The 144,179-nt window shown below is 41.3% G+C and overlaps 2 protein-coding genes across 2 annotated transcripts; one reads left to right on the top strand and one right to left on the bottom strand.

The window, feature by feature from the left end:
• Positions 1-39,767: 39,767 nt before the first annotated feature.
• Positions 39,768-104,242, top strand: arhgap20b (Rho GTPase activating protein 20b). Its single transcript, XM_039766345.1, is given in 16 exon segments — positions 39,768-40,086; positions 56,708-56,790; positions 65,495-65,671; positions 66,906-67,055; positions 68,188-68,229; positions 68,770-68,854; positions 68,949-69,029; positions 71,759-71,825; positions 72,133-72,297; positions 78,161-78,333; positions 78,837-78,969; positions 78,972-78,997; positions 79,143-79,252; positions 87,659-87,848; positions 100,298-100,394; positions 101,480-104,242. Coding segments are annotated over 16 exon segments (3,177 nt in total). The 5' UTR covers positions 39,768-40,002; the 3' UTR covers positions 102,994-104,242.
• Positions 104,243-108,983: 4,741 nt separating this feature from the next.
• On the bottom strand, positions 108,984-125,829 carry fdx1b (ferredoxin 1b). Its single transcript, XM_039766343.1, has 4 exons — positions 125,587-125,829; positions 116,784-116,911; positions 110,119-110,248; positions 108,984-110,000 (listed from the first exon to the last, which is right to left on the bottom strand). Exons 1-4 carry the CDS (start codon positions 125,703-125,705, stop codon positions 109,889-109,891), a joined length of 489 nt encoding a protein of 162 aa, XP_039622277.1. The 5' UTR covers positions 125,706-125,829; the 3' UTR covers positions 108,984-109,888.
• Positions 125,830-144,179: the final 18,350 nt, after the last annotated feature.

Below are 144,179 nucleotides of genomic sequence, written 5' to 3'. Positions count from 1 at the left end.
ACAGCATTCTGTAGTTTTTTCTTCTGAGACCATTTCAGGTCCTTTTCATTCTAAGAGTGGACCTTGCATTTTGTGACTGACTTTGCAGTATCTCTGCTTTACATAGCCTAAGCTTTTCTGGGACATATCATTTAAGAAGTATAGTCAGGTGCATAATTATGAGAATAGTGACACAATTTTCATCATTTTGGCTCTGTACATCACCACAATGGATTTGAAACAAAGCAATGATGATGTGATTGATGTACAGATTTCCAGCTTTAATTCAAGAGGTTTAACAAAAATATTATATGTATATACATGGTCCCCCTATTTGCAGGGGCTCAAAAGTATTTGGACAAACTAATATTATCATAAATATAATTTTCAGTTTCAATTTCTGGTTGAAAATCCTTTATAGTCATTGACTACCGAAACCTGGAACCCACGACCATCTTCAACTGCTGGGTTTCCACCCTACTGATGCTTTGCCAGGCCTTTACTGTATCTGTTTCATTTGCTGCTTGTTTGTCAGTTTTGCCTTCACCAAGTGAAATGCATGTCTATTTGGGTTGAGGCCAGTTGATTGATTTGGTCATTAAAGATTCTTCCACTTCTTTGCCTTGAAAAGCACTTGGTGTGCTGTCACAGTATGTTTTGGTCATTGTCTGTCTGTACTGTGAAGTGTCGTACCATCAGTTTTGCAGAATTTATCTGAATCTGAGCAGACAGTAAAGCCCTGTACACTTCAGAATTCATTCTGCTACTTCTGCCAGCAGTCATATCATCAATAAATACTAGTGACCCACTTCCATCAGCAGTCACGCATGCCCATGCCATAACACTGCCTTCACCGTGATTTACAGATGATGTGGTATGCTACAGATCACAAGCCATTCCTTTTCTTCTCTGTACTCATCTCTTTCCTCTGGTGTAAATTGATATTAGTTTCCTTTGTCCGAAGAAAATTGTTCCAGAGCTGGACAGGCTCTTAAAAAAGTTTTCTGGCAAAGTCCTTCCAACGCTTAAGGTTTACCAGTGGTGTGCATCTTGTGTTAAACCCTCTGTGTGTACGTACTTTCACTAAGTCTTCTCTTGATGGTATGCTTTGGCAATAATAGTTCTACCTTCTGATGAGTGCTTTTCATTTGGCTAAATGTTGTAAAGGGATTCTTCTTCACCAAGGACAGAATACTGTAATCATCCAGCACAGTTGTCTTTTGTGGTTTTCCAGACCTTTTCTAAGCAGCTTAAACCCCTTGAATTAAAGCTAAAAAATTAAAGTCTATACTTCAATCACATCTTGATTGCTTTGTTTCAAATCCATTGTGGTGATGTACAGAGGCAAAATTACGAATATTGTTTCACTATCCTCATACTTATGGAGCTGACTGTACATCTGAAATAATACAATGGTGTGAAAAACTATTTGCCCCTTCCTGATTTCTTATTCTTTTGCATGTTTGTCACACAAAATGTTTCTGATCATCAAACACATTTAACCATTAGTCAAATATAACACAAGTAAACACAAAATGCAGTTTTTAAATGATGGTTTTTATTATTTAGGAAGAAAAAAAATCCAAACCTACATGGCCCTGTGTGAAAAAGTAATTGCCCCCTTGTTAAAAAATAACCTAACTGTGGTGTATCACACCTGAGTTCAATTTCCGTAGCCACCCCAGGCCTGATTACTGCCACACCTGTTTCAATCAAGAAATCACTTAAATCGGAGCTGCCTGACACAGAGAAGTAGACCAAAAGCACCTCAAAAGCTAGACATCATGCCAAGATCCAAAGAAATTCAGGAACAAATGAGAACAGAAGTAATTGAGATCTATCAGTCTGGTAAAGGTTATAAAGCCATTTCTAAAGCTTTGGGACTCCAGCGAACCACAGTGAGAGCCATTATCCACAAATGGCAAAAACATGGAACAGTGGTGAACCTTCCCAGGAGTGGCCGGCCGACCAAAATTACCCCAAGAGTGCAGAGACGACTCATCCGAGAGGTCACAAAGACCCCAGGACAACGTCTAAAGAACTGCAGGCCTCACTTGCCTCAATTAAGGTCAGTGTTCACGACTCCACCATAAGAAAGAGACTGGGCAAAAACGGCCTGCATGGCAGATTTCCAAGACGCAAACCACTGTTAAGCAAAAAGAACATTAATTTTGCTAAGAAACATCTCAATGATTGCCAAGACTTTTGGGAAAATACCTTGTGGACTGATGAGACAAAAGTTGAACTTTTTGGAAGGCAAATGTCCTGTTACATCTGGCGAAAAGGAACACAGCATTTCAGAAAAAGAACATCATACCAACAGTAAAATATGGTGGTGGTAGTGTGATGGTCTGGGGTTGTTTTGCTGCTTCAGGACCTGGAAGGCTTGCTGTGATAGATGGAACCATGAATTCTACTGTCTACCAAAAAATCCTGAAGGAGAATGTCCGCCATCTGTTCGCCAACTCAAGCTGAAGCGATCTTGGGTGCTGCAACAGGACAATGACCCAAAACACACCAGCAAATCCACCTCTGAATGGCTGAAGAAAAACAAAATGAAGACTTTGGAGTGGCCTAGTCAAAGTCCTGACCTGAATCCAATTGAGATGCTATGGCATGACCTTAAAAAGGCGGTTCATGCTAGAAAACCCTCAAATAAAGCTGAATTACAACAATTCTGCAAAGATGAGTGGCCAAAATTCCTCCAGAGCGCTGTAAAAGACTCAGTGCAAGTTATCGCAAACACTTGATTGCAGTTATTGCTGCTAAGGGTGGCCCAACCAGTTATTAGGTTCAGGGGCAATTACTTTTTCACACAGGGCCATGTTAGGTTTGGATTTTTTCTCCCTAAATAATAAAAACCATCATTTAAAAACTGCATTTTGTGTTTACTTGTGTTATATTTGACTAATGGTTAAATGTGTTTGATGATCAGAAACATTTTGTGTGACAAACATGCAAAAGAATAAGAAATCAGGAAGGGGGCAAATAGTTTTTCACACCACTGTATGTCCATTAAAAGCTTAGGCTATGTAAAGTAGAGATACTACAAGGTCAGTCACAAAATGGAAAGTCCACTATTTTCTGAAAATGGAGTTATCAGTGTAAAAATCTTGTATTTCATTATCTGTGGGGCTGATTCCATTTGCTATCTGCTATGCCTAAATTAATCCTGTAGACACTGCTACTGTCAGAGCTATGCACACTGCAGTTTCTGAGACTGCTTCTTTTGTCTCTAACAATCTATACCCTCTGCAGGGGTGAGAAGCTAAACTTAGCAATTTGTCTTGCTGGTCTTCATGTTCACCCACCAAGCATTGCACTTTCCAGCATACTAACAATGCAGATCTGAAACTTACAAAAGGGTGGAGAGCAACCCTGGAAGGATCTGAAAGTTGGCAGGCCTCAGGGCAACTCACTCAATTAGCACATTCCCTGAATATGCAGGGAGGTGGAAGGGGTGGTGTGATCCTTATCACACATATCTTGTTTTTTTCTTGTAGATGAAAAGGGCAAAAGCATTTCCTGTGTCAACTTAGCAAAGATATGAACAGTGTTCTACTACAGTCTGCAATACTAGACAAAGTGGTTCAGATTGTGTCTGCTTGCTGATAGATATTTAGATGATACAAGTTAGAGAGGAGGAGACAACACATGCTTTGCAGAGTCCAAATTGGACAGTGAACAGTCTTGAATTAATGCCAAGTACACCAACACAACTCTCAAGCCACAAATACAGAGACAGAAGACACACAGCAGCAACCCAGAACCCCATAATCTTCCTGCTTCTTCCTGAAGATACAATTGAGTACACCTTCTTAAACATTTTCCAACTCCATAAAGTACATATAAATAGGCCTGGCAATCTCCCATGACCCCTCAAGTGTCTATGTCCACTTGTCCACAGAAAGAGTAGAATCCGCATTGTTCCTCCTGGATCTGAGGTTCAGCTATCAGACAGAATTTATAGTTCAGTAAAACAGCATAGGCTGAAAGTGTATTATTTCAACAATTGAAAGTCATTTGCTTGTCCCCCATTTTTAAAACAGAGACCCATCCCACCTATCAACCAAAACTGAAGATATGTGTTCATTAAAATACACTGTCCCCCATTACCTGGCTTTCAGAATTTCCAGTAGAATCTCATCTACCTTTGCAGCCTTGCCTCTATAATTTTACAGATTCACTGACATCAGCGACAAAGATGGACCCAACACCATCCAAAACACTAGCTCCTCTGAGAAGGGTGCATACACTGAGTTTTGGCATTCCTCAAAGTGCTCTTTGCATCGCTCAACAATATTATCAGCTGAAGTCAACAGTTCCACCCTTGCTGAGAGCGGCCCTGGTAATGTCTTGTCTGTCTTAATGAGTCATCAAATGGTTTGTCAGCACGTCTAAAACTCATCCAATATGGCTTCACCAAGCTCTCCTAGCACACAGACCTTCACATAAGCTGCTGCCATGGGTACCACCTATTTGGCATGCCATGACCTCTCAGTCAAAATCTGTAGAACCTCCAGTTAACTTTTTTTGGAAGGCCTCTTATTTCATCTTGACAGCCTTCTGTAGTGTTCTGTGGGTGATTTGGACTAGAGAGAAAGTGACGGAGACAATACAAATATTTCTTGTCTTGAAATTGGAGAACCAAAAGAAGAAGCAAGGAAGAGATTCAGTAGTGCGCAATAAATTAAACTAATCTTGTGAGTTGCTAACCAGGCAAACGTTCAAAAAAATCAATAAACCAAACAAAAACTTGACTTGCTCAAAATGCAAAATAAATCACTGTTTAACTCTGGAAAAAAAACAAAGTGCAGATTCTAAACAAATCACAGGCAGGTCTTTTATATCATGGCCATTTTGTATCCACACACACCATAGCAACACACAGTGTTGTAACAATGAAAACTTAAAATGAGGCCAATGTCGTCACCAGCAAGATGCTAAAAACAAGAACTAAAATTTACTTCAACTCTGACAGAGCTCCATTCTAATACAGCGGTGGGATGTGTCCATCCAGTTTCAGAATTGACCATTGATGAAATTTCAAAATAAAGAAAGGCATGGACATCCTTATCAGATACTCTAGGAATCTCAAGGGTCGCAGGTTTTCCAATGCATAAAATACTGAATACAAAAGGCAATAACATTCCAGAATTTTTTGGACATGATAGGTGAGTATGCGGAAGGTGAAGCAACACCTTGAAAACATCAGCTTCAACTGAAAGTCATGAAAGGTGGGGAACAGCTTCTAATGGGATGGTAAAACCAGCTTAAATGTCACTGGACCTCTCTGATTAATTCTTTTAGAAGGACTCATATACCTGGGTACAAGAACTAGAGATGGGTAACCAAAGCTTCTGAAGTACATGATAACAATCAATGATGATCAGCAATGTTTTCACATTTTTGTTTAGTTTTCAACAGGTTTCCACATACCTTGAACAAAGTGTTCTTCAAATAATGTAAATGATGTATAACAGTATTAGTAGGTATAGTTATATATCCAGAATTGACAGCTAGAGCATAAAACCATAAACACACTCAGTGAGTGAAAATATCATGGAACAGGGTTCCATCCAGGAATATTCTACCAGTGGAATATTATATCTCCAAATAATCTGGAAATATTACATTGTGGGTATTTTCCATTTTTTGCTTGCTGTATGTCCATTTATTTCAGGGTGATAACTAAAGTAATTATTGAACAAAATCCCAAAACTCCTCCAAATCAAGAAACACTTGATTCTGGAAAATCATGTACTCTAAGGATATCATTAATAATAATAAATAATAATTCATTACATTTATATAGCGCTTTTCTCAGTACTCAAAGCACTGTACACACAGGGAGGAACCGGGAAGCGAACCCACAATCTTAACGAATGATGAAGCCAAATTCATTGGTTATATCTTCAAAGGATTTAAATGAAAGCCTTAGAAAATCAGTGTTAGCACTAGAATTGGTCTTAATCCATAAGACAGAGAGAGGTTGGCAATGAAATTGAATTCCTTAACATTTTCAGTCATATATTTATTGATAAACATCCATCAAAAATGTCTGTCAATAATTCACTACTCTTAAAGCTTCCTGGATGACCAGCAATATAAAAGCCATATTCAGATTATGACAGCTCTTCCTGAGAGGTCTCAGGAGCAAACAGTCATTCAGTAGGCACATTTTCAGAAGAGAGTATTTCTTCAAGAGTTGTTTGCATTTCTTTTACAAGATCATTTGCTTCAGTAGTTTTAGTGTTGGCCAGGTGGAATAATTACATTACGTTCCATAACAAGACAATGGTGCTTAAATTGTCTAGATTAGACATCAGCTTTAAAACTCCAAACCTCAGAGTATATAAAACAACAAAATTAAAAATAATAGCCATCAGGCCTGAGAACCATTTAGCTTTTGAGTAGTTTTGTAAATAAGTAAAGTTTTTATGATTGTACAGTCTCATCCCACCAGACCCTCAATTCTTCAAAATCCAGCCACATAACCAATATTTCCCAAATCCCAACATCATAATTTTGTTCAGCAGAAATTAATTGTTTGAAACAAAGGCATAGGAATGCAGTTTCTGTTTATGGGTAGGAAATTACACTTCACTGCCATTAAAGAGTATGATATTCGAGCTTAGACATCTCTTAGACTGTCAATGCAATTGGTGCATCAGATACCAATTCAAATCTTTAATTGGTGTTCTTTGTACAAGTGGTATTAAACGTTATGATAGCATTAAAATTCTTCATGAATCATAACTAATAGTTTGGAAATCCAATCAATCATTGAACATGCTTCATAAATGTTGGAACTAGCCATTTCTTAATATTAAGAGACAGAGACTTTGTATCTTAAATTTAGCACATACAAGTAATAGAACTCATTCCTTTAATGTGATAAATATCCTCTTTGTACATAACTGTGCAAAATGTCCTATAGGGCCACCATAAGAATCCATGTCAGAGGAAAATTTGATAATGTCATCTACATATACAAGAAGAAAAAATACCCATGATAGGAAAAGTGCAGTTAACAAACAGCTAAAAAACTCTAGGAGTGTTAGCTAATCCAGAGTGCACAACAAGGCATTCAGAATGTTTAGATAATGTATGAAAAGTGGTCTTCTACTTGTTCCCACCTTGAAATCTGTTTACATTAGATTAGGCACTACTTAAATATAATTTTATTAAATTTGCTTTGTTCATTGATTTTGTCTAGTATTGACAAGATTAACTACCATGATTAATTCTTTTTAATTGTGATTTTATTAAAGTCCCTATTATCAATACAGGAATGTAAAGAGCCATCCTGTTTCTTGACCAAAAAAACTGCACCAAGAGGACTACTAGAAGGCCCAATTAAACCAAAATAAAGTTCTTTTGATTGTGTACTGAATTAGACAGGATCAGAATTGACTTAAAGAACTTGAATCAGGAGACAGAATGAGGTCAGGGTAACCGGAAATCAAATAATCTAATAAATAAGTCCCAGGTCATTAAACAATAATCATAGTCAATATGTGGAGTGAGAGGATCAGAAACCAAAAGTTCACATAACCAGAGCCAAGACATACGATAAAAAAAACTTACAGCACAAAAAGGGACTTGTAACCAGGGAGCCTTTTCATTAGCAACAATTAGATTAGGGCTTGAGGTTGAGTCCGCAAACTTGGACAACCAGGAATTGCACAATGCTATTTTTTATACCTTTGACCTAGCTGTGTCAAGCACGGCACACTTTCAATCAACTTTATCTAGTAATGGCATAGCAATCATCATCAAAAAAGTCAATAAAAAACAAAAAGGAACCTCAGCAGAACATAAACAATTAGTAATATGAGTAAAAACACATTGAAAGAAATGACCCTCAAAACAATCAGTGTTTTTACATGTGCTTCAATAACCTGGCTATTTACAGAAACCTGATTTCTAAAATTCTGTTGAAGATACTAGGTTTACAGAGCCTGTTTTCTCAGTGAATAATTTGAGTACTGCGGTGGGCCGGCGCCCAGCCCGGGGTTTGTTTCCTGCCTTGTGCCCTGTGCTGGCTGGGATTGGCTCCAGCAGACCCCCATGACCCTGTAGTTAGGATATAGCAGGTTGGATAAATGATGGATGGATAATCTGAGTATGTGGCCATGTAAACCCTTAACCGAGTTACTATTAAGGATTTTGTAGCCTGTGCATGTCCACTGCACTCTGTCAGCTTGCACATGCATTTACTTTGCATGCACTTTCAGTAGCCATTGGTAGAAGTATCCACAAAATACATTTCCAGAAGCAAATGTTCAGGCAAATTGCATTATTCCTTCTCAGGGCTGAAATAATCTGTTTCAGTATTTCAGAAATACTTATCTTAGTGAAGTAAAAATATCTGTTATTATTATTCCTGCGGCACTCAGTGTAAGGCCAGAAGCACACATCCTGGTATGTCAGCCCTTTTGCAGGGCTCAGTCACACAACCAAGCAGAAAAGAGTGTGTTGTGTGTAGAGGAAACCTATAAATAACGTGTCAATCCGACTAAGCATATTTATGAAACACAAGAAATTATCACAATGTCATGCTTATTTTATGATTCACTGTGTCTGATGATGGAAAAGAAATTGTGAACAATCTCATATCAGCCTTTTTGTCTTTTATCCAGAATATGCATCCATCCATCCCAAAGTCCCATTTTTAATTTCTTATCTAAGAAGTATAAAATTATACAACCTCATCTCCCCCAAGTTATTTAATATAATTTTAAACTCTGTCTATGTTACATTTAAAATCTCTTATCCAAAGCACTTGCAACCACATATAATTTTGAATTTGGAGTTATTTGATTCTGGAATGGTAGTGAATGGGGTAAGTAAATACATTTAAAAACGTTTATAAGGAAACATTCAATACAATTTACTGTATAATGTATTCAGTGCCATACATGACATCGGGCTTGAAGAACTTCTTCAGTTAGAAGAGAGACACACCGCCATCAAGATTTTGCAATGTCTCCACATTCTACTTTATTGATAATGAGATACTTCCTTTTCTTCTCATCACTGTTATCTGTAACGGTACCTGCTGCTCTGCTTAAGTCTGTAACCACAAAATTCTTCTCAACATCACAAAAGGTCAAAAAATCAGAGAGCAAAAGAATGGCGTATGACTGGTGGTAGTGCTGAGATGCAACTGAAGCCTTGGACATAAGTGTGATGAGGGCCTTCTGGCTGAAATACAAACACACTTGAATGACGTCATGCACACAATGAACCCCAGCACCTACCAACTTGGCCAACCTGCTAATAATATTACATTAAGTTACTATTCTAGTATTAATGTATCTTTATGCTAATGCATTGGTTTTAGACCTTAATTTCAACATTGAGTGTTATTATTTACTCTCAAAGTTTAGTTATTTTTTGTGTTTTCCCATCCTTGATACTTTTCTTTCAATAAACAGTGACAGTAGGACCACAGAGATAACCACAGAGAAAACATTTCTAAACCTTTCAGTTACTTTTTATCATCACTTTGATGTAACTTTAATCATTTCATTTAAAAAAATAAATAAATAGATGTCATTCTCAAACAGCTAACACTTGTTTCCACTCATCCATCCATTTTCTGCTGTTTATCTGGGTCCAGGGAATGAGAGAAGTAGTCAAAGCAAAGAGGCCCAGATGTCCCTTTTCCCCACCAACGTCTCCAGTTCCTCCAGGGGGATACTAAGTTTTTCCCAGTTCAGCTGGGTGATATAATCTCTTCAGCAGGCCGTGGATTTGCCTTGAGGTCTCCTCCTGGTTAAACATGCATGGAAAACCTCTGCAGGGAGGTGTCCAGGAAGCATCCTAAACCACCTCAACTGGCTCCTTTCAATGTGGAGTCACAGCGGCTCTACTATGAGTTCCTCACAAATGGCCACACTCCTCAGAATCCTAAGGCTGAGCCCAAACATCCTGCTTATTTCTGATGCTTGTATGCGTGATCTAGTTCTTTCAGTCACCAGCCAAAGCTCGTGGCCATAGGTGAGGGTTGAAACGTAGATCAACAAGTAAACCTATGGCTTTGCCTTTTGGTTCAGCTTACGACTGACCAGCGAAATGTCCACATAACAACAGACACCACACCAATCTTTCTGTCCCTTCTTGCCTCAGTTATGAGCAAGACCCCAAAATACTTATACTGCTCCCCTTGAGGTAGCACCCAACCTGGAGACGGCTCTGCACTCCTGTTTCGACTGAGGACCTTAGATATGGAGTTACTGATCCTCACCCCAACCACTACACACTCGGTCACTAACTGTCCCAGTACAAAAATGTCATCATGACCTAAAAAGTGTGACATTTTATTATATTCATCCTAAATGATACTCATATACAAAAAGGGCTCAAAGCACATTTTGCTGAGCACTTTCTCCCTTCTGGCATTATGGATATCAGATCATGCTTGGCACTGCTTGGGTTGTGTTTACAGTCACAAAAAGATTTGAAAAAAGTTAAATGTATTTTGGAGCTTTTCATATTTCTCATTTAGAGAAAGTGACTGTATAAATCCCCTGCTGTGTCACTGTACGTTGGGAGCACTGAACAATAAAGAGGAGCTGTTTGGTTGACAATGAACTTCTGGAACCATCCTGTCTGTTCCATGGCTTTCTAGCAAGTGCCATCCAGGGGCTGAGTATCTTGTGATGTGTGTTATTTTTGCAGGAGCACTGAGAGAATCAAGAGGTCTGGGGTATCCAGCAGAAGAAAATCCAGCAGTAGCCTCCTGGTGGATGTCATGGGCTGGAAGTCAAACATGTGACAGAGTGGAACCCTGATGATTCATATGCAGAAAAAGGCATCGTGAAGAGGTGGCCACATTCCAGCTGGTACTCAACTAGCGATCATTCCAAGTGTCCAAGCAGAGGGAACAAGTGGTAAGATGCAACTTATCTCAGTGTTTAACAGGAAATTTGTCATTCTGGATGGCGTTCCCTGTGGATCCTAACAGCGGAGAAATTTGTATAAGCAAGCGAAGCTTTAGTGATCTACCTGTTCTGTGTGAACAAGTTAATTAATAAATATGCCTGACTCTCTGACCGCTCCAACCTGCTCATCCTCCTAGGCATTTGTGTGTGTCTGGATGCGTGTGTCCCTGTCTCTTTTCTCCTGTTCTTGTTACAATCTACAAAAATGTTTTAATGCTATAATACTTAATGGTAGTTGATTATATGTATGCTAGTTAATGTAAAACAAGTACAGTGTGCTCAAGGTTAAGAATGTTGGAGAAATGAGTTACAGAATCTTTACATATTAACCATTTGTATTTCAAATTGTTCTGCGGTGGGCTGGCACCCTGCCCGGGGTTTGTTTCCTGCCTTGCGCCCTGTGTTGGCTGAGATTGGCTCCAGCAGACCCCCGTGACCCTGTAGTTAGGATATAGTGGGTTGGATAATGGATGGATGGATAGTTCCGATTGTTATCTGTAACATCATGGCTGAAATTGTTTTTCTCTTCTGGTTTCCATGGGTCTCTCTGTATTGTTTGTAACAATGACCCCTTGTTGCAAGTCACATAATTTACAATCTCCCATTATAAAAGATAGTGGCACATACAACCTGGAGTTTAAACTTTAGATTATGAAAGAAACACTTTCACAATTTCAAAACTATTAGATATAAAAGAATTTAGTCACAGAAAAAGGTCTTGTTTTGACATTGCTATTTTAGAAATCCTGTCTCTAGTTACTGACCATTGCTTGTTTGACTCTTCTTTGGAATATTCTATTCTGTGAAGTGCCTTGAGCATGGGAAAGGTGCTATATAAATAAAATGTATTATTATTATTATTATTATTATTATTATTATTATTATTATTATTAAGTTCCTTTAAACAAGATTGCTTTCCGCCTGCTCTTAATATAAAACTAGCAGTCTAGTTAATGGTTGCCATTTTATATCATTTTTAACATGGCTCCTTCCCTTCCCATATGCAGCAAGAAAGAGCAGTTTGTAGGTCTCTATTTCTATGGGCTGAAGGTATATTGGAAATACAGATCTACTGTTGAGTATTGAAAAAACATATTACAAAATGGAAGAAAGAGCTGAAGAAGTCACAAATGAGAACAATCAGGTCACCTGTCCACATCCACTACTACTGACAATATTTACCATGTCCATGAAATGTCTCTGGAAAACAGGCTTATGAGCCCTGGACTAAGTGTGCTGGCCCACATCGCACTACACAACTTGGAGCTGGAGAGCACCTCACACCTAACGAATGCAGTTGTTGGATCTTATCTTGAGTATGACAGATTACATGATTCCCTGATGATTTCTCAGCAAAGTTTCAGATGCCCTACTGCACCACAAAAGTATTGCAAGGTCATCACATTTTGGCAAGTAATCAACGTAGAGAATATTTTTTTTTATTCTCCACTCTTCCATGCTACAACAAAGAAAAACTGCAGAATAGACAATTGTGCTTGTTCAAAATGTTCCACAAGGCTCCCTTCCATTAACGTGGTCCCGAACACCCTTTTTCTTTTGTTTCTTAAGTCTGCTCTTGTCTGTTATTTTTCTTGTAGATCTCATTATACTCTTCACTCATTGTGGGCATTGCATGCATTGTGCTTCCACCTGAGCCCTCATTGATTGTCAACACTCAGCACACAGGAGCCCACCCTATGACTTCAGTCAAAGTCAATCCTGTTTGACTTTGGTGTGGTGAATGGCATGGGTCCCTGGAGATGTCACGCTACATGGACTTTAAGGGTGGGTAGTATGACTGCTCACAGCTCACTAAATGAGGGATACAATGGAAAATCGCTGCCAAAGTTGTGAAGTGCGATGAGGACATGAATAATCTTGAATATTATGTTAAAAAATGATGCCCCTGTAAGCTCTATATTCTGTCTATATTCTTTTAAATACTCATATATTGAGTATACTTTTTGACATATTCATATGTACTGTAAATAAGGCACAACACATGAATAAGAGTTGGGGTCCCAGCCAGGAAAACACATTTTAATTGCCAAGTTGGCATGATTAAGACCTATAAATATAATACTCTGATCTTCACCCTGTGAAGTAAGTGAACTAGCCACCATGGCACAATTTCAGAGGCTTTGCCACAAGCGCTGACGTCCAAGGTTCAATTCCTGTAAGGGGAAGGAACAGATGTGTACATGTGATGAGGCCCAGTTAGGATGAAACGTATCATGTACTCTTTGTATTGTTTGGCAGGTACTGTATCACATATCTATGACCTGCTTCTCACAACTGAAAGGATGTGGTGGATGTTTGCTGACTGGCTGACCAACTACAAGCGTTACCTGGTAAGTAACCATCCAAAAAATCAGACTGTGATTCAGACCTATGATATATATGGAGTATGGAGGTGCCCCGAAGACCAGCAGGGCATTATGGACATTGGAGTCTTTATTCACAGCCCTGCTGGATACCGTGGCTAGGAGATGCTGCAGGGAGGAACAGTGTTTATTTTCCCTACGCCCCGGAAGGACGTCCGAGTCATGTGGTCAGGGGCAATGGCGTGCTTCCGGGGTGAAGAAAAGGACTTTTTATCTGACCCGGATGTGATAGGAGATCACATGGACTGGGGATTAGAACACTTCTGGGTCAGGGAATATATATATTATTATATATTATGGGAGCTCCAAGATGGCGAGCTGAGTTGGGAGGCAGGGTGGCTAAGCGTCTGGGAGAGGAGGATTGTGTATTGTGATTGTTTTTGATTTATTGGAGAATTGTGGAGAGGAGTGTGCTTTGTGCACTTTATTATTGCAATAAATCCTATTATTGGACTTTTATCTGGTGTCTGACGTGGTGTCTGAGGGTACAAGGGTGCGAGAAAACCCTAATCTGTCACTATATATATATGTACTAGGGGACTATGCCCTCTACTTGCTTTGCATATATATATATATATATGCATTTAAATATAGTGGTGGTTGGCCGGGACCCTTTCCAGGCTGGGATGCCCTCGTAAAGGAAGGACTGGAGAAGAGAGAGTGTGCTCATGGCATTAGTCCCCCTGGAATGCTAGATAGAACCCCCCAGGTTGCTGCAGCACTACAGATTCCCACAGGGCTTCATGGGAGTTGGAGTTTTCACAGCCCTGTTGGGTTCTGTGGGTGCCCCCATGGGGTGATGTTGGGGCTGCAGAGCCCTACTACAATGGGTTTCCACTTCACCCAGATCATGCTACTAGGTCCCCGGAAGTGCTCCTAGCTGTGGTTTAAAGCTAGCCCATTGCCTTCATACCAGGAGCCAGAGTTGAGAGGGAGAGGGTGGTACTTGCCAGGAGGAGTGGCGGCGAAGAGAAAAACAGAAGCTGGAGGAAGAAGGCAAAAGAGTGATGTCTGCTGTACTTATTTGTGCTTTGTACTGTCTGCAAGTGGCAAATGATTTGGGAAGCATTTCCCACAGAAAATAAAGCCTGTGGCCTGTGGCACAAGAGACTTGTGTCCCCTGGTGGTCACTATATATATATATATATATATATATATATATATATATATATATATATATATATATATATATATATATATATATATATATATATATATATATATATATATACTGTTGCGGCACACAGCTGGGGGTGGTACACAGCTGGGATTCCCAGGAGGACCGGAGGAGGGATTGTGCCTCCTCCAGACCACGAGGGGGCAACTGGGGCCTGGACTTTTGGGGATCGGTGCAGAGGCACTGGGTTGTGCATGAACTAGAACTTGTAAATATTGTAAATAAATATGTGTGTGTTGGGTGACAAAACGTTGTCCGTCTGTCTGTGTCCGGGGCTCGTTCCACATTGTATATATATATTGTCACACACATGCACATGGGATGCAGCTGAAGGACTTAGTAAGGACCGGGATGTGGCAGAGTGCACTGATTCTTTTTCTCCTTGGCCTGCAGACCATCCAAGGGAGATTCCACCTGGCCTTGTTGACGTCACTTCTGGGTCTGAGCCTATGGAGGATGACCTTGTTGGCTCCGGCCACTTTGATGTCACGTCTGGGCTTGAGCCTATGGCTGAAGACCCTTATGAGCCCGACCCCTCTGACTTCGCTTCCTGTCTTCCCCTTTAAAAGCCTCCATCTTTTCCTTATTCCCTCAGTTCTGTTTTGGACTCGGTTTTGTGCACATCAGTGCTGTATAACATTTTTGCGACTTTGCAGTCAGGATACCAAATATACAGGATGGCTGCCCCAAACCTTGCTATGGCTCTGTGTGGAATTTCTGACAATATATATATATATATATATATATATATATATATATACACACAAGTGTCATTTGATAAATATGGTATAAAAACCAAGTTAAACACTGTGTTTTGGAAAAAAAAAAACATTTCAAACATCTGCAGAATGTAAACAACACAGCTTGAGCTTCTGGCTGAAATTTGGCCTGACCTATTTTAAAGAATGATGTTTGCTAACCGTGATGTCACCAACTGAATTGTGGTGCCATCTCATAGAAATTTTCCAAACTTATCAAATGGCCCTCATATGTACAGTACATATAATACACTGTATATCAGTTTTACATAGAAAGACCATAAACCTAGAAACACTTAGATAAATGAGGACACAAACTTTATTAAAACACAGTAGTTGCATAGTTTCTTCTATCACCATGGACACTATGTTAATGATGTAATTAATAATAATATATTTCATTTGGATGTCACGCCCATGAGATATCTGATGCTGGACAGTCTTAGAATATTTAAAAAATAAGACCTCATTTGCTTTGGAAGGTTGATTTGTGGGGCACATTTGGAGGCTACTGTAGCCATAGTGAAGATAGCTCGGGTCATTGAAGTTCTTCTACAAGGAACCATTTTTTCAAAAAATGGGTTTCAAAGGGAAGTACTGAAAAGTATCTCAACTGAAAGGAATCATTAGTTAAAACTATGTATCCATGGATTATAAAGTCTGTATATTAGCTTGAAATGCAGGGTTTAGATGACATGGTGACATGAACTACAAATTAAACAAAGACAAACTTCAGTGCAGCATGTACAGTTTCCTCCAGGACATCATAATGTTGGACAAACAAGTAAGAATTTTCCTTTACTCTGTACATTTGACAATGCTACTACTAATATTACTATTAATATATACTAATAAAAGGCAAAGCCCTCACTGACTGACTGACTGACTCACTCACTCACTCACTCACTCATCACTAATTCTCCAACTTCCCGTGTAGGTAGAAGGCTGAAATTTGGCAGGCTCATTCCTTACAGCTTACTTACAAAAGTTAGGCAGGTTCCATTTCGAAATTCTATGCGTAAAGGTCAAAACTGGAACCTACTTATGTACATACAGTATATACGGCCATAGCCTGCAGCTCGGTAGCCGTGTGAGGCGGAGTTGCGTCCCTCATTGTCACGCCTCCCACGTAATTGAGTGCCTGCCCATATAAGGCCGTCTGTCAGCGGCAATCCAATAGACACGCTGCTGCTAAATATTCGCGGGTGAAGGACTATGCTTATGCAAACGAAGATGAGATAGTCAGGGATAGACTAGTGTTTGGCACAAACTCAGCGAAAGTGCGATAGAAACTTTTAAGTGCCGGGTCTTAGCTAACATTTAATAAAGTCGTGGACATCGCAAGATCACACGAGATAGCACAAGCACAGCTGAGAACCTTCGATCCATGTACTCCGAGCGGCTCACGTGAACTGACTGTGAACGCAGTACGCAGAGAACAAGCAAGAGCTCCAAAGAGCGCTGAACAAAAAACGCATTACACAATTGAGAAGACAGCAAAAGAATATGAAGCGAGTGACGCATACAAGCATATTCATAAGTGCAGCTACTGCGGAAACAAAGCACGGTGTAAACCGTAAGTTTAAATTAAGTTTATAGACACGCTGCCACTGGCGTTTGGCATGCCTACGACGAATACGATATTCGCGAGATACAAGTTTAATGAGAAGACGCAGGGTATAAACAAGACTTTGGATCACTTTGTAACAGAGTTAAAATTGCTGTAACGGAGTTAAAATTGCTGGTGAAGGACTAGGCTTATGCAAACAAATAGGAAAGCAAGGTGTGAAGCTTAACTTTAAATTAAGTTCATAGACACGCTGCCGCTGGCGTTTGTCATGCCTAAGACGAATACGATATTCGCAAGATACAAGTTTGCTGAGAGGACGCAGGGTATAAACGAGACTTTTCATCACTTTGTAACAGAGTTAAAATTGCTGGTGAAGGACTGTGTTTATGCAAACGAAGATGAGATGGTCAGGGATAGAATAGTGTTTGGCACAAACTCACCGAAAGTGCGACAGAAACTTTTAAGTGCCGGGTCTGAGCTAACATTAAATAATTGCTGGTAAAGGACTGTGCTTATGCAAACGAATAGAAAGCAAATGTTACGTTATTTTTAAAATGTTTCCTTTTCTTTTTCTTAACTTCTTTAACACACTTCTTCTCCACTGCGAAGCGCGGGTGTTTTGCTAGTAATAATAATAAGGCTGAACTAACCTCTTGCTGCACATACAGTATAAGGGGTATAAAGAACACAAGTTATAGAATACCAGTCAGTGGACAATATGAAACAGTCAAAGGGATTTGTCCTTCTCATGTGGCTAATGCTACTCCATTGTACCATTATGGTGAGCCCATGACGCTTGGAGCATATTCTGCTAAGATTTGGAGGTGACGATTTTCCCTGAAGGCAAATTCAATGCTAATCATTGCCCGATTTTCCAGATTAATTGTCACTGTCATCTGTTGTTGCAGCATTTTCATGCTGCTGGTAGAAGTATCTAAGTGAATGTCCAACATTAATCCTATCAATGATCTCTCAACAAACTCAGGTATGTGCCAGTGCATTCTAGGCCACCACATTAGATAGAATCAAGCTGAGCGTTTATGTGAGATTCTTCAAAAAGATCTAAGATGATGATGTTGACCTCCTTTGATGAGGTATGAATGGCATTCTCATCCCTACTATCAATTTTATGCCAGTTTGTTCTAGTGCTACTTTAGCCTGTTACCTTAATATATGGCGGTAATCAGTTCTTTTATTTTCTTTCTTACTATCATCTGAGCTCAGTCTTCTAAACAATTAGCACAAGGTCCATTACATATCCACTCACTCACTCTTTGATGCAGTGGACAGTATACACAGTCAATTAAAGTTAAAAGCCCAAGTGTGCACAGAGAGAACATGAAAACCACACAATCAAGGTACCAGGGGACACCAGCCTTTGCTAATCAACACCCAGAATCTGCAAACCAAAAAAAAAACACGAAGCAAAATAAAACTGCAAGACAGTTGAGTTTTTTGATCATTAGTCAATACTAGCTTCACTAATATAGCTCTTCTCTTCATAAACATCACTAAAGGTGTCTTCATGTGATGCACACCATGCTACTTTATCATCATGCATATGGCTGTGGAGGACATTATCTCCAGGTACTGTTTTATAATAACCTACACAAATACAAATGAAACATTACATGGAGATTTAATCTGAGCAATCACTGTGACATTTTGTTTTTATTTTTCCAATTTGTAAGTAGTGTATTGGTCATTATGCGGTGGACTAGCGCCCTGCCCGGGTTTTTTTCCTGCCTTGCGCCCTGTGTTGGCTGAGATTAGCTCCAGCAGACCACTGTGACCCTGTAGTTAGGATATAGCGGGTTGGATAATGGATGGATGGATATTGGTCACTCCTGATCCCTAAAATCTGTATTCCAGTATGAGCTGAAGGGTAGCCAGTGGCTATTTTGGTAGTACTTGATCCAGCCCTGGGCAGAGTGCTATTCCATCCCTGGCTTCACTTGCATACACTAAGGGCCAGTTATGAGTCCGTGGATAACTAAACCTGCAAGGCTTTGAGCATATGAGAAGAAAATCAGATTACAGAGAGGAAAAGTCACACATTGATAGAGAGGACATGAAGACTCCACCCAGACAGCAACAGGGCAGAGAGGATGCCAGATCCGTTATGCCAAAGCACTTAGAGCTGAATCACTGGTTATAATGAGTGCATGCAATAAAGTAAAAGGAACAAGTTAGTTATCTGTTTAAATCACACCACCCAAATCATCCAGGGTTGTTTCCTCCCTTGCACCCGATGTTTCATAGTTAAGCCACAGCCCCTGGAATGTCTTAAGCAGGTTCAATAATAGATTAATGCCTGAACAGATCTTTATAACACACCAAAAATCACATCTTACTTGAGTAAAATTGAAGCACAGTGGAAGAAGCTGAGCTTTGGGTCAACCGTGGGACCCCGTTCTTGCTGGAAAGTGAATATCAAAACTCCACATCCTCAGAGGGCCACTGACCTTCAATCTGCACAAAGGCTCAGGGCCAGGTACTGTACTCTCTTTGCTGCACTGGCCACTAGTGGCAGCAGAAGACATTACCATCCCATGAAGTTCACAGATCAAACTAGTGCTGCACATATGTCAGGACCTCAAAACAGAGTGTGGCGCATCCACCAGTAATATTTTGCTTTTATGTGCACATTGGAATGTGCTGTCTGCCGAGTGTGTCACTGAAATCAAAATCCACAAACATAGTAGCCTCCCACCACCCTGGTCCCTTTTGGAGTGCATGTGCCAAAGCAATTTGAAAGTTTTAAACGCTGACTCACCTCTTTGTCTGCATGCATGCTTTCAGCCAAGGTAATGGCTGAGTTATGCTCTCATAGTTATTGGGCCTGAGGAAGAAGTTTGTACTTTCTCTCTGATTGACCCCATCTCCATTTTTCTCCTTTTGTCACTGCACTGTTGTCTGGTACAGCTACTTTTTAGGAATGACTGCACTCCATGTTAAACCTTCCCTCCTTTGTTCCTGCTACTACACCTCTGTCCTCCATGTGACTATCATTTTGGATTTTTGTCATTTATTTTCTTACTTTTGTTCCTATTATTTATTCTGCAAAGACTTGTTTTGGTAACTATTACATTTTTTTTATTTTTGATGAAACAGATGGGCTTATTTGCTTGTTTCATATTGTTATCAACACCACCCATCGAGACTGTCATGGTAATTTATTTCCTCATTAGATGTGTACATCCTGTAAAGGAGACTTGATCCTGTGTTCTGGCAGGCCGTCCAGCCCTGTACCCAATGCTGCTGGTGGATGGATGAGTTGATGGTTGACTGGATGAGTGAATATAAGAGACGGCATTTCACATTCATCACATGTGGAGCTGATCTGAACCTTTGCTGTTCTTTGTTTGTAACGGGACTAGAAAAAACGCAAACAAGAAATGAGAAGAAGAAGCTGATTTCAGTCTGAGTAACACTGAAGACCCTCTCCACAATGATAAGGAAACAGGAACAAGTAGGACCCCTCTACTGCTTAATGATATGCTGTTTGTGTTCAAAACTCACATTTAAAGGCTTTTTTTTCTCTTAAAAACAGGAAACAGTCCAAGGGCTGGGGAGCTTTTTTTCATATTTTTCTTCCATTATTGAGCTGCTTTACGGAAAAGGAAAAAAATATCCGCTATGTCAAAACAAAGGCTGGTGCTAGAAAACAGCCCTCATTACTGAAAACCTTTAACCCTTTCAGCTACTCTTTCAAATCAGTACAAGTGGATAACTGAAACAGGGGGGACTTGACATGAAAACACCTTGTGTCTTCAAAATCCTGAAGCTCCAGCTTGTCCTCCCATTCTTTCTCAGCTCTAGCTCAGTATCTATTATCCTCTAGCAGAGCTGAGCGCCTCTTCTCTCTAAACTAAAGCAGGTTGCAGTCAGCACTAGACAATTCATTTTAACATGAAGTAGTTCTCTTTCACTTCTAAGGCTGCTGTCTCTCATATGGTGTTGTTCTTTATCAGTGCTACAACACATCTCTCTAAGCTCAAGCGACTCTTAGTTAGCCCTGGAAGGCTACTTTCTAACATGAAGATGCTCCACCTCAGCCTCTAACACGATGTAGCTTCGGATCAGCTCTAAGAATTCCATTGCTAATGTGACACAGCTCTCTGCTCCTGTAACAGCTCCTCTCTTTAATATGCACTAGGGCTTCTGTTGCTAATCTGAAGCTAGTTGCTCTCTATCATTGCACTTCTCTCTAAAATGAAGCCACTTTAGGATTCCTCTAGCATGAAGATCTTCTAAATATGTAGCAGCACTTCACTAGCTCTGGGATTTTTCTGTCTAACATGAAGGAGTATTTCATTAATTCGAGTACTCCCATTCTAATGTGAGGCTGCTTCTTACTACTGGTCGATTTCTACTGTACTCTAGGAAATTTAGGTCTAGGATTGTTGTGGTAAAGCACAATTTGAGGTGTTGGTTTAACTAAAAACAGTGTGTTCCACCAGAAGGGGTGGGTGTAGGTGCGTCCATTAACAGGGCTAAGTGGCACCAGGGTGTTGTTGAGGAAACTGGCGCAGGCCCAAGGAGAGGTGCAGAACATGCAAAAAGGGTTCAGTGACGGCAAGGGCCCTTTCACCAATAACCCTTGCAAGACAAAATTAAATGATTAAGGGGGACACCAATGAATAAAGTGATTGAGCATCCATGAGTCGAAATGACCACTCCCAGAGGCGATGAAACAGTGGAATCCTACAACGAAATTAAGAGTGAGAAGCAACCTGGGGCCTCATGCATATCGTCATGCGTAGAATTCACACTATAACATGGCGTAAGCACAAAAGCGGAAATGTGCTTATGCACAAAAAAATCCAGATGCATAAATCTGTGCGAAAGCCAACTTCCCCGTTTTTCCGCTACATAAATCCTGGTCAGCGTCAAAAGTAATGCACGTGCACGCGCATGCTGTCTCTTCCCAACTCCTCCCAGAATTACACCTCTTTGAATATGCAAATCAATATAAACAGCCCTTAAGCTCAGCGTTCTGTGAAAAGGCAATGGCAAAAGCACGGGGGAAATAGAAGAATATCAGAGAATACCAAGTGGAGGCAAAGAAAAACGTACTATTTGTTGGTTTAAACAGTGGTATAAACAACAAAAGGAAGTTGATCAAGTGACATAGAGTGTCTGAGAAACTCGAAAGCTCAAGTTCACAAAGTTACAGAGTGCCTGAAATAAAAAAGAAGTTGTCAGATATCAAAGTCGCCCTTAAAAGGCGAGTCGTAGCCCACCGTCTGAGTTTCATATGAAAGCTTATTAGGATACAGAGAAAAAAAAAAATAGGCACACAGTGGGAAAAAAGCACGAAATGTCAACTTTAATCTCGAAATTTCCACTTTAATCACATAGTTTATTTTGTCATTAAAGTAGAACATCATAAACATCATCTTAAAATCATTTAATTTACTAGTTTCTCAAATCCCATCGTAACTAAAGTAGCACATTAAATACTTTGTTTTGTATTTGATCTTCTATGTGCTCTATGTGCGTGAATCACTACGTGCTTCCAGGCTTTCTCTTCCTCCAACAGGACACAGAATCCATTACAATCATAATATTACAGCTCTCTGAATAATTAAAATACCGAGATGTATACTTAATATCATTTTCATGATGATAGGAGTTAAAGCATGTTATTAAACATGGGAACACAGTGGCGCAGTGATTGTTCATGCCTCACACAAGATGCTTGCTGCGCAGTGCGCGACCTTCGGTTAAATAATTTATTGTAGCAGTACTGCCCCTTTCAAACGTACTAACCCCCAATTCCTGTCCTTACTTTTCTTTTTCCAAATACCCAATTACCACACAATCAGCTCTGTAATGGACGTTAAGCCATCTGTAAGCTTAGAACGCCGATTCTTCAAAGCTTTTAAGGAACATTGAAATATCTTCGTAGTACACATTTAATTATTCTCTCCATCTATTCTTCCAGTGTCACACCAGTCCCAGCAAGCATACAGCGCGAGGCAGGAACAATCCGTGAATAGAGCGTCAGATCCTTGGTAGCGCAGCGACATCGTGTCCTCACATGTTTAATTATTAACAATATAGATTATTTAAATTAAATTTTATCTGTATAATATAATAAACATATTTTGCTGCATTTCATCTTAAAAATGATATCGTCATCATATGTAAATAAAGTGACTCAGGTTTTGCAATATTATAACTGTAGTGCAAGTTTACAGTGAGGTGATTGTTTTAATAAGTACTGTGAGTTCGGGTGTTTTAATAAGTACTGTGAGTTCTGGCTGGCCTGTCATCCCAGCCAATACCCCCAGGCTGCCAGACTGAGCCCTCCAAAGACTTATTTGTGCCCTATGACCCGGAAGTTCGTCAAGGGAAGAGCGACGGGCTTCTGTGGTGAAGAAAAGAACATTTTACCTGACCCGGAAGTGATACAAGATCACATGGACTGGGGATTGGGAACACTTCCGGGTCAGGGAATATAAAAGGACTATGAGAGCTCCCAGACGGAGAGCTGAGCTGGGTGGAAGGGTGGCAACGCATCTGGGAGTGAAGGATTGTATTATTGTGGTTATTTGATTATTATATGAGTATTGTGGAGGAGAGGGTGCTTTGTGCACTGTGGCAATTTAATAAAGTCAACTTTTGGACTTTTACATGGTGTCTGGAGTCATGCCAGGGTACGAGCTACCGTGGAAATGTGCGTGGCTTTACACCAAGTTTAGGTTTTATATATCGTGATTTAAACGTGGAAACAGGCTTACACAATATTTTACTGCGTATGCACCATTTATAAATGAGGCCCTTGGTGTCCATACACTGTAAGGTAAAATGTATGACCCTCTCTCTGTTAAGGAGCCAAGTCACCCAGGAGCCTGTGGGAGTGTTAATCTGGCCTTGTGCAGATGTGCACGGCTCAGTCGATTTACTCGTTAGCACTGTTAATTAAGGCATCTGCACACCCTGAATTATAAAAGGAGCCTTAGCAAGATTGACAGGGGAACAAGAAGGAAAAATGAAAAAGCAGAGGTTAAAGATGATCAAAAGAAAGGAGACGTAGAATCGTGGCAGGGCTGCTGTAGAGTGTAGACAAGTGCTCGGGAAGTATCCCTGGGAAGAGTGAGAGAATGGCACTCATGGGACAGGGCCATTCCAGTTGAGCGTTCAAGGAGCAGAGGTGAATCCCACTGATAGGGCAGAGGCAGGGACATGAGCCAGATTGAAGGGTGACTGTGTTTGCCGGTGGATGTCTCCACTTGCTAAAATGACCTGAAAGGGTGAGCAGAGGAAACATTTGTTTTAGAGGGATGCACCAAATCAAGGCTTGTGATGAGTTTTATGGTGTTACACACATGCCCATGAGAAGCAGCTTAAGTGCTTTAGTCAATGTAATTACTCACCGGGCCAGGAACTGGCACTGTTCTCTGATCTTTTCTCTATTTCATCCTCTGCAGAACGGGTGATTGATGACCCCACCACCACTGATGTCACCTCCAGTGTCTATCTTCCACGATTCACCCATTCTTACCATCTTCTTTCATAAACCAGGACAGCAGTTACCTACTTCGGTTCTATTTGGACTTGTGTCTGTAAAGACATCATTGCAACTAATTGAATGTTATTCTTTTAAACTGTCAAATTATACTAGCTATAGTATTGAGTGGTTCTCAACCTGTGGGGTGGGCCCCCCTAGGGGGGCACGAAGTAACAAAAAGGGGGGCACGAAAATGTGAAAAAAAGAAAACAAGAATCAAAAATATGAAAAAAAAACATCTGTTGAAACCAAAACAAATTAACTTAAACCACATTCTGATACTAGAACAATAAATACAGAGTTAGATAAATGTCGATAAAAGTTAAGTAGGTATAATAAAATATGGATCTACATTTAAAAAAAAATGTTAGGCGGGCCATGATTAAAACTGTTATGAAAACTCGGGTCGCAAATACTTAAAGGTTGAGAAATGCTGAGCTATACCATGGTAGAACCCTAAATCTTTATCTGTGTTCTTTGTGTCATTTCACAATTAATAGATCCTGACTATTTAACCTGTTTATTGGAGTATGAATTGATGATTGAATTTAACCTCCACCAGAGCTCATTCGATTCTCCATATGCAAAGTATTTCTTGTTAACTGAAGATGAGCTTCATCAATCCATGATCACGTGCACACTCGTTTGAATTAAGTAGCCCTTACAGAAGATCTAAGTGGTGGCTCTGAGGCTAGGGATCTGCACCAGCAATTGGAAAGTTGCCGGTTTGCATCCTGTAAATAGCAGAAGTGATTCCATTCCATTGGGCACTTGAGCAAGGCCCTTAACCTGCAATTGCTATGTCCTGAGTATGATGTTAATCTGTATCCAGCCCTGCAAGCAGGTCCTTCAACTTACAAGGGAAAATCTGGAGGTTGGTGGCAGGATTGGCACTCCAGCCACTGTTCAATTCCATTCGAGTTAGTGTGGTGCTGAGGTGTCACCCCTTACATGGCTACACTCAGGTCCTAATTTGGGATCCTGGACTGGTTCATCGTGTGGTAGATGTGGTAACACACTGTATCAGTGTGTGCCCCTATCCTCTATGGCAAATCGTCGGTAATATCTACCAAAGTTTGGAAAACACAGAGGAGAGCGCAATACCTGAAGATTGAGTACCTGTGATTTTAAGCATGAAACTGATAAGATGTATGGTGTTTTATGGGACAATTTGGAAACGTTTAGAGTTTTAATTGTCATAAAATAGAAGAACATGTAACAGAAACAGTGTCAGTCTTTCAGCAGTTGACCTAGAGAGAGGGAAAGAGGTGTTGATCTATAAAAACAAAAAAATGAAAAAGGGTCCACAATAAAGAAAGTAAGAGTGAGAGGCTGTGTGTTAATCCATAGCTGACCCATGTTAAAGTACATTAAGGTTCAGATTTTGTGCATTCCATATCTAAATATTACTGTAATCATTCATTTATTTATGTTTTCTTTGAATTGCCTTGTTTGGTTGTAAACCTCCTAGTTTGTGAATGTCATACGTCAAACACTTAAAACAGGCAATGGAAAGATGGCCAGCCCACCTGTTTTAGTCCCACAGAAGAGCTACCGATAAACTTAATGCTGGCCATTAGAGAAAGGTGTCAGAATACACAGTGCTTTGCAGCTTTCTGCGTAGCCACAGACAATTCAGGGTGCCCATGCTGTCCCTTATCCACTGAAGAAAGTTCTTGCAATGGGTGTATGAGTATCACCACTGGGCCATGGAGCAATGGAAGAAAGTGGCCTGGTCTGATATATCACATTTTCTTTTAGATCCTCTGTGTGTGCATTATTTACCTGGATAAGTGATGACAGCAGGATGCACTATGGAAAGTAGACAAGCCGACGAAGGCAATGTGATGCTCTGGGCAATGTTCTGCCCAGAAACCTTGGATCCTGGCATTCATGTGGATGTTGCCTTGACAGTGCTACCAACCTAAAGACTGCTGCAGAGCAAATACGCCCCTTCATGGCAATGGCATTACCTGATGGTAATGGCCTCTTTCAGCAGGATAATATGCCCTGACACACAGCAAACATTGTTCTGGAATGGTTTGAGGAATATGACAAAGAGTGTTGATTTGGCATCAATATTTCCCAGATCTCAATCTGATGGAGCATCTCAAAGAGGTGTGTGCTGGAAAAACAAGTCCAATATATGGAGGACCTACCTCATATCTTACAGGACTTAAAGGATCTGCTGTTACCATCTTGTTGCCAGATACCACAGGACACCATTAGAGGTCTTGTTGGGTCCATACCTTGACAGGTAAGAGCTGTTTTGGGGGACCTACACAATATGAGACATTGAGTTTTAATGTTGTGGTTGATCAGTGTATATATTTCACTCTGGTCCATTATGACATAGGGTTATTCTGAGAAGCCTGCTTCATGAGTTTAAGCCCAGACTGAGTTTTATTCTTAGGATGAATGTGGAGCCTTGCAGAGTTTTGACCTTCTGCATATTTACTTCACCTTTGATTTTTGGATAGCATTTTGGGCTCTGGCAGTTTGGCCATCTGCCTTTCTGTTACTGTTACAAGGAGGATTTTTCTTTTTATCTCCCAATCCCGTGTTTGTGTGATGTCTTTTGCAGTCTTTGCCGAATGCCCCATTTTCCTGACTAATAATCTGATGGCCCATTTAATATTTTTATCTCCTGGTTGTGTCAGCTCAGTATTTTTTGCATCTGATCCGCAGTATACCTTTTTGTGATCACACTTACTAACTTCTGATTTTCTCAGAAAGTAAGACTACATAATATCTCTGCTGCTTGCTAAAATAACTTGTTCAATAGGACACCCCACCTTTCTGACTGAACATGATAACATGATGCAGCTCTCTTTCAGTGTTAAAGATCCTTTTACTATCATGACGCAGTTCTTTGTCAGTTTGTGAGCTCCAGTGTCTCATATAAAACAACAATTTATGAGTGCTGTCAGGAGTGTGAGCCTTTGGGCACATAACATTAAAGGAGAGAATGAAGGAGTTACAGCAGGTGCCGGAGATATGACATGTCTGTGTTTTCTCCAAGATTCCAGAGAAGTCCAGAAGTCACTACACTAGAAGAATTTCTTTGATTTTGACGTCTCACATTTCAGTTGTATGACAAGAAAATCAGGTGGATGAAAGTCAATTCCCTACCACACCTGTAACTCATGGGCTATAGTCGCGGGCAGCAGTGTACTTGAGCACAACTGTCCTCATCAATAAATGGGACTTTCCCATCTGAGATTTCAGTACTTTTTCATCTTTTTTTGTCTTTATGTATAGTGCTGACTCATACCTGCTGTTGAAGCTTCAGTTCTTAATGCCTCACCACATTTCTTCAAAGTTCATCTTTTTATTTTCAATAATACATACATACACTTAACCATCACTCACTTATGAGTCATTTTCCCGGTTTCCCTTGTTTCTCTGTTCTTTATTCTCATGTTTTTTTCGTATGTTTTTGAGAAAGTAAAGAAGGATACATGCAATGGGCTAAAAGTTGGCTGTGGGGTAAAATCTGCTGGTATTATTTTAAAATTATGCACAATCTACACCAGAAGTGTTCTGTTGAGATGAAGGTGGTTTATAGTCTGTGGTGGCCAAGGACACACCTTTGGTTAAAACAAGCTGCAAGAAATGTCCATTATTCCTATGGTGATCAAAAATGGCAATGCGCCAACTTTCCCCTCAATGTCACATTCCTCATCTTTCCAATATAATAAACATTTCACCCAAAATGTAGCCAGCTCTTCTGCCATCTCCCGCAGAACAAGGTATGCGTCCAGTTCTGAGGCAATTTATTTTTTTTAACTCTGAAAGTTTCTTTTAAGATTCTAGTTTGGGTTCAAGTGCTTTACTTACCTCAGCATCGACATTCATGTCTATGGTGACTCTTCCTATGAAGTCAATAGACAGATTGGGAGAAGATGGGGGGTCATGAGGACACTGGAAAGGGGTGTGTGGTGCTTTTGATATCTTTGCAAAAGGTTCAAGTCTTTACAGTCCTGGTGCTCCCTCTTTTGCTATATGGTTGTGAAACATGGACAAAGACTGGACTCCTTCAGTACTGTGTCTCATTGCAGAATCCATGGGTACCGCTGGTTTGACTTTGTGTTGAATGAGTGGTTGCTCATGGATGTCCCAAATGAGGCCCATTATCTGCATTGTGAGGGAGTGTCAGTTACGGCACTATGGCCACGTGAACCCCCGAGGGTGATCCAGCTTGCTGGATCCTTATTGCTGAGAACCTGAGTGGCTGGACTTGGCCAACGGGATGCCCAGGTAACACCTGGCTGCAGCAGATTAGGTGATCATTTCTGGAGGGTGGGACTGGATCACATATCTGCCTGAGGGATTTCCAAACAGGATCCTGAGGTGTTTCATCGTGTGGCGGGTACGGCAATGCTCTGTACCAGTGCATGCTCCCCAACCTGACATGACCTGACAGTTCTATGTGACTGTGTAAAGTGAAGGGCATTTAAAGTGTATGAATTTTTCACGCATTCAGAAGCTGACTTGCTATAAATATATCTGCCAAGTATTGAAATTTTCTTCTTTGGGTTGAAGGACTTGTACCTTAGTGCACCTACCCTTAGCGACATTTTTCTGGCACTTTTTAGGACAAGCCTGAAGATCACACCTTACGGAAGTGATACTGTCATATACAGTATGCATGTGACTCTTCTGTTTTTAGCTTGGCAGCAGCTCCACAAACAGCTAGTTTCCTCTTAGAGTAACTGTTTAGTGCTGTTTTTGGCCATGCTCTGTAAATTGTATTCTGCAATTACGTGGTGCCCATTTGAATATCCACTTTGTATTTTTTTAAGACTTATAGTTTTGCCGTCTTTCTACACTTTTTGTTTCATTTGCTCTTAGGCTCTTTCACCTCATTGTGTTCCCTTTGCCCTATTTTTACGCTATTTGTTTCCTGACTTTTTTCAAGCTATTAATATTTCCGTGTCTTCTAACCATTAAACCACATCTTTGTGAACTGTCACAAGTTCTCTGTGCTGTCTTAAACACAAAGGCCCATTCAAAATTTAAAAAGTGGAAACTTGCAAAAGGGCAAGAACCTAGAATGGTTGTTATGGACTCAAAGGGACATGATATTCTATCGATTCTTGTTTCCTGTACTCTCAATAATGTTCTTGATGGATGGATCTTTCTGAAATATGCATATTGCTAATATGAGGTTATGCATTCCCATGAACACTTCTCTCAAACTCACATGTATGGATGTGACAATAAGCACTGTTATTGCAATCCATTAATAATAAAATTACATTATTAATATTTATATCTGCTATATGTAGACTGCAAGTTGAATAACTTTCCTGTAATGTTATATTTAATTTATTAGGTTTACATTAATGAGGAATTTGCAGGAGAACAAGTTTTGTTCAAATAACCCGCAAGTTATATGTTATCTTTCATTGTTTTCTGTTATCTTAATATATAAACAATATGAATGGGAATTTAAATATATATTTTTGTTATTGACTTAAAACCTGCTAAACACAGAAATTGTAACCAATATACACAACAATAAAACCACTGATAGGCAAAGTAAATGACATTGATTATCTTGTTACAATGGCACCTGTCTAGGGTGGGACATATAAGGTGAACAGTCAGCTCTTGAAGGTGATGTGCTGAAATCTGAAAAAATGGGGAAGTGTAAGGATCTGAGTGACTTTGACAAACTAGGTGGACAGAGTCCAACATCCCAGGTCTGTCTTGTGGGGCATTCCCAGTATGCAGTGCTTAGTACCTACTAAAAGTGGTTCAAGGAAGGACAACCAGTGAATTGGTGACTGGGTCATGTGTGTCTAAAGCTCATTCATTCGCATGAGGAACAAAGGTTATTCCATCTGTTTCAGTCCCAAAGAAGAGCTACTGAAGAACACATTGCTGAAACACTTAATATTGGCCATGAGAGAAAGATATCAGAACACACAGTGCATCAGAGCTTCCTGTATTTGGGGCTGCGCAGCTGGGGATTGACCTCTGTTCACCACAGAACCTACTAAGGTTGGCACATAGGCGTCAGAACTGGACCATCGACCAATGGAAGGTGGCCTGGTCTGAGGAATCACATTTTTTTTTAGATCATATTGTCAACTGGGTGTGTGAGAAGGAGTGATGATATGAGGGTTCACTACGGAAAGTAGCAAAGCCAGCGGAGACAGTGTTATGGTCTGGGTAATGTTCTGGTGGGAAACCTTGGGTGTTGGCATTCATGTGGATGTTACTTTGACACATACCACCTACCTAAAGACAGACCAAGTGCACACCTTCATGGCAAGAGTATTCCCCAATGCTAGTATCCTTTATCAGCAGATCTTGGCAGTGATTGGCAGGTGACCTCACCCATAAAACACTTGGAAAATAACAGAGGCAAATGAAATACATAGATGAAACCAAAAAATCAAGAATGATAAACATAATCAACACAAATAAAAGAATCAAAAATTAACAAGACACAAAACATGAATATGAAGGAGAAACCAGGGCTGGAGTGCCGGTGCCACCATGCTGCCTATTGCATTGCATTGAATTGAATTTTCTTCTCCACCTTTGCCTTGTTCCATCTCCACTGGTGTTTGTTATTTTGTTCATCAGGATGGCCAGTGCGTGGTCACAAACTCTGAACTATTGTCTCTCTCTCTAATTAATGCTGAATGTCTCTTTAGGGGAGAATTGCACCAAGACATGGTGACAGATGTGAGTGCCAGGTGCTGTACTCTGTGTTGCCAGTGGAGAAGGTTTTCTATGTTCTCACACTCAGATGAAGACAGCCCATTATTTGACACTCTAAAGTGTGCATTCCTCAGGCCAAACGCAGGAGTGCAACAATCCATGACCTTCCCTTAGGCCCTGGACCACCTCGTTCCTTGCATTGTCTTTACTGGACGTCATTTCCCTGACACGTGCCTCTAGTGCAGCTGGCAGACAGGAAAACCTCTGGGTCAGAGGACATGAGCTCCTGGCTTTGTGAGGTGAACTGTTTCTTGTATAAAAGAACTCGTTTCCCGGGTTAAAAATGCTGAAAAGATTCTACTCAAATAACTCGATTGACACACAGACAAATAGAAACTGAGACACACACCCCACCTTCAACTTATGAGATATATCAAAAGTACCAAACCCCAGGGTGCGCCTGACCTTGTTATCTCACTGATCATGGTGCCAGAGAGTGGCGGCATGCTGTATGTTGATTAGCAAATAAGGATTTCACGTACACTGTACGTGTGACATTACTGACTTAATCAACTTATGAACCTAAAAAACAGTGAACATGTTCTTCAAACTCTGCTACTCAAAGCTACACCTGATTCCCCCACTTAAAAGTAGCAGTTCCCTTAAATGGGGGATAACAATCAAAAAAAGCAAAAAGAGAATTGCATTGGTTACCTGCTTTTGCTGTGTGTCTGATAAAGACCACAGGATCTGCACTCTCACCTTTAACATGTTTGTAGCAATTCACATGTCTTTATTCCAGCCAGGCAAACCCTCAGGTCACTCCTGCTGAGCAGAAATAATACTGAGATAAAAACAGATCATGAAAATAAGCCCGACTGGTGCTGGAGCTGTGAGGGAGATGATACTGTCTGAGCCTTCATGCTTGATTTTATTTAACAAAGGAAGAAGAAATATCATTCTGTACGTTAACCACTACCGTTGATGACTAAAGACACCATTGATGTGGAATATTTTAAGTTGTGGACCCCTAGGCCTTTCTGATTTCAACAGCCTCCTTTTATGAAGCTTCCAGAACTGTACCATAATATTTTCAAATCCATTTAATTCAGGACAGGACCCCATGGAGCCAGAACCTGCAGCACTGGCTGCAAGGCAGGAAGGAGACCTGTACAGGGTACCAGTCCATCTCAGGGTCTACCCACATTCACATTGCACATCTTTGGTGAGGTGGGTGGAAAGCCAGAGTACTCAAAGGAACACTCATATAGACATAAGGAGAACATGAAGACTTTACAGAGACGACAAGCAGATACAGGATTTAAACCCAGGAGGCTGGACCTCTATGCTACTCCATCATTTACATTTACTTCTTTGGCTGCCGCCTCTACCCAAGGTGACTTACATCTAATTCCACTCTTCCATCCTCATCCCTCTCTGACTGCTTACAGGAAGTTAACTCATGGTTGTCTGCTAACTTTGTAAAATTAAACAGTAATAAAACAGAGGTTCTTCAGGTTCTTCTGGTCAGAACTAAAACTGTTTTGGCCAAATGTGACGATATTTCTTTGGCTATTAATAATTCTCTAATCTCTTCTTCCTCTTAGGTTAAGAGTCTTGATGTTATTCTTGATAGTACCTTAAAATTTGAAGCACATACTAATATATTTTTTCATCTACATAATATCACCCATCTATGCTCGTTTCTTACAGCTATCTGGTTACGTCTCATATTGATTATTGTAATTCTATCCTCTCTGGTCTTTATCATAAGCTCCTCCACAAACTCCAGCTCATCCAGAAGGCTGCTGCTCATATCATTGCCAGAACCTTTCCACAGAACATATTGCTCCTGTCCTTCAGCAAATTCACCCTCTCTCTGTTGAATACTGCATTGATTTTAAGATTTTGCCTTTTACTTTCAAGATTTTCCACAATTTGGCACCTCCACCTCTCTCTGATCTTCTTCTTATATTTACTCCTTCCTGTGACGCACATCTCACCATGCACTGCCCATGCGCACGGCACCTTGGTCGCACACACACTGGAAGCTGGGCACAAAGTGAATGACCTTGCCGCGGCAGCGCATGATCCTCTTTAATAAAAGCCCTGTGTGCGTCCAGGTGTCCGTGTGTGTGTCTTCTGGTGAAGTGCGCATGTGCGGGGCCACAACGCACATCGCACCATGCACTACCCATGCGCACAGCACCTTGGTCGCACACACACTCGAAGCTGGGCACACAGTGAATGGCCTCTCCGCGGCAGCGCATAATAAGCAAATAAAAGACATAATTGCTGGGAGAGTGCTGATTGGGTAGTCGCGGCTGCGCACATAAAATCCGTTGTTGGGGAGACGCCACACATACAATAATCGGCTACATGCCAGCACAGATTAAAATACTTGCTGGGGAACTAAACAGTACTTGCTGGGTAGCCGCCATGGGCACGATTATCAGCTACACGACACACATTACATCAGTTGCTGGGGACATTCTGCTGATTGCCCACTGTTGTGACAGAAAATTAAAGTCATATTATGGACATCAAAGCCAGTATTACTGTCAGAGCAAATTACAGGCATTTTACGGAAATACAAACCAGTATTACTGCGAGAGAAATTTAAAGGCACACAATACACTGACACATATTACAGCCACATACAAGCCAGTATTACTGTAAGAGAAAATATTACGGACATATCTACTAACAACATGCCACCCAAAAAAAAAAGGACACGTCAAGTAGGACAAAAGACGCAGACAATCAAATCCTATATAAGTAACATCTCCTGGAAGAACGGTCAGCTCAACAAGTAAACATCAACAAAAGAAAGGCTGAAAGACAAAAAAAAATACGAACAAATAGATCAATTGAAGAAAAAGAAAATGAGCGTCAGAAAAACGCTAAAAGAGAGAGACTCAGAAGAGCGAACCTTAGAAAAAGTTGGCATTTACTTGCCAGAACCAGTATTCAGCCATGGCCAGTTATATGTTGCATTATCAAGAGTTAGAAGTTTTCCAGATGTTGTTGTCAAGGTTGTAGATGGTCCTGAACAAGGTAAACTCTTGCCAAACTCCGACAGAATATTTACAAGAAATGTTGTCTATAATGAAATTTTATAGAAAAATTTCATGAGGTAAAAAAATATGAGCGCCGTATGAGATGCAGATCATGTGACACAGCAGCAGCAGCAAGCCAGCAGCAAGCCAGCAGCTGATCGAGCAAAGAGGAGGTAAAAGAAAAGCTATATTTATTTCCCTTTGTATTATCGTTTAAGAGGGGGTTTCAGAGGATCGATCGCGTCTCCTTGGGGTGCATTCAGCCCCCCTCTTCACAACGTAAGCAGCAGACTAGCCGCAACTGAGGGTTGGATGCCAAAGGCTTACCCCCCTAGTCTTTATAAATAATACGCTACCGTGGCTGTCCATTTGTCTGTCCAGGATTTTAAATCACCTGTAGCTCACAAACCATTTGACCTATTGACCTGAAATTTGTTACACATGTACTACGTGATGTTAACTATCTGCTTTCAGGTGATGATTGACCCCCAAGGTTATTCCTCTTTTTATTGTTATTTTATTTTATTGTAGAATCAGCTCTCGGTAGGGCCAGCAGGTTGGCCGTGTTGCGCATGCATACAGGCACCGTTCTCATCCCTACCACCTTCACCGTCACTTCCCCTACCTCTTCATATCTTAAATGATTCTTGAGGCAGATTGAAGAATTAAACAAAATGTACTAAGTAATAGCAACACAAACACTGACTTAATCAGTTTTAACACAAAAAGATGCCAACAAAAGAACAGAAGAAGCGGGCCGCTAGGTTGAAGAAAAGAAGAGCTGCTCAGGAAGCAGCAAGCGCATCAACCTCTGAGCAAACGAATGCTAAACATACAGAGAAAGAGGATGAAAACTAGGAATGCTCAAGTCATGTGTATTCACTGCACATTATCATGCAGTGTGCCGTTACTGGTAGTTTATGATACAATTGATTACATTTCTTTTTTGGTGTTCCAGTTGGAGCTCAGGCATGCCAAGTAATTTGCTTATGGTCACACAGTGTCACTAGTGGGATTCAAACCCACAACCTCAGCTCGTCAAGTCCAAAGCCTTAACCACTACACCACATACCCTGCTGGCCCGCTGCACTATAGCTTTCTCTAAGTCTGTCAATCCCTACATTACATAGCACCATTAACAATTCAGATCATTACAAGGTGCTTTACCAAGCAGACATGCTGGCAATACAGTTGTAAGTGATGTGCAGAATACAATTAAAATTGGCAGTAATATAACATTGGTAAACCCATCCATTACAGGGCTTACTCATACATAAACCCATGCTTACACAAATATGGGACCGACTATGAGTCAGCAATAAACCTGAAACACAAGTCTTTGAGAAGTGGGAGGAAATCCCACTCAGCTGCAGGGAAAACATGCAAACGCTGCACTGACTGAAAGAAGCAGCTGCAAAAGAAACCAGAACAAAGAACAATGCACTGAGGGGACAAAACAACTGACCAAAGGGAGTTAATCCAAGAACATCTGAGGGACTGTTCTTGCCTTGTGCCAAATGCTTGCTGGGATAGAATTCAGCTGCCCCTCATCCCTGCTCTGGATAAGGAGGTTTAGAAGATGAATGGATGGTTGGGCAGATGGAGATTTCTAGGAAACAAGAGAGACACGTTAAATCTTGAGTCGTGATGTCAAATTTGTGGAATGAAATAATTGTGAAGCAAATTGCTGGGCCAAGGAACAACCCAGTATCAAAATTTTCATTATGCAGTATAAACAGGGCAGACAAGTGTTTGAAATGCTGGTGCTGACAGCTTACTAAGGTCAGGGCAGAGTTTAATAGATGAGCCGGGAACCACACAGTAAGCCAAGTGAGGTGAAATTCATCAGGAATGGCCTTCAAGGTCTGGGAGTGGACTTTACTTTATATGTCACTTATTATGTCAGTTCATTATATAGATATAAAATAAGTAGATTCTACAGTGACAATAAAATGTATTCACACTTTCTCTATGTGTTCATATTTTATTTTTATAGAACATTGAATCACAATGGATTTATGTTGACATTGATCAACAGAAAAAAGGCAGTAATCCTCCCATCTACTCTCTCTATCTCTCCCTCTCCAGCTCTCTCCTTCTCTCTCCATGGCCAGACCCCTTGCCTGGCCGGGACACCTTCTTAAAAGAAGCTCGGGGGAGAGAGCATGCACAGAGTACTATGGCATGCTATAGATGGCACCCCCCCTGGGTTGCGGCAGCCCCACAAATTCCCACAGGGCACGCTCGGCTTTGGAGTTTGATGGCTCTGTCCTGTTGTGCTTCCAGGAGGTGCTTCAGGAATTGCAGTGCCCTACTTTGTCGGGCTTCCATCTCACCCAGAAATGCTTCGGGACCAGACTAACAGCCCACTCGAACTACTCCCCAGATGCAGGATAAAAAAAGCCCACTGCCACTGCTCTAGGAACCACAGTCGAGAGGAAGAGGGACGAAGCTTGCTGGAGGAAGAGTTTAGGCGGAAAAAGAGAGAGAGAGAGAGAGAGAGAAGGAAGTAAAGAAGATTGCTGGTTAATTATGCTTTATAAACTGTGCTTAATTGGCTATATTGTGCTCTGCAGGTGGGAAACAAAAAGGAAACATTTCCCACAGCTGAATAAAGCCTGTGTTATGCTTGTGAAATTGTGTCTGCGTCTGTCTGTGTCAGATTTGGGGAGCTGGTGCACCCTGTGCAGGCCACTATATATATTTACTATATACATTGTGGAACTGGCCCAGACACAGACAGGCGGACATCGTTGTTTCACCCAACACACACTTTTATTTACAATTATTTACAGTTTTAGTGCACAAACCCAGTGCCTCCAGCACCGATCCCACAAAGTCCAGGCCTCACAGTCACAAATTGCCTTTCTGGCCACCTCCACTCCTCTCCTCTCCTCGAGCTCCATCCTCTTCCATCCGACTCTTGCTAATGAACGGAGAGAGGCGGCCCCTTTTATCTCAACCAGAATGGGCTTCAGCTGCTTCCCTGCAATCCCCCGCGAACACACCCCCGTGTGGCGGAAGTGCCAGCTGCGCACCCAGAAGCCCTCCGGGTGTCCCCAGTCTTCTTGCCCCCAGAACTTCCTGGTGTGGCGGAAGTGCTCAGGTCCAGGGTTCTTCAGGCACCGGGCGTCACCTGGCGGTGGCCATGGGCCCTACAGGGTTGGGTTTCCATGCCCTCTATCAGTGGTCCCCAACACAACCAGGGCGGTCGCCCCCTCGTGGTCTGGAGTAGGCACAAGCCCTCCTCCGGTCCTCCAGGGCGTCCCAGCTGGGCTCTACCCCCAGCCGCATACCACAACATATATAGTAAAAGAAAAGACCAAGCACAGGTAAAGATTTGGGGCACCAAAATCCTTGTTTAACTGAGAAACAAAAAAGTTTTAAGTACAATTTACAACTCGTAAAAACACAATGAAAACTAAGTTGCATCTTTAAAGACAGGAGTCCATATAAGAGACTGCCATCTCTGGTGCCATCAACGTTGAAACAGATCAGACTCCAATGGGCCTCTTTAATATGACACACCTAAATCTTCATTGGTGCAGCATATTGGTTTTAGAAGTCCCATCATTAGTTCAATGGAGATCACCAGTCTGGAGTTATCTAGACCTTATCTAGAAGATCTTGTGCTGAGTCACTATGATGAACTAACCTGCACAACAGAGACAAAAGGGAAAATACTACAAGCAACTCCATGGAAAGGTTATGGAAAAGCAGTAAGGGGTTGGAGACAAGGCCATCCACAAAAACTGAGTGATTGTGCATGAAGAAGACCAGTGAGAGAGGCCACCAAGAGACCAATGAAAACTCTGAAGGAGTTACAGGCTGCAGTGGTTAAGTACAGAGAGACTGTGCAGACAACAACTGTTGTCCAGGTGCTTCTCCAGTCGCACTTTATGTGATAAGAGTGGCAAAGAGAAAAAAGCACATGACATCTCATCTACAACCTGACAGAAGACACATGGGAGACTCTGCGGTTAGCTGAAAGAAGGCTCTTAGGTCTAATGAGGCCAAACACACTAAAATCATTGTTTGACATAAGCCAAACACTGCACATTACTAAAAACACACCATGCCCACCATGAAGCATGGTGGTGGCATTACCATGCCGTGGGTTGCTTCTCTGCAGCAGGCAGGCTTGTGGGCCAATCATGAGGCTGAAAGGCTTTGCAGGAAAACTTGTTGAGTTCTTAAACTCACAGTGCCAAGAAAAAAAAAAGTGATGCAATTACCTTTGCCTAAATTTTTGCTTTTTCTTTGGTCTTCAGAGTCACCAAAACGTTTGTTGGCTGACCTACCCAGTGCCTCTGAAACCCACTTCTCCTAAATCTCTAAAAAAGATGCTGCCTTTGTGGTTACACCCTTGCCTGAGACCTGGTGCTTTTCGCCTTCTTCAGCTAGTGTTTCTTTGTTGGCTAGCCCCTGAGCAGTTGCACCCAGGAAATGCTCAGACACCGCCCCAGCACACCACCCCTCTCTGCCATTCATCATTGTGCTGACTTGCATGTCAAAATCATTGCCCCAAGTGAGCCAAAGAGCCTGGTAATCCTCAGCACCAGCCTAATTCTTTTCAGTAGAAGGCCTGCCCCATACTGTACAACAGGGGCTTTCGTTCCAAAAACGTTTGTTGGCAACCTCCCCTAAAGAGGGTAGAAGTGACACTGTGTGATTCTCGATGAAGAAGGGTGTATACTCTTATACATTCCAAACCATCTTTAATCAAATTGAGGATTGCTGGAAACAACCCTGAGCAGCATGAAATTCCATCACAGAACATGCATACACACACAAACCCATTTACACCAGAGTCAACTATAACCTAACGTGTCTTTGAAGATATGAAAGGAAAGCTGGAGTACTTGGTGAAAAGCCCATAAAGACAGGGAGAACATTCAGATGTCAGACCAATCATGCCTACATGAGAATCAGATGAGATAAAAACCAAGGCCGTCTTAATGCATGGGCACGCTGGGCTGTTGCCTGGGGGCCCCACAAGCATAAGGGCCCCATGCTAATCTATGCATATTGTGACTTGCTGAGTGGTTGTGTAGGTAAGGGCCTCAGTGCACTGCTTTTCCCAGGGACCTATAATGCTGTTAAGACGGCTCTGATAGCAACACTATCCACTGTATCACCAAGCACCCATTAAGAAGAATGCAACTGAATTTGAATGGTCAGTTAGGGACTGACCAGATTCTGCGTACACTATGAAAATCTGAACTGCTTTTGTCCTGTAAAGCCACTGTGATATGGAAAGTTATAAATACAAAGTCACCACTCCCCAAAAATAACAAATAACACAGGAATTTGGTCTAGTGATAGCCAAAGCCTGATAGCTAATCTGCCATGGGGTCCCATAAGAGACAAGAAGAGAGAGTAGAAGAAAAAAATTGAAAGTTGGTGAGATTTAGGATCTAAAGGACAGTAGAAGAGGAACAAAGACAGGAGTGAAAGGGACAAGGCAGAGTCACACTGATGCCAGGAGGTTGGCTGAACTAAGACCCAGACTAGCACGAAGACCGAACGATTCAGATTTAACAAGGACACACTGAGAGTCCAAAAGATTAAGACAAGGACAAAGTGGGCCTGGGGCAGTGCAGAGTAAATAATAGGGAGGGGTGCCTTCTCCTAATTGTGAGGCCTTCCTCCTCCTCCCAGGCTCGGCTCGCTACCCTCAGTTCCTCCAGAGCAGACAGCAGCGGCAGCAACAGTGCAATGTGAGGAATGCAGCTGTGTGAGCCAGCGGAGCTCCCCGTGAGGATATCCTTATTTAGAAAATGAGGAGGGCTTCCTGAGCTGGCCACCTCTCAACACTCGTAGCGCCCGTCTCCTCGTCCCCAGACCTTCAGACCTTCCTCTGTCAGGGATGTACCAAGCACTGGAAATGTTACCGATGCTGTGAAGACCCCCATCTGGTTCAAAAATGACACCACAACAGAGCAGCAGCAGCAGCCAGCCAACCGGGGACACCGAAGAGCTGAGGAGCCGAATCCAACAGTGGGAAAAGGTGAGGGGAGAGCCAGTGGCTGAAGCTCTGGGGATACCAGTCAAGTTCTGCTTCCTGGCATCTAAGAATGTACAGGGCATCCTTCCAGAGTTCCTCTCTCTGAAAAGCGAGTTGTTTGATGTCCAGACCAATGTTTATGCACGGATAATGGGATTGTGCAATGTTCAGACCAGTGGCAGTCCAGGTCAGGTGGCAATATTGGGGGTTTAGCCCTTTAACAAATTTGATTTTACTATCATGTGTAGAGTATAGAACAATGTGAACAGACCGGGATTCTTGATACGTGCAAGCCAGAGCTCAGGAGGGGATACGGGGAGCCATATTGCATGTACAACAGTCCTCCTATGGGGGCTGTGGAGATGCTAGTTTTGATAAAAAATAAAAGAGACACTGGGGGTTTTGTTATCTGCAGACCAGTACCCATGAGATCATTGGGTGTCATCACCTGTTAGTGGTGCTCTGGTGTGGATGTTAGGTGACACTATATGCTGGGAAGTGTTCTGGTTGGAATTTCATCAACTGTTGACCAGTGTTAAGTGGAGATGTTGGAGTGACACTATTTGTAGATCACTGCCATTGAGGGCATGTCAAATGTTTTATTATCTATAGATTATGACCTATGTGGAGGTAACGATTTTTCTAATGAGACCCCTGGCCAGGTGTGGACACTGGGTGTCATTTTCTGTTGGCCTATGCTGATTTTATGATACTGGAGGTTGATATTTGTTGGCCAGTGGTCAGGTGTGAACCCCGGGTGTCTTCACCTATTGGCCAGTGTTCAGTGTGGATATTTGCTTGCCTGAAACAGGGATACTGGACGTTTTTATTTATTGGTACTATCCAGGTGTGGACACTGGGCGTCATTGCTCGGGAGTGATACTTGTTGCAATTATCTCTTGACCAATGTTCTGGTGGGAATACAGGGAATAATTATTTATTGGTTAGTAGAAATGTTGGGGATCTGATTACTGTTATCTGTTGGCCACTGCCCAATCATTGACATTCAGCGTCATTATATTTTGGTATGGACACGGACTGTCATTATGCTGTATGTTTATCATTGTTCACTTGAGAATAGTAGGTGTCATATGTGGTGGCCCGTGCTCAAAAGGGTCAGTATGAGTCCTTTTTAGTCTGCCAGTTCTCAGACGGAAAGTTGGGTGTTATTTATTGTGGGTCAGTGCTCAAATCAGGAAACAGGGAGTTATTATGTTTTGACCAGCACTCAGAAGTGTCACTGGGTGTCATTATGTGTCAACCTCGTGATAATGACTGGTTTATTATCTGTTAAGAACCAGGCTAGGACTCAGTTGAGGATGTTAGATGCTCTTCTGTATGTCCACCAGTACTGATGCAATGGTAATGAGTATGATGTGCCAGTCATTACTTTAATGGGTTGTTCAATGTTTTGATATCTTGTGAGTGAAGCTGGTTTAGGTGGGCAATGCTAAGGTTGGCATACTGTGTTCTGTGTTACATATGCCATATGAAGGCAGGCCAGTGCTCAAGTGAGAATACTGGTTGCAATTATCTGATATCCAGTGCTCAAGTAGGGATACTGGGTGTCATTACATGATAGTCAGTGCTCAGTTGGGAATACTAAGTGTCATTATATGTAGGCCAGTGCTCATGTGGGAATACTGAGTGTCATTACATGATGAATGGTGGTCAAGTGGGAATACTGGATGTCATTATCTGTTGGCAAGTACTCAGGTCAGGATACTGGATGTCAATATGTGATGGCCATTGCTCAAGCGGGGTACAGGGTGTTATTATATGATGGCCAATTGTCATGTGGAGAAACTGGGTGTCATTACATGTTGATTAATGCTCAGGAGGAACACTGGGTATGATTACATTTTGACCATTGCTGAAGTGGAGATACTAGGTATTTTATTATCTGTTCATAGGCAGACCAGGACCTAGAAATATGGTAACCAATACTGATGCAAATGTGGTGGGTATTATGGTCAAATGAGCTGCTCAGTGTCTTGATATCCAATGACTGAAGCCAACTTTGGTTCAACAAGTAGGGTTAGTAGACTTTGTCATCTCTCTTGTACTAAACTGCTCTCTGATAACTGGGCCTGAAAGCTCCAGACTGGCCTTCTCAGGTCGGGAGTTCATTAGGTCCACAAAGACGAGTCTGCCGATGTCCTCTAGGCATCAAAGTAGGGCTGAAATGGGAGTGCTGACCAGATGAATGACCTTAAATCTGCAGTAGTTTTTTGGTTTCAGATGGCAAACTACTTGCGTGTCCTGCTCAGAGTCTCGACAGTATGGAGCCTCGAGGTGGGTCCTGCATACAGCAATCTGTTACTTGAATGTGTCACTTGTGTTTACAAGTATAGCTGAGTGAGAATAAATAAGTCAGACTCATGGTGCCAGGTGCTCAGTGCCTTCAAATGCTGCCGTGTGCAAAGCTCTCTTATTTCTGGTGGGTTTTACCTGCTGCTTTCTGAGCTGTTCTGCTTCCCCGACTTAGAACCTCATTTTCCATTCACCTTCATTCTGCACAGAAGATACTGGATAACAATGCCTTGTCAAGAGGAGAGGAGCCAGTGCAGCCAGCCATCACATATTCATTCATGAGGTTTGGATTGGGTTTCTAAGTGGTACCAGAACGGGACTTCTGTTATTTGATTTGTGAAGCCAGGACCAAAAACTGGTAGACATCGGTATTTTTGGCCAGGTGAGGGGCATTCATTGAAAGGAGAGTTTGATGGTGTTTATTATGGTGTGTGAATGAATGCTACTGGGTAAATGTTGTGATCTTCACTGTGCGGAATTTAGATTGTGCTGTGGAGGGGTAATGGGAAAGATCACCATTTCCTTGAGGGGAATGGTATTGAACTAGTTGGACTGGAGGAAATATATGAAGTTCTTAAGAGGTGCTGCTGGGTACACTTGGTAGTGTCCATTTTGTTGCTACTGGAAGATGTCATTGGCCTTCACTGTGGAGAACTGAATATGGGCTGCCAAGTAGGCAACTTTTGTGACAAATGCACTGGTTGTAGTCACAATCATCAGATCAATGACTCTGTATCTTAGACAGTGACATTTAGTGAGAAATTGCACAAGGGTTCAAATTAAATGAGCCTGTTGCATCAAAAGAAGTTCTCCTTTGTCTGGTTTAGCTTGGTTTTCCTTTTTTTTTTTTTTTTTGGTTTTTACATGGTTGGCAGGACTCAAGTTCACATCTCAGAAGGGGAGCTCACAATGAATCATTTTATGAGGTTTGCCCCAAATTAAATGAGAGAGGGTGTGGGATGAGTGTGTGTCTGCATTGCCACCTAAGATGTGTGTATAAGTGCTGTGCTTTTTGATAGACCCAGAAACCAATAAAAGAGAAAATCTGTTCTAGAGTGAATTGTAAAGAGCTTTGTGAAAGCGCTATATAAAAAAGACTAATGCGTTAAGGAATGCACGTGAGCAGGAATCTTCTGAACAGAGCATTTTTGCTTCTCACTATGCATCACAATCAAGGATAAAGAACAATTAAATGTAATAGATTAATCTGTACCTGATAAAGACTAATAAACCACACACTCCATCACGTGAGGATATGCAGAACATCAAGATAATAACATTGCAACTTACTGAAAGACACTAAACCTAACTCAGAGTCCGGGGGGTCTATCTCAGCAACACTGAGCACAAGCCAGGAATTGCTCCTGGACAGGGCACTAGTCTATCACAGGTCCCTCCACACATACCATTTTAAAATTAGCAATTTATTTAACACAAATATTTTTAAGGACATGGGATGAAAACCCCAGTTACAGAAGGAGAGCTCATGAAGCCACAGGGGGAATGTGCAGACCCCCCCAACAGATGTTGACATGGCACAGGATTTGAACCCAGGATGTTGACTCTATGAAGCGGGAGCACTGAACCCCGCTGCACTGCTCAATGCTCAATGCAGTATCGAATATGCAATGAATATGCAAGTGAATTTTAACAGCAGCTTTACAAATGCACTTCATGAATTACGACACTGACCAAGATGGTCACATTACAGTACACGACTTCTAGTTCTGGGGTATGTCTGACTTGCAGACTGCTGTTGCTGATCCTGTCACCAGGCCATGTCAGTTTAAATAACTGAAAGTCACTGGACATGTCTAATTTATTGAGTATGTGCTGACCTTATAGCACAGTCTTGTTTGCCCCCTTTTTGTGACTGCCTGATGGAGCAGATGCTGTATGAAAGGTCAACAGCTATGGTGAGAACAGCCACCGTCTCAGTGCTTTCTTTTTTCTTTTTTCCATTCTGTTGTGGTACGTAGAACACAAGAAATTAGACAGATGAGCTTCTCTTCTGTTTGCGAGGTCAAAAACACCCACATTCTTCATTCCTCATCACTGCTTTTTGAGTACTGTACATATGGATGAGTAGGGATGTCAAGAGCCAATGCTGGGTCTAGGGAAAAGACTTTAACCTCTTTGTGGTTTAGCAGCAGGTCCCCCATGGGGTTCCACACCAGTCAAAGATATGTGCTTCTGCACCATTCGACAAAGACAGGGTGGGGAATCCCACACTGGGATTGATAAAATATAAAACAATATATACTGTAGGAATCATGGGCCTTGCCATGTCTGCATTCATTGGTTATCATCTCTCATGCACACACAGAGCCCACCTCTGTGATTAAAGAGCAAGTCATGGATTACTTGGATTGAGTCTTGAGGCATGTCACATTTTGGGACTGGCTTCATGGGTGCACACAGCCAAGTGTCCCCAACTTGCTAAGATTATGTAAATGAAGGCTATGGCTAAAAATCGCTGGAAAAGTCATCTAATGTGACATGGCAGTTACAGAACCGACGAGTGATGTGCAAAACAGCAATTTTGTAAAACTGACCCTAAAATTAGTTTTGAATATGATTAAAACACAAAACAATTCAAAATGATATTTTGTGGGTTTTCAAAGTTTTTTGGGGGTAGAAAATAAGAACTATTGTTTCCCCTTATTCTGAAACCGAAACAAATATCAATCACGACCCCAGTGTTCCACGGCTTCATGCGTTGTCATCTGCCTTGTATATTTCCTGTCTGCACACTGGCACTGCCTTGTCATGTGCATTTGGGATCAAAAGTAAGACCATCTGTGCTCAACTTCCCCATCTCTGTAAGCCAATCCAATATGGGATCCTCCCATGGGTATCCTTAAGGCCATATACTTAGGCCAATGGATTTTAGAAGCAGCAAATTGCTTGTGGTTTGAAGCTCTCCTGCTACACCCATCTTTGCCCTGCTCTTCAATAGAACAAACCATGCCTTACATTTTGTACACGGAGAGAAAAGATTGCAGATGAGATGAAAGTCGAAACACAATTTGTTTTGTGACTTTTTCCATGAAGCAGAACTCTGTTTTCCTGCCATTTCACTTTTGTGAGAATCATTAGAAACAATAAAGTCAGCAGTCTGACAAAATGACAGGCAAGTACCAGAACACATGTGGAGTATATGACAATTATAATGTGATCCCTTTACCGGTAAGCTGACTGCTTCACTATGCCAGGTATGTCACGTACGTCACCCACAGATCCAGCATTCAGAGTTTAAATCCCATGAAGTTATCATGTTCTCTACGTGTCTCAATGTGTATTCCTCCCACATCCAAAAAGACACACTGGTTACCTTGACTGGCAATTCCAGAATGGCCAATGTCAGTGTAATTGACTGGTGTCCTGCCCAGGACTGTGCCCAGCCTTGTGCTCAGTGCTGTTGGGATAATCCCAGCTATGGTGACCCTTGTGCCTGATTTGTGAGTCTAAACACGCCATTCCGCTTTTCCTTGTTAGGTGGCTGCTTGTGCCTCCCAAAGGCCGTGCTGAAATGTGCTGTCTGTTCTGTGTTTATTTACTGGTCCATCTGGATAAATTGGAATGCAAACATTAAAATCTTATGAAAAACAGAGTGACTATTGGTGGACAACTATGCATAGAATATGATCATTTTTAAATTGAGCAAATCTGTCACAGGGCAGTAACAGTACATCCTCCACTTTCATCAGTGGCTATTGGATTCCAATTTCTGGACGAGCGCTAAGGCAGACTTGACCATTATTTCAATGGCTTCAGAAGTATGTGGTGTTTGGTGAGGATCCCTAAATTGAGAATAGAAAAGGGTAAAAATATTCATTGTGGGATGCTGTTAAGGTGAAAAATATATATATACTAGCCAACCCACGGCGTACCGTACACCACATAATCAGGCCGGTTTTTTAATGATTTTTAAGCACAGGGAGAAAATTAACATTTGAAAAATCGGTAATGTAATAAATCAGCAAGAAAAGCAACACTATAACAATGCACGGAATGAACCAACACACAATCATCCGTGACTGAAAACTGACGGACCGCCATCGCTCATGTGCCCACCTCCAACGGAGGTGCCAGGAGTTGGTGGGCGTGTCTCCTTCCTGCGTGCGCCATAGATGTCTTACTTGTCGGCGGCTCAGTGAGTCCACGCCCCATCCGGCGTACTTTCCATGGTTGTCTTGCCTCAGTGAATTATATATAAATAGATATTTCTTCAAATTTGCCGACCAAATACCCAGGCTGGACTGGTTTGGAATTGTTGCTTAACCTAACACCTGCTTCATGGCAAAGTGGCAGGCACAGACGAAGAAGTCTCTAGAAACTACGTAACAGATATTCTAATCTATCTATACAGTATAACAAATATTTCATGATTTTCCATAAATAATATTCTCCAAACTGCTCATCCAGACATCTGTCACAAGGCAGGGTTGGCCATGGACAGAATGCTAGCGATCTGGTGTCATTTGGACAATCGCTAATTAACTGAACAGATTTTTGAAAACAAGGGGAAATCGAAATATCCGAAGTAAATCAATGTTGAAACTAAGCAAACATACACACTGCACTGATCAGGACTGGTCATTGAAATTGAATCATGGACGCAAAGTTCGTATATTTAGTGGCAGACTGGAATGAACTCAGGAGCATATTAAATGCTCAAGAAATCACTTCAGAGCTCAGTTTCAGAAGGTAGAAATACATTGTTTTAATGATCTGAGATTCATTTGATTAACTGCTGAAGCGCTCTACTCTGCAAAGAACGCTATCTCTCTATATATACAGTAAATCAATAAGATGTCCGTTCATCTGGCGTCTATGCCCCTGCCTGAGCGTAATGTAATCCAGCATCGTCAAATGAGCAGGAATGTCTGATGAACAAAGGCAAGGTCTTGGCATAAAACAGTAAATCATACTGCACATGTCCATGCATCCCAGGCATCATGTCATCCAGCGTCCACAACAGAATCGGAAGAAAAAGGCAACAAGACATCCAAAGAAAGAGGCATGTAAGGCATATCTGGTGAACAGAAATTCATAAATGCACGACATGACTGAAACAGAGGGACTTCCTATTGTAACATTAAGCCCATTTTAATAAATGCTAGTACCTGTATATAAATAAAGTGAAGTGAATTGAAAAGGTGGCAGTTCTTGCTGTGGTCATGTCCTGGTGTGCCTGCCCTTTTTTTTGTTAGAGTGTCCAGGTTTCAGCCTGATGTATACACATGTAGTTCAGCCAGTCAGATCTGAACAAGAATTATGCATCTTTTTTGCTGTTCGTTATACTCATTATCAATGTTTTACAGCTCTTGTCTGTCAACATTGTGTGTCAGTCAGACATCTTTCAGTCAAAATCAGCTTAATCTAATACGGGGTCATTAGAGGACCATAACCTAGCTGGGCAGCACTGAACACAAGGCCGAAATCAGCCCTGCAAAAAGGCACCACTAAATCATGGGGACTGACCCGTACACTGCACACCTTTTACAAATACAGGAATACCACAGAGAAGGTGCAGACATGACAGAAGATGGCTAGTCCACTGTATCTATGTATGTATATATACAGAATCTATATACTGCTCAAAAGAATTAAAGGAACACTTTTTAATCAGAGTATAGCATAAAGTCAATGAAACTTATGGGATATTAATCTGGTCAGTTAAGTAGCAGAGGGGTTGTTAATCAGTTTCAGCTGCTGTGGTGTTAATGAAATTAACAACAGATGCACTAGAGGGGCCACAATGAGATGACCCCAAAACAGGAATGGTTTAACAGGTGGAGGCCACTGACATTTTTCCCTCCTCATCTTTTCTGACTGTTTCTTCACTAGTTTTGCATTTGGCTACAGTCAGTGTCACTACTGGTAGCATGAGGCGATACCTGGACCCTACAGAGGTTGCACAGGTAGTCCAACTTCTCCAGGATGGCACATCAATATGTGTCATTGCCAGAAGGTTTGCTGTGTCTCCCTGCACAGTCTCAAGGGCATGGAGGAGATTCTAGGAGACAAGCAGTTACTCTAGGAGAGCTGGAGAGGGCCATAGAAGGTCCATAACCCATCAGCAGGACCAGTATCTGCTCCTTTGGGCAAGGAGGAACAGGATGAGCACTGCCAGAGCCCTACAAAATGACCTCCAGCAGGCCACTGGTGTGAATGTCTCTGACCAAACAACCAGAAAGACTTCATGAGGGTGACCCAAGGGCCCCATGTCCTCTAATGGGCCCTGAGCTCACTGCCCAGCAGCATGCAGCTCGATTGGCATTCGCCATAGAATACCAGAATTGGCAGATGCACCACTGGTGCCCTGTGCTTTTTACAGATGAGAGCAGGTTCACCCTGAGCACGTGACAGAAGTGAAAGGGTCTGGAGAAGCCATGGAGAACATTATGCTGCCTGTAACATCATTCAGCATGAGCAGTTTGGTGGTGGGTTAATGATTGTCTGGGGAGGCATATCCATGGAGGGTCACACAGACCGCTACAGGCTTGACAAAGGCACCTTGGCTGCCATTAGGTATCAGGATGAAATCCTTGGACCCATTGTCAGACCCTATGCTGGTACAGTGGCTCCTGGTGCACGACAATTCCTGGCCTCATGTGGTGAGAGTATGCAGGCAGTTCCTGGAGGATGAAGGAATTGATACCATTGACTGGCCACCACACTTTCCTGACCTAAATCCAATAGAACACCTCTGGGACATTATGTTTTGGTCCATCCAATGCCACCAGGTTGCACCTCAGACTGTCCAGGAGCTCAGTGATGCCCTGGTCCAGATCTGGGAGGAGATCCCCCACAACACCATCTATCATCTCATTAGAAGCATGCACCGATGTTGTCAGGCATGTATACAAGAACACAGGGGCCATACAAAGTGCTGCATACAATTTTGAGTTGCTGCAATTAAATTTTGGCAAAATGGACTAGCCTGCCACATAATTTTTTCACTCTGATTTTTGGGGTGTCTTTGAATTCAGGGCTCTGTAGGTTGATCATTTTCATTTCCATCAAACGATGTGGCATCCTTTCGTTCCTAACACATTACCCAGTCTATATCAGTATAGATATCCAGGAGGATTTCTTTTTTCCATTGAGATCTGATGTGTTTTCAAAGTGTTCCTTTAATGTTTTTGAGCAGTTTATATATATATGTTTTGGTTTTGTTATTTGCTTAAATTGGACAAAAATGTGATCACCAAAACTGACTAAATAAATAAATGAGAAAGTTCAAAGTATCACATTGGTGTTCCTTAAATAGATACTAGTATTGTTTAGGTAGCTGCCAGCCTGGTGGCAACATTATTATGCATGCAAGTAAGAACTTCACTGTACTCTCTATACACATGACAATACTACTACTACTACTACCACTACTACAATTATTACTACAATGTACTACTACCACTTCTACAAGATACTACTGCTACTACTATTACAGCTGCCACTAAAACTTACTTTTACCACTACTGCTACAATCTACTACTGCCACTATTACTACTACCACCACTACAGTTTACTATTACCATTTCTACTCCTACCACTACTACAACTTGCTATTACTACCACTACTACTATTACAACTACTACAATTTATTAGTACCACTATTACTACTGTTACCACCACTAATACTGCTACTACAATTTACTACTTCTATTACTACCAACACCACTACTACAATTTACTACTACTGTTACTACTACTAGTACCACTGTTACAATTTACTATTACCACTGCTATTGCTTCTACTACCATTAATACAATTTGCTATTACCATTTCTACTACTACCACTACTACAACTTATTATGACCACTATCTACTACTACTGCATTTACTACTACCACTACTACTATTACCACTCAGAAGTGGGTTATTAATTACCCATGGTGCCAATCTCTGTAGATGCATTTTATATCATAGAGCTCAGATGATGCACTTCATCATAAATGTGCCTCTCAGAAGATATTTGGCTTGTGTGTAGAAAATGACTAGTGTGTGGCTTTGAATCCTCTTCATGTTCCAGCTCAAGCTCAAGTTCCTCATTACGTGTATGCAGTAAAGTGAGACTGCGACTTACATGAAAACAGGTGGCAATGAACACAGTACCAGATGGCAGATATTCTACCTTCTTCCTGAACTGGACCCCCATTTTCCACAGATGTCTCTGGTGTTGAGTTGTTGGGCTGACGTCCTTCTCCTTTGCCACCTGTCAGACTTGCCGTGTTCGTTGATTTGCACAGGTTTGTGACATGCCTGTGTGTTGCCTACTTACTGAATTTATCAGGCTTCAGTCAGGTGGTGGTAATTACGGTTTGGTTCTGAATTTCATGAAAACGTTTGGCCACCCTTATTAATGTTTCATATGGACTGTGAGGGGTGCCTGCCCCTGGCAAGTGTAGTTTGGAGGCTTCATGGCACTTTTTGTTTACTCAGCAGCAGTCAGACATGACAGGTGTTGACACATCGGGGACATTTTGTTTACCTCCGTCAGATAAGCCCAGGATTACAGTGTTTGCAATGCTGCAGTTTCCATGGCAGCGGGGCTGTTGCGGCCAGTGGGTGTTTAAACTGCCCCTCTAATGCTAAGCAGATAGCGCCTGTGTTCTGCAGTGTTTGTGTTTCACAGTGTGCAACCTCAGTCTCCACTTCACATGCCAGCTCACAGAAAAACAAGATGACATTAAGGAGTGTCGCTGTTTAGACAGAACGCCAGGCTGTTTGTTCGAAGGGGCAGATGAATCAGAACAGTAAATGTGCAAGAAAGGCAATCTATCGTGTGGAAGCCATGTGGTAGATTAAGTGCAGTCAGGTCATGTGTGTCGCAGTAGTAGAAGTAGTTGTAGAATTTATAATTGATTTTAATAAATCATAAGGTTTTCAACATGTCTGTTTCATGAGCCAGGTGCTACGCATTGTGCCATACAATTAGCTTTAACATGCCATATGTAGTAAACAATGTGATGTAGGCCGTGCAGAGCTCAGTGTCCATGCAAAGTGTTGTGTAGTAGTAATAGTAGTAGTAACATTGTCACATGTACAGCATAGAGCTAAATTCTTACTTATGTCTGACCAACATGCACCACGTTACCATTCTGTGGTGTCATGAGATAAACCAGGTGATGTCTAAACTAAGTAGCATACAACATGGACAGCTGAAGCCTGGCTCAGCCAAATACTGGAGGTTCAAATCATGGGCCTAGACAACTAATCAAATAAGTACATCAGAGCCCATCATTATGAAACCGAGACCACCTAAGATCAGGCAGGGCTTAAACAAGTCTATGACAAAAAAAAAATGAAGTAAGACTTCAAAGTAAGGCAAAGGTAGGCTTAACCACAATGAGTGACAAATGAGATAGCCAGTTCAAAACATTACATGACCAATGTGACCAAAGACAATACTAGTGGCACACATTGAAATAAAAAGAAAAAACCTTGCCATGTTACATTTCTAAAACTGCATGCAGGCCAACTCCAGCATTTAGGCAAAGTATGTGACATGTGGGCATTTCTGGTGTAAAGTGTGATGTGCCAAACAATGTGTGCTGTAAAAATATTACACAGCCTGTGCCGTGTAGCGATAGCCATTCAAAGTTTGACGTGATGAGTGCCACACAAAATCAGTGCATTTTACATGTGACTTAGAGAAAAGCCAAGCAAAATGAAAGCTTGCATATTGTATTCTTTTTAGTTCACCAATAAAAGGTGTCATTTTGCTTGGCTTGTCTCTACATTCATAATGGCTAACACGGCACAACACCTTAGTACTACAGACATGTGACTTAATAATCCAGTTATCCACAGGAACCTGGTTTCTGAAATGCCATGCCAAGAGTAGTTCTGGTTAAGATTAACAAGGTTAATGGACGCTGAGAAACTGGGTTAACAAAGGTAGATCTCTTGAGATGTTTCACCATGTAAACCATTAGCCAGGTTACTGCTAAGGAATTTGTAGTCTGTGTATGGCCATTGAACTCCGTTAGCCTGTCTATGTGTTAGCTTCACGTACGCTTTCAGCAGCCACAGGTAGAAGCATCCACAAAAGTAATTTCTTGAGGCAAATGATCAGGCAATTTTATTATTCCTTCTCCTAGCTAGAATAATCTGTCTCAATATTTCAGAAATCGCTAACTTTAAGGGACAAGCTGAAGGTGCAATGCCAAACTTAGCAACACAATTGCATGAATAGCAGGATAATATGTTATAAGTTACATTGTCTGATTACCTTTTAAAGTAATGAGAAACCTAACACAACACTTTATTGAAGTAAAAATACCTGGATTGTTATTATCCCAGCAAAACTTGGTGCAAGGCAGAAAGCACACGTATCTGTACATGCCATCCCTTTGTAGGGCTCAATTGCACAGTCAAACAGAAAAACAGTGGGCTGCATGCAATCTGTGATTAAAAGAAACATATTAATAAAGTGTCACAGCTAATTGTGTGATTGGGTGACATGAGTGTTCATGCCACAAGTCATTGGTGGCTCAGGTCGAGAATATAAAAAGGGATGGATCTTATTTACTTCACTGCACATAAAGGGTTAGACACATTTATGAAACACAAGAAGATGATTGAATGTGGCTGTGTTTCCAGTCAGTTTCATAAGCATTCATATAAGGGCTGAGAATTTAATAATACTGGGTGAGTCAAAATTATGTTAACATTTGAATGGTGGAAGCAATTTATTCATAAAACATACTTTGTATGTGCAAGATGACTTACAGGAATGTCTCAACCTGTTCGCCATCATGTTCAACACGTGTACCATATGTGGCACATAAATTGTCCACAAAAATTGTATATAAGTATATATATAGCAATACATAATTTTGTCTCACCCTGTAAAGGCTGGCCAGTGAAATGGACAGCTTTTCAAAATAAGAAAAAGTAACATAAAAGTAATGCACTGTTTGTAATGCCTTACATTTTATAAAAAGTAACTCTACAGTATAACACATTTAATTACTCTTTTGTAAGTAATGGGTAATGTAATTAATTTACTTTTAAAAGTAACGTTTCCCACTCTGCTCTGGAGACACAGGCGCCATGCTTGTGTTCAGGTTCATGGTGGCCAATGAAATCGGTTAACCCTTTTTTGCCCAGTTTAACTCTTTCAGGGCTGATGTCGACTTTTGTCAAAAGGAGGAGTTGACGATGGTAATCAACTGTAAACTGTGAAAAAACCAACTGTCATGTTTTAGTTGGACTTTTGTTGCCTGAAGGAAAGTTAGATTCATTGGTTTGACTGAGATTTCCTGCGCACATGTGAGTAGCAAGGCACAAACAACAGCAAAAATGGGACTGACTTCTGGCAAGAGATCGAAGTGAATGCATAAAGCAAAATAATCCGCAGAAGACATTTTGCCTATTATCTCTGAACTGGGCGATGACTTGTCAGACACCGATTTTTATACAAGTGATTGAAAATGAATGTGAGGTTCCAGATTCAGCTAATTGGTTCCCAGCAGATCGTGGTACTGAAAATGTTCGGCAGGTAGGACTGCCACTTAACAATAATAAGAGGTAGAAACCACATTGCAATGCACTGCAACCATGACCACTGCTGCTGCCCCAGCCATGCAAAGACAGCCTGGCAGCAAACCTGCTGCACATTCTTGGCAAACTGGCAGCCACAGTATGCAGCAACAGACGTTTTATGTTGATTTTTGTGTGCAACCATTGCTTTTCAGAAACTGTTTTTTGGAAAAAAAATATTCAGCCCTCAAAGATTTAAGGACACTGACGCTTTTCCAAAGGAGAACTCCAGAAGTGTATTTTTATAAAGTCAGGTTTATTCACTTTAGAGTGGATTTGTGCGTGCACGTATGAATGTGGTGTTATGTATACAATTTCATACCAAATGTAATCTGAGCTAAAAAAAAGATGCTATATACAATACTAGCCATCCCCCTTGGCTTTGTCCGCGTAGTAATGAAACAGGACAGTAAGGGGGGCCCCACTACTGATGTCACGCTTCCCCCTCGCCTTGCCCCACAGCCTCTGCCTCGGATTAGCGCAAACATATCACTCCTGCATGCAAACTATGATTCTTAGCACGATGAGAGAAGTTGCAAAATCAACCGGAATGTTCAAGCAAATTCTAGAAAAAAACCTGATCTAAATCTGTTAAGTAGTTCTCTCATTCGCTAGCTAAGCGGAAGTAAGATACGCCCCGAGGTTGGCATGTGAGTGAGGAGGGCCCCGCCCCCTTCCCCCTCTTGGATTTGCTCAAATAAATCAGGACCGCAAGCAAGCTATGATACATAGCACGATGACAGAAGTCACAAAATCAACCAGAATGTTCAAGCAAATTATTGAAAAAAATCTGTTAAGTAGTTCTCTCGTGAAAAGCGGACAGACAAACAGACAGAGAGATTTTGGATTTTATATATATAGAGATATGTGTGGCATGTAAAATCCAACATAAGATGCATGTTGTGTGTCATACAAAGAGTACTGCAGCACAGTTAGTGTTGACTGCATTGTGTGAGCAGATCACAATGAAATGTGTTATAATAAACCAGCCTGTACCATAATGTGCAAAGATTGCTCATAATATGTGTGATGAGTGCAGTGCAAACAGAGTATCCTAACAAGAGTGATGTGTGAGAGGCAAAGTGCAGTGTGTCACAATAAATGTGATATGCAGAATATGTGCAGCGTGTGCCATAAAATTCATACAGCAGGTATATACGTGCTCTGTGCAGAATGTTAGAACATTAGAAAATTAGAACAATTGTGACAAGAACAGGCCATTCAGGGATGTATGCCATGCAAGTTGTTGTTTAATAAGCCCAGCATTGTTTGCGTACAAATTTTGCATTTTAAAGTGCAGTCTGCTCTGTAAGGAGTGTCATAGTAAAAGAAATAAAATGAGTTACAAATAACAGCAAATTATGCAAACTCATCTTGAGGGGGTGCCTGGAAAGACAAGTGAATCTCCAAAAGGAACCACTAATCAAGAGAGAGAGCCACACTGGTACTGGAAACACAGTCTCTGCTAGGGGGTGAAAAATCCTAGCCAGTGTCACAAGTGTGACCAAAGGAGAGTGACAAACTGTGAGGGAACATTCAATGTCATCTCAGAGTAATTGATGGCAAGTGCCACTAGAGGTAGATCTAGCCTGGTGTCTGTATGGTCAAAAAGTGGATTCCAAGATCCCGTAAATGATGTAAGACCCCTACAGGGAGTATAAAGCCAACAGAAGCTAAATATGTCAGGCATGAGCTCCTCAGTGTCAGGAGAAAGAGAGGTCAAAGTTATGAGGGTGAAGGAAGCCAAGCCAACAAGGCAGGTTGATTATCGTGGAAAGTGGGTTAGCCACCCTACCTGGTAGACAGGGGTCCAAACCTGTGCAAGTTAAGCTCAGTGGGCAGCTATGGTTTGATTTTGCTTCTTACTTTGTGTTCCCCCTTGTTTCATTTCTATACTCAATGCACATTTTTAGATATATGCTGTGTCTAAGTGTTATTCTGGGTGTGAAGTGATACCAGATGAGTGCTCTTCTTTCACAGTACGTAAGTGTGCCAAGTGTATAGGCACACAGTAAGTGTGAAGTGTACTCTGCAGCCCCCAGGTACCATGTAAAGCGTGCAGGACAAAGTATGATCCATGCTCAGCAATTCATATGTAGAGTGTCTTTTGGACATTAGACCCTGACTTGTGGGTTCAAATCCTGCTACTAACACTGTGTGACCAACTAATTTCTCCAGCTTGTGAAAGAAATGTAACCAATAGTATCTCAGATGCTGTAAGCCACTTTGGATAAAGGTGTCAGTCAAATAATAAGTATTAGTGATGTTGTCTGACATTCAATACACTTTTAGCCACACTAAGCAATGCACTTATTAGCTGACGTGTGTGAATAAAGTGTGTTGCATGTTGTGCAAACTCTTATGTGCAACACCTGCCTCAAAGAGAACTTGGTTTTGTAGATCAGAATCGTAGGCCCCTGTCACTTCAAACCACAAGTTTGACAAGAGGTGGTCTAGATTACTCTCTCTCTTTCTCTTTCTAGTGCTACAACACATCTCTTTTAGCCTACTAGAATGTTCTTGCAGGTCTCGGGGCTCATCTGACTCCTGGTCAGCAGGTGGGCTCTGCAGTGGCCTATTAGTTTATCATTTGAGCATTGACTAAATGACTGTGTAGCCTAACCCCAAACATTTCTGCAGATTTTTTGAGCGAGATTGAAACTTCTGCTTCTTCTAGATGACTAAGTGATGTCTAAAAAGATGTTGACTGCATCTTACATACACCCGCAACCTCTTTCTTTTTCTTTCTTTAGAAAATGAAGTCAACAATGCAAAGGAGGCGTTCAGCACCATCAGCAATCAGCAAGGCCCTAGGCAGGTCCCGGGTGCAGAGCAGGTAAGAGCCCCCATCCCTTAAATCATGCATGCGGTGGGTGGTTGTCCTACTCAGGCCATTATCAGTCCTGTCTAGTCTAGTCTAGTTTTGTTTCGAGTCAATGGGGAGACAGAGCTTACCCCAGCAAACTCAGGAATGAGGCAAGAATCAGGCAAGAATCAGCTGTGGAGAAGGTGCCAGGCCTTTATTTGACCACTTTATGAAGTAACACATGCTGCAATACATCAACACTCACAAACTCACACATGGCACACTCTGGAGAGGACGAGGAAATTACAGAGGGCGCCAGCCTGCATGTCTGGGACTGATGGTTTATAAGTAAACATGCTCACTTCACACCAATTCTACCTCAAAGTCCCGCCGCCCCCCGATTCGGCCCTCTGCACAGTCTCTGCGGCCAAGCTGCACTCAGACGGCACTTCCATGAAAGAATTCCTGACTTTATTTGGCTGCAAAGAGGAGTGCTGTAGTGGAAACTGCCGCTGAAGCATAAAGCAGAAAAATCTAAACAGTGCTTTGCAAATATCCCACCAGATTTCATCACAGGAGCACAATAAGGACTCAAGCGTCCCCCTTTCGGATTCTCTTGTCTCTTCCACCTTTCTGTTCCACACATCCCAAAATACTTAAATAATCAGTTTTATTGTCAATCCTTCTGAAGCCTTGTTAGATTCTCATCACATACCACCTCAATCACTTTAATTTATATAACTCCTTCCACAGACAACATTATCGCAAGTTATTTTAAAAAGAAAACAATACACATAGGGTTGTTTTGTTTTATTTGTAGTATTTTACGTATTTATTATGCCTAGAAATTTTATGCAGACTCTGGCTTCATTTTGGGAGAACGTCAATCATCCATTCAACCAATCAATGTGAAGCATACTTCATACAAATTATGAAGCCTCAAAGATCTAAAGCAGGGGTGTCAAACTCCAGTCCTGGAGGGCCACAGTGGTTGCAGGTTTTCATTCTAACCATCTTCTTAATTAGTGACCAGTTTTTGATGCTAATTCACTTCTTTAGCCTTAGCTCTAATTAGCTTGACTCAGGCCCCTTAGTTGTTTTTCCCTTAATTAGCAGCCGGACAGTAATGAGACATAAAATAAGCAGGACATGACCAGCTCCCCTGTACCCATCAAACAAAATCTGAAAATAAAGATGAAGGACTCAGTAAGGTTGATCCCTCAGGTTACCAAAACATTTTAGGAGTTCTTAGAAAAAAACAGAATATAAACAGTTTTGGAAATGTCTGCTGTGGCAGAAAGAGAGCAGCAACAAGCCATAATTAACAGTAAGAATCAGCTTCTCATTAAAGAACTGGTTGGAGTTTGAAGCCCCAATTTAGCTGGTCATCTGTTGGCTCGTTTCACGTCTCATTTCTGTTTGGCTGTCATTTAATGAAGAAAAGAATCAATTCAGTAGACTTAATCCTTAACAACAGGGCTATTAAAATAGAGGGAAAAAAATTTAATTAACAGTGAAAACTGGACACTGATTAGGAAAAGGGTGAGAATGAAAACCTGCACCCACTGCGGCCGTCCAGGCCAGGAGTTTGACACCCGTGATCTAAAGTAACCAACAACATGGGACACAAGGTGAGCACAAACCCTAGACCAGGGGGCAGTCTAATACAGAGTCGGTTTAAATCTATCAGTCAGTCATTGCCTAACCCGCTTAATCTCCTGAACAGGGTCACGGGGTCTGCTGGAGCCTACCCCAGCTAGCACAGCACAGCAAGCAAGGCAGGAAGAAACGCTGGACAGGGCGCCGGTCCAATGCAGGGCAAACACAGAGAAGTCCACACCCCAGCCACACACCAGGGCCAATTTAGGATCGCCAATTCACCTAACCTGCATGTCTTTGGACTGTGGGAGCAAACCACACAGAGAACATGCACACTCCACACAGAGAGGACCCAGGCTGCCAACCCTGGCCTCCTTGCTGAGAAGCAGCAGTGCCACCACTGTGCCACTCCTTAAATCTATCAATACTTCTTTATTTTATTTAGCACCTTTAAAAAGTTATGTACTTTGGTTGTCTGATACTATTGTGTTCAAGAGAATTACTTACAAACCCTTTGAAACCACATTAGTTGTTTTTATCCTTCACCTTCTGACACACCTGTATGAGAAAACCCCCCACATATGAGAAACGGTTTGATTCATCTTGATGTCTAGTTATTCATGATATTGAGCATTGTGGCCCTGTAGACCAATACAACCCTCCTTTTTAGGTAATTTTTGGACGCTATTTTGTGGAAGAAATTACACCCTTATGGTGAAGAGTAAACCAATAGGTGTCAGCAAAAAAAAATCAGAAAGATTTGAAGTTGTGCTTATCACATCAACCGACGTACAGGGGGTTCACCCTCAGATGGGAAACAATGGGTCAAATTTGTAACTTTTCAAAATGGGGATCAGTAATATCGGCAATGGAGTGCTATTTCGAGGATGATGATCAAGAAAATGATGTGATGATTCTTTACTTGTCCTCCTAGCCCTCTAAGAGCCACTCCCAGAAAGTTAAAAAATATACATTTCAAACATAAGCATATGGGGTATTGTTTAAGACTATTTCAAGGTCATTGATTATGAGGAGGAGAGGAGAGAGGTTGGCAACATGCACTGATACAGCACATTGGCACCACAACACAACAAACCACCTCAGAATCTCAAATTAGGACCCGAGTGGAGCCATGCAATGGGTGATACCTCAGCACCACACTAGTCTGAATGGAGTAGAACAGTGTGAGGTGTTTTATGATGGCTGGAGGGCCAATCCTGCCCACAACCCCTGAGATTTCCCTGTAAATTAGAGGACCTGCTTGCAGGAGTGGATGCAGATGAATGTCATACCCAGGATGAGCAATTGTCATGTTAGGGGTCCTTGGTCAGGGACTCAATGGAGTGGAATCATTTCTGGCATTTACTGGATCTGACATTTTTTGTTTTTCTTGTAATACTTTACTGTTTGTTATGACATAATTCTGCTGAGCCTGCAGTCTGAAGGAAAATTGAGTATGGGTTTATATCATCCATCCATTTTAAAATACCAGTGACCTGTAGGAAAAGATGTAGCTGAAATTGAAGACAAAGAAGCGAGGTGTATTAAAAAACTAAAGTATGCACAGGGTGCCATTATTTATGATATCATATCAGGAGTTCCCAAGTTCAGTCCCAGGGTACCTCTGCGGCTGCAGGTTTGCATTCCAAGCAATTTCAGAAATAAATCATTCAGACTTACAAATGATCTCATTGTTTAATTAGTCTTTTTCTTCCCTTATTTTGCATTTAAATATATGTATATACAAGTATCTATATATATAATTCACTAAGGCAAGACACCCATGGAAAGCACGCCGGAAGGGGCGTGGATTCACTAAGCCGTCGACAAGTAAGACACCTATGGCGCACGCAGGGAGGAACCACGACCACCAACTCCAAGACCATTGGATACAACGACAACTCGCAGAGCCACGCCCACCAACTCAGACGCGACGACACAGAAGGAACGGCATCACTTATATTCGTCTGTTGTAGAGGCCTCATGTACCTCCGAGCCACCTTGACTGTTCATAGAGGCATGTTTCTCGTGGATGTTAGTCGGCATATGCAGCGTGTAAAACGGTTTGCGAGGGGTATCCCATGGGATCCTTAAAACAATCCTTTACAACTGAGGTTAGAACACAATGAAGTAAGCAGTCATTAAAAACCGAGTTTTCGGTTACGACACACGGCCGCGTCCACCATAGCAAACTGTTTTACACGCTACATACAGCAATTCGCATCCGCGACAAACGTGCGTCTTCTTCACTCACGGACAATTATATGTTGATCTCTCCAGAGTTCCATCTTTTCATTCACTTTCTGTTGTATCCTCAGACCCTCCCTTTTTAGACAACTGTGTCTTTCCAGAAGTGTTCAACCATCAATAAATAATTATGCGGCGTTTGTTATGCCGCGGGTTCACTATTGTGTTGTATTTTGCTCTCTCCAGAGTTCCATCTTTTCATTCACTTACTGTTGTATTCTCACACCAACCCGTTTTAGACAACCGTGTCTTTCCAGAAGTGTTTAGCATTCAATAAATAATTATGCATGAGATTGAGCGTGTGTCTACCCGGCGCAGAGAGGCGTGGGTAAGCCTTTGAACCCCATTCGGGATGCAAACCGTGGAATTCCCACTAAGTGCGACTCATACGATCCCACTGGTTTCATCCCCACCCGTTCGTTCCGTGCATTGTTACAATGTTGCTTTTCTTGCTGATTTATTACATTACCGATTTTTCAAATGTTAATTTTCTCCCTGTGCTTAAAAATCATTAAAGAACCGGCCTGATTATGCGGCGTACGGTACGCCGCGGGTTGGCTAGTATTTACATATAAACACAATTCAGAAGTTTGCCTTTTTTGACAGATCTGTAAATGTTAATTTTCTTTTGCCAAACTATTTTTTCAATTCACCTTTTCCTGTGGAGTTTACTCCCATTATTGTATCCAAATACTGGCAATTAATGATGAGCCATGCAGATGCAGGTGCAAATATCACTGAATGTTAAAGGGAACAGCAACTTCAGTATAAAATTAATTTCTGATCTCATTATTAAGAAAATGTTTAAATGAGCAGAACTTAAAAAATAAGCAAAATTTTAAAAAGCAAGAAAAAAAACAGCAATTAATGTCACGTTAATTTCCAGATTGACACAAAACAGCCAGAAACTGGGAAATAACAGAGTCAAGTCAAGTCAAGTTGGGGAGCATGCACTGGTACAGTGCATTACCGTACCCACTACATGGCAAAACAACTCGGGATACTGGTTGGCAACCCCCCAGGCAGACACAGGGTTCAGTCCTACCCTCCGGAAATGACCCTCTATCTGCAGCAGCCAGGTGTTACGTGGGAGACGCCTTGGCCTGGTCCAGCCACTTGGGTCCCCAACAATGAGGATCTTATGAGCCAGATCACCCTCGGGAAAACGCGCCACATGGCCATAGTGCCGTAACTGATGCTTCCTCACAATGCAGGTAATGTGCCTCATTTGGGACTTAATGAGCAACCGCTCATTCGTCTCAAACTCAAATCAACTTTGTGTTTGTGTCTCTCTGGAAAGTCCTTGGGTACCGTTGGTGAAACAACAGCTTGTCTAATAAAGACAGAAGTCCAATTAAAAGTAGAAGGTGGTCTGGATGAGTACCTGCAGTTAAGGTGGTCCTCGGGACTGAACTTGAGGTCCGGTTAGTTAAGCCTTTTATTACTAACTAGTACACAGATGCTTTAATATTCAGTGTCATTTGTTCCTGTGTCTTCACTGTTAATCACTAACTGATATAATTTGGATACAATTTAAAGAGCAAATTCTAGAGAAATAAAGTGAAATGAAATGCAAACTATGACAAAGAAATTCTTCTAAATGCAAATATCATACTAGAGCACTTTTTTAAATGCCAAATAAGAAAAGAAAAAAGGCCAGCAAAAAGATTAAATTGATGAGACAAAAGAGTGACCTCCCGATTTGTGAGACTGTTTGGAATGAAAAATGTAGGCCCAGTGGTACCCCATTACTGAATTAGGAATCTCCTGTTTTCCATCCATCCATCTATTATCCAATCTGCCATATCCTAACTACAGGGTCACAGGGTTCTGCTGGAGCCAATCCCAGCCAACACAGGGAGCAAGGCAGGAAACAAACCCCGGGCAGGGTACCAGCCCACCACAGATCCCCTGTTTTATTATATTATTTTACTAGGGGGCTTTGCCCCCTGCTCGCTTCGCTAGCCAACCCTCCCAGCCACGCCTCTTCATTGGGAAGAAACACTACTTTGCCCTGATGGCAACACGAATTAGACGATTTACAACTTAAAGTTTAAATCCGAACAATATATTCAATCTCTTTTCACTGTTCTGTTAATAATTTCCGTTTATTTGTGCTAATGCGATCTTTACTATAATTTTTTTGAGACTTTTGAATTTTAGTACTTTCATTATCTCTAACCTGCTCTGCATGTGTATCACGCCAATGTTTTTGAACTCGTTACGATGTTCTACAGTCATCTACTCTTTGTCTTTTATTTCCGGCTCCGGGTGTGGTTAAATCTCTTGGCACAAAGGGTCGTCATGCGGGACGTAAAAGTGTCTCTCTGAAAAAGTCACATCTCGTCCCAGGCTAAAAAGTCTTGTCTAGTCCCAGGATTTTTCATTATAATAGAGAGATATATTATTATTATTATATTATATTATATTATATTATATTATATTATATTATATTATATTATATTATATTACTAGAGGCTGTGCTCCCTACTCACTTCGCTTGCCCACCCCACAACCCCCATCCCTGGGGGCACGCTTCATGCTAGGTACTTCGCGTCTCTGGTGGGGGGGGTGAACGCATGCTAAGGAAAGGCGGACGGATCAACTGCTGGCTGTCTGCTAACTGCTACTGAACTACGTGATCTGCACGTTGCACTGTGCATCGATCATTTAATGGCCTTTACAGCAGCTGTCCTTTTGTCTCATTTCCTTGTCTCGTGGGATGTTAAAATGTCTCCGAGGAATTGTTTGTAAGTAGGGCATGACGTGTCTCCCCGAGATGATCATGTTTCAACCCAAATTTTTTTATATAACAGATATATATTATCTGCGGTGGGCTGGTGCCCTGCCCAGGGTTTGTCTCCTGCCTTGCACCCTGTGTTGGCTGGGATTAGCTCCAGCAGACCCCCGTGACCCTGTAGTTAGGATATAGCGGGTTAGATAATGGATGGATGGATGGATGGATGGATATATATTATATTATACAATGAATAGCAAATATAAAAAGAAAATGACTAACCTAAAGTCTCTCGGAGTCTGCCTCAGCAGTAATGTCCATGTCTGTCCAGTGTAGCAGCAGATCCACTTTCCCACACTGCACACTCAACAACACTCCTTTACCTCCCTGTTTTTACTCCAAACCCATACTGGCCACTTTTCTTCCTGCCAGGTGAGCCCCTGCCAGCACCTCCACTGCAAACCCCATGCTCACCCCTATACAGGCCAGAAGAGCTTTTTAGGCCTCAGTGCGCAGACATTTTCGGGGTCACATCTTCTCCCCTAGGGAACACTTCCAAGCCAGAGCCCAGCATGTTATTTGGCAGATGACACCGAGTCTAAGCTTCACTTAGTGTTACCTGCTGTCTGTGTAACACAACAGAGGTTTGTCTACAAAAAACAAAGAAGCCCCAGCATTATATAAGGGTTACACATTCAAAACACGTATCAATCCATTAATTTCTAAACCCACCTAAATTTTGCACTATGAGTTTTAGTAGGAGATTCATGCAGCAACAGTAAGAATTATTCCTGGATGGGCACCACTCCACTGCATTTTAAATCAATCAGTATTATTTAATATAGTGCCTTTCACAGTATACAACTTCCCAATCTGCTTTGAAAACTATTATGCTATACTGGTTTGACAGTTGTTTTGTTTTACTAATAATAAGGTTAATATTTGTGACTCTAAATGTACTTGACCTCCAGCCTGAGAGTTGGCTCTGTAAGGGTTTAAACCACCAAATTTGACCATGCATTAATTTGTAAATCCATCTAACACATATTTTAGAGACTTGGGGAGCCAGAGTCTAGGTAAAGATGGTACATTTATCCATTTAAAATTAAATCTACAACACATGACAGTGTGCAGAAAGTGAAGGGGCCTGAATACTTTCTAAATCCACTGGAGTAATCTACAATATAGAAATTTACCACATAGATGGAACCCTCAAATGTTTGAATTCTCATGTCACATGCTTTTCTCGTCATTCAATACTCAAGCCATTCCGGTTATAGAGCTGCTCTTTATCTTCAAGTGGTCTCATTCTATGCTCTTGCACTCCACTTACAGTCTTGATACTCTCCTGGCATGCTCGCTTCTCACATCCCTTTCCCTTATACACTGCAGTATGCTGTAATGCAGAGGTTCTCAAACTGTGGGGCAGGCCCCCCTATGGCGCCGCAAAGTAATAAAAAGGGGTGCGCAAAGATGTGAAAAAAAGAAAACAAGAATCAAAAATATGAAAAATACATCTATTGAATCCAAAACAAATTAACTTAAACTACATTCTGATACTAGAAAAATAAATACAGAGTTAGATAAATGTCGATAAAAGTTAAGTAGGTATAATAAAATATGCATTTATGATATATCATTAATTAAAAAAGAACAAATTGGTATTAGTGGGCTCCGTTAAAAAAAACGTTATGGGGGGGCGCGATTAAAACTGGTATGAAAATTCGGGTCACAAATACCTAGTAAAGGTTGAGAAATGCTGCTGTAATGTCATTCCCCATGAAAGGCACTTTATAAAATCAAAACTGATTCTCAGGCTTTGTTCTGGTCAGTAGATCATTAGTTCTGGTCTCCACCTTTCCTGGTGACTTTCTTATTGACATCACACAATTAAGCAGATACCAGGGACAGAATCAACCCCAACACTGCAGGCAGGGTACAAGTGAAGACAAAAATGGGAATAAACAGAGAACTGTTCTTTACTGGTGCCCTGTGGTTGCCTGGTGCCCTGCCCTGGGATTTGTTCCTGCCTTGTGCCCTGTGTTGGCTGGGATTGGCTCCAGCAGACCCCCGTGACTCTGTGTTAGGATATAGTGGGTTGGACAATGACTGACTGACTGTTCTTTACTGTGTTCTCATTCCTATCTTCAGGGATGGACCCCTCCTGCTACCAACTACCTCTGCAGCCAACAACTCCCTAATCCGGGCATTTGCCACCCAGAAGTCAACATTCATCATGGAGGAACATGTACAGCTGTCGGCGGGCCTCCAGACCCAGGAAAGACACCTGCTGCTGTTCAGTGATGTCCTCATCATCGCCAAACTCAAGTACGCAGGCCGACAGACCAGCTCTGCTCTTGTGTTATTAATAACTTGTTTGGCTGATTGGACATCAGTTTCCCAGAACTGTCAGAGCCTTGCCAGAATGTGAGAAATAAACCTGAGTGAAGTGAGATGGGGGTGCAGAAAGTTCTCCGCTTTTGAAGGGCTGTAGTGTTACTTAAAGGGAGCTTCTCAAAATGTTGAGAAGCTTGTTTATTAGATGGAATGTGTCAGTCTGATTATGGGAAACAGTGGCCTCATGTTTGGGTTAACATTGTGTGCCTCCCATAGAAGTCTAAACTGGTGAACTGAAAGGCCAGTCGAGTCCAGTGTTGTCACTAAGCCGTGTCACCTTACTTCTAGCAGCACATCTGCAAAGGCTAAATTTTACACAAAGTAACAAATTTGAAATCAGGAAGCTGGCAATCAGGTCACCTTGGAGCTCTTTGGGTAAAGAAGAAATATCGAGTCACATCAAAATGCCTGCCTCTACAGGTCAGCATGGGCCTACCAGCAGAATATCAGGATAATCAAACATCCCCTGGAAAACTGATCTCATCACAAATGATAAATTCATAGTGGACTGTAGGGGCCACTTAAGAGCCATCCTCAAATCCAAATAAAACACAAGGTGACCAAAAGTATAAACATATAAGGGAGCATAAAGGGGAAGGCTGAACACAAGAGGGAGAACACAAAGTACAAAATAAAAAATGACTGATGCCTCCCAGGCCTTGCCTATACAGTTAAAGACCCCTTAATATTGTGTGGGTAGGCTGGTCTTATAGCTTGCAGTCCCACCTTCCACGATATTCCTCTCCACACTTTGGCCCCCTACCTCCACTGGTTGAGTTCTTGGCAAACTCCAAGCTCACTATTATGTTGGCCGGATAGAATTTGTAATCCCAAACGTTTTCAGAGACCCCTTAGTGAAGCCCCAGATCTTTTCTAAAGTGTTGGAGCAAAATGTCTGGGTTTCCATACTCAGGGCCTTCTTCGGAGGATTAGGTGCCACTGCATCTCTTTACCATCAATAGGACTAGAGAGCGTCCATACAGATTGTGTTCCCTAAAGACTCATAGGAACTAAAACATATTCCAGCGGGACTCCATTCTGCACCCCAACATCTTGTAGAACTCTCACTTTACTAAAAGGACTTTGTGTATTACTGTTTAGTTACATTCAGGGTTTGTACAGCCTTCTATTGGTCCTTTAGTGTCTTACACTGCCTTTCCCACAGGTCCTCGCTAAGTCTGAAAGTGAAACATCAGGTACCTCTCTGTGACATGTGGGTTGCATCCTGTGTGGTGGACGTGGCTGATAGGCAGTCAAGTGCTGAAAATTCCTTTGTCATCGGCTGGCCAATCAACAATTATGTGGTCACACTGAGGTACGATGGCACTGCTTGATAAAATTATCTGGAGAGGACAGCATGAGGGCTGGCCAGTATTTAGCCAGTCAGAACAGTGTGATTTTACTAACCAAAGTATTCAATGCAATGTAAACTATGCAGATCAGTGATGACAAGGTCATGGGCTAAATTGGTCAGTGGAGGCAAACAAGTAGAAAGTTAATCTCTCCAAAATGGCCACTTAGGGTTCAGAGACAAGTAAGACAGCATTGTTTCTACAGACTGGACAGTTTGGGTTCTGAAGGATTATATCTGGAAGTAGGAAGGACATGCATCCACATTTACAATTGAGGTAAATGAGGTTTCTGTAAATCAGGCTGCGCAGTGTGGGTACAGACAGGTCATCTCCCCAAACAGTACAGTATGATGACATGAAATCATTCAGCTGGCAAAAGTAACAACTACTGGAGTGCAAATGTCATCTCTCCAAGCAAGGAACTGTGAGAATAGGAAGGTCATTGTGTAACCCAGGCATTCCATGGGGTGGAGTGTTTTAGAAAGATCCTTGTATCCAAACTGACCACTACATAGTGGCAAAGTTGTCTCCTCAGACTTAGAAGTGTAGGATTGAAAGGTCATCTCTCCAAACTGTGTATAAACAGACCATAATCTTCAAAATGGCCAGAGGTAGAATCACTAGAATCTGGACAGTGTGAAAATATAAAAGGAGAATACTCTCCAAATCCACTGATGTAAGGTTTATCTCTCCCAATTGGTCAGTCTAAGAGTAGTAATTTAATGATCTAAAGTTGCTAGTTAGAGTCTAGAAAGTCATCTCTCCAAACTCTGATGGTACAAGAGGATCGTTTGACCAGTCTTGTGTAGGTCACCTGCCTATACCAAAAAGAGGGAAGGTAGGAAAGTCATTCATGCAACTTGAAAGTGTGAGTAAGACTTCTGCAAAGCTAGCAATGTCTTTGAGAAACAGAGATGGCATCTCCTCAAACTGGACATTGTGGAACTGGAAAATACATCTTTCTAGACTCACAAAGTGTGTCCTTCCTATGTGTTCATTTTCTTGCTACAGGTGACTCAGAGTGTATTGTGGCCCGTTGCCACATAAATAGTGAAAGACCTCTTCTAATGAATCTTTTATTGAATCTTGTTGCAGTTCCCCATCAGTCAAGCAGAAGTGGCTTTCAGCTCTACAGTGGTGAGACTCTTCTTTTTTTACTCTCTGCTTCTTGTGGTTAGACTACTGAAGGCCACCACCTTCATATTTCACTTTGTTGGACTAGTGGCCCATAACTTACAACAACAACATTTATTTATATAGCACATTTTCATACAAACAGTAGCTCAAAGTGCTTTACATATTAAAGAATAGAAAACTGAAAGACACAATTATAAAACAAAATAAATCAACATTAATTAACATCGAATAATAGTAAGGTTCAATGGCCAGGGGGGACAGAAAAAACAAAAAAACTCCAGACGGCTGGAGAAAAAATAAAATCTGTAGGGATTCCAGACCATGAGACCGCCCAGTCCCTCTGGGCATTCTACCTAACATAAATGAAACAGTCCTCTTTGGATTTAGGATTCTCACGGAAGGGCTTGATGATGATGATGATGGTCACGTAGACTTCTGCCTTTTAATCTATCCATCATTGTTGGAGCATCATGAAGCTTTGAGTAGGTGGTGGTGGCGCAGGCTTAAACACCATTAAGCAGGACTTGTTTTCCTTTTTAGGCAAATCAGTGAAATGAAGCGTGAGGACTACCCAAGACGAGTGCCAATGGAGCTCCTTCTGTTGGATATTGGGAAGCGAACTACAGTGAGTGAATTCTGGCGGTGATTCTATTCAGACAAAACCCCATTCAGAAATGAGCTCTGTGACTATGATTGTTTTTTTTTTTTGGATTTCCTAGCAGACAATGACCCTCAGTGTGGGAAATTGGGACACTGCAGAGAAGATTATTAAACTGGCCACTCAGCAAATTGGAATCGTAGTAAGTATGTCAAGCACATTAGCATTAGTGCATCATTTCTTCAGTACCCAACCTCTCAGTTGCCTCTCATAAGCAGTGTAGGGACCAAATGACCAGTATGGTGGTCTTCATCTGGTGACCATTTCACACTCAGGAACTCTTTTACATAATGAGCAGCATCTATTATGTAATCTTCCCCTCTTAACAAATAAGTCCCACTATTTCCCACTATTTATGAAAAGGTCCATTCCTGGTAGTCTTCATTTAGCAATGAATTCTCTTCAGACACTCTTTCCCTTTTGAGGAGCTTCCACTCTAACAGACTGTACATGGGATCTTCACGTCTCCACTCAGGTAATCTTTTCTTCATGATCACCAGTGATCATCTACCCTTCTGGAGGTGTTTTGCATAATGGTCACCTTCTGCTCTAATGGTCTTTGCATAGTGATCAGTTTCCCTCTTCCACCTAGCAAGCTGCTCTCACTAGGGTACTGCTCTTTACAATCAGCTCCCTTTTTGGTGGTCTTCTTCTAAATGTTAGCACCACTCATTAAATGATACCTAGTGATCAGCACCAAGTATCCTGTTACGGAAGTGCTCAGTGATTTGGAAATAGCTGAGAAAGAAGCACTGCTAGGATTACAAATGTTGAAAACAAATAAAACACTGCAACCGGATAACATTTATCCTAGAGTGCTTAAGGAAGTTAGTGATTACATTCTGTATATAAATCGCTAGCAAATATTTTTCCAAAATCACTGCACACTGGGGACATTCTGAAAGACTAAGCAATGTCTCATTATAGAAAAAAATATGATCAGGCTGATCCAAGTAGTTATAGGTCAGAAAGAGTAACATGCATTACAGGTAAACTAATGGACACGACTGCTAAGGTTAAGATTCAAAGAGGTGTTGGTGAAGAGTCAGTATGACTTTAGACAGGAAGCTTGTGTTTCACCCAAGAATTCTGAAAGGGAGCAACCAAAATAATTTGATCAAAGAGGTGAATATGATATTATGTATTATAATTTTCAATGATGGCCAAATGGGAGGCTGATGATTAAGCTAAATCAAGTTAGAACTCAAGGTGAACTGTGAAGATGAATGCTGAAAAGCAGAAAGTGAAGGGTTATGGTGAGAGGACATTTTTCTTAATGTGGTGATGTTAAAACTGGTGTTCCTCAAGGAAGAGTGCTGGGACCTTGACTAGTTAAGTTAGCTGATTACGCCACACTAGGTGGAATAAAGGATACCCTAGAGTCAGGAGAATCATCCCAGATGGATGTGCATGGAAATCAGGCCTGGGCAGATAGGTGGCAGATGAACTTTAATGTAAGTAAATGTAAAGTATTACATGTAGGAAGTAGATATGTTAGATTTGACTACAAAATAGGAGATCTGAAACTTAAAAGTGCAGCTCATGAGGTGGACTCTTCACTTTCTACAGCCAAACAATGTACAAGGTAATTAAGTAGGCTGTTAGGATGTTAGATAATGTATCAGAATGTGTGGAGTACAAAGCAATCAAGGTTATCGGAACCTGGAGTACTCTGCAGTTTTGGTCTCCATACCCCATACAACATTCACCGGTGATACCGAATATCAAGAGCAGACTGATTCCAGGACAGAGGGGTATGAGCTATGAGGAGAGATTGTAGCAGCTGAACTTTTTCGAAGATTAACATGACACAGTCTTTAAAATTATGAGGGGACTTAGAATGGTGAATCCAAACTGTTATTGTAAATTGAGTTCTTCAACAAGAACACAGGGACTCTGATAGAAGTTGATACAAAGTTATGTTCACACAGTAAACCATAGACATATGGAATAAATTGCCAAGTAGTGTGGTGAGCAGCAGGAAACAGGGGACATTCAGATCTCGACTTGATGTTATTTTGAACAAATTTTGAGGATAGGATTGAAGAACTTTGTGGAGCCTGTTCTCATGAAAATTGTTGCTATGTTCTTATGTTCAGCCTAGTGGTTTTCATAATGTTGATTATCTCTCAATCAGGTTTCTCTTTCCTTTCTGATCAGCTTCACTATCTGTTTAACTCTCCTAAAAGCTCATTCATCTGCCTTTCTGGTTGTCTTCACTTCACAGTCATTTCCTAATCTAGTGTTCTTCACTTAGTGATGAGCTCCCGTGGTCACCTCCTAGTTATTAGATCATACTCAGGTACACTTTAATTTTTTGGTTGGCTTCCATTCTAGTGGTCTTCAGCAAGTCAGCACTTCCCTAGTTACCTCATTCGTAAGCAGTGGGCTCTCCTGTTACCGATTTCTACTGATCATCTTTGACTCAGATAGTCTGACCCCACAACAAACAGCTAACTAACGGATACTAACTGGTGCCTCTTAAGAATTTGCATAACACCGCTTCAAATGCCTTTAACAAAAGTTTTGGACTGAGTGTTCCTTTTGATTGGGTAATATCAGTCTCTCTCTGATTTGTGGGTTCAAATCTATCTACTGACACAGTGTGACCATGAGCAAGTCACTTGACCTTCCTGTGCTCCAGTTGGAAAACCAAAAGAAATGTAACTAATTGTCTCATAAATGTTTAAGTCGCCTTAGATAACGGTGTCAGCCAATAGGTAAACATAAATGTTATGAAATGTAATGGATATCCCAGACATTCCAATCAAGATGCTACTTATTGGTAGTGTCACTCTCGATAGCCACCTGAGCCAATTGTTTTCTAATATTTCTGTTGACCAATCTTTCCTCTGTTTTCTGCTATTTCAGATCCATCCAGGCGAGTACCACCTCTGGGTGATTTCGGGAAAGGATGACACACCCCATCTTCTCCTAGGTAAGAATGTCAACCCACCTGATTCCTTTGACTGCCATATCAGTGTCTGACAAAGAAACAGCCTTGCAATTCTTCAAGTCAAATTAAAATGAATGGACAGTGTTATTCAGACATCCACATCACTACCAGTTTGGTTACTTTGCTTGGTGAATGCAGGGAGCAAGAAGCAAAGGAACGGGAGACCTGGTGCATACCAATCCTAATATGTAGGCCATTGCATTGGCATGCAGTTCCAGCTAAGGAAATCTCTACTTATCTTACCCACAGAATTCCAATCAATTCTCATTATTCTTGGTTCCTTTAATAGGGCACGAGTATCCCTTTAGTATCATCATGAGTTGTTTCAGAGATCTGGTGGAGCCGTCTTGTGGAGACCCTGTGCAGGACTGGAACCTCCTCCTAGAGCAGCTCACTAAAAGTCAGCAGTGCAGATTCATTTTGAAGCCCCGCTCCGCAGCACGCAGGAGAGCTGGTGAGTGTACCTGAGCAGGACAATTATGTGTATAGAGGATGGTCCAATGTCCACAAGAAGAGCCAAGATAGATAGATAGATAGATAGATAGATAGATAGATAGATAGATAGATAGATAGATAGATAGATAGATAGATAGATAGATAGATAGATAGATAGATTTATTTGAGGCTTTTCACAAAAACTCAAGAAAAAATATAAAAAACAACAACAAACTTTTCAAACACACAAGAATTACAAAAAGATCCAAACTTTTGACCTCACTAAAAATGAGAGAGTAGTCACAGTGAGGCTTTATGAAGGTGTATTGCTATTGGTATAAAGGAGTCCCTGTTAGCATTTTTTGACACACTTCTTCTGAATAATCTGTTAGTTAAAAATGATCAGTACTAATGTGTCAAGGAGAAGAAGTGCTGCACTGTTCATAGATCAGCAGAAATAGATGCTTTAGGGCAAGTTTATACTTTATGCTCAGAACCTGTTCTTGCAGGCATCACAGCTGCCACACGTTCCCAGCATTCATTTGATGCTTCCTTTAAGCAAGTCCTCAAAAATGAATGAGACACATGTGCGACTTGTAGTACCAGCAAAAATTCGGGGGACTCAGTGTTCAAGCTGGAAGGTGATGTCAGGGCCTCTGTTTACTATCAACATGTGACAGCACACCGCTTTGCAGATCATACAGGATCAATGTGTATTCTTTGATGTTTGATGAATGGTTCGATGCGGTGAAGAAAATCATCAAACTTAAATGCTGACATGCAAATGTATTTGTGGTGCTTTTCTTCATCTATTTCTCACATAAGCAATACAAGAATCACATATTCCCTATCATAATGACCCAATACATTTTAAAGGTTTCACATACCATCTGTGCCGTCTTTTTTTTTTTTTTTGCACTTCACAAAAGTAAATAATATAATTAATAAAAAATATTAGGGACACAGTGAAGTAAAAATACGTATATTTCATGATTAAAGTGGAAATTTCAACTTTAATCCTGTAGTTTATTTTGTCATTAAAGTAGACCGTCAGAAACATCATTTTTAAAACTGACACACTTGCTAATCACTAGGTACTTCTGGGGCTTCCTCCTGCTCTGACAGTGACAGATAACATCACATTTATAATATTCCAGTTCTCTGCACATTTACAATCCTTAGATTTATACTTGATATCACTTTTATGATGAAATGTGTTAAACATGTATGTTTCATTTTACAGATAAATCATTAACCTCATTTAAATAATTAATGATGTTAGTAATTACACGTGTGGGGGCAGCACAGTGGTGAAGTGGTAGCACTTTTGTCTCGCAGGGAGTCACGTCCTTTGTGTTCTCTGCCTGGAGTTTGCATGTTTTCCTAGTGGGTTTCTACAGTGTGCTCCGGTTTCCTTCTAAAGAGACGCAGCTTTGGGGATTTGGTGACGCTAAAATGACGCTAGTGTATGTGTGTGCTTGTATGCACACACATATGTGTGTGCATGAGCTGATGCCACGTCCAGTGATTAATTCTGCCACATGGAATGGATGCATCCCTGGACTGATGGATGTAATCATTAAACATTTCTCATTTTCAGAGATATTATGGCAGTTCACAACACAGTGAAACCAAATGTTTTTTTCTCAATGTAATGATATCTTGCACTGCCACCTGGTGGAATCCTCCAGATTTACATAAAGTATGCCTGCAAGTATAAACAGTACACTTCTTGTGTAGTAGTAGTATCCACAGGTGCATATGCATCCATCGAGTTGTGTAAAAGTATAAACCCAGCCTTAGTATCAAAGTGAGAACAGATATGTGCAAAGTGATTTAAATGAATCACAAATATATAATACAAAGTCATTAATCACCCCACCTCATCAACAATGATCAGAGTATAGCATCAAGTCGATGAAACTTCTGGGATATTGATCTGGTCAGTTAAGTAGCAGAGGGGATTATTAATCAGTTTTAACTGCTTTGCTGCATTAGAGAGGCAACAATGAGACGACCCCCAAAACAGGAATGAATGGTTTAACAGGTGGAGGCCCCAGACATTTTTCCCTCCTCATCTTTTCTGACTGTTTTTTCACTAGTTTTGCATTTGGCTATGGTCAGTGTCACTACTGGTAGCATGAGGAGATTCCTGGACCATACAGAGCTTGCACAGGTAGTCCAACGTCTCCAGGATGGCACATCAATAAGTGCCATTGCCAGAAGGTTTGCTGTGTCTCCCAGCACAGTCTCAAAGTGCATGGAGGAGATTCCAGAAGACAGGCAATTACTGTAGGAGAGCTGGACAGTGCCGTAGAAGACCCTTAGCCCATCGGCAGGACAGGTATCTGCTCCTTTGGCCAGGGAGGAACAAGATGAATACTGCCAGAGCCCTACACAAATGACCTCCAGCAGGCCACTGGTGAGAATATCTCTGATCAAACAATCAGAAACAGACTTCATGAGGGTGGCCTGAGGGCCCAGCATCCTCTAGTGGGCCCTGTGCTCACTGCCTGGTACCATGGAGCTCGATCAGCATTTGCCATAGAATACCAGAATTGGCAGGTCCACCATTGGCACCCTGTGCTTTTCACAGATGAAAGCAGGTTCGCCCTGAGCACATGTGACAGACGTGAAAGTGTCTGGAGAAGCCATGGAGAATGTTATGCTGTCTGTAACATCGTTAAGCATGACCGGTTTGATGGTGGGTCAGTGATGGTCTGGGGAGGCATATCCATGGAGGGATGCACAGACAGCTACAGGCTAGACAACGGCACCTTGACTGCCATTAGGTATTGGAATGAAATCCTTGGACCCATTGTCAGATCCTATGCTGGATTCTTCCTGGTGCACGACAATGCCCGGCCTCATGTGGTGAGTATGCAGATAGTTCCCAGAGGATGAAGGAATTGATACCCTTGACTGGACCCCACACTCGTCTGATCTAAATCCAACAGAACACCTCTGGGACATTATGTTTCGGCCCATCCAATGCCGCCAGGCTGCACCTCAGACTCTCCAGGAGCTCAGTGATGCCCTGGTCCAGATCTGGGAGGAGATCCCCCAGGACACCATCCATTGTCTCATTAGGAGCAAGCCAGGATGTTGCCAGGCATGCATACAAGCACATGGGCGGGCCATAAAAACTACTGAGTTTGCTGCAATGAAATTTCAGCAAAATGGACTAGTGTGCCGCAAAATTTTTTCACTTTGATATTTGGGGTATCTTTGAATTCAGCCCTCTGTAGGTTGACCATTTTCAAATGAGGTGGCATCAAATGAGGTGGCATCCTTTCATTCTTAACATAATGCTCAGTCCATTTCAGAATAGATATCCCGCAGGATTTTTTCCCATTGAGATCTGATGTGTTTTCAAACTGTTCCTTTAATTTTTTTGAGCAGTTTATATATACTCACTGGCAACTTTATTAGGTACACCTAGCTAGTACCTGGTTAGACCCCCTTTTGGCTTCAGAACTGCCAAAATTCTTTGTGTCATAGATTCAACAAGGTGCTGTATACATTCCTCAGGGATTCTGGTTCATATTGACATGATAGCATCATGCAGTTGCTGCAGATTTGTCAGCTGCACATCCATGATGCAAATCTCCCATTCCACCAGAGGAGCTCTGTTGGATTGAGATCTGGTGACTGTGGAAGTCATTTGAGTACAGTGAACTCATTGTCATGTTCAAGAAACAAGCTTGAGGTTATTTGAGCTTTGTGACATGGCGCCTTATCCTGCTGGCAGTAGCCATCAGAAGATGAGTACTCTGCGGTCATAGAGGGCTGGACATGGTAGGTAACAATACTCAGGTAGGCTGTGGCATTTAAACAATGCTCAGTTGGTATTAAGAGGCTTTTCTGCATACCTCAGTTGTAATGATTGGTTATTTGAGTTACTGTTGCCTTTCTATCAGCTTGGACTAGTCTGGCCATTCTTTGACCTCTGGAATCAACAATTAATTTTTTCCCAGAAAACTGTCATTCACTGGATAATTTCCTTTTTTTGGATCATTCTCTGTAAACCCTAAAGATGATTTGATCTTCTGATCAGCAGTTTCTGAAATACTCAGACCACCCCATCTGGCCCCAACAACCAAGCCATGTTCAAAGTCACTTAAATCACCATTCTTCCCCATTCTGTGTGTGTATATGTAAATATAGGTATAGGGTATAGAAGAGCTTGGCATGTACAGTATGTGTACAGAATGAGAACAGGATCATATGTACAGGTCACTTTTTGATCGTATAAACAGAGCATTGGCATGAGCATAAGAGAAGAGCATGTGAATGTACATTCTTGCATGTGCATATGCATGTGTCCGTTATTAGACAATGTGTATGTTCCAATTGAGATACTGTCTGTGTTCAGGATGCCAGCTTGTATAGTATCTACATGAGGAGAGCATGTACAATTCCTTCACTTTTTTAAACATTATTTTCTATGTTGCAGCCTTAGGTTAAAATCTCTTAAACTCATTTTTTTAATTTTCATACAACACTCATTTCCCCAGAATTACCAAGAATTATTTGCAAATTTATTAAAAACAAACAAACTGAAATATCACATCGACATCGAAGTATTCAGACCTTCTGTTATGGCACTACAGATTTGGCGCAGGTGCATTTCTTCCATTTATTATCACTGAACTTCTTTGGATACCACCAGTGGTCAATTCATCTGATTGGACATGATTAGGAAAGAGCAGGTGTTTCTACACAAGAACTGCATTTGAGTTACTGAAGAGACAGTTTCTGTGTGTGTACCCCTGAGTATACAGAATGAAAATTAACAAAACACATGTAAGAACACAAGGGAGGTGACAGCGTAGAATAGGGCAGAGGACAAACTTGTCTTTATTATGCAGCAGAGAAGATAGATGTGCACTGGACAGCTAGTGTTCTATAGGTGAGACTAAAACAAGAAAGCTAGTGTGACTACATTTGAAGATAAGCATTGTACAATGGAGGAATGTGTGTGCGTCCAAGAGGAGTGTCTTTGTCTGGGAAAATAAGTCTGAATACACAAGAGCAGCATACACTTGTTCTGACCAGGGCACATCTTCTCCATGTTACACTCAATTCTCAGCTGAGTTTGAGACTTGGTGCCCAGATCTTCACCAGCAGCTGGTTTCTGGAATCTCTCTGAGATTTATCTGTTTACAGATAAAGAGCTGAGCCATTTCTGATCCTGGGTGGATAAGAGGTAACTCTGAAACTCAGGGAGCAAATGGTTTCCTGTCACGCTTGGCCAGCAGTCCAAGGCGCCTCCTGCAATTAAGGGTCAATTTGTAGTTGAGGAAGAGGCTGCTGTGTCTGTCACGGAAAACTGGAACACCCCACCCCATGCATTCCAGTGTTCTCTTGTGTCGGGGCACAGGGCAACATCAGGGACTGGCACCGGTTGGGGTAAGTGTGGGCAGCCAACAGGTGTGTCTCAAGGCTTCTCTATGGTGGGTTTTTATGAGTGTTTCTTACAGTTCACACAGATACACATGCACTATCCTGGACTAAAGCACAAGCATCACTACCAATACATACAACCGCAAGTCCCCAAACAATCCTTTACACAAAATTACATGTAGTCTCCCTACCACACACACATTTCATTCTCTATGCACGCTCCACACCACATTCACGGGTATTTGATTAGATACAGAAACATGCAAACACAAACAAACACATACTGGTAAGAGCTCACAATCTTCTGCACCAAATCCCAAGTGTCCCTATGTACAGTATATATTTATATATAGGTATATGTATATGTATATATATGGATGCACTTATTGTAATGACCACTCTCACTCACATACAGTAACACATAAAAAGCACACACATGCAAGCTTTATGCTTACTGCTTTGTTTCCATGTTTCAGATTCCTTACAGAAGCAAATAAAAAGAAAGAAGTCTCTGATCGACTGGGCCCTGAGAAGAGGGCACAGCAGTGCATCTGGCAGCCAGGTGGAGTCTCCCACGACACCTCGTAAACTCTTTGGTCATTCACTGTCCTCCATCTGCCATAATGGGAACTTGCCCAAGCCCATCATGGTGAGTGTGACATGCACCCCATTCCCAAGTGTGTACGTGACATCCAGCAGCGACCACAGTAAGCTATGCAAGTAATTACTGACTACCCAGGCTTAAAGCCTGCCTTGCTACAGTAATACCTGATTCTCCAGATGCACGCTATCTATGTGTGTTTGGCATGTTCTTCTATTGCAAGTGTGGGATTTTCTCCACATTCCCCAGAAAATTGCTGTTGGAGTAACTGGTCACACTAAAGTGGTCCACTTTGAGTGTGACTGGTATCCCCTTCAGGCATGATGCCATTTCACCTTCATAGCTGCCAAAATAGGTACTAGCACCTAAAAACACTGAAGTGGGTAACTGGGTCAGAATATGGATGGGTGGATAGATGCATGGATGTCCCTTTCATTCTTCTTACTGATTAGGGAGCATGGATCCATAAATAACTGAATCAAACTTGCCCACTTGCCTGACTTGTCAGGTGGAAACTGAAGCTGAATGTGCTGTGTGACTCTCTCCCGTAGGACATGCTCTATCTGCTATACAACGAGGGGCCCTCCACAAGGGGCATCTTCAGGCGATCTGCCAACGCAAAGACCTGCAAGGAGCTGAAAGAGAGGCTGAACTCTGGAGACTCAGTCCAGGTGGAGGGAGAGTCTGTTTTGTGGCTGCCGCCATTATCACGGTAAGAAGGTGGCAAAGACCAGAGTCAGGGCTCACATGTGCTAAGCCACGAGTGTGAGACACAAAAACACAAATATTAACTAAACATAGGATGTGCTAAAAGTATTTGCTTTAACTGTCTACCCTCTTTATGAATCCATGTGTAGGATTTTTTGCGAAACATCCCTGGAAGCATTCTCTCTGCAGAGCTTTATGAAAAATGGATGGAAACCATCGAGATTGAAGATCAGGATGAGAAACTGGAAGCCTTGAAAAGGTACAATTCCAGCGACTGGCAAACTGTGTTGAATTGTGAATGTTGGAAATTAAATGCACAAGTATGAGAAGGTTGGGGATGGAAATGCGAGTGTAAATATAAATAATCAGCAGGAGTCCATCTGTCTGTGTGTAAAAAAAATGGAAAACACTGGCAGACAGATGGGCCAAAAATATGCAGTTTGTAGCAGGGACTGGCTAGTGCATAAAATTAAAAATCTGAAAATTGAGATATTTACAGTATTGGGGTGGCTTTTAAACCCTTTTGCTGCAATGTGATAACCAGTAAGTTTCTAGGAGTGGGAGGGATTACATACAATTAAACTGTGCCTCCTCAACAGTGGAACAAAGTGATGAAGAAAGGTTCAACCAACCACTCCAGCCAGAAAGAAATGAGGACAACTGGGTGAGAGTAGTGGTTACTGCTTTTTCTTCAAAGATGGGTTCAGATCCCAGCCCATTCACTTACTGTTTGCCTGTGTGTGTGGGTGTGTGTGTGTGTATGTGTGAGGTTTTCTCCTGGTACTCCAGGTTTCATCCCAAAGGCACTTTTATTTAGTTTATTGGTCCAGTGAGTAACTGAGTGAATGAGCATCGTGATGGACTCGCTGGTCCATGCTATTTCAGTAGTAAAGCCAAAAAGCTGCTGGAGTAGACTGGAGTAGACTCCATGAGACTGAATGTGGGGAGCAGGTTAGAAAATGGAAGGATGGACACACATGGAAATAAGCTACCATTTATATAATCTCTCATATTTGTTTGAAAAACTAAAACAGTTACACGGTAGAAAAGAGCAGTCTATAGTATAAAAAAACAGAAAAGAGACCTGAAGAAAGTTGAGATTTCACGTAGGAAATGCATCCTTTCATCTACCTTCCAAGCCCGCTTTATCCTGAGCAAGATCATGGGGTAGCTGGAACCTATCCCAGCAAGAATAAGGCACAAGGCAGGAACAGTCCCCAGATAAGCAATAGTCCATTGCAGGTTCAACACACACACATGCCAGGGCCAATTTAGCATCACCAGTTCACCTAACCGGCATGCCCTTGGACTGTGGGAGGACATCAGAGCACCCGAAGGAAACTCACAATGACATGGGGAAATATACAAACTCCACACAAGTTGGAAGCAGGGTGGGAACCCTGGACTTCATGTCGCGAGGCAGCTGCAATACCGCTGTGCCACCATTCAGGTGGGAGATAATCTGTTTAATGCAGGTATCAATGAATATAGGGATGGCAAGATAGGTGCACCTTCAAGGAGAAATGAGGGTCACAAAAGACAAGATGTGGTTGCAGCGATCATTCTTTTAAACAGTCAAAATTGTAATATGACAGAAGGCTGGGAGGTGGGTGGAGTCAGTAGGGGGTCACGGATCTTCTTCCAGGTCAATGACTCCAGAACTGAAAAAGAAGTAAAACCTCACTAGAAGAACCCCATTGCAGATGGATAAGCTAGGTGAGATACTGGGCTATTAGCTAAATGAACGAGCTTGCTGGACTGAATGGTCTCTCTGATTGTCAAATTTCTTTTGTTCTTGACCACAGGCTGTTTCCATTTATTTTTAAATCTTCCCTCATAACTCCAAATTGGGCAAACTGTGACAAATCTGTGTTTTGTACTCTTTATATTCCATTCATTTTGTTTTTGGATTTTTTTTAATACTGTACACATTTGGCTTGCTTGTAAATATTCCTGTTGTTCTGTCAATGCCATCTTGTGTTCCATGTGTTGCTGTCAGGATTGTCTAATTGCTTGGTAGTTTTTTCTTTTCTGTGAATTTTACCATTTCTTCCACTTGCTTTTTTTTAGTAATACTTGGAATTTTGCACTGGTTTCATTCCTGTCAGTCTCTTAATAAAGTATGACCCAAAGTGCTTGACTTATATCGCCTTTTAGCACTTTTCGGGAACCATTAGCCTTCTCTGCTTTTGATGTTCAGTGCCCTTTTGTGCTTTCCTTATGTTCCTGTTGATTTTGTACATTTTGTTGATCTTTAGGACAGTTTTGATTATTTCTGTCATGCCCAGCAGAGAAACAGAGATTAGGAGATAAACGGTGTTTTGTCTTGATAGAGTAATATATTACTCTGCGTTCCCTTTTTCTATAATTAATATGTAGCCATTGTCAGAATGCCTCAGATATCATAGACTTACCACTGTTTATCAGGTATTGTACCATATAACTTCTCCCCATCTTCCCTTTTACATTTATAACCTCAGGCAATTAGGTGTAATAAAAGACAAGCAGGAGTTAAGTTACAATTTAAATAATGTATTACTGATAATATTCATAAAATAATAACAATATGCAAAGTACAAGTGAATACTGGCAACCATACAACCTGATAAATGGTAATGTGTAGTTTCAGGTGGCACACAGACTTGTAGTTACTTTAAATGTCTCTAGTTCATTTTTGGTCAGCTTTCTTCAGAACAGGCCGCATGCCTGTCTCAATATGGCTGCCAAGTTGTGGTCCTCGTGGCAATGGTGTGACAGAAAGATACTTCATCATTGTGTTGTTTCTAAGAGAGAGAGGATGGGGTAAAGCAAGCAAATTTATAGATTCTTTGTCCAAACCCTACAGCCAATAAGGTGTCATGGTACTTACTGTAATGGCTTCTGATACAAGCCAATTCCAAACAGCCGTACTTCAGACCAGTGGGGCACAGAATACCTTTCACACCTGACCCCAAAACCATTTGTTGAGCTGATATTTGCCAGCTAGGTAATTTGGCTTTCCTGTGGGGGTTGACAAAAAGAGTCCTGCAGAGGATCACTTGCCAGACAGGTTTGAGGCACTTCTCTTAACCCTGTTGTAAAAAAATTACAAATAGACTCAGTCCTAAAAGGGGGGAAATGGGTTCTTAACCATCAAACTATTGCTGTTCTAATCAATGATAGACATTAGTATTATAAGTTACAAATAAAGACATACAAAATATTTATCAACTTCTATGCAAAATTTCACACCACAACAAAAGGGAACCTAAAGGTCATTGCCAAAAGTTAGTTAAACCATGCACCAAACCCAAAATGAAATCCTTAAGCAGATGTCACATTAAGCGACTTTTAATCGTAGAGGATATCTGACTTGCCAACTGCAGATGCTGATCTTCTCATGAGACAATGTCCATGTAAACGACAGAAAATTACAGGGCAAGTTCAATTGCACGACTGTGTGACAGCTTTCCGGTGCAGTACAAAGGACTAACAGGTGCAATCCCTGCCCTTTTCTTTGTTTTTTCATTCTGTCATTGTATGTAAAACATGAGCATTCAGACAAACAAATTTCTCTTCTATTTGTGAGGTCCAAATCACTTGCATTCCTTCTTTCTTATTGTTGGATGATCTGCATTGAGCTACATGGTGAGCTTTCATTTTTTTTCAGTCATCCTATGAGTAAAGACAGGGTGAGTGGTGGACTAGTTGGAATAAATCCCTAGGTATGTCAGACCAGACGACTGCATATTCACACACGAGCGTGCCTCTGACTGACAACAACTACCTATGATTATGTAAATGAAAATCCATGATGTGATGGCACAGAACCTACTTATACCTAAATATACAGTAAGCTACTTGCTCTTGTGGTAGCCAACCTGGACACAGACAGGCAGACACGTTTAAATCACCCCACACATGTTTATTATACAGTTCCATATTTACAAGTTAAGTGCTCACAGTTCCCAAGTCCCCAAAGTCCTGGCCACAAAACAACAATGCCTTCTCTCTTCCGGCCACCTCCTCGTCTTCTCCCAGACCTCGTGCGTCTTTCACCAGATTCAAGTCCTAAATGAAGGGAGGCGGCCCTGTTTATGCTCCCACGGATGTGCTCCAGGTGTATCCCAGCAATCTTCCACCGACACACCCCAGTGTGGCAGAAGTGCCGGCTGCATCCCAGGGTGTCCTTGCTCCTCTTTTCCCCCAACACTTCCGGGTGTGGCGGAAGTGCTGAGGTTCAGGGCTCCAAAGGCATAGGGGCGCCCCCTGGCAGTGACCACGGCCCCCTACAGGGTTGAGCTTCAAAGCTCTGTACCCATGGCCCCCAAAGGTACCAGGGCAGTCGTCCCCACATGGTCTGGGGAAGGTGTAAGCCCTCCTCCGGTCCTCCTGGGCATCCTGGCCAAGTCACCCCCTCAGCCATCTCCGACACACTTTTCTAATTCTTTACATCACATCTGAAAATTCAAATAATCCAGAAATCAGAGACACTGACCTTTATACTCCCTAATCTATGATGTCACATGTAGCCTGACCCCAAATGTCACTCCAGTGAAACGCCTAAGAAACCATTAATCAAAAGACACAAAATGGAGCTGTTGAAAACATTTGAAAATGGTGTCACAGGAAGATGCTATAATATTTCTGAATCTTTAAAATAAGACAGTTTGACCAAATTAATACCAAAGTTTGATTCAACGAATTTCCTAATAGCAGCCACAAAAACATTTGATTACAAATGCTAATCACAACATACAGCAGACTTTTGGGTCTCATTCTTGGTTCACTCTTTTGGTTTAGCTGATTTGATCTGATAAGGTTTGGATTACCTTTGCTTCGCTGATTTTTGCTTACTGTTTGCTTTGTGGTGGTCTTCAAATTTCTTATTGTTATGTTTTTAGAATTTGTGTTCTTTTCTGCAACAATAAATTACACTTAAAGAATCAAGGTTTTGTGATTTGGAGGCAGGGGTTTAGGGGTTTTCTCCTTTCCCTTCTCAGAATTTTTTATGCCTCTGTTCTTTTTGAGTTTTTGTAGACTCTAGATTTTTTTTTTTTAGAATTCAGGCCTTTGTAATTTGTAACATAACAGTTGGAAAGTTGCTGCCATTTTGTGGATGTCTCTGCATGGCTGTGGTCATATGGTTTTTTAATTGGAGCACAGGCAGGTTAGGTCAGATGAGTTGCTCATGGTCACATAGTGTCAGTAGTGGGATCTGAACCCACAACCTCAGGGATTGAAGACCAAAGCCTTAACCACTACACCATTACCAGTTATTGACAATGAAATTGTATGCAAAGATCTCTTAATATGATATCCTCAAACTAGAGGAATGCAGTTCAGGGCTCTTGGTGCCTATTCAAGCCACATCAGGCACTGTTTAGGAAATAGTTTTCAATGGAACAACTGACCATAACAGGACACACACACACTCACACACTCACCCTCACATAACCCAGCACAGACACCTGTATGGACACTAAGAGGAAAAAAACGACATGAGGAGAATATGGAAATAAAGTGACCAGGCCTGGACTCAAAGGATACTGGGACTGAGAGATACCAATATTTACCACTGCACTGTTGTTCTCAGAATGACTTCATCCAATTTAGGGGTGCAGGGTAACAGAGCCCCTCTCAGCAGCACTGAGCACAAGGCAGGACACAGCACTGGATGGAGTGCTAGTCTATTCTAAGACCCACTCACAAACACAGCCACACGCGTCCACTTAATAACTTCCATTTTATCTAACAGGTATGTCTATTGAGAATTGAAAGGCCCACAGAGATATGTAAAGAACATGCCAGCTTCACTAAACAGTGACCAGCAGTGCTGTTTCCCACGTAAAATCATTTTGTCAGATTAACATGAAGCTAGTATATCCTTTAGTAAATTTTAATAACTTTGTTACTGTCTTGATACAAAATGCATACATTATGACTGTCTGTGAACTGGGAAATTTCCGTGCCATGTATTACAGTAAAAACAAAGAATTTGAAAACACACAAACATCTCAGCTAAGCCATTGCAGCGGCTGACACTGCTGACTCACATCTCCACAGGCCAGTTGCGTCTCTGTCGGTGTTCATGTAGAGGACCAGTTGTTTCATCGTCTGGCCCACTATGAGTGGGTGAGTGTGAGAGTGTACCATCTGAAGGAAGAGTATCCTCGTCTGGGCTGCTTCATGTCTTTCTCTTAATATATTTTGGGATCATCTCCCTGCAAAACTGTAGTGGAAGATGTGGGTACACAAAGAGAGTGGCTAGACACATAGACAATATTTCCTGGAAGTTCATCAAGCATTTTTGTCAGTATGTTAACATCACAGTCAGAAGGGCAGAGATCTGTAAAAGGTGTGTGACTGTGAGTGTGATTCTGAGTGTGTGTGAATGACAGCGATGGGGAAGCATTTAAAGAGCAGCACTTATGACACCCACTCCTCTATTTAAATCCATTGGTCTGGTGTATTTCAGCTAGTTTTCCTCGTCTGGCTTCATGTTCTTTTTAATCATGTTTAATTCTTTTGTTTGTGTTAATACCGTGAATTATGATAGAAATTTCATATTACTTATGTATTTTATTAGTTTGGGGAATTGATTGGTTTCTATGTGTATAAGCTGCTTTTGTTATGTGCCTTGTGTTTGTGGATGGCCATCCCATCACCGCCAGGGACTGCCCTCAGCCCTATAAAGTCTAGGGATACCCACAGTTTCCGGTGGTTTATTTTGAATCTTCGTGGCAGTATTTGATGATTACTGTGATTTTTCTGTGCTTATGCTTTTTTTTGGGATATTTTTAACCTGAGTTCTGTTTTTTGACTTTGTCTTGAATTCTATATTTGAACTTTGTTTGCCTGAATTTCTTTGTGCTGCTGGCAATGCCTTCATGCCTTTTGTGCTTTTTGGAAATTGCAGCATAACAGAGCATTTGTGTGAGAATAAATGATTATTTTTACACAGATTCTTTTTGTATGTAGCCCGTTGGTTTTGGCAGGGTTTCCTCTTTCTTCATTTTGAAAAGGTTCTTGAAGTTCTTTAGTGCTTTGGGACTCCTAGTTCACAACATGGCCTGTGTATATGGCCACCATCGAATCTCAGGTAGGATCCTGCCTTGAATCAACAAGTTGGTGGAAGTGAGATCAGATGGTGTTGCACACCCCAAATGAGTGGTGTCAGGCAGTGTAAATGTGCCGGCAGGGGACACAGCACAGAAAAAAATCATTGAAGCCACACAGCAAAATGAGAGGCATTGGCCAGCAGCTGATAAAGAAGAAGGGCAGCACTAAATTCATATGAAGGAACAATGCCATTTCACAATGTATTAGGCTAACTGCACAATAGATGATAAAATGTCAGGCAAATAATGTCATACAAAAGCCACCCAAAATTCCCATCTATCAACATATAGTCATATAGTACAAACACAGTGTTAAAAAGATATCTCGACATCAACATCAAACACTCAACTCCAAAAACAGAAATGCAAATGACGTTCACAAACATCTCATTTCTGTTCAGTGGTCAAAGTGTTAAATCATATTGCACCAAGTAATCAACATGACTCATGATAATGGTGATGGCTGCTCCAACTTAGAGAGATATACAAATTCATGCACCCTTTCAATTGTATGTCAAAAACTCAACCAATGGTCACTTAAAGGGCTCTAGTCTTAAAGCCCCATGTTGAACTGAAAAGTTCAGGCTGCACCCGCGTTCACATGTCTGAGCGGACACTGCAGGGTCAAAGGCCAGAAACAGACTAGCGACTCCAGACACAAAGAAAAGTTCACATACTCCAAAAAGAAAATGTTTTTGACATTAAGCATATCATAGAAAATGGTAAACATTTGATTATGATACATGTTAACAATGCATTAAATCACTGAGGCAACTTTACTACTTACTGTATATCATTTTTGCATAACAGTGTCATCTGCTGGGAGATGGGGGTAGTGCCCCACTAAACCTTAATGTATTTATGCCATTGGTCAATCACATTTTGGCCATAAAACCTTGCTTAATCCAAACTAGTCCTTATTGGAGAGGAAAATGCTCATATAATTGATCATTTGTTTCTACAGTAATAAAATAAAATGATTACAATCAAAGAAAAGGTGGTGCAGTGGGTAGTGATGCTATCTGCCATTCTGGGTATCCCAAGTTCAGATGCTGTGCCCAGATATTTTCTGCATGGAGTTTGATGCTCTCCCTCTTCTCTGTGGGCTTTTGTCCAGCTCTCCAGTTTTTCCCATTCCATTTCCCTAGATGCCTGTGTTAAGTGAATTGGCAGTTTCAGACTGGCGTGTGGGTGTGTATAAGAGTGATGTACTGGCCTCCTGTCCAGGGCTGTTTCCTGCCATGTGCACAGTGCTGCCTTGATGTTAAGGTAGTCTGAGGAGGTTATTTTAAAGGAAAGGCTTGTAAGCCACAAACTGATTTGGTGAATATAGTATTAGTGGGTATGTGGCCAACATTTTTACCCGAGGTCTGTAATGGATTGACACGTTTATCCAGGTTTTGTTCCTGCCTTACATCAAGTGCTGGATGACAGGGTCCAATCTCTCATGGAGAAGTGCTGTGGGACATGTTTTTAACAGATATGTCACTTTATACAATCAGGGACATGGATTTCAGGACCGATTGTGTCATTTAGTGACTTGTGATTTGTGTCCTCCACTCTAGACTGGTTCAGCAGCTCCCTGAAGCAAATGTCACTTTCTTACGGCACCTCTTTGGGCTTCTGCATCTCATTGAGAAGAAGTCAGATGAGAACCAGATGACAGCTTTTAACCTCTCACTGTGTATTGCTCCCAACATGTTATGGCTTCCGGTGACTGGAGGTCCTGAAGAGGAGAGTCAGTCCACTCGAAAGGTAAGCTTTTGTCCCAGTATTTCAATAACAAGTTTTTCTAAACCAGTTTTTGACATGTCTTGACTATCTGTTATAAGGATGCTGGACCTCTATACACTTAAGGTCCATCCCAATTACTTCATGACCTGGGGTCCTCATGCCACCTCATTCTAATATCTAACTCCTCAAAAGGGATCAATAAAGCCAAGTCTCTGCAGTCACTTTTTCTTTAATATCATGTTTTTTTACACTGAGCAGAATTTGTTTATATTTATGTACCATCACACAAACCCTGTAGGCAGCATGGTGGCACAATTATTTGTGCTACACGCTCACAACTCTGTGGATTTGGGTACAAATCCAAATTTTTCTCAGCCTGTCTAGATTCTGCATGTTCCCCTCATCTCCAGATGACTTTTCATCATCTGCTTTCATCTATTCTAATATCACGAATTCTTGGTTCTTTGGTTCATCGACAGTTCTTAGGTGTATTAACTTTGATGGACTGGCCAATCACCATGGTGTAATGAAGTAAGTAAGATGTCAAGATAAATAGATGATCAGACACACTCTGCAAGCCATTCACAATTTGTTTTGTTTTTTTTTCTTTTTTGAGATTTTAAAAAGTCATTCAATCAGTGTTAAAGGATGCATGGACAATTAGGATGATCCCTCTTGTTGCGAGGATCAACACAACATAAGAAGATGTATAAGTGCGCACCCAGCTCTCACAACTCAGTCACTCTGCATTATTATTGTTGGCGGTGATGTGGTCTGTCACTTCCAAGAAGGTCAATGACAAGACTTGCACAGCCAGGTTGGAAATGTATTATTTTTTCATTCGGTACATCTGCCTTGACGTCATGGGATTCTTCCCACAGGCATTTTTCCATGTGTTATGTTCCAAGATGATGATTTCTTAAGCGGTGATGTCAATATTGGCCTTCATGTGGTTGCCTTGACCAAGCTGGCAGAATAAAAGCAACTTTAGAAGTCTGGCATCAGCACAAAGTGACTGATCAATGACATTAACCCTAGATGATCTCCATTTAGGATGCCTGTGGTGCCTCGTCCATCATTGCATGTGAAGAAGATGAATACATTTTACAGGCTAGGAACACAGACTTGAGGTTTTGGTCCATATTTATGGTTTAATTGTCATTTACTTTTGGTAATTTCTTAGTTTCTCCACAAGCTGGGCCAGGACTGGGCTGGATGGGCAATTCTGAAGAGGCACATCCATTTCCTGAATTATCTGCCATATCTATCATATATAGCCTTTCGTTAACTTTCTGTTTATCTATCTAGTCACCACTCCATCTATTCATTATCCGACATTTTTTTATTCAAGTTCAGTCATTTGGTAAACCAAAGTATCAGGTAAATTCAAGAATCTCCCTGAGCCACTCCATCGTAGAGACAAGTTGAAGCTTTCAATCAATCCAACTTCACTATACAGTCGTTTTTTGTTTTTTTTTTTCTCAAATATTCTAAATGCAATTTGTGGTTACAAGGAGCTGGAACTTATCTTAGGAGCTTCATGTCCAGGGCAGGAATCAGTCCAGTCAGACACACAAGGGCATTTTAGAGTCACAAATTAGATTATTCAGGATACTTTTGGGAATATCGAAGAAAACCCGAATACCCAGAGGTGCCTGAGACTCCACAAAGACATGGGATTTGAACAAAGGATGCTGAGTTTGTAAGGAAGCAGCCCTTACCACTACACCACTACCTATCATGATGGCTTTAAATTGCTTTTCATGGATTTCAGGTTGGGTTAATGTGTGACATCGCAATGGTAGCAGTTCTTGTTCTAATGTTTTGTGTATTCGTTATATGGCCTTAAGATATTTTAAAAAACGGAGACCCACTATACTGGACTCCAAATCTTAGAAGGTAAAGGGTGTGACTCTCTTTGACAGGAATGCAAGGGTTTTTTTTATACATGTGACCATTATAGGTCAACCAAACTATTTGTGAAGGGCCCTTCCTGATGTCCACTGCATTTCACTCAGCTATGAATGCTGCAGAGGGAGAATGAAGTCACTCCCACCATGACAGTTTAGAGTTTTCTACTTAGCCAAATCTGTCTGCCTTTAGAATGTGGAAGAAATGGATACAGAGAGAACTTGCAAATTTGGCACATACAACATTACATTAATAATATTTAAGAGCTTCATTTAGGAAATTTCTTAAAACAATAGGGCTCAGTTACAGTTCTGAGAGTTAATCGGATAACTCAGCAGTACTATGTAAGTAACTAAGTACTTTTCTGATTACAATTCTCCAGGAGAGATATTATAATTACTGTAAGTCGCTAGAGCTCCTAACTGTTAAATATGCTACATATGATTGCACATGAGTAAAACATTCTGCCGTAGATCAATTCTTGCTTTTCCTAGTGACTTAGCTTTTGTCAATGGTCATTGCAAAACACAATTTTAGATGAAACTGCAATTCTTTTGAGTTCAAATTGGTAATTAGTCCGGCATAACGCACATTTTTATTTTGCTGTGGGAAACACTTCCCAGGTTTCCCACCAGTAAGCACAGTACAGTGAAACACAATAAGCTTAATACAAGAAGCACAGAGCAGTTTGTCTTTTCCTCTTCTCTCTTCCTCTGTTTCTGTGTTTCTCTTTGTCCTCTACCTCCAGTCCTCCCAGCATCGTCTCCCTCCTGACTCTGGCTCCTAGAGCAGTGGCAGCTGGCTCCTTTTATCCTGCACCCTGGAGCAATTCCGATGGTCCACTAACATGGTTCAGAAGCACTTTTGGTTGAGGCAGAAGCCCAACGATTTAGGGCTCTGCAGCCCCTGCAGCACCCCTTGGCAGTACCCACAGACCCCAACAGGGCTGTACCAAACTAACTCCCGGGGGGGTTGCCATCTAGTGCTCTGGAGGGAGGTAATGCCACGTGTATGTTCTCTCCTCCAGTCCTTCCAATATAAAGCTGTCCTGTCCACGTAAGGGCCTGGGCGTCCACCACAGGGTATAAATATATTTTTCACCCTGTAGCACATTCTGTAAAAAAGCTAGCTTTAATCAAATTTGAATATAACATTTTGAATTGAAAATACAGTATATACAAAATTTTGGAGGATTTAGATCAAAAGTAATATGCACTGAATCGTGCTTTCCTTTAATGTATGACATACAGCACTGACATTTACAGGTTGCACATTTATATGTTCCATGGAATGAACTCAGCGCTTTAATCATTGTATAGATAAGAACAGGTGAAAAGAAATAATACTGTGACCTATGTATGTACAACGGTCACCCCCTATATGTTCTGTCCTGGCTTGGGCACAGTTCTCTTAAACCAGAGTGTAGCGCCACATCATGGTGTGACCTCCAAAGGGACACCCCAGTTCTCAGGAATATTGCATGTATTTTATTATCAAATCGCACCCTCAGACCCCTGTACTTTGAAGTGTATGTATTGAAGAGCACTCACCGATCCAATCCAGCTTGATCTGAATGCATTTTATACCACATTATGAGAAATAAGAAAAAGTACTGTGTGTACCCAAGGAGGCTACTTCATAACTGAGACTATGTCTTCTTTAAATTTTGTCTTCATCTACTTCACATCTCATTTTCCATTTCCAACTTTTTCTGTGCAGGAAAGCTGCCGTTATTCAAAATGAGAGTGCTAACAAGCCATAGATAATGAAGTTCCATTAACAGCTAAATAACAGACTGAGAAAACGGTGTCCCAGTAGGACTGTTTGGGTCTGTGTCAGTGTGCTCTGAGCTGGTCTGGTCTTAGTACGTATTTACAGAAACAAGAATAACATTTGTGTTTAGTGGCTTGTTTAGCAATGTGCCTCGGAGCTGAAGACCAAGACTAATGCAAAAAAGCATTTTCACAGTCATAGTCAGTTTGCTTTATTTGGAATAAACCGTCATTTCATTACTTTTTCAGTTTCACACTGTAAACTTTCACACCAACAAAACATATTAATAAACATCCTGCTTATATGTCATTAATTTCTGTCATTGGGCAAAAACATTTTATCCCCAGAGGATATGGTGGGTATTTGGGAAGTACTTCACTTTTCAAAATTACTAAGTGAAAGACTACTTGAAAGTGATGCGTCCACTAAGTTTATGCACTCCAACAGCCATGAGTGTACAACTGAAGATAAGCTCTACCGCTCACCTTGGTGCTTCAGTTGTTTGACAATTGATCAGTAGCTGACCTACATTTCTGGGGGCCCTGAAGTTTGAACTGTTACGTGGGCCCCTCCACAACCAGCCAGGAGGTCTGGGTAACCATTTTTATCTTTTTCAGTGGAGTAGGAGACCCGGGTTCACTTCTCGGGTCCTCCCTGCATGGAGTTTGCATGCTCTCCCCATGTCTGCATGGGTTTCCTCTGGGCGCTCCGGTTTCCTCCCATAGTCCAAAGACATGCAGGTTAGGTGGACTAGCGATTCTAAATTGGCCCCAGTGTGTGCTTGGTGTTTGGGTGTGTTTGTGTGTGTCCTGCGGTGGGTTGGCACCCTGCCCGGGATTGGTTCCTGCCTTGTGCCCTGTGTTGGCTGGGATTGGCTCCAGCAGACTCCCGTGACCCTGTGTTTGGATTCAACGGGTTGGATAATGGATGGATGGTTATTCCACCACAGATCACCACATTTTTTAACTATGATTTTATATTTAATTACACTATATTATTAATAGTATGATATTTGTAAAACACCTTCTCATACACTGCGGTGGGCTGGCGCCCTGCCTGAGGTTGGTTTCCTGCCTTGCGCCCTGTGTTGGCTGGGATTGGCTCCAGCAGACCCCATGACCCTGTGTTAGGTTATAGCGGGTTGTACAATGACTGACTGGCTGACCTTCTCATACAGTACACACAAACTTTTGTAAGTAATGTGAACTAAAGTCGCTTCGGGGGCCCCTCCGGGCTTAAGCTTCATTAGTTTCATAGTAGATGTGAACCTGCAGTAAAACCATGTAATTTAAACTTAACTCCTGTTGCGTATTTAATCTCCAATAGCCACACTATGAATGTGACCTCAATTTAATTAATCTCAAATCGCATGTCTACTGTTTTAACTCGTATCCATATTTGATATTATTTTTTATTTTGGAGCACTTGATTAACATTGACTAACATGTCGACGTGAGTACGTGCATTGAGATGACGCCCCACCAGTGTCCGTGGTATATTCACGGCAAGATTAGGACGTTTGATCGGCGGTCTCCTAGAGAAATGCTATTTGTTTCGTGCCACGTCCTTATGTATTCTGGTCGAGCAAGTGTAAATTCACTTTTTTTTTTGTTTGTTTTTTAAGGTCAGCTGCTGTCGTATCGCGCGCGCGTCAGGCTCCAAGTCTGAATCAGGTGCTGCTCTGACCAAACCAGTCGTTTTATGTGAAGCGTCTCGTATCTGTATCTGTTTTTTTATTAACCTCAGTCTCATTATGGTATGAATGTGATTATACAATTACAGGTAACAGGCACTCCGCGCTACTACCACAGCACACAAAATGTCACGCATTAACGCATAATAATCGGTCCCGTGTCTAATCACATTCAGAACTTATGCGAACTGCTCCTTGTAACGCACCGAGACCTTCCCTTCCAAAGGTTCTCGGTATGGTTGCTTTGACGTTTTCACATCTACCTAAACAAACCGGACAAACCAATAAATTCCGCACACATCAAATGAACTGTTAACGAAAATGAAAAAAGCATTAAACATAAAAATAAGAAAAACATTTTATATTTGAATTTTGTGTAAAGTATAGCATAATCCTGAATCAAATATATTGTGACGTGTCTTGCCATTGCATGGGCTGTAGGGAGTGGAAGCAGTGTTGGGGTGAAGTCTTGGGGTAACACTTTTTGTAAGGGCTTGGGGCACCTCCCTAGAGAGAGAGAGAGTTGAGTGGCAGGGATCAGGGTTAATTAACGGTGTGTGGCGAAAAGGGAAGGGGGTGGTCGGAGGAGGTATTTGTTACTGGAGCGAAAGGAAGACAGCATCAAGTGACGAAGAGGTAGATAGGACGGAGGTGGATTATTTTTCTTATTTTGGAGGTGTCCACATGACCCAGACAACGGGCGGCGGTAGGGCACCGTTTATATCGTGGCACATTCACCAGTCGGCCTTTGGAAGACCCCCCTGACAAGCGACAGTGTGTTTATTCGACGGGACGTCACAATATTAAGTCAATGCCACAGAAAACGACAAGCGATGCATGGAAACATTTATATTGCACCATATATGAAACTGAAAGATACCGATCAACAGGGCCGGCGCGAACATTTAGACGAATTAGGCATTCGCTAAGGACGCAAATCATAAGGGAGAAAAGCCCAGCCGCATAGGTTAGCTACTAAACAATCGGTTGACACACTAATGAGCTTGGCCTAGGGAGCAAAATAACCTAACACTGCGGATCAATATATTCCATCCATCTATTATCCAAACCGCTATTTCCTAACTACAGGGTCACGGGGGTCTGATGGAGCCAACCCCAGCCAACACAGGGCGCAAGGCAGGAAACAAACCGTGGGCAGGGTGCCAGCCCACCGCAGGGCGCACACACAAGGGACAATTTAGGTTCGCCAATGAACCTAAACCGAAGTACCCGGAGGAAACCCACACAGACACGGGGAGAACATGCAAACCCCACGCAGGGAGGACCCGGGAAGCAAACCCAGGTTTCCTAACTGCGAGGCAGCAGCGCTACCCACTGCGCCACAGTGCCGCCCGATCAGTATACATTCATTTAACCATTAATCTTCAGTAAAAAGATGCAGAGTTGGTGCTCGTAATTTTTGATGATCGAAGAAATTCGTCCGGCTTAGGAGAACCTTCTTTTCCCAGCACCCCGTAACATTTTGCCAGGCCTGCGCGCCATTACCGGAGCTGTAACAGTCAACATTGGATGGGACCGCACCCGGGTATATAATATAGATTGATAATTTGCATTTGCACAGACTCTTCAGGACTTAGTGGTAGAGCAGATAAATAAATAATGCAATGGTTAAAATAATATTTTTAAAACATATACTGTACAGCATAAAGAACGAGTTACCTCTGCTTGTCGCCAAATCTACAGGTAGATCTTCGAATTCCACGTCAGTATAAGACAAGGCGCGTGACACGGCTAATGCATGCATAATTAGCCACATGGTAAATGAAATCAAACCTTAAAGGAGCCTGACTACTGACCAAACACAGGAGACTCTATGAAATAATAATATTAATAATAATAACGAAAGATTTATTATACTAACTGCAAGACGTTTCTATCTTTTTGATAGAAGAAAAAGTGCATAGCGTCAGCACAAACAGTTCGGAGAGCTTTCAGTGCGATTTAAAAAAAAAACAAGGAGCTAGCTGCTTCAATCATGACACACCACTTTGAATTTTCTACCTTTAAAAGACCTATGTATTTTTTCTAACTTTTGACTGCGAGTTTGGCATTTCCACTTTCTTTTGACAGAATACGTGATTGCGCATTTCTGGCTGACTTCTTTCTTCTTTGATCTCATGGGAGGCACGGTGGTGCAGTGGTTAGCACTGTTATCGCACAGCTCAGGTCACCTTTTTGGCCACAGTAATTAGTTGGCAGACATTTCGCAAGCTCTCAGGGACACTTTAAATACGACTGCACTATTATAATCCAGTCAAATCTACTTCAGTTGGCCCATCCTTATTGACTTCAATGCATTTCGCCGAACCTTTATTTAGAGCAGTCTCCTTGAACAGATGATAACTGATTTGTAAAATACCAAAGGGTTCTTGATTTTGCAGACCACCATAATAGATTAAGTTTTTTTCCCCTCTATTAGTATCCTGTTAAGTAGCCTATAAAGATTTCTGCTTTGTCTGGTTATTAAGGACCTTTTCAAATCACAAAGAACCAAAATTTATATAGGGAACCCTTCCCCACAATGAAATGGTTCTTTGTTAAGCAAAGGTTCTACAAGGAGCCAAGAGAAACCAGTCAAGTGCCATTAAGGAACCAGTATTTTTAAGAGAGTACGATTCTGAAGATGTGTACCTCTCAACGTCATTGCTTTCTATATGCTTTCCATAGATTCCATGGGCTTCTCATATAATCGAAGTGAATAACGTTTACAACGAGAGCAACGCCCCCTTTTGATATTGCTTAATGAGTGCAATTATTTTTATTACGTTTACACAAGGATGCACTATGTCCCTGTGCTCAGTTGCCTTACGTGACACGAACGCGAGTTGCAGTATCTGCAGAAAATATTGGTTGTGCGTGTATTCATGATTTGGTTCGCGACGTCAGCATACAGGCTTACAGCTCCGACAGGATCAGTGTGCGTGCTTCGATGTTTCGAGGGGGTGAAGCAAATCACCAAACTTAAATGCTAACATGCAAATACCTTCATGGTGCTTTTCTTCCTCCATTTCTGGCATAGGCAATACAAGCGTCACATATTCCCCGTCGTAATGACGCGATACATTTAGAAGTATCACATATTGTCTTGACATTCTGTGTGGCAGTTGCCGTCTTTTGTCACCTTCACAACAGCAGCAGAATGCAAATAATTTTTATTTTTAACATCTTTTTTCCCTAAACTCACAACACAGCAAAACCAAACGTTGTTTTCTTCCTGTGATCGTTTCTCGCATTGACCTCTGGTGGAATCCTCCAGATTTACTTTTTGTACGCGTACATGTATAATCCGTACACTGGTTGTGTGGCAGCAGCATCCTTGGCTCGTGTTATTGGCTCAAGTATTTCCCCAGTCTAATTAATCAGGCAGTTATGAAGGCAAAGTAGGCAGCAGAGGTTCTAGCAATGAGGTGCACAAAAGGAGGAAGGAGCGGACTGGGCATCCTTCGACAAGTGAGGTGACGAGGTCGGCCCACTCGGCCTATTATTCATTGTAATGTTCTTAAAATTTGTGATGAGTACGCGGCTCGCTACTTACTATGAGCCTATGATATGAACTCTATCTAAACTGTTGCCAAACTTAATCAGTACACTTGTTTAGACACAACTTAAAATTTGACGACGTGCTTAGAAATAAAATGTAATGAAAAATAAAAAAAAAATGTAATATGGCTCACACGTTATTAGGGTACATGTCAAAAGTCAATGTCATGTCCAAGTGCCAGTACCCTAATAGGCTAGTATAGCTTATGCAGTTCGCTGCTTTTAGCAGCCACATTGTCGACAGTATACTGTTAGTGTCAAGTTTGGCTAGGATACTTTTCTCCACCGACATTAACATGAACGCCTCAAGATGTGTAGTAGCATCATACTAATAATCGTAGCTGAAAACCACTAATTATCGCTCTCGCCGAGAGAACAATAAAATGCATAATACATAATCTAAACTAATTAATAGTACCGAAGAATTTAAATACTAGTATGAGATAAAATACATTTTTTAATAATGTAAATGCTACTCGAAATGTAACGGTATCGAAACAGAAATCGGCAAAAGGCAGTTTTGACCAAATTTTTCACTGCAACGTTGTGTGCTGACAATTAAAACAACTTGATGACCTAATATGGTATATTATATAGGGCTAAATAAATCGCAGTACCGGACAGATAATGTCTTGTAGTTTACAAAATTAATTTTAATGTCAAACAGTAACCAGTACATAAAATTTATTTCGCGAAACGGCCGGCCCACCGGGCATTGCCCTATTGGCCAGTCCGACCATGAAAGGAGGTCCAGAAGACGCAGGGTTCGAGGTGTAATTTTGTGTAGCACCTGTTGTTCTAATAAAGATGGAAATAAATTCATAACTTGGGAATTGTTCCGAGTGGTGAGGATCGTGTTGTCTTTGGGCTGTACTACGTCTTGGTCTTGATCGAGAGCTAGTGTGGTGCTATCACAGGTAAACTACAGCTGACCCCTTGAGACACCAGAGTTAGGAGGTCATCTGTTGGCGCACTTTTCATTATTTTATTGTTGATCTGTTGGTAAATTAAAAAAAAAAACAATTAAGCATTTCTATTCTGATTATGGTAACGCATTATGTTGAATTAGTATCATTAACTAGTTGCCAGTGATGAGAGTGTCGGACTGAAAACCTGCAGTCACTGTGGCCCTCCAAGATCTGCGTTTGAAATCAAAGCTGTTAACAAACTTTACACTAACGCATAATGTTGGGGTACTGTGTTGCTAGAAAACCGTGGCGCACGCGAGAAATGAGTAGTTGAACTCATAAACACTGGCCTCATTTTCTCAAGTTACTGGAGAAGGTCGGTGAAGGTTTGGGCTTTTCTGCCCTTTCAGTTTTTAAATGGTCGCCCTCGGTGAAAAAGCACGGCAATCATGCGATATGGTGGTGGTTTGGCGCCCCCTTGTGGATACATTGTTATAAGGTCAATTTGTTCTTGCCTTCTTGTGGGTCCTGCGGCAGTTTGTGTTTTAATTGAGCGGCCAGACTGAATGTTGTGGCATTAGCAGTACAGACTAACAAGAAAGCGGTCCATCTGACACTCGGTGCCTGTTGAAATTCCCCACTCTCTGTCTTGTGTTATGCCAAAGCCCAAAGAGTGCAATAGTTTCTGGCTGGAAAAATATTTTATTAATAACATTATTCTAAGAAACCCAAAATAATAATGGAAAATAAGCACTATCTTTGTATCTCTTATCCATCAATTTGGTTGTAGACAATGGGGGGCCTTTCCCAGCAGCATTAACTGTAAGGCAGGGAGTTGCTGATTTGATTTTTCTGTTTACTGATAATATGTGTTACATTTTAACATATCTGAGTGTCACCATGGTGCAGTGATTGCACTGCTGGCTTGCAGCAAGGAGGATGGTTTTATATCTTGTATTTCCCTGCATGGAGTTTGCTTGTTCTCCTGTGTCCACAGGTGTTTGCTCCTAGTGTTCCGGTTTCCTCCCACAGTCCAAAGACATACTGGATAGGAGGTACTAAATTGTCCCTGCTGTGTGTGTTCACCCTGTGATGGACTGGTATCCTGTTCAGGAATTGTTCCTGACCTGTACCTTATGCTTTCTGAGATTGGCTCCAGCTTCTCTACAACCCTGCTGAGCATTAAGAAGGTTTAGAAAATGGATGTGTTTTAATATCCATCCATTACCCAACCCTCTATATCCTAACTACAGGGTCACAGGGGTCAGCTGGAGCCAATCCCAGCCAACACAGGGTGCAAGGCAGGAAACAAACCCCTGGCAGGGCAACAGCCCACCACAGGGCTCACACACACGGGACAATTTAGGATCGCCAATGCACCTAACCTGCATGTCTTTGGACTGTGGGTGGAAACCAGAGCACCCAGAGGAAATCCACGCAGACACGAGGAGAACTTGCAAACTCCACGCAGGAAGGACCCGGGGAGCGAACCTGGGTCTCCTAACTGCGAGGCAGCAGCATTACCTACTGCACTACCCTGCTGCCCGTGTTTTAAAATGTTCTGGTTTATTGTGGCGTCAGAGAATGGTGACATGTTGCATGTTGGACGGCAGATAAGAATTTTGTACCAAAGAAGGTCATTCAGTACTACTGTGACACCTGGATAGGATGCCAGTCAGTCATGTGGCACATAGTCACTTACATTTCCACACCTTTATTCTGAGCTAGCTTAACCAGCCAAACACACACACACATACACACACATCCTGACTTCCCAGAGAAAGCCTATCTATGACAGAGGGAGCTGAACCCAGGTACTTAGATCTTTCAGGTGGCAGCTCTCACCATTTTTCAAATGTTGCACCCCATGTTTTATTTATTAAAAAAACGACAAGTTTGTCCCCAGAATCCATTGTTCGTTTTTTGTATTTAAGATTATCGATCAAAATTGATTTTTAATGAAAGTACAGAAGGCATCAGTAAAAAGAAACAGCAGTGCCTGTTCTGTTCGAGGAAGCCGAGTCTTTTTAATGTGAGGCCTACCACAATGTCACTCTTTCATACATCTTGTATTGAGTCCGTCTTCACTTCTGCTCTGCTGGCCCGATTTGGAAGTCTCAGTGTCAGAAACCATAACAGAATAAATCAAAGTGTAAAATGGAGCTGTAAAATAACAATCCAGTCTGACAGACCTGTTTACTAAGGCAGAGTGTATTTTGCTACATAGGACTCACCCGTTACATTTTTAAATTCCAGTTGTTGCCATCAGATCACTGGTTCAAGGTACCGAAGATAAAAAGCAAATCATTCGCGCTGCTATTAATCTTTTCAATTTAATAAACATTAAAGAGCATAATTTATAGAATGAACAGTTAGCATTTATGTCAATAATCAGTCAAGTCTAAATGCTGGTTTAATTTTTATGTCTAATATGTCTGATCTAATATTTCACCGTAAGTATCATGTTTACTACTGTATTATATTCATCTGTGCTTAGTTTGTTTGATGGCAAGTTCTGTCTTTGTGATGTGTTTTTAATATTACATTGTTGTCTCTCTGATGACAAATTTCCCCCTTGGGACAACAAAAATATTGAATTATTTCGTTTTTTCTTCCTAATTAAGGTGGCGTCGCTTGTCCAGCTCCTCATTGAAAACTCACCTCGGATTTTTGGCGGTGATATTGCGTCACTCTTTAAAAAGCCTCTGTGGGATGGACAAGGTATGCAATATCCAGCTTTCTGAGAATCTGTGGTGCGTGCTGTGTGAGTTTCTGAGACTAACAAACACTCTCCTCCTGCTCCTCCCTGTGATTCCCCAACCTGCTCTCCATGTGTACCTCTTTCATTCCTCCATGTCACGCTCTATGTGTCCCAGGCCTACACCACCCTGTTGTGACACATTGTCTCTTTCGGTAAATACATGACCTGCTCATCCATGTGACCCTGTGTTTCATGTTCTTCGCACCATGTGACAGTCTGTGTCACTGCTGTCACCTTTCTTTCTTGTGAGGTATTGAAACCCACTGATCTATGTGATCATCTATTCCAAGACATACAACTAGATGCACTGTGTCTCTGTGACTATCAGGCCACATTCCACCATGTCTCAGACCAGCTCCTCCATGTGCCTTTGTATCTGTCGTACACTAAAATTTAAGGGTTGCATGTAAGGCAATACCACATGTGCTTCAGAAGTGGTCATTCACCTGACGCTAAGCATGTTCTGGCCCAGACAGTACTTGAATGGGAGACAATCTACAAGAAATTACTGCAGGAAGAAGTGTTGGTGAGGCCAGCAGGGGCACTCACCCTATCGTCTAAATGTGGATCCCCATGCAGTGATGAGGAGACTGTGCTGTAAAAATTGGAGCCATGCTTCAGATGAGATGTAAAACCGAGGTGCTGACTGTCTGTGGTCATTAAAGATCCCTGGGCTTCCTTTATAAAGAGTAGGGTGTATCCCGATGTCATAGCTAAATTGCCCATCATGGCCTAGTCGTGGCCTCCTAATTATCCCCTGTTTCTAGTCAGCTATCTGTCTCTTACCACTTCACCACCTAACAGCTAATGAGTATACTGGAATAATAATGGCTTCCATCGCATCATTCAGGTAGATGCTGCACATTAGTGGTGGTTGAAGTGGCTCCCCACTCACTGACACACTTTAAGTAGTGAGAAAAGCACTATATAAATGTATAGAAATATTGTTATTATTAAGGCTGGCACAACTGTGAATTTTGAAACATGTCCAAAGGGTTAGAGGGAGAAGAATACCAATTCTGAGATGTCAATGTCTGTCTTGCAGATGTAGATTGTGTTCCACATGACCAGGAGAAGGTGAAGGCCTCTGTGACATCACAAAGAGATTCCCTATTTCTTCCTTTAGGTGACTCAATTCTAGGAGAAGAGAAGGAGGATTGGGGTTTACTGGAAGAGATGGACGCCTACAAGAAGAAGATCTTGAATGCCGATGGCGCCAACAGCCGCGACAACCTAGACGACATTTCCTTCCACTCACATGACTCCCTCTGCTCTCTCAGTGCTGCCCAGGGTATCCAGTCGGCCAGGGACCGCTGCTCCTCTGAGCCAAGTGTGTGCATGGACTCTAAGTTCCTGGGCAGGTTCCATGCACCAGTGGCACGGCAGTCTAGTTGTGATGGGGCAATGATTCGGGGTCATCATGAAGGATTCCTGCCCCTACACAAACTGCAGCTGGATGAACGTAGGCCTCTTGCGAGCAATAGCAGCCCTACAATGAGTGGCAGGAGTCAACAGGGCCTCTGGCGATCACCACAAATCGTTTCCCGAATCAGACAGTTGGGTTCACACAGGATGACACTATCAAGTTTCTCCAGCCTTTCTTCCACAGCCACCACTCCTTCAGCATCGTCTCTCAGTTCCCTTGAGAGCAGTTTTTCATGTTGCTCTGACTCAGTCTTTGGACTGGCTGATGCCACAGCATTTGCTGGTCCACCTTGGAAAGAGGAGATGAGCAGCATGGTGCAGATGCCCGCTGATCTGGACTGGCACAATGAGTATAGTAAGACAGAGCAGGAAAGTATTGACCATAGCAAACCAGAAGGCCTTCCGCTGAAAGAAGATGATGAAGAAAGCCAAGAGAGAAAATGTGGTGAACCTGGACTCGAGAAACCACCAAAGGCAGCCGAGCCAAGGGTAGAGGCTGGCATTGAATCACGAGCACCACACCGAGAGACCTCTTTCAAGCACATCCAGCTGGTGAGGCCCAAGACAGAGGGGGTAGGCAGCGAAACATTAAAAAGGACCAAGATAACTTTCTATGTGTCACCCAACCAAACAGTAGCTAGGCCTATCTTGGAGCCAGTAAAGAGTAAAAAGCCCACCATTTCGGTGAGCGTCTCCAACCCAGTGGTAAGCCAACAACAGCCAACTCCCAGTGTGCAACTCTGCATACCACAGACAGTCTTTTATGGACAGAATGCACCACTGGTTCTTCAGTCTGTATCTACCAGGAGAAACTCCATGAGCACCAATATGGATGGAGATGATAGTAACCCCACAGAGTCAAGCACTGAAGCAACACTGTTAAGCAGGAGTGCCAGTCGGGCATCCAGTACCATTCGCCACACCATTCGTATCATCCTGCCAGCCGCAGTCAGAAATACTGTCAAAGAGTACTTCCAGCATAGTGACCCCAAAAGCTGTCACATGGAGGTGAAGGCTGTGGAGAAAGAGCTGGTGAGGAGCAAGGCAGAGTGGCAAGTCAGGAAATGCCCTGGTGGTACAGGTGGTACAGGTGGCGCCGCTGACACTTCTTATGGTGAGGAGTCCTTTGTCTGATGACCACTGGGGAGCCAGACCTGTCAAGAAAAACTGAGAAACCAAGCCATTGTTTTGAAAGGGCATGTGCCATCTTCCCTTCCAGTGTCTTGGGCTCTTATGGATGCCACCTTCCTTGTTACACTTGCAAGGAGCTTCGGTCTATGGGATACCTTTGACCTCTCCAGCTCTTGCCTCACTTAGATGCTGGGCCTTGTTAAATGCTCTGAGTTAGCAGGTGGAAAAGGTGGACATGGTGGGCATAAGTATGACTATCTGCAGGCCAGAGAGGAGAGTTCTCCCACATCATACAAACAGGAAACCAGCAAAGGACGTGCCTTTTGTTAAGCAGGCCATTTAAAACTACAGACCATCCAGAGGCACACACTACTAGAGCATGAAGCTCTTGACCTTTGAGCTTAAGAATTGCAGCAAAAACTTAAAACACAAAATAAAAAGCAACAGCTGCAGGCAGCAGGAAGCATAAAGAGAAAGGACAGGTGGAGTAAGCTGACACTCTGTGGGCAAGGTAGGCAAAGTGGGTTGGCATGAATGCAAAATGAGAAAGGGAGAACAGGACCAAGTAAGCATGATAACAGAGAAAAGCTGAGTGGTACATTGTATATGTCAAGTGAAAGAGGAATGACTTGGAGCATGTGAGAGCAAGAGTAAGAACAGGAAGGGTGAGGGCAGAGCTAGCGAGGGCAGGCAGGGTACTGGACAATCAAACTGAACTTATAGACCAAGAGAGGGCAAGGCAGTCTGAGATAGAACACAAAATGGCACAGTATGAGTCGGTACGTGTAAGCAGAGCATGAAGGAGGAGAATGATGGTGTTTCAAAACAAACTTAGGAGGGCCTGATGAGACAGATTAAGTCTAAGTAGACCTTGAGGGTTTGGGGATGGAAGGTTCATGCTAGGTGATGTTGAACATTTATCAAGAAGGTGTTTCAGGATGCTAGTATGCATTTGGGGGTCATTTGGTAGTTTTGAATCTACAAAAGTAGGCTAAGGTAGAAAGAAGCTGGAAATGCTGTGGAGTGACTGCAAAAGTCCTGATGTCACTTCAATGACAAACGTGCCCATCTCTGCTGAGGAGGCTTCCTAATGTACTGGCATAATGGTGCCTCTCCTGCATATAGAAGCCAGACACCACACCATATTCAAAGATCACATTACAAGGACTCGATCTTCCTTTTATTTGTGCATCCAGCTGCTAATTTCATGTTTCATGACCTTTTTTTAATAAACATCTTTAAACCACCTGTATTTTTGGTATTTTGAATTTCATAAGATATTTTAGGATGTATGAGGGGGAGTCAAGCTAAAGTCATAAAATGGGATTTATTAGAAAATGGAACAAACCTTAACAAAACTGATATCATTTCTCAATGTAGTCTCCATCCTTCTCAATGCACTTGTGGAACCTGCCTGGTGTGGACAACATAATTTTGAGAGATAATGAAACAAAAAACACAAAAATGCTGTGTGACATCTTTTGTGCCTGTAGGACAAACATTCCTGCCCTCCATGTGAAGCCCTCACGTCCACTATTCGAGTGATCGGCCCACTGCCCCATACCTCATCTTGTACATCTCAGATGCCCATCTGTGCACAAAGCTCTTTACCTCCTCAACTTTCATGCCCACTCCTTCTCAATGCACTTTTCTCAGGTCCACTTTCCACATGAAGCTCTGTGTAAATCTTTGACAAAGTTAAACTGTTGCTGCTTTTCTGACTAACAGATACACTCCACCAAGTGACACCCTATGTGTCTCATCGCATGAGGATATCCACACAATGTATGACTGAGAACAAGTCAGACTGAGTGGTAACACAGGAATATCCCTGTCATAGAAATCACTCATTTCATAAACGTGCCTGCTACCAACATTTGTATTAAGTCCCTACGCTTTCAGAATGCATTTCAGATTTAATCCACATCAGATGATTAGCTCCTAATCTTCAGATCTTAAAAAATGCATTCATAGTAGCTGAACACAAATGAGCCTGTCATTTTTGTATTATCGGATTTTTTTTGTGTGTGTGTGTAACTATTCAAGGCAACAAGCGATTCAATGCAGTCAAAAGCAAGGAGAAAAGAATCCCTGTTAAACAGCGTACTTTCCATGGTATACTCCATACCTGTGTGAAAAAGCATAGTTTACTTGCACTGGTTTTGTCATCTATGATAGTTCTTCCTTCATACCATTGAGATGTCTACATTAGCAGCTTTGTGAAAGGCTCCCCAGGAATATAAAAGGAGGAGCAACCCAAGTCTTGGACGGGTACATGGACAGACTTTGTTGTCCATACATGGAAATTTGTTCTGGTTTATTCAGTTACAATGAACAGCATTGAATACACCAAGTCAGACAGTCCATCACTTAATCAGTCATATAAGCCATAATGAAACAGAAAGAGTGAAGGCCATGCTTGTATCTGATGCTCTTGTTAGGTCTTTGATCATTTTACTCATTGAAGTTCACATAGCACTAAACATGTATAAAAGTATTTACGGAACTGCAAAAAGACCACAAGGTTCCGTTAACTGGAAGAACCTTCTCGCCATTTACAGGGGTGAGAATGCACCTTACTCTGAAGGTGTGAGGAAGTCATTACTTTGCTGTTTGTAAGTGTGGCCTTGCTCCTTCTGCATACTAAAAAATGTAGACGGTGTTCAACAGTGTTTCTCAAACTTGGTCCTGGGGACTCCCTGTGGCTGCAGGTTTGTTTCTGTTGTAACCAAATTCACAATAAGTGATAGTAATTGATTATAAGTGATCTCATTTAGTTAGCTGGTCTTTTTTTCTCTTTTCTTATTCTGCATTCATAAAAGCACAGCAGTATGATTTTTACATTATAAGATATTTAGAAATATTTCTGTTTTTTGCTGTAGCTTTACATGCTTAAGTCCTTTTTTGTTTTCGTATTATTTTTCCTTTACATCTGTTTAGTCTGCTTCCATCCTTGTATCCTAATAGTAACAAAAACATGCAAAGCAGACACCCGGGCAAACAAAACTAAAAGATGAAAGGCTGCAGTTGCTTCAGCATCAGACCCACTAATTAGTCAATAATAGAAAAGCTGAATAGAAATCAGGATGAACATAAATAAAAAGTTTAAAAAAAATATCCACATATAAGTGCTTAATTTTTTAATAAAATTTATTAACATACTTTTATTTCTTCATTGACCTCAAAACACAGAAACTGGGAAATGCAGTTTTCTCAATTAGGCTAGGAGCCCAATTAAAAACAGAGGTTGGTTGGAACAAAAACCTGCAGCCCCAGGGGGCCCCAGGACTGGGTTTGGGAACCACTGGTGTAGAGCAGCTTCCCTCCAATTCTTCAAATTCTGTGGTAGAGACAGGGACGGAGCTAGGCTTGTGGCTTCAAGCACCCATCACTTCAGCAACACTAATGAGAAGTGGCATCCACAGAAATGTCTGGATGTCAGACAGCAGACTGGTAGCAATTCTCATTTGGTAAATTAAACATTCAAAAGTCAAATGGTAATACCATATTTTTGGTATTTCTAGTGATAAAATGTATTTTCTGAGTTTTGTATCATTTATTACAGGCACCCTGTGACTTTATGTCCCAGAATTGCCTTCAGTGCCCCATTATTAGAGATGTTATGCATGCCTAGCTGAAAGGTATGTTTTTAATATGGATACAATGAACGTACACTTTGGAAGCATGTGGTGGACACTTCTTAAAGGATGCAACGTGAACTTTAGTAGTTTGCGGGATGCTCTTTAGTGAATTGAAACATAGCCAGCAGCTTGCATCAGAGAAAATGGCCGACTGACAGGAAGTGACAGCTAAGGAAATGGGAAACACAAATCATTAGGTGCAGGACTTGTTTGAGGTTTCTTCTTTAAGGCATGGGTGGACAATGGCCAGATCCTGCTTGTCAAAAATAATCATAAAGGCCAAAAGGAGCAGGGAAGTACCAGCATCATTTCCTGACTGCAGCAACTTTGAATTTCATATGAAGCAACATTACAAGTCTGATGAGGATCCTGGTTTCCTCAATGAAACAATGATACAAGATAACGATACGCTAGGCTGCCACAGGCTGAGTACTCAGAAAGTGAAAAGGATGAGATTGCCCAAAATGTTGTTCACCCTGCCTATATGACTTTATTGTCCTATCACATTTCCATCCATCCATCCATTTTCTAACCCACTGAATCCGAATACAGGGTCACGGGGGTCTGCTGGAGCCAATCCCAGCCAACACAGGGCACAAGGCAGGAACCAATCCTGGGCAGGGTGCCAACCCACTGCAGGACACACACAAACACACCCACACACCAAGCACACACTATAGGGCCAATTTAGAATCGCCAATCCACCTAACCTGCATGTCTTTGGATTGTGGGAGGAAACCGGAGTGCCTGGAGGAAACCCACGCAGACACAGGGAGAACATGCAAACTCCACGCAGGGAGGACCCGGGAAGCGAACCCGGGTCTCCTAACTGCGAGGCACCAGCGCTACCACTGCGCCACCGCTATCACATTTCCTCTATGCAGAAATATAAATTTTAATAAAAGGGATGGCCTGGTAACATCGTAGTCAGCATAGTCTGTGTAAGTGTAGATTAGAATCCCAACTGGGATTAAGAATATAACTCTACCAGCCAGGAGTCATCACCAATTTCTATCCCAGTTGGGAGGAATAATGGATGGATTAGGGACAAAGGGATTTTATGAGCAGTTCGTCCACTGATGTAAGAAGTGGCAGTTCTCCTTTCACAGGGGCCCATTTTGGACACCCACAGGGTTGCCTGGGACTTGAAGTGTGAAGGGGCAACCTTGTCAGGGTCCACAAGTGCCACAGGGATGTGCTGTGAAGATTGGATATTCCTATTATAGGGAACTTCTGTACAACCCTTTAAGCCAGGTCATAGCACCAGAAGCATTCCTAGGTCCAGCACAAAAGGGGGTGCCTCAGATTACTTCAGAGACAGAATTGGGAGAAGATGGATTAGGCTCACAGTGTGTGTGTTTGAAGGAGACAGAGGAGATTGTCCATTCAATTATATTGTGTTGGACTGCATTTACTATGTTATGATATGATTATAAGACAAACATTAGTTTATTTTACTTGAAATTGTATTCATTTCAGAGATGTCCAATGTTTGGGGCTATGGGGTGCCCCCTACACTCCACACCTGCCAAACACAACTCCAGAGAACAAAGTTTAATTCTTGGCACATTCTCTGTGTGTCGGGGACGTGCGGTCAGGGGAGGCAGGTGAGACAGTGCCTCACCTGTCATCATGAGAAGTAAAAACAAAGTAATAATAATAACATAAATTTGTCCACTGGTCTGTGCTATAAATTTGTTTTCTGTATGATTTCAATAATTGTGATAATTTTTATAGTCAAAATCGATTAGCGCATTTCCTGTTCAAATACAGGGGAGAAACGCGAGGTGTGGCAGCAACAAGCCACATCTCACATCGGACTGCTCTCTCCCTCACCCACATGATTGAATCATGCAATTGGTGCATGCTTGTTACTGTCAATCTGTATGTCACCAATATAATGTTTGCAGACACATTTATTATACACACTGACCTTCCACATCCTGGCTGATATCTTTAATGAATATATGTGACATATTTAGTCTTGCTGTTCGGACATAAAACCGCAGGGAAAAGGCACAAGGTGAGGCAGACAGTACCATGCCGCACCAAAGGGGGCGCATGTGAGCCCAATAGGTGCTTGTTGCTGCTGTTCTTCTACGCAGAGGCTCTGGGCACCAATGAGTTAATGATATCAAAAAGTCAAGTGCACTGCAGCGGTCCGTTTATTTTGATTTTTTGTTCTGACTGACTGCCAAAATTGATAAGCAGGACTTTTACAAGAAAGTGACAAGAGATTTTTGTGGAGAAGGATACGCGGATACATGGACTTCATTTACAAATAAAGGTAAGACCATAAACGGTTTTCAATGTTATAAAAAAAATGGGTTCAGACTAAGAAAAAAACAATCCAATATTTAAAAAGTAAATTTTGACCTTAAATAAAATATTCTTTTGTTTTTCTTGTTATCCTTTTGTTGAACAGTATGCATTAAAGTTGATTAAAGCATCATATTTCAAGCAAGGTCAAAATTGAAATCAGTTTTTTTTGTACACCACTCAATACTTTCATTTGTATTAAATGAGTTTGAATTGTGGAATTGCAATGGCAAATTTAGAACACATGGAGGGTGCTGAGTACATGCACTTTCTCCGCTCTCTTGCTGCTATAAATGTAACGTTCTTTCTTAACCAAATATGTACCTTACCTACTGTATGTGTGTGTAAACAATGCTGATAAGGTATGAAATATGACCAATAGTCAATGTGCATGCTGGGTGTCAACTGAATAGTGAAAAATCTACTCTTTGGGTTCATATATTTGTAAATCTGACTCTGAAGGAGTCCATGCCTCACCAGTCATGAAACTCACCGCACGTCACTTCTGTATGGGACTGCTTGAAGCAGTCCACTTTTCTCTCACTTACTCAAGACATATGTTAGGTTGATTGTACACTGTAAAATTAGTCCAATCTGAGCAAGTGTGTGTTGACCCTAAGATTGCATTTAAGGCTGGCTTATGCTTTGAACATGAGGCTGCTGCTTGGACAGGTATCCATTTTACTGGATAAAGTAGGTGATGAACATGGGTGGATGAGTTCTGATAATTGACCATTGTATTTGGATCATTCTATTGTTGCTCCTTGCATTTTTCTCCTTATTTGACAAATTATTAAAAGTATTAAGTATACTGCTAGCAAGTCACAATATTGAAAATAACAACATGGGCAACTGCACGATGACTGTGCAAGTGATTTTAGGGAAAACTCAAGTGACAGAACCCAATTGAGTGGCGTGGGGGCTGGCAAGTAGACATTTCATTTCCTTGCTGACTCCTTCTTTCTGCGCACATCATTCATGTCTTGCGGTACACGTACTACGATCCCATCCATCCACTTCTGAACACAGATTTGACAGCCCAGACGTGACCTGCAAAAACAAGGCCAAAAATACACAGAAAGTCTCGGAACTCTTCTCAGTACCAATGGGAAGTCTGGCATCTGCCAGTGACTGCCTTTAATTTAAATGATTAGAAGCAGCAGCTTACGTGTCTGTCAGTCCGTACGCCAAGTCCAACATGTCCATCTCTTCATCCAAAACTGGTCCCATTTTCTTAAAGACATCCTCGTCAAAGATGAGATGGCATGTGGAGCATGCTAGTGTCCCCTCACAGGCACCTGTGTGACAAACACAAGTTTGTCAAAGTTATCGACGGAATGAAACTTGAAGAGCTGGCATTAAGAACATAAGGATCGGCCATTTATCCCTACACAGCTTGTCATTTTCTATTTGCATAATGTTTCAAAAATATTATCATGTTGAAGGCTTCCAAGGTGTTGCTTTCAATTACACATGGTAACTTGCACTGTGTGTTACACAAGCATATTCCCACTACTCAAAAATTATTATTGCATTATTTTGCAAAAGTATTGTGTTGTTTCAAAATAATGTTTGCGTTATTTCGCAGATATATTGTGTTATTAAAATATTCCCTACTGGGGTAGGTAATAACATTGTGCATATGCATGCTCTGGCCATTTGGTGAGAGTTATTGAGGATGAGGTTAAGCATGTGTATAGCATGCAACCAAGTGACAAGAATTGAACAGACATTATAAATGTACATGTCATAATTATGTGCTGATGGGTAAATTAAACTGACCCATTTCGGGGCCAAAAGGAATCAGTGATTACTGCAGCAGTACTGGGTTTAAGGCAAAGAGCAAACATGGTGGATGGTACAACGATCTTTTGCAACTCACAACCACGCAGCCAACCAGAAATGAGTGTACTGCATGCAATCCAGAAAAAGAAACCTATAAATAGTCAGTTTAGTTTAAATCCACTTATTTTCAAAAAGAGACATTGAAACAAATTGATATGGTGTAGAAGCAGTCAATGTTCATACCACAGATCTTCTCCAGCTCACATTGGGAATGGATTTTCTTTGCAGCACATGAAAGACTAAACATATTTTCATAACTGAGAAGTATTATTGACATATTTCCAGTATTCAATGTTAAAACATTGACTTAACCTCCCCTCAATAGCTGTCACTAGCCGACCAAAGCACATGTGTGCACAATGGTATCAGCTGCAGTAGACAACATCACTGCAAAATAACAGTACTTTTGCAAAATAATGCAATATGTATTTTTTGTGAGTGTGTGTGCGGCAGGAATAACCTTCTATAGTGTATTTACAATTCTGCTTTGAAGAAATATTTCCCAAAATTTATGTTCAATTTACCTTTAACCACCTTCCATTTGTCCTCCCATTTTATTGGTGAAAAAACAATTTTAGAATAACAGCAGGCATTAATCTTATGATTCCTTTCATAGTTTAACTCTAATGTCATACTGCACATTCTTTTAATATCAGTTTATTTAGTCAAGGGTATCTGGCAAGGCTTTCAATTATTTTATTGCCATGACAATGCCAGTTGCATGGAATTTTATTTTGCAAAGCTCAAATAAAGAAATGTCAACAGAAACATGCAACACATAAATCACTTACATACAGTAAGTTAAGCAGGACAGCCATCCCAGCACCAACTGTTGCTAAAACTCACATTTGTCCTCAGCTAATTTAGAAAAGTTCCTCAGTCCTGGTACATGATTCTTTGTGCTTAAGCCATTTTACTTCTGATGATCAGACTCCCATGGAGGGGATCTGCAACACCTAATTAATCGTGTGGACCCCATACCCTGAAAATCAAAAATTGGGAAGGTCCATGAAAATAATTGAAAGTGTTATAAATCACTCCACTTCCCTCAGTATTTCATCAGTCGACTCATCACAGGTTAGGAAGATAGACAGCAGTGTGTGAGCACTTCACAGGCTGGCCAGGAAGGTAGATGATTGAGTGGCAGCAGGCTACCTTGACAAACTTCAAAAGAATTCTAGAAAGAGGGTGAAGACTTGCTGAGAAAAACGATAAACATGAGCCCCACAGAGCCATTTAGTGCTTGCCCTTGACTATGCACTGCTGAAGAGTGTGGCAGTATGTAGCAAAAAGTGACAGAGACTGTGAATACTTTCAGTGTGTACACTGCAGGGGGCGGTGCTTCATCCTAAAAGTAATGTACACCTACTCAAAGCATCATGATGCACCAACATTGATGGGCTGAAAGTCAGAAGTCTACGTGACCATCACCATCAGGTCCTTCCATGAAAACCCTAAATACAAAGAGGACTGTTTGATTAATGTTAGGTAGATTGCCCAGAGGGGACTGGGCGGTCTCGTGGTCTGGAACCCCTACAGATTTTATTTTTTTCTCCAGCTTTTGGAGTTTTTTTTTGTTTTTCTGTCCACCCTGGCCATCAGACCTTACTTATTCTATGTTAATTAATGTTGACTTATGTTTATTTTTTATTGTGTCTTCTATATTTCTATTCATTTTGTAAAGCACTTTGAGCTACTTTTTTTGTATGAATATGTGCTATATAAATAAATGTTGACTGATTGATTGATTGATTGAATGTGCTTCTGCCTTCCATGCCCTTAAATAACTATAGGCGCCATGCTGGCCTGTAGCATGGGGACACAGTGGCTGATAGGTATACGACATCTAATTATCTTAATGTTTCTGATGTACTGGCCGTATTAGCATTGAACACATAGCAAGTAAGTGTGTGTGTCTCATGAAAAGTGACTGTTCTGTATGGTGCTGGTCAGAAATAAAAGAAGGTGTGGCTTTTGTTTGCAGACTGAGTATGTTACATCTCAGCCAGTGTCCCTCACCTGGTTGCGGTTTAAAGTCTTGTTTTATGTCCTTTTTGCTCTTTGTTGAGTCTTTTACAGTATTTATGTTAATATTTCTTTTGTTAATTATCTGCTATATTTTCTTTACCTACGTTATGTTCCACATGCTTTGTGGGTAGTCGCCCAAAGAGAGCTACCTGTTAATCATCATCAGGAACTGCCCTCCACTGTATAATTTCAAAAAGGTCATCCACAGTTCCTGGCGGCTCACTGTGAATGTACTAAGGAGTTGGTGAGTTTACTGTTATACATTGATTTATTATATTTCTGGATTTTCTACCTCAAGCTCTGTTTTTTGACTTTTCTTTGGATTTTGTTTTAGGGCTTTGTTCAAATGGGATTGCCTTGCTGGCAACTCCCTTATGCCTTTTGTGCTCTTTAAAGTGTCATACTGTCACAGTGCATTTTTTGTGGAAAAATAAACATTTTATTTTAGTAAGATACTATGTTTGCCTTCATTACTATCCAGGGTTTAACAGTTAATCTCCTCCTAGTGGGTATTGTTTAGCAGGGCTTTTTGAAATTCAGTTAATTACCTGCAGCAGTTTTGTCTAAATTGAGTTACATTTGTCCTACAATTACAGGAAAAAGTCAATTGATCTCAACACAGAAATGAATGTTATCAAGCAGTATAGGGGAGGAAACAAAGCAAATGCGATTGCATGTGATTTAGCGTTATCCCATTGTAGCTGGTGTTTACTGCACGCACTGGCCTTGAATCCAATTAAACTCCGAAGCTTCTGCGTTGTGACTCACGAAGTGCTGCTTTGTAAGAACTGCCACAAAGGGGTAATGCAACCACATTGAACTCCTTTATCTGTTAATGCTTATTATTAACAGGCTGAAATGTTAAAACAGAAAACAAACTAGTGCTCAAACTCTGCCAGTACAATTCCTTCCTTTAGAGTTAACACAATGACAACTGGGAGAGGCTCACACTGATGACGTAACATAATACAGACAAAGAAAGGATTTGTGAAGCTGTTCAAGGTTCAGCACTGATGAGAGCAACAGTAATAACTAAACCAAATAATAAAACAAATATTTACGTAAAAATTGCAGAAAATCTGCACAATGTGCCAAGAATGATGATAAAAAAGGATATAAAACAATCTACTACAGTACTTAAGTGACTTACGTACCATACTATACAAATGGGTCAGGTTTGACTACATACAGTATACCGGTTTGTCTTATATCCAGATTGACTTGCGACGGGCCGTCACAACTAAATGTAGTTGTAAGACGAAAACTACCTGTATATTGTTTGTTCCATAGCACCAGAGTAAGATCTGAGTGTTCAAGCTACTCTGGAACACTAATGGAAACCACTGCTTACCACAAGTTATTCTGAACACTGCCATGGAGTATTGTATCTTACTAAAAGCTTTTTGAAATCTGAGTTAAATAATATCATGAACTCCACCATAATCAAAAGCTTTTGGTGTGCCCTTGTAGCACGCCATCCTCTTAGTGGAATAAGAGATTACTCACATTCAAACCCATATTGATTGCCCACCAACAGATCCATGTAAAACAGCTGGCTCTCTAATGCTTTCTTTTATAACTGCATCTAATAAATTGCTTGTGATTTACATTAAGCAAGCTGACCCTCTATTTTCCAGGGTCGGCCAAATCATCTTTTCTACACAATGACGCAACTTTGGCGAGCTTCCTCTCCTTAGGAATTTCCCTGGTATACAGCAACTTCTGAAAAATATGCTTTGTATTCATTTCAAAGACATTTTTGATAACTCATGTGTGCCTGTTTTCCGATCACTGCTATCTCAGAATCATTTATTTAACATTAACTAGCCTCCTCCTAAGAGAATAATTCAGAGTAAATATGAGCTTAGCAGTACTTGATAGTGTGATTTCCTGCTTACTGTATGTTAATCCCCTGCTAACCTCAATTCTGATCACCACTTATTGACTCTTCTATTTGACTGTATTAATATTTGCTGACTGCTCCTAATAGTCTTTTCTTTTTGTTCTGCCTAGAACTATACTAGGGGGTGAATGTGTTTTTAAGAAAACAGAGAGAGGCTGGGAGCATGTGCTGATAGTATGTCGCTGCACCCACCTGGATTGGGACCCAAATGCAGCAGGTGATACCTCAGCACCACACTGGAACAGTGTGAGCTTTTTTACAGTGGCTGGAATGCCAATCCTGCCACCAACTCCCAAGTTTTCCATACAAGTTGGAGGACATGCTTTCAGGGTTGGATGCAGATTAACATCATACCCAGGATGGAGCAATTGCAGGTTAGGAAGAAGTTTATAAAATTCCTTAAATACTAGAAAAAATGAAAGTTAGGGTACCATGGATATAAACTTGAATTTGAACAAGCATACTGAGTGTTTTATATATTCAACTCACTATCATCACCGCTGTAGTCATTCTCTTGTGTCAAGGCATATTTATGTTACTAAATGCTTTGCCTTTATTATATTTCTTGCTTGCACAGAATATTTAGAATGATCTTGCATTTTGGAGATTTATTGAGTGACATTTAGCACATGAGTGATATTCAAGACTTCTTCTTTACAGACATGTATTTTTTATACATGTCAGCGTTATGAATAGGAGGCTCAGTGGTTTACAGTCTCTGTGTTGTTTGCAGGTTCTACTTTCATCCACATGGTTATTTCTCCAGGTGTTCTGGTGTTCCACTCCATTCCTTAACACATACAGTCACTCAGTCAGTCAATCTATCATTTTTTTAACCCACTTAGTTCGGAAGATGGTCACAGGAGGTGCTGGAGCCTATCCCAGCTAGAGTAGAGTGCAAGGCAGGAACAAACCCTGGACAGTCCAACACAGGGCAAACACACATACACTCCAACCACACACTATGGTTGCTTTAGTATCACCAGTTCACCTAACCTGAACATCTTTGGACTGTGGAAGAAAACTGGAGTATCTGAAGAAAACCCACATAGACACGAGGAGAACATGAACCCTGGTCTCATTACTTGGTACCACTTTGTCACTGTGCCACCCTTAACACATACATGTTAGGTTAAAAGACAATTCTAGATTTTAGGACAGTTTGATAAATGCATGTACAGTCTGTATATGACTGTGGTCTGTTGAAGGCCTGCAACCAACCTAGTGTTTATTCCTACTTTGAGCCTGCTACTGCCATGACAGACTCAAGACCCCACCACCTTGAATTAGATTATGGGGGTTCAATAAGGGTTGGGTGGTTATTATAAGCATCTTTCTCCATAACTTTTTATGGCTTGGATGCGAACAGTAAGCTCTTATCCACTGTGATTGTTTAGTAAAAGTGGTTGCAGTTCAGAAAAATAACAACTAAAAATGTAATAGGTCAGCCTAATGGTGAATGTGATTGAATTGACTAATGCTTCACAAGATGACCTCAGCAACTCTGCATTTACAAAATGAGGACTGAAACGGGAAAACAAGAGGCTGCTTAAAGCAAGGAAACTGGATGGAATGAGTAACAGTCACTGAAGACTTTAATGTACTAAGAGAAGTTACCCTACTTTAGCGGGCAAATGTAGTCGTAACAAGAAGACCACATTCTGAACTGACAAAATCCTCCTTACATCTCAAACAGTTGCCATGTCACGAAATAGAGAACCATGTACTCAGACAAAACTGTTAGCACTGCCTGTGTGTCCGTGACTACAGGCTCAAGTATTTCAAAGAAATCTTCTTGCTTCTTAAAGACTTGTAACAATCAGTACCCCGATAACAGCCCGCTCTCCCTCTTCACTTGGATCCAAATCTTATGATTCACACTTATTTACAGCAGACTAGCAGCCGTATATTGTTACCGTACCAGGAAGACCAGCTCACATCGTGAAGATGTTAAAGGTGATGCACTAAAAAAGAATTTAATGGGGTATCCCTTCCAAGATTATTTGGACTTCACACACAAACAAGCTGTTAACTCTCTGCACTTACTGGAGACTCACCATAGCCACTGATGTCCAGATTCTTGTTCACTACGATGTCTAACAACGTCTCCCCTTCAGAGGCTGAGGTAGTGATTTTCTCCCCATCTTGATTTATAAAGTGTATGGTCACCTTTTCTCCCACCTTTCTATAAAGGTTAAAAAAATAAGTAAGAAGACTTTCATTACTAATTCTATACCTATTTATCTTTTTTATGAGCATAAAGTTTTCAATTTAGGCTTACGAGGACCTCAAGCCAATCCAAAGAGCTACTGGCACAAACTTTGGAAAAATGCTAGATGGGACAACAATATTGAATATGGCACACGCATACACACACACACACACACGATCATACATTTCCACAGGGGCAATTTAAAGACAACAAGCATTGTAGTATGTCTTAGGATTGTGAAACCTGAGTCCCATATGTAGGCTCAGAATTCTCAGACAGGAAAATATTTAACAACCTGGAAAGCTGCACAGAGGCCTTTATTTTGACAGTAGAAGAGCAATAAAAGGCTCTCTGCTCTTGTATATTGCGCAAAGAAAAAGGAAATACCAGGAAACTCACATTTTAGTACTGGCAGTCACTGCTTGAAATGAATTCGGCAGTACACCAGAACTATCTGTTAGTTATGAGTGTAGATCTGCAAGAACGGGCATGCTGTATGCCACCATACCCTATAAGCTGACTGGTTTCATTATTACCAAGGGTTCACAGAGAGATCTACACTTAGAAAGGGAATTTTGGAGATTGATATGATAAACAGGACCTGAAAGCATAAAGGCAGCTTGCCATGTCAAAGGCAGTTTGGAGGAAATGCAGCACTTTCTAGATTCACAAGACAAGCACTCAGCATCTAATGTGGAGTGTTTTCTTTTAGACAGTCTACTAAACTACAAGTAAACTGTGGAAATAAATAAGGAAACTAAGACATGCAGAAAAAGTCATCAAATTAACTGTGTCACATTTATGTGTCACCATACGTATAGGGAAGTCTGTGTTCGTGTTTACATGATACAAACATAGTTAAGATCTGCCTACAATATGCACATGAATGAGAAGCAATCTGCAAAGAGAACAGTGCAGGCAAGTAAATGGGAATACAAGATGCTAGTACTTATGGCACAGAGGCGAGTATAGCATGACTGGTAATTAATCAGTTCTCGAAACATTAGCCCCAAAAGATTTAATTTTAAAAACAAACAAACATGTCATTTTCCATACCCCAATTCTTTTTAAAACTGCCTTCCTTTATAAACAGGTTGTGCCAATGATTTCTTTTTAAAATAAGGTTTTGATTTAATTATTTACTTTCTATAATTTTTTTTACAAAACCTGCAGGGTGAACTGGAACTGTGAGCATCAATGCTGCCAGTAGACCCTTCTACAGATGTCACTATTCTAACAGTTGCATTAAAGTCAAACTTAGACTGAATTATTAAGACATTAATATTGGCATGTTGGTATAAATGTTGAAAAACAAAACCATTTACACTTTTTAATCGTATGACCACTTGTAATGATTATTTCACATAATTTAAATTCAGAAAACAGAGAAGACCACAGTTCTGTAAGAAAAAGAGCATAAAGTTATAAGCAAGACAAATGCACAAAGTTGTTGAAGGTGACTTTCAGAAATAACTTAAAGACAATGCACAGGACAAGTAATATAAATTATTTTTGATATTAAAGCTAAGCTAATTCAGTGCACGTAGAATTGCAAGCTGATATTTCACTGGCAACAAACTAAAGATGAATTATGAAAAACGTGCTTTGGTTTTAAGTACATATAGAAGAGTGGGTCAAAGAAATGCTCTATTTCACTTCTTAATTGTATTAAACAAAATACATCGCCATCACCATTGCTTGTAGACCTGTATATAATTGATTTCATATTTTGTCTACAGTGACCCTTAGCTAAAGCTAGTCTGTGAATGGTATGCTATGTTAAATGTATTTTTAAATACATGTACAGTCAGTGGACACTTTTTAGGTATACAGTACATATTGTATCTAGTACCAGCTTGAAGCAGTTTTTGCCTCCAGAACAGCCCAGATTTTTAAAGCATAGATTTAACAAGGTGCTGGAAATATTAAATTGTTATTTTGGTCCATTTGGACTAAAAGGCATTATGCAGATTTTTTGTTCACACATTCATGCAGCAAACCTTTCATTCCATTCTCCCAAACTGTGTTCTGTTGAATTGAGATGTGTAGACTGTGCAGGCCAATGGAGTAACCTGAAGTTGCTGTCATGTTTGTGGAACCACTTTTGAGGTGATGCATGCATTCTTCATAACATGGAGCCTCATCCTGCTGGGATTACAGTAACCATTTTATCAAGTAGTGTGGTAGACATTGGAACTATTGAGACAAGGTAGGATGAACTCAAGAAATCACAATGTGTATGCCAAATTCTGGCCACTGAATCTGCCTATTGCAGCACAAATTGACATTAATTGGACCAGACAATATTTTTCCAGTTTTCAGTCATCCAGTTTTGGTGATCACCTTCAGCCTCCTATTCTTAACTTGCAAAAGTAAAAATGGTCACTTACTGTTAATGCCCTCCTGCACACTTTTATTTGAGTGGCCTTTATGTTAGTTTGAACAAGCCATTCTCCTCTGACCTCTCTCACAGAACTACCGCTCAGTGGATGTTTTCTTGGTTTATGCCACCATTCCCTAGTCTAGAGACTGTAAAAATCTTAGAGGCCAGCTTTTTCTAAGGTGCCACCATTCCTGGAGTAAAAGATCACAATCAAACATTGCCTAGGTGAAGCCTCATAGCCAATCAAATGTCTAGTCAAACAAAAACTAATGTGACCATGTCTAATTGCTGCATAGGCTGAGATGCAGCCATGTAATTGGCTGTTTGGAAGGGTGGGCTATGGGCAGTAACGAGCACATGGACCCGCCAGGTGGCCAGTTAGTGTAGATATTATATATGCTGTAAGGGCACCGGTATGGAGTACTGGCACTTCTCCATTTTTTTAGTTAAGTACCAGCAGTGTTTGGTGCGTTCCAACAATCATCACGCGTATCCTTTGGGAACAACCCCCTGCTCTTTGATTGCACCCCTCAAAACTACAAGGGGAACATCCCCCAATACCCCCAGCTCTAAGATCTCAGTGCTTGAACTTCTAATCTTTACAGTTTACAATACAATACAGTTTATTTTTGCATAGCCGAAAATCACACAGGAAGTGCCACAATGGGCTTTAACAGGCCCTGCCTCTTGACAGCCCCCCAGCCTTGACTCTCTGAGAAGACAAGGAAAAACTCCCAAAAAAACCTTGTAGGGAAAATGGAAGAAACCTTGGGAAAGGCAATTCAAAGAGAGACCCCTTTCCAGGTAGGTTGGGCGTGCAGTGGGTGTCAAAAGAAGGGGGTCAATACAATACAATACACAGAACAGAAGAAATCCTCAATACAGCATAAAATTTAAAATTTTAGAAGTAAGGAGCAGAATTTAACAGTAAATAATATCATATAATAAGATTTGGATATTTTTAGAGTCCTGGAGACATCATCCATCAAGCTGCCTCCCCCATTTGGCCATTCGACGGCTAAAACAGTGCTGGGCCAGCCAATCCAATGAAAGGACCCCTCTTTCCCATGATTCCTGTAATCCTCCATCAGGGATGACTTTACCATAGGCAGGCAAAACAACTTGGCAGGTGGGCCGTGGCACCAAATGCCACATTTGAGTACCGAGAAGAGAAACAGAATAGGTGAGGGTTAGTATTCAATTATAACTGTCATGTTACTTATATTTTAGTGCTAATGACTAACAACAGAGATGCAATCCATACAGTTAATCAGCAGCTCTAGTCAGGATATGCTAAACTGGAGTAGTGAGTCTTCAGCCGGGATTTAAAAGCTGAGACCAAAGGGGCCTCTTATATAGTGGGATGCAAAAGTTTGGGTGACCTTGTTAATAGTCATTATTTTCCTGTATAAATCGGTGGTTGTTACGATAAAAAATGTCAGTTAAATATATCATATAGGAGACACACACAGTGATATTAAAGAAGTGAAATGAAGTTTATTGGATTTACAGAAAGTGTGCAATAATTGTTCAAACAAAATCAGGCAGGTGCATAAATTTGGGCACCACAAAAAAGAAATGAAATCAATATTTAGTAGATCCGCCTTTTGCAGAAATTACAGCCTCTAAACGCTTCCTGTAGGTTCCAATGAGAGTCTGGATTGTGGTTGAAAGTATTTTGGACCATTCTTCTTTACAAAACATCTCTAGTTCTTTCAGGTTTGATGGCTTCCGAGCATGGACAGCTCTCTTTAACTCACACCAGAGATTTTCAATTATATTCAGGTCTGGGGACTGAGATGGCCATTCCAGAACGTTGTACTTGTTCCTCTGCATGAATGCCTTAGTGGATTTTGAGCACTGTTTCGGGTCGTTGTCTTGTTGAAAGATCCAGCCCCAGCGCAGTTTCAGCTTTGTCACTGATTCCTGGACATTGGTCTCCAGAATCTGCTGATACTGAGTGGAATCCATGCGTCCCTCAACTTTGACAAGATTCCCAGTCCCTGCACTGGCCACACAGCCCCACAGCATGATGGAACCACCACCATATTTTACTGTAGGTAGCAGGTGTTTTTCTTGGAATGCTGTGTTCTTTTTCCTCCATGCATAACGCCCTTGTTATGCCCAAATAACTCAATTTTAGTTTCATCAGTCCACAGCACCTTATTCCAAAATGAAGCTGGCTTGTCCAAATGTGCTTGAGCATACCTCAAGCGGCTCTGTTTGTGCTGTGGGCGGAGAAAAGGCTTCCTCTGCATCACTCTCGCATACAGCATCTCCTTGTGTAAAGTGCACGAATGGTTGAACGATGCACAGTGACTCCATCTGCTGCAAGATGATGTTGTAGGTCTTTGGTGCTGGTCTGTGGGTTGACTCTGACTGTTCTCACCATTCGTCGCTTCTGTCTATCCAAAATCTTTCTTGGTCTGCCACTTCGAGCCTTAACTTGAACTGAGCCTGTGGTCTTCCATTTCTTCAATATGTTCCTAACTGTGGAAACAGACAGCTTAAATCTCTGGGACAGCTTTCTGTATCCTTCCCCTAAACCATGATGGTGAACAATCTTTGTCTTCAGGTCATTTGAGAGTTGTTTTGTGACCCCCATGTTGCTACTCTTCAGAGAAAATTTAAGGAGGAGGGAAACTTACAATTGACCCCCTTAAATACTCTTTCTCATTATAGGATTCACCTGTGTATGTAGGTCAGGGGTCACTGAGCTTACCAAGCCAATTTGAGTTCCAATAATTAGTTCTAAAAGTTTTGGAATCAATAAAATGACAACGGTGCCCAAATTTATGCACCTGCCTGATTTTGTTTGAACAATTATTGCACACTTTCTGTAAATCCAATAAACTTCATTTCACTTCTCAAATATCGCTGTGTGTGTCTCCCATATGATATATCTAACTGACATTTTTTATCGTAACAACCAACGATTTATACAGGAAAATAATGATTATTAACAAGGTTGCCCAAACTTTTGCATCCCACTGTAGAAGCAGGCAGACCATTCCACAGTTTAGGGGCCCTGTAACTAAAAGCTCGACCTCCCACTGTTATTTTATAAATCCTTGGAATCATAACTTAAAACAAGAGTACCAGCTTCACATACAGTATATCCATTTCAGGCACTGAGTGCATTACTAAATTAAGCTTTGGTGAGGGTTTCTGTCACTAATTTAGAGCGTAATACTCTTTTTTGATATGTTGTTGGTCAACTCTATACTTTTCACTATGAAAAACATGTAATTCACAGCCCGCCTTCACTTTGTTTAGCTTGTTTCAAGCTTTTGCCCATAATTGACATTTAATTAAACTGCTAATATTTGTTTGTAAAACTGGTTAACATTTAGCTTTTAAATGTGAACATTTTGCTTGTCACACTCTATTATATATTGTAATTTGTAACTATGTTGTTTTTGAAAGGAGAAACCACTAGCCAAGACAAAAATTTTAATACTTCTAATTTTTATATTCACTAAATAAACTAGATTATAAATGAAGGAAATGGATAATACTTTTGGTGTGATTCATGTGGTTCATTATGAGCTCTGAACATCTGTTCACTGCATTAAAAATAATTTTAATGATACAGGTGGCTTCAATATATTCCAACCACATACAAACATCCATCCACATTATCCAACCTGCTACATCCTAACTACAGGGTCATGGGGGTCTGCCGGAGCCAAACCCAGCCAACACAGGGCGCAAGGCAGGGTGCCAACCCACCGCAGGGCACACACACACCAAGCACAATTTAGAATCGCCAATGCACCTAACCTGCATGTATTTGGACTGTGGGAGGAAACCAGAGTACCCGGAGGAAACCCACACCAGCACAGGGAGAACATGCAAACTTCACGCAGGGAGGACCTGGAAAGCGAACCCGGGTCTCCTAACTGTGAGGCAGCAGCGCCACCATGGCGCCCTATACAAACATTCATTCATTTATTCATTTTACAATTGCCCTTATTGGCACATTGCTGAAGACTATCCAGGGTACAAGACAGGAACCAGCCCTAAATGGGACACCAGTTCCTTAAAGGGAACTCCAAAATCACCCCACTCACTCACACCAGGCAAATGTAGAGTTGTCAAACAACCTAAACACACACACAATATGAAAACTCCAGTAACCAGACCAGGGTTCAAGCTAGACTCTAAACCTGTAACTCAGGTAACTACTGCATCACCATACCACACAGATTACAAACTGAGATTAGTAAATGGGAATAAAAGCATAATTAATGCCAGTTTAGCACATCAATTACTATCCATGGAGCAGTAAATAATGAAGGACCCAGAGCTCCTATACACAACTAATTACTAGATAGTTAATTCCAAATACATTACTTTTAGCATGCGAAGGAGTGGCCAGGTATTACAGTACTGTATTGTGTTTTAGCATATCTTCCATCCATCTGTCCATGATTTACATTTTATACCATCTTATGTGCTAGTCAACTGGCTGACCATACTGTATATCCCTGATAACAAGAACAAGACGACTTTTAAGACTTCAGTAATCCTAATGATGCCAAGGCTGCAAAACTTTGCGTGCTTGAGATTTAGCAAACTAAATCCAAGAAGCTTTTTGAAATTCCAGAAAATTCCAACAAGATAGAAGCAGAAGCACTACAACCCTTCGTGGCACCATTCAGCAGTACTTTGGTTACAGAGAACACAACTCTGTTCCTCTTAGCCTTGAAATGAAGCCACACTGTGTCACGTTTCTATTAAATATGGGACCTCATGAAAAATGTGTCCTATTCAAACGGGGCACTACACCATATATCCTTCCATTTGCCTTTGTAATATAGAATTAATATATATAAACATATTATTAAAAGATATTCAATTACTGTTCTGAATTTCCATACATATTTCATTTTTGTTTTACTGATGAATATGCAGATACACATCATGTCATTGGAACATCTTACAATGGTGAAAATAAAATGTAATTGCTGAGTGACATAATGGTGCAGTGATTTACTACACATCAGTTGAAATGATGCCGGTTCAACATCCCAAAGACATAAATGTTAGGATAACTGCAAACTTTAAAAGTGTCCTGTTTTGAGCGATGTAGTGAGTGTGTCCTGTAATGTCTGGGCATCCTATACCGCACTGGTGTCTAGATAGTCTCCAAATCCTAATATCTCTGAAAAGAAAGAATCACCTTTGAAAACAGATGGTGGGATATTTTAATAGATTGCTCATATCACTTGGATCCTATTTGGATTCCAAGTTGGAATATCTGCTGTGTGAAGCTGACGTGTTCTCTCCATGCAAATACAAACCAACTTTACAAGATAAAAGTATGCACATTCAAAGAGATATTTCAAAGGGCTTAGATCACAACTTTGTGGTGTGCTTTGTGAAATGTGCTTGTTATCATTACATTTAGTATGAGCTTCTTCCAGAAACTTTGATTTTTTTCACACAGCTCAAAAATAAAATTAGAGTGTAATCTGATATGGTGTGGTAGTGCGAGCAAGTGTGCAATGCAATTAAGCAACATTCTATTTAGCATCAGTTCCTACTGTGAACTTGCCACTTAAAGAAGGTTCAGAAGTTAATTCTGTGTAGTTGATACAATGAGTGTATTATTGAATTCTGCTCATTGGCTAAATCTCATTAAGGAGATTTAATAATGAATAAATGCAAAGAAAACGTAAGTAGCAGTGCCAATGTTATAAAGCAAACTGGCAAACGTATAAAGCAAAAGGTAGTCATTTGTGCTGAAGCCCCAATTCCGGATTACTTAGTGTCCTAAAACAATTCAAATACTCAACCAGTGCTCCAAATACAAGAATTTATAAGACAGAATGGCATGAAATGCATAATGCTGGGTGCTTCATAATGCATTGAAAAAAGCGAGATTGTAAATTTGGGTAAATGGAAGAAGCCCTGCTGATTAGAAAGCATGTGAAGAAACACTAAAGAAAAATAAATGGCAGTACAGTAGTGCGATGCATGGCAGGAGACGTGAGGTGAATTAAAAATACTACGAAAACGAACAAATGTCCATTTGTGAACAGCTGTTTAACATTTTACTTACTGCCTTTCAACTTTGTATTACTGTCATATTAAATCTAATTCTTTGGTATAAATTATACATTTTTTATATTATTATTAGCATGAATAAATAGCTCTTGTGCACCTTTAAAATTTGAAAATCTAATAGAAATAAAAAGCGGAGGAGAGAAGATCGGAGTTTAATTTGAAACAGGAGAAGCCTGAAGCAAGACGTCCTTACCTGTCGTCGGGCGCGGTGCACATCAAGGCTCTGTATGCGATGCGTGTGGGGCGCCGTAAAGCGACTCGGAGGTAAAGGTATGCACGAAGCCCCGCTGTTCGCGCTATGTTCTGCGCCATACTCCTCCACCGCCACTGCCACTGTCACCAACGAAGCAACTTCTTGCCTTGTTAGCAGTTTGTGCACGAGCCAGCTCCATGTGCGACTCTCAAGTATTTCGCGAAGACCTTGAAACGCAGGGCGGGGCCTTGTGAGCGAAGTGTACATCCATTCAGTAGCGCGTGTAAGACACGCCCCTGAATTCTGGCCCGGCCCCTTACACGACAAACTTCAACAAGCAGACGCATACACGTGTATCAAGTTGCTTCGCTGAAGTGGTCGCTTATTATGTTCTGTTGCCGATTTCACCTTCAGCACTGTCATAGACAAGGGGTCTGTCTACCGGCTCAGTCCTTCACTCACGACATGCAACCCTCATCCACACAGATGTGCTAAGAATCAGGCAGGCAACACGCGTAATTCTCCTTGCTTTTCGTTTGTGAAGGACACAAAATGACCCTGAGCAGTCACGCACTTAGTCTGCCCCGTGATTAATACAATTTAGAGGCAAATTAAAGTTACAGTATATTCCTCTGTAACTGAAGAGAATACACATGGCGAATAGATAGGTGTTATACAAAATAAAGGTCATTGCTGTCAGACTCGTCCAAAAATAACGATGCACTTCATTTATCAGTATAAAGCAAGCTCTACCTCCCATTCTGCACTCCCAAGTACAGGATGTTGATTACCCACATATCGCATCATTCATTATTCTCACAGATGGGAAAAGTCCCTGTTCATCACTTTCAACGATAAATACTGATTGTCACACCTTATACTCAGGGCTGGCGCCACAATTAAACTGAATTATAGATAATGAGGCGTTTCGGGGGGTGGGGGCGTTGGTGGGTGATTGGTGGACCCAGCCGCACGGGTTAGCTACAGAACAGTCTGTTGGTGCACTAATAAGCTTGGCCTAGAGCACAAAATAAACTAGCACCGGCACTGAGTGAGACGAGGATGGATAGGATTAAATGAGTACATTAGAGGGTCAACTCAAGTTGGATGGTTGGGAGACAAAGTCAGAGAGACGAGATTGCGTTGGTTTGGACATGTGCAGAGGAGAGATGCTGGGTATGTTGGGAGAAGGATGTTAAGGATAGAGCTGCCAGGTAAGAGAAAAAGAGGAAGGCCTAAGAGGAGGTTTATGGATGTGGTGAGAGAGGACATGTAGGTGATGGGTGTAACACAACAAGATGCAGGGGACAAAAAGATTTGGAAGAAGATGATCCGCTGTGGCAACCCATAACAGGAGCAGCCGAAAGAAGAAGAATGTCTTTAAATTGGCCCTATACACCAATGATTAAGTTCAGCCTTGGGGACACCTTGTAGTTGCAGGTTTTCATGTCAACCAAGTCCACAATCAGTGAGTCATTTTAGCTTTACGTGATCTCATATTTTTATTAGTTGTCCCTTAGTTCACTGATGACATAACTGTGGTGGGTTTGATGAACAGGAATGACAAGTCGGCATGTAGAGTGGAGGTGGAACAGCTAGTGATCGTTTGGTGCAGGGATAGCAATCTGTCCCTCAACACTGACAACACTAAAGTTTTGATTGTTGACTTCTGGAGAACACCTTGCCCTGACTGCATCCCAGTCTGCATGAGTGCATCATTGGAGACTGTAATAAGTGCCAAATCCCTCAGTATGCACATAATTGAGGACCTTGCATGAATTAACAATGTCACTTCTGTAACTAAAAAGACCCAGCAGAGAATATGCTTCTTGAGGCAAGTGAAGCAAGTGGGCCTCACATCTCCCATTAACACCATGTTCTACAGAGTCACCATCAAGAGTGTTCTGTCAAGTTTTATTATGGCCTGGTACAGCAGTTGTAACAAGTCCCACTGCAAGACATTCCAGAGAACAGTAACAGCAGAAGAAAATACGGTATTATCAGGGTACTGCTCCCTTTTCAGGAAGGTATGTTCTCCAAACATTGTGTCCGCAGGGCCTGCTGCATTGTCTAGGACATGAAGCTTGTATATTTCATGGATTCTTCATTCTTTTGTCACCTGGAAAAAGATACTGCTGCTTCAAAGCCAGATCTATTAGGTTGTGTGGTAGGTTTACTCCAAATCCCCCCCAGGATGTCAGACTGCTCCATACAATGCAGCCCACCATGGCATTCCACTCAGGCTTAACATCTTAACATCACAATCCTTCCCTCCTGTTTATGCACAAGTCTATCATGCCAAAAGATCGGTCACTACATTGATCGGTGGAACTTGCATTTAATAGATCTCTGTGGAATTGTGGCAGATAATTGTATTGGCATACTGGCTATTTAAAGAGTATGTTGCATGCTTTTGTCTGTGTGTGCACACTCTCTTGTCTTTTTTGCTCTGTGGGCACACTGTGAGCCTCACCATGTTCATTTATCTGTATACTTGTGTATGACTGAGATGACAATACAGTTCTCTTTGACAATGACCATTTCTTCTCTTATTTTGCATTCAGAAAAGTGCAGTACTGTGAGACTTATATTTTTAAAAATTGCATTTTTGCCATATCCTTAAATCTTAACTCTGTTTGCCATTTTCTTTTAATTCACTTATGCTGTGATGTTCACAGGCTTTGTATCCAAATGCTGATAATGAATGACCAGCAGAGCAAACCCCAGGCAGATGACATTGAATGCTAAAGAGCAGCTATTTCAGTGTTGCCCACTTATTAATAAATAATAGTAAAAATAAAATAAAATGTTATAAACCAAAAAGAATAAATACTCAGCCATCTGACACATGAATTTATATTTTGTTCAGGAAACATTTACAATGACAAGTTTGTAATTTCTGAATTGACGCTAAATAACAGAGACTGGGAATAACAGCTTAAGTATGACAGGAGCCTATTTAAAAGAAGAAACTGGTTGGGATGAAAATCTGCAGCCACAGGGAACATCCAGGAGTGCTGGAGACTAAAAGATTGAAATCAGTTATTGTGGGAGGTGATTTGTCTTTCTCTTTGCACTTTAAAACCCAAAATAAACTCATGTCAGGTGTCAAGTGGACCTCACCTTCCTCTACAAATGGTTTATTTCTCATACTGATGGCAGTTAATATCACATACACAAGTGCTGTAGTTAATTCATCACTCTCACACACAGCATACAAACCATTTATCATTCTCTCATAAACACCTTAGTGACAAATGACATACTTTTCTGTGTTCCTAAGTAAGGGTGAAGCACAACACCTAATAGTTTACAAAGACAAAAAGTGGTCTAATACTCACTAGCAGGGGTGGCACATGCTTCTTTTTATCCCTTTATGTGGGACTGTTCCTCCTTTGGCAGCCCACAGCTTAGGCACTCTAGGACACACAGGAGACAGCCCCTAACACTCCATTTTTCCACACAGGGACTATACTCCTATAATTGCAATAGCACAAAATAAAAGGATACATCCTACTTATCATTCATTATCATTCATTCATTTTTCAAACCAAATCATTTGGACTGGAGCCTGTCCCAGCAACCTCAAGTCCAAGGCAGGAACAAACTCCCAGATGGTACACACTCATACACACCCCCACAAATGGCTGCTGCCTGTTCCCCACTAGTAACCTTATAATAAAGAAGCCTCATCTGTCTCTGCTCTTTCACAGGCAGGGTCATTCTAAATTCACACTCCAAGTTACCTACATTGTGCTCGGCCAGCTGCTTCCACTCAGCCAGCATGCACGACTCTCACACAAAGCAGCTATTGTTGGAACTGCAGTGGAATTACCTTGGAATTTGTGCAACCCAGATTTGCTCTTTTCAATTCCCATTTTTATGCACAAAGCAGAAGTACAGTGGATTTTCTCTCAGCTTTGTCAGCAGCGAGGCCACTAACAGCTACCACTTCAAGTTCAAAGGTCCTTAGTAGTGTTGCAAAGAGCCAGGTCTATAAAGGTTGTGAGCAGTCCTCCAAAAACTAGGTGAAGGTTCTGTGCCATGGCTGAGACTGGGACATTGGGGATGGGGTGGGGTAGGATGTGAGTCTAAGAGTTCATATCCCCTGCTGTGTCCCAAGAGTGACAGACAGCCACATCTCAATCACACTTTGATCATCTGCTTTACTAAACTCTCCATCATGCAGATAAACATTGAGGATGACCTCGATAGTTATAACCATGAGGCACATGTTATAGTCAAGGCCTGTTTAAGTCTTGGCAGATGATGAGAGGACAGAGAAAGTGAAGGAGTAAGGAGGTGATGGGGTATCGTGTGTGAAGGAAACTCTCAGCAGTCTTAAAGGTGTCTATTACGATGAGTTTGTTCTGCCACCATAGCCATTTTTTGGAATTGTCCTTCCTTCACAGTACTTGAGAAAATAGAAAAGTACTCTGTGTGTTCAGCACATGCGTTTCCAGTGCTGTAATATTAACAATAAAATATAGCGTGCAATAATTATTATGTGGAATGAAATGATACAATTATATCTAGTTGGAAAAAATACACAGTCTCCTTCAGTTTTACTGCAGTTGGGACATAAAATATATAAAAATGTAAAATTATTACCTCAGTGGAGGAAAGTCTACTGAAACAATTTTGATCAGAATTAATAGAGCAGTCACACTTCACAATGCTAATGACTGTGACACATTTCTCATTTGGATTTGAGTTATCGGGTTCACAGACTCACACACAGAGGCACACATGACTCCAAAAGGGCTTCAGAGATTCCTAAATCCATTGAAAGCTCACTCTATCACAATACTTTTCTTATACATAGTGTGACAAAGGTGCTATATATGCACCCGACCCGACACAGACTGACAACGGAGGCACGTTAAAATCAACAAAATGATTTTATTTTCTTCAGCTGAGGTCCACGTCTTCCCCGTGTCCCTCAGCCCTAACACAGTCCCAAAGCACACCAAATAAACTAAAGGAAAGCACCACAACACAAAGTAAAGCACACTCTTCTTCCTCCACCACTCCTCCCAGGCAACCTCGTCCTCCTCCTCCAGACTCTGGCTCTCGAGTGGTGGCCGCTGGCTCCTTTTATTAGGCACCCGAAAGTGCTCCAGGTGCTTGATTGCCATGTTCCGGCTGCACTTCTGGGTGTGGCGAAAATACTGCCCACCAGGACCCAGCAGCTCCCATTGCAGCACCCCCTGGTGGCGCCTGCGGAACCCAACAGGGCTGCACCAAACTCCAACTCCCATGAAGCCCTCGGGAGTCCAAGGCACTGTTGCAACCCAGGGAGGCTGCCATCTAGTGTCCAGAGGGAGGTATTGGGTCTCCCATGCTTGTTCCCCCAGAACATATGCTGAAGGGGCATCCCGACCGGCATTGGGCCACGGCCGTCCGCCACAATTGTTATATATTTATACTGTGTCTATAACAATGGAACAGAGTAAAGACCCTAGTGTTAATTTAATCCTTAAAGAGGATTTATGGAAACAATCTTTCCATATACAGAAAATACTTTAAAGGATTTAAAATAACATTATTAGAGTTCATTTAATACTGTGAATTCTGGTGTGTATACCGTATAGCAGAAAAGAGCTGATCACAGCCATACTCAGTGTATAACACAGGAGAAGGTTGGTAGAAGTGGAATGAAATGGATCCCTGGCCCTGAGGAAGCCTCTAATCTGACCTGTTCTGGTGTGGCAGACACAGTAGACGTGGGCTTGTTAAGCTGATGTCACATTACACGACTTGTCAAATGTCAAACATGACAACTACAGTTGTAGATCCTGAGTAGCTCAGATTTCATGATTTGGAATGTAAGGAGGTGTTATTCTGACACTACAAAAAAAAAAATAAAAGCTGGTGAGGCCTTAAAAAAGACCCACAAAAAACAGCCAGAAAACTGACTGACCTTACCTAATATAGGCCTCACCTAGACAAGCCTTATTCTAGTCAACCAGAAGGCTTCAGGCCAGACTAGGCCCCAAAATGGAATACAGGCTTTAAAAGTAAAATTAATAGAAAAGAGTCTCAAAAAGCTATAGGTATATCCCTTCTGGGGTAGCACCATAGAAAAACTTTGACTAAGGGTAGAGATAACTCCACAAAAATCTTTATAATTATAATGTTTATAAAACTGAAAAATCTGAAAAATGTAATCAAATGCAATCCAAAAGCAAATTAGTCCCAATACAAAATACTAAATGAAAATCCTAAGGCAGAAGCAAAAAGAGTTGATAATAAACAGAAAATCCAACAGTAACACTTACAGATACACCACAATCCACCAAAGCACGTTCAATGAACAGCAAGGGACAATTGTGATGGGCTGGTGACCACCCACAAAATACAGGGAGTGTAAAGACATTTAAAGAAACAGTACATAAATATTTCTAAATATAATAATACATTAAACATACACGATAAATGAACAGAACAATAGTAACATAAATATCTATACTTATTATTTCAAACTGAAAAATTAATGAAAAGGATAAAAACATAAACCAGGGAAGGAGCGCTGGCCAAAGCAAATCAAGGTCCTGTCACATTACATGACTTTTCTAGGGATTTTCAGTCGCAGACTTAATTTACTGTCGGAGGCAGTCGTGGTGTGTTCCTGTGACTGGCAGTCATGTAGTCTGGCATACTCAGTAATAACTAGTCTGCGGCTCACCCTGACAAAATCAAACTGTTTTAATGATGTCTTAAGTCATAAGAATTGGCTTTGTGCGAGTTGAGAGCTAATGAGCACTCAGCTGGAAATACAATACATAAAAGGCAGCAATGAGGAATGAGGGACATGAGTGTTTGGGACTGCGCTGACAAAACAGAAGCACATCCATTTGATGTCTTGTGTTTTACATACTATGACAGAATGGAAAAAAAGAAAAAAAGGCTGAGATTCAGCATTTCGACAGCATTGGCTCTGTTGGACAAATCATTATTGGTTGTCAGAAATAAAGGGTGAGCTTGTGGTACTCTGGAAATGTGAAACTGTGCTCGAAATTCATCATGGAGTCATCTAATTTGACATACCCTGGCATTTCTAGTTATGCCATCTGACATATTCTGATGACGAGATCAGCAGCAGCATTCATCAAGTATGAAATTACCTCTGGCTCGAAAATGTGCAATGTCACATCGACTCTACAACACACTTTCCTATTTCCAAAGTACTGGGTCTCACCCCTTTTTCAGACAGTTGCCTGATTGAGCTTGTGCTGTGCACATGTTTTACAATAGTAATCTTAATCCTGTTTTTACTTTTTCCATCCTGTCATGGTACATAAAACATGAGACATCAGACAGATAAGCCCCTCTTCTGTTTGCGAGGTACATCCCTCCTGCATTCCTTATTCCTCGTAGCTACAACATATACATTGTAGTTCCAGGTGAGCACTTATTGGATGTCAGGTCTCACATGCACACAGAGCCCACCCTGATGACTTTAAACAAAATCTATTCTGTTTGATTTTGGCAGCGAGAGTTGCAGACTAATAGAAATGTTGCTGGGTATGTCAGACTACATGACCGACAGTGACAGCAGCGCAGTGAGATTGCCCCCAACTCGTTAAAATTATGCAAATGAAATCTCTGAAATCACTGGAAAAGTCGTGTAATGTGACAGGGCCTTTAGTCGGTGGGTGAGTACTGAGGTGACAATGCCTTCTTCATTGTCAGTTTTAATTAGTTTTTGAGACATTTGAGGAATTCCAAAAGTATACTATATTTTGAAACAGCACTGCCATACATGGTTCTTTTGTAAGTTTACACACTTCTATTAATTCAAAATAAATCTCAACCACTCCACGAGTTTACAGGATAACCTGTTCATTCTCAGCCCTGTTTAATTCACTGGTATCCTGTAAATCTTTTCTCATTTTGAGAGAACAACAAAGCATTTCAATTGCAGACTTCCACAGACACGTGAACATCCTGAATATTTATTCTCATCTTGTAATTTCACAAGCCAAAAAACACCAATTACATTAATTCATGGCCCTGTAAGTTCATATATTTTCAGAAATTCCATTTATCAGTTGAGTTCATCTGGCTTATCCAGGTCAGGATCACAGGGAGTAGCTCTGAATGCTAACATTAAATAAATGTATTGTCATTCTGAAACTGAGAATTGTACACTCACCTAAAGGATTATTAGGAACACCTGTTCAATTTCTCATTAATGCAATTATCTAATTAACCAATCACATGGCAGTTGCTTCAATGCATTTAGGGGTGTGGTCCTGGTCAAGACAATCTCCTGAACTCCAAACTGAATGTCAGAATGGGAAAGAAAGGTGATTCAAACAATTTTGAGCGTGGCATGGTTGTTGGTGCCAGACGGGCCGGTCTGAGTATTTCACAATCTGCTCAGTTACTGGGATTTTCACGCACAACCATTTCTAGGGTTTACAAAGAATGGTGTGAAAAGGGAAAAACATCCAGTATGCGGCAGTCCTGTGGGCAAAAATGCCTTGTTGATGCTAGAGGTCAGAAGAGAATGGGCCGACTGATTCAAGCTGATAGAAGAGCAACTTTGACTGAAATAACCACTCGTTACAACCGAGGAATGCAGCAAAGCATTTGTGAAGCCACAACACGCACAACCTTGAGGCGGATGGGCTACAACATCAGAAGACCCCACCGGGTACCACTCATCTCCACTACAAATAGGAAAAAGAGGCTACAATTTGCACGAGCTCACCAAAATTAGACAGTTGAAGACTGGAAAAATGTTGCCTGGTCTGATGAGTCTCAATTTCTGTTGAGACATTCAAATGGTCAGAATTTGGCGTAAACAGAATGAGAACATGGATCCATCATGCCTTGTTACCACTGTGCAGGCTGGTGGTGGTGGTGTAATGGTGTGGGGGATGTTTTCTTGGCACACTTTAGGCCCCTTAGTGTCAATTGGGCATCGTTTAAATGCCACGGGCTACCTGAGCATTGTTTCTGACCATGTCCATCCCTTCATGACCACCATGTACCCATCCTCTGATGGCTACTTCCAGCAGGATAATGCACCATGTCACAAAGCTCGAATCATTTCAAATTGGTTTCTTGAACATGACAATGAGTTCGCTGTACTAAAATGTCCCCCACAGTCACCAGACCTCAAGCCAATAGAGCATCTTTGGGATGTGGTGGAACAGGAGCTTTGTGCCCTGAATGTGCATCCCACAAATCTCCATCAACTGCAAGATGCTATCCTATCAATATGGGCCAACATTTCTAAAGAATGCTTTCAGCACCTTGTTGAATCAATGCCACGTAGAATTAAGGCAGTTCTGAAGGCGAAAGGGGGTCAAACACCGTATTAGTATGGTGTTCCTAATAATCCTTTAGGTGAGTGTATATAAAGATGTGGAAATGGTGGTAAACATAAATACATTTAAAAACGCATATAATCTCAGCCTTCCTTAATTTCTCCAACATTCGTTTTTTTAGAATTCACAGGTTATATAAATCCCACAAAACTGTAGTTGTAAACCTTCACAAACTATAAGCATCTTCCATATTTATCATTATTTTCTTATTTCACAGACTTAAATAATGTGACAGATATTGCATAAATGTATGTACCACCGGTGAATTTAGCAATGATAATAAATTCTTATCTGTAACGTGACAGACTTTTGTAAAGTGACGTAATCTAAAAACTAAGTCACCAGCCCTGCAAATGGATGTTGAAGCTCAGACTTGTAAGTAGGAATTTCACTGTACTCTGTATACATGACAGTACTTTAACTACTACTACTAAAGTGATAGAGGTCAATAAATTAATTGAATTTCTATGAGTTTATCCTCATTTTGTAAACTCCCAAGCTTATCTAAATCCAGGAAATTTAACCACAACCCTGCAAATGTGCTTCTATATATTGCTTGCCTTCCTGCAAATACAGTACATTGCCATCATATTTCAGAAAGTGGCACATATTCCGTAATTTATTAACAAGCTTGTTTATAAATTCCCAAACAGCATTAACTCAGTGTCATTTTGTTGTTCCCCAGAATTTTGTGAAGTGTGACAACTAGCAAGTTATGAGACAAGACTTCAAAGAAAATTTATAATGAATGCTGTACTGGCAGCCATTATTAACAGCTTCAGGTAAAACAATCCACAGGCTCTCGTAAAAGTAAGCACCACCAGGCATTTTACCCTCCCACAGGGGTGTCCATTAAAGCCTCTCAAGCAGCCAGACTTCTTCTTTGAAGACACATAGAGAGCTGTCCTCTATTTGAGTTTGCCCTTTTTAATACCTTCTAAAGGGTGGTTTTGACCCTAAGGGGTGGCTCCTTTCTTAATTGTAAGATTCCAAAAGTCGTGTTAGTCTCCCTTAGTCTCCAGTCTCTCTTCTGAGCTTCTAAGGGTCAAAGTTTCCAGTTGTCCTCATTTTACCCTTGCAGTTTCTTGCTGCCGAGAGAACAGAACAGGCCTTGAGGCTCTCATAGTTCTTAGTTTCAGTGAATTCCCCTGCGCTGCCAGAACGTTTAGCACAAAGAGATGGCACAAGTTGTGACAAAAGTGAGTAAATATACAGTATAAGGCAACACTGACTGACTGACTCACTCATCAACTAAAATACCATTGCCCATTAAATTAAAAAGGTGAAATTTGGAAAAATGGCACATCTAAGTTAGAAGGTTTCCATCAACAAAGGACATTTTGAAAGATCAGTATTTAGCAATAACCTTCCCAACATTAGAAAAATGAAATATCCCAAAATCTCAATAATAATTGATTTGATTGCAATTTGGTGATGTTGTAGAAAAAATGAAATTAGCCAACCCGTGATTTTTATTTCCTAATACTTTTTTTATTTGTCAATACTTATTATTATGCTAACATACATGCTCTGTGCTGCACTGAGATGGGGTTTTATGTATTGAAAGAATGTAGCAGAAACAATTGGCAGACCATGTGAACAACAGCACTAACCACTAGGGTGGATGGACAACTGAAAAAGGGGTGGTGTCCTGGACAGGAAAAAAGAGACATGATTACATTTTTGATGCATTTCATTTAAATTTGCTGAGGTTAAAGACAAAAGAAAATTAGCCAACCTGGGTTTTCTTATTTGTCGATATTTGCCAGTAATAATACTGTATTGAGTGGGCTATGGTAAGGCACCACATCCTGTTTTTCAATGAGCAATGGGGCTTGCCTGTTTATGCAATTTAAGACATTGACCAGAAGCAACATGGAAGAACCAAAACATGCAGTACTCCATACTCTGTGGATTTCTTCTTGATTCTTATGATGCAGAATCGTACATACATACAAATTCAAGCTAGGAACACTTTGTTCTTTTTAAATTGTCAAGCATGGTAACATACATATATGTCAAAAAATGGAAGGGTCCGGAGGAGGTAAGTGGATTCTCTTCTTGGAGAACTGGTGTGTCTCCTTCGAGGTCAGAGCACAATATGCCACTATACTCTGGCTCACAAAGCAGAAACAGGGAACTGCCAGTACAGCACACCAGCCCACTTCAATCCTGGGTACAACACAAGCCAGGAGCAACAGCATGCTTTGGTCAGTTTAAACACATGCAAAACTCAGTGAAGGGGTCCACCACTGAGAGAACATAAAGGAAGAGGACATTGTATGTAGCCCATAATAAGATTTCTTTTCACCTGCTCCTTCCTATACAATGCTTATAATGTTCTGTTCAGTGCAAGGGACATGTAAATGTGCAGTCTGTAAATGTTAATTCTGTATGTAATAAGTTCAAGGAAAACACAATTCACTGTATACTGCTTTTGATCTAAACCCTCCAAAACTTAATAATGGTACAAGATTACAGATCAAAATCTTACATTCAAATCTTTGAAGCTACTATTTGTACACGATCTGCTACAGGGAAAAATTATATTTACTGTATACTCAAAATTTCCTATGACTCCTAATAATAGCTTTTCTCAATTCAAAACAATAGAGTCTTTTGTAAAATCATGCTTTCCAATTACCATCAACAAAATCCAAGTCACTAGGAAAAGCAGAAATGGACGTGCGGCAGTAATGCTTTATTTATGGGCAATTGTATGTAGCATATTCAAGAATGAGGAGCTCCAATGACCTAAATATATAGTCAGTCAGTCAGTTATTTTCCAACCCGGTATATCCTAACTCAGGGTCACGGGTGTCTGCTAAAGCCAATCCCAGCCAGCATAGGACAGGAACCAACTCGGGCAGGGCGCCAGCACACCACAGGGCACACACACACACTCCCACACACCAAGCACACACAAGGGACAATTTAGGATTGCCAATGCACCTAACCTGCATGTCTTTGGACTGTGAGAGGAAACCGGAGCACCTGGAAGAAACCCACATAGACACGGGGAGAACATCAAACTCCATGCAGGGAGGACCTGGGAAGCGAACCCAGGTCTCCTTACTGTGAGGCAGCAATATATATACACAGTATATATATATATTTCATACAGAAAAGTACTTACTTAGTTACATAGTATTTCTGATAAATCGGTTAACTGACAGCACTGAAATATATGGATGAAGCTGGGCAACACAGCTGGTGTGTTTATAATCGTGTAAATAAACTGAAGAACATCATGCATATGCACAGAAAGGACTCTACATTTTTAGACTTTCTTGACTATTCAGGTTAAAGCCCTAGACTTTGGACTTCAAAACCTGAGGTTGTTGGGTCAGATCCAACTACAGACATTGTGTTACCATGAGCAAGTCACTTCCCCTGCCTGAACCAGCCCTCCACTCTCACCCCTCAAAGCTCAGTAATAATCCTTCCAGTGGTTAATATACAGAAACCTTATCAAAACTTTTACTTTCCCTATACTGTAGTTGTTTTATCATCTTCTATGTGCTCTGACAGTCACAGAGAGTGACCAATGCAGACTTGATCCAAGAACCTCAATCAGTAATAGCAATGGACAGTCTGTACAAATGGCAGGGACTTAACCAGTGTGAGCTTATGATCTGCATTTACTGACAATTCTTCATTTCATGTGAACTAATTGCAGACCCCTTGTCCACATCACAAGTGGGGATGAACAGCTTACCCATGTATTTCAGTGTTGAGTGAAAACACATCAATCTATTTAGTGTAGCTAGTGTGCAGCCACCAATATCCAAGACCAGTTAAGGCTCAATCTCACATGTTGCTGATGTTTGATAGGCTTCACAGAACTTTTTTTTTTCTTCTCTTTGTGGCCACAGATACCATCCCCTGATGTCCAATCCTGCCCCATCCTGCAGCCCACAGCAAGTATTTTATCCATGAACAGACTGTTGTTGCTGTCAAATGGGTTTCATTGTTAATAATAGCTGATATGTGAATCCATGCAAACAGAATCTGTGGATGGTGAGGATTTACTGTATCTCATAATGGGTCATTTATGTGTGCTTATTTCTTTTTATCAAGTAGTACAAAGCAGTATTCTAGACTTGGAGTCTGTCCCTCAAATACAGCATGTCTTTTATCGTCCTTGCTGACCAGAGGCTGCTTTAGGCTGATTTTGTGACATGAGCCACCAGATAGTACATGAACATGTCTTTCTTTAATAACCTTTTAAATACAGCACCATTTGTGGTTCTTCGTCCTTCCAACCAGTATTGAAAGTGGGCTGTAATTGAATGTTATTTTATTGTAGCGCTTGCATTTTCACAGGAGTCAAGCAGGAAGCATACCAGTAAAATACCCTGACTTGACCTCACCAATTCATCTGGTATCAACTATCCATCCTCAGGCTTATGAGTGATGGACTTTCTTCATGAGACAAGGTTTTGACTTTTGTCCTTAATGGCATTCAGCTGCAGTCACTTAACTTGTTGCTTCTCTGTAGTTCAAAACTGAGTGCCACACTTATAGTTTTTCTGAAAGTATCCCAAGAGTGGCTATAACATTACAGATCACATTTGAATTAGTGTAATTCTCAGTGTATTTCAGCAGCTGCTTGCAACACCAGCAACTAGCCAATGCCAGATGCCTGCCAAGGACAAAACATTGATGGTGGCATTCAGCTGTCTTGTGTGAGATGATATATTGCAGCCATGTCCTTGAGGATAACAAGGTTTAGGACTCTGGGAGGACATGGGGCCAGCCTCACTTTGTTTAGAATGTTTCTTTCTACAGTTCAGTTCAGTGTTTGTGCCATTCTAGGACCAAAATTTCCACGTTCTTCTCTTTCTTCGGCCCTTTACTGATGAGGTGCCTTTTTCTGGGTTTGCTGGGGTTCAAATTCCTTTTTTTACACCTTTCTTGTTTATTTTTGCATCCATTGTGCACGCTAGTAGTGTGGGCCATTTACTTTTTATGTACCTATGTAACTTATTTTATGTTCTGTATGTTATGCAGATGGCCCATCTCTGTCACTGGACTGCGTTCAGACCTACAAAGGCTGAAGAAAACACACAATTCCTTGAGCTTCATTGTGAATGTGCATATGGTGTGGTGAGTTCCCTTGAGTTTTTCTCTGTGCTTTTTTGACCTGGTTTATTTTGAACCCTTGCTCTGTTTTTTTTTTTGCTTCACCTTTTGGATTGTGTATTTGGACATTGTCTTTGGTGTGCCTGTTTTGAAGGCATTTCCTTATGTGCTTTAGTGCTCCTTGTACCTTATTTTTTATTAAAAATAAATCTTTAATTATAAAGACTCTTTCTTGCCCTTTTTGTACTAACTGGGTTTTGATGATATTTTCAACTCTAATGAGCATTTTTGGGATTATTTTGATTTAGGAACTGTTTAGCTCATAACACCCATAGTTAGGGACACTTTTATTAGGCTGCCAGGCAAAGGCTCACTGAGGTTTGCACTAGGTGATATCATCAGCAAAACAGCCTTTAAGACAGCAGCAAGGACCAGTTAAGTTTGTGGATACAAGCTAATGAGTCAGTCATTTTCCAACCTGCTATATCCAAACACAGGGTCATGGTGGTCTGTTGGAGCCAATTTCAGCCAACATAGGGTGCAAGACAGGAACAAACCCCGGGCAGGGCGCCAGTTCACCGCAGGGCACACACACACACACAGAATACACTAGAGACAATTTAGGATCACCAATGCACCTACCTTATTTTTATTAAAAATAAATCTTTAATTATAAAGACTCTTTCTTGCCCTTTTTGTACTAACTGGGTTTTGATGATATGTTCAACTATAATCAGCATTTTTGGGATTATTTTGACTTAGGAATTGTTTAGCTCATAACACCCATAGTTAGGGACACTTTTATTAGGCTGCCAGGCAAAGGCTCACTGAGGTTTGCACTAGGTGATATCATCAGCAAAACAGCCTATAAGACAGCAGCAAGGACCAGTTAAGTTTGTGGATACAAGCTAATGAGTCAGTCATTTTCCAACCTGCTATATCCAAACACAGGGTCATGGTGGTCTGTTGGAGCCAATTTCAGCCAACATAGGGTGCAAGACAGGAACAAACCCCGGGCAGGGCGCCAGTTCACCGCAGGGCACACACACACACAGAATACACTAGAGACAATTTAGGATCACCAATGCACCTAACCCGGAGGAAACCCACGCAGACACAGGGAGAACATGCAAACTCCACACAGGGATGACCCGGGAAGCAAACCCAAGCTCCTTACTGCAAGGCAGCAGCGCTACCACTGCTCCACCATGCCACTATACAAGCTAATATCTACTGTTATTGTTTAAACCTTTTAAAAGAATTTTTGGCTAAAACCCAGGAACTAGGTTGTTATGGGTGCGAGGAAGCCTATCAGTACTGGCTGATGTTCAGAGTGGTGTCCCATGGGGGACAGTTTTAGGGCAGCTACTATTTCTAAAGCATACAAATGATTTGGATACGAATATAAACAACAAGCTGGTTAAGTTTGCAGATGATACCAAGCTACGTGGATTGGCATATAATCTGGAACTCATTGAATCATTACAGAGAGGCTTGGACAGAATAAAGGTGTGTGCAGATTTGTGGCAGATAAAATTTATTGTGAGTTAACATAAAGTATTACAAGTAGGAAGTAAAAATGTTAGGTCCGAATGCATAATAGGAGATTTGAAAATCAAAAGTGCACATTATGAGGCTAACAGAATGTTATATAAATCCAAGGAGGTTAAGTTCAAGCTTTATAACACACTGGTGAGGCCTCATCTGGAGTACTGTGTACAATTTTGGTCTCCACTATATAAAGGTCTCTATGTCTCTATGTACGGCCTCCATGTACAAAAATAACTTAGCAGCCCCAGAGTCCAGAGAAGAGAGACCAGGCTGATTCCAGGGCTACAGGGGATGAATTAAGAGGAAAGATTAAAAGAGCTGAGCCTTTTCAGTTTAAGCATGAGAAGAGACGACAGGATTGAAGTGCTTAAAATTATAAAGGGAGTTAGTCCAGGTTCATCAAGTACACGGGGACACAGTTGGTAACTTGTCAAGGGTAAATTTCTCACAAACATTAGGAAGTTTTTCTTTACACAGAGAACCACAGACACATGGAATAAGCTACCAAGTAGTCTGGTAGACAGAACGACTTTAGGGACTGTCAAAACTCGACTTGATGTTAATTTGGAACAATCTGTTCTGGTCTGTTCTTGTCTAGATTGTTCTAATGTTCTAATGTCTAACGTTTTGGTTTTTAACTCTCTTGCTAGGGGTCTCTTCTTACAATTCTTATCTCACATCATGGGCTGTGTTTACTAAATCTATTCTTTCTAACATGGCAACACTCAGTATGGAATATAAAAACAGAAAAAGAGTGAAAACAAAAACATATTCAGTAAGCAACATAAGTTAAAACAGAATACACACAAGAAAATGCAAATAAATAAATAAATAAAAAAGAGAAGATACTTGAGACAGCAGTGAAACCCTGCCTTTATTGTAACATTTGCAGGTGTGCTGTTCTAATGGATTTTCTTTCATGAAGATGGTAACCCTGACCCAAGATGTTCAACTTTTTTCAAAAACAATTTGAATCGAATCAATTCAGTTAGTATTTGTATCTAAATTGCTGTTCACAGACCCAGGCTCACAGCTCAAGCAATACCAAAAATTTTAAACACATGAACAAAACCAAGCTTTCATGAAATCAAGCTAAATGAAAATAGAATGAAACCTTGTGCCAATTCAGACGTTTTACTGATGGACTTCAGTGGCCACTTTCATTTAAGTCCTGCCTAGATGTCACAGATTGTACAAGGCCTTCATTCTACTATTAAACCACGTCCTACCGCACCCACAGCGGCAGCATGGCAGGAAGCTTACTGACTGGTTTCGGTGGAGACTATGATGTGGGTGAAACTTCATTTAAGGAGACCTGTACTTTCTGGTATATTTGTAGTGCGCCATGACTGACATTTTTCCAAAATTTCCTGACGCTTAGATCACCAGCCACAGAGAACAGGACAGTCTGCCTGCACACCCGTCTGCATAATGGCCATTGATTTTTCCAAGGCGTGTCTTGGCACATTTCTGAGCAAAAAACTTGCGATGTGTCTACTGCCTTTTATGGCATACCACACATTTAATTAATTACTGTGGTCAGATAAGTGACCGGATGCTCATTTTGTGCCACTGTGATAGTGCTAAAGGTAGGTATTTTAACACTATGGGGCCAAGTTTCACTTTAAGAGCTTCAGTTGCCTGTTTTTCCACTGCAAACTTGAGAAGCATTCACTGGCCTTGGGCCCTGAAGCTGAAGATTTGCGCTTTTTTTAGGAAGCACAAATGCATAAACGTCAAACAGAGAAATCCACTGCCTAAGCTAATGGCACCATAATATATTTTCAGTATATTTGTTTTAGGTTGATATATTACAAAAATACAGACTGTCTTAGCTAGAACTCTTGCAGGGCCAAATGTGATTCTTGGAAGGAGAATACATGTCTGTGGACAACTTGCTTGTAGTGAAAAGTGGCAAAATCTTCTGCTGTAAAGGTTCTATCCACAGAGTTTCTTCCTGAAAACCCTTTAAATGTTCACTTAAAAACATGTACTTTAAACATTTGGGCTTGCAGTGTCCCATTTCTCCTCATGTACTAGGCCCGACCCTGACTTACTATTTTTTTTTTTTTTGGTGGGCTGTGGACCTGGGGCCCCTGTCATGCCCCTGGCACTGCAGCCATCTGTGCCAGTCCCTCACGTTGTGTGTCACAATACCCTCCTCATCCTAAATTTTATCGTTCTGAATCGAATTCGGAGGGGAAGGGTAGGAGCAGGGGGCAGCAGGCAGGGAATTAGGGGCATGGCCATGGGACTGGGAATGTATAACTAGCAATCGCTCAGTCTGGATTTAATGAGGCACAAGTAGACAGAAGTGTTATTACTACAGCTTTCATTAAAGTTTCTCGCCATTTTGGATTCACGTCATAATCTGAAGTTGAACGAACTCAGGCTTGACAGACCAGAGTCGAGTTTCAGAGTAGGAAACTGACTTGTGGGAGCATCTCAGTTGAAAATTCCAACTAGGAACTTGGAAATTCTGATTTCCTAGATCAAATAGAACACAGCATTATGTGCGGCCTGTACAAACGACAGTGTGGCAGTCTGAGTCAAACATCACGCACACCTCTTGACAAAATATTCAATAAACAAAATGTCTCTTTGATGAAACAAATA

The sequence above is a fragment of the Polypterus senegalus genome, chromosome 10, assembly GCF_016835505.1.
Source record: "Polypterus senegalus isolate Bchr_013 chromosome 10, ASM1683550v1, whole genome shotgun sequence".
NCBI classification, from domain to species: Eukaryota; Metazoa; Chordata; class Cladistia; order Polypteriformes; family Polypteridae; genus Polypterus; species Polypterus senegalus.
This window is presented reverse-complemented; position numbering and strand designations above follow the sequence as displayed.

Excerpts from the sequence above, each read along its gene's own strand:
- fdx1b (XM_039766343.1), bottom strand. The coding sequence starts at position 125,705 with ATGGCGCAGAACATAGCGCGAACAGCGGGGCTTCGTGCATACCTTTAC. Across the intron at positions 110,249-116,783 it reads TCTGGACATCAGTGGCTATG|GTGCCTGTGAGGGGACACTA; the intron begins GTGAGTCTCCAG and ends TTTGTCACACAG. Across the intron at positions 110,001-110,118 it reads GCGTACGGACTGACAGACAC|GTCACGTCTGGGCTGTCAAA; the intron begins GTAAGCTGCTGC and ends TTGTTTTTGCAG.